The sequence below is a fragment of the Python bivittatus genome, unplaced genomic scaffold (genome assembly GCF_059951505.1).
Source record: "Python bivittatus isolate LINGU-HERP-01145 unplaced genomic scaffold, Pbiv_v1 ctg000850_np1212, whole genome shotgun sequence".
NCBI lineage: Eukaryota > Metazoa > Chordata > Lepidosauria > Squamata > Pythonidae > Python > Python bivittatus.
Window position 1 is genome coordinate 20,193,389 of NW_028277112.1, and position 144,179 is coordinate 20,337,567.

The following is a 144,179-nucleotide window of genomic DNA, read 5'->3' on the forward strand; positions in this document are numbered from 1 at the left end:
ATGATGGAGATACATACATTGTCGAACAGAAAAAGAACAAAAAGTGCTTTACAAAAAAGTGAAAGAAGTACGACACAGAAAAAAAATAGCATGATTTGTCATTATAACAGTAAACAGTTACAATTCTATATATACTTATCTAATGTAAATATTATTCAAGTATGTATATATTTCTAATACATTTATATGACTATGTTTTTAACCTAATGTATTTTGTATAAATGAGTCCCATAGTTCATTATACTTGTCCATACAAAGTCTATGTCTATAGGCAATCCGCTCATAAGTGGCAAGTGCAATCAGCTCTTCCACCCATTGACTGAATGGGGTCATACATTTATCTTTCCAATGCTGCAATATCAGTCTTATTATTAGTGTATTATTAGTATATAATATAGTAAGGGCATGGAGAATCCATTTATGTTGTCCAGATGTCAACTTCCATGTACTAGGTATATAGTTCAAAATAATATTATCCTCTGAAAAGTTTAGCTTTTGTTGTGTAGTCATATTTACTGTATATGGTCCACTACTTTCTCCCAAAACTTAGTAAGTATAGGACATTGTAAAAGCATGTGTTTTTACACCTTATTACATCTCCAGAAAAATGCTGTCTTAGACAATCCTTTTCTATACAAATGTAACGGAGTCCAATAAATTCTAAATATTATTTTTTTGTTGTATAAGTTGTAGTTTAAGGTCTATTGACACTCTTGCTATAGAAGTTAAGACACTCTCCCATTGTCTAGGCAATATAGGTACCTCTAATTCTTTATTACATTAATCTCTTAGCATCTGTATATCACATTGATTTATTGATAATAAATATGTATAAAAAGTAATAGTAGTTTTTTTTAGCTTTAAAGCATTTAACAAGTTGTTCTAGTATCTCAGGTGCCTCAGAAGCTGAAAATGGAATTGAGGCGCTAATTGAGGAGGTAGAAAAAAATGAGTGAGGAAGAGGGAAGGGAGTCAACATTTAGACTTTCTCCCAAGACATCTGCCATAGAAAACCTACCCCTTTAATGCTGCTGTTAGCTCTTATCACATTTAAATTTGGTGCACAGATCATAGCTTGCTGAGCAAGCCAGCTACTTTATTATTCCATTTGTATTCCAACATTCCATGCAAGTGACACTCATGGCAGCTAACCAAAGTTTGTGGCATGTTATAAGAGGCCAACCAATCATGCTTTACTCAATAAAGCTTAATTAAAAATTAGCTTAATACAGTGTATGAATCCAATCAGAGTGTATTAATCCTCGCTTAACAATGGTAATTAGGACTGGCAACTCCATCGCTAAGTGACGTGGTCGTAAAACATGAAGTTACATGAATTTGTTAACTTACAGCAGCAGTTGCAGCAGTCCCAGTTGCCATTGTTAGGCGAATCCCACACAGTCACAACATCCATGCTCATGTGATCATCATTTGCAACCTCCTGCTGGCTTTCCCATTGACTATGTTGAAAGCTTGTTGAGGGTCGCAAATGGTGATTACATGACCACAGGATGCTGTTACCATCGTAATTGCAAGCTGGTTGCCAAGCACCCAAATTTCATCATGTGACTACAAGGATGCTGTGACGGGTACAACTACGAGGGCCCGTCATAAGTCCCCCTCATTCAGCGCCATTGTAACTTCCAACAGTCACTGAACGAGTGGTTGTTCAACAAGAACTACCTGTATTGTATTTTCTATTTTAAATATCATCTATCAACAGTCCTGAAGTAGGATAGAAAAACAAAGAAAAATGGGTACTAAAGTGGGCCTTGCTTTCTCCTTTCATCATATTATTTGACAATTAGCTACTTCTAATTAAAATATCAGGGATACAGTGAAATATTAGTTGTATTCAAGGAACAAATGAATTTCCAAAAAGTCTGTCTGAAATTGTAGCATCTTCTGTAGTATTCAGTTCAAATTCATTGCAAGAGCAATCTGATAGTAGTAAAATGCATTTTAACATTATTTTGTATTTTAGTAAGGATTGGGTAACAATCAACACAAATTATGCAAATTGTATTGTCGTGTTGCCAACATTATTCCAGTACAGTATGTGATGATTTAATTGTTTTGTGTACATTTTATCATTATTACCAAATTATCTGACATGAACTCAAGAACATTTGAATTTTGAAGTGGTTTTATTATAACTGACTACTACTTCTGCCTTTTTCAAAAAAACAAAGATTCAAACAAACCAATACAAGGGGAATAAACTAATTTAGGCAGATGATATTTGCAGTCCTAAAGGGAAATCTCAGAGGGAAAAGGAAAGCTCCCAAGTCACTCTAAATTACAATTTGGTTTCAAGATACTTGTGCTGGCAGCACAAATATCTCTTTTAGCTTGATGTTAATGTTGCCTGTAGATACAGTTGCAGGCTGGGTTCACATGCACTAAGCTATAGCTATTGCCATAAATTCCTAATAATGATTTTGTAATTTATAGCACAGGTCACAACAAACTATGTAAAATTTAGCAAACTACTTAATTGCTAACATCCCTGAAAGCTGTGGGTTCAAGAACAGCATATCTTTCCAGCAGCATTCAGCTTGTGGGAGCTAGAAAATGATGCCTGAATTTACAGTATTATGTGTACAAACCACAGCCACTATGATTTGTACATCATGGATTATGGCTTAACATGTTTGTATTCAGACAACTGTGCTTCATTCAATGATTCATAGCTTAGTGCAAAGTGTCAGATTATTCCCTTATATGACATAAGTACATCCTCTTGTAGCTAAGAATTACCTTTAATTTGCTGGCTGTAATCATAAGCAAACTTGAATTGCCAAAGACTTGCTCAAGTTTTAGAATGCAAGGCTGCATTTTTAGCAAGAAGAGTAGTGACAGAAGTGGCCTTATAATAAACAAATCAGGTTTCCAAATGAGGGATAGGGAAATAAACAAATTCTGGCAATGCCAAATTATCAAACTATGTTTCTTGGTCTTTCACTCTAAAAAGTTAGAAAGTCTGCAACTTCAAGAATCTAGCCTGTCAGTTCTTTCCCTGTTGTGCTACCTTACATTTGTCAATCTACTGTCACTAATTATCCTGATAACAAACATTGGGCAGTATTGACATATCAGTGTTGAAATTTCATCCTGCACAGCTTTAACTCAAACCCAGCACATACCCAAGGAAGAGAGCCTTGCATTTTCTGATGCCAAAAAATTCAGGTGAAAGGATTGGCCAATGCTAACATGTTTATTCCAGCAGTTTCAGGCCACTTCTTTATCTAGCAGTAAACTATGTGGAGCCAAATGGACTCCTCTCAGTTTCAGAAGAGCGCTGACCAATATTGGTTAATTCATTTGCTATCCAGGTCCTGGAACAACTAAGTCTGTGTTTGGAATGTGGTGGTACCTGATTAGTCTCCATGTGTAACTTTCTGGATTTTGTAGGGCAATGCAGTCCTCAGCATGTTTATGCAGTCTTACTCTCTCCTCCTCTAAGTGTGCTTAGAGTTTCACTGTTTTGGAACTCGGCTTGGTGATGTTAGTTGCTTTATCCATCTAAGTCAGAACTTGATCTGCAGAGTTCCTTATCTCTGAGTGATGGAAAATTAACTAAAAAATTATATTACATTAAAACATTACATTAAATTAATGGAAACATGATTCGTACAGAGCTTGGAACTGATGAGTTAAACCTGTCTGGATATTCATTTCCTCCAAGATTTGGCATTTTCTTACCATATGTCACATACTGTTGAGTTATGTGAGCCTCTGCTTAGCTGCCCTTTAGCTTTAAGATATTTAACCCTCAATTGGGTTTATGCATCATGCTAAACTATAGTAAAACATGGTGATTCACACAACATGCTAAATCACAGTTCAGTTTACAAATCCCAATAACTACTTCCATATAACACATAAAATATTTGTTTTTCATACAAAATGATTATGTGTATTTAATTATGATTAAATGTTATGTGTAAACCATGTTGTATGAACTTGACCTATGTCTGTATCATGAAGAAGAAAATCCAGTTCATTTAGATACTCAAATTTAATCAAAGTGAACTGGCTTGAAATCTTCTGAGTTCAGTGAAAGATAGTACTAATGTTTAGTACTAATTTATAGTACTATAAATCACCTGGTCAGATGAAGATGGGGCTATAAAGCTATTTTAAACAGACAGTGAGATTACCAAATCTATTACAGGACCAGGTCACTAATCTTATTTCACCTCTTGTGCTTCAAGGAATTGTCATCATATTTAGATTTATAAAGTTGGGGAAGACTCCAGATCCTGATAGTTTTCCAATGCATTGATACAAAAAGTATGCTGAATTTTATTTGCTATTTTGTGTAAATGTCTTTTGAGTTAAGTCAAGCTTAACTTCTGGTAATTTCATGGAACATCTATTCAGTAACCAGTAATGATCCTGCTTAGCTTTTTATGATAAAAACTGATAAGGAATAAAAACATTGCATATATAGGCAGTAAGAATATGCACAAGATGAAAAAGGATATTTTGTTCTGAACACTCAGGCTCACTTGGAACTTTATGCTGGAATTGTACAAAGTTGCATTCCAACAAAATAGAACTTGAAATAATTTGTTTCACCCTAGGGAATAATGGAACTTAAAACATACTCCTTGCTCCTTTGATTTTCATCCTACTGTTACAAAAGTAAATGTTGTGGTAGGCCATGCTAAATTTACCTGCCGCCAGAAAAATTAGTGACAAGGATTTTTTAAATGTACAATTAGATTATCAAATGTAATGCCCATGTACACATTTGCATTTGGGAACATGCCTAAAAAAGAAAACAGCACATACAGAACACATTGAGATGATCACATAACATTACCCATAAAGTTTACTTCTACATAGCAAAGAGAAAAAAAATGAAGTAAATTTATCTCTCAGGTAGCCAATATTCTCCTTTACTCTACTCCTCCCCTCCTGAATAAGCTCCAGTCAACAATTTAGCTGTGATTTATTGGTTAATTCACATACCTTTCGATGATTTTTAAAATCATAAATCAACTGTAGGAAATCAGAACAATTAAAACATGTAATAAAACCTCCCACTTTGGTCCAAGTTCAGGACAACATTACAGAACATGTTATGTTTTTTGTTCTAAGCTGGAATACTCAAAATAGCCATTCCAAATACACCTACTGGATCATATGCTCTCCCTCCTTTTAAGCAAAGAAATATGTTTCTAGTAAAGAAAGTAGCTTATAGTTTGCAAAAGGTCAGAGGTATATATTTAAGCAGAAGACCTGTTTCATCCTGCTTTGCAATAGTAGCCTTTTGTGACCAGTATCCAATCTTCCATGTGAACTTTGTACAGTGATTAATTCTCCCTATGCCCTCTTCTTTTGGTAAGGCTACAGAAGTGGTTGTAGGAATTTTCAGAACAAATGCACAAAATACTGTATGTTATAATGTTTATGGCCAAATCAGACTCACATGATGCATCATACTTTATATAGGCATAGATAATTTGACCTATGCTGAAACGTACTCTGGGACTTGTCATTCTTTTCCTTATAAGAGATAGATATAGATATATAGATATAGATATATAGATATAGATATAGGGAGGTGTGTGTGTGTGTCTGTGTGTAAAATTTGTTACCACCCACCTCATGAAACGACTCTGGGCGGTTTACAATATAAAAATTCATTAAAATACAACATAAAAACAATCCTAAAAATAAATAAGTTCCAAGAAGATGGAAAATTGGCAAGTAATTCCAGGAAGCATCATCAGGGGGCTAACCACCCCCCAGGGATGGGTAGAGCCCATATCACCCTAGGCACACTGACAGAGCCAGGTCTTTAAACTTTTTTAGAAATCCAGGAGAGTAGGGGCCCACCACAGCTCTGGGGTAACACTATTCCAAAGGGTGTGGACCACAGCAGAGAAGGCTCTCTTCCTGGGCCCTGCCAGGTGACATTCCCTCGCTGATGGGATCCACAATATGCCCTCTCTGCCTGACCGGGTGGGACGGGTTGATGTAATGGGGATGAGACGGTCTCTCAGGTAACCTGGGCCCATGCCATGTAGGGTTTTAAAGGTAATAACCAATACCTTGAATCGGTACCCAGAAGCAAATTGGCACACAATGCAGCTCCTGCAGCAAAGGTGTTATATGTGCCATCCTAGGGGCACCTAATATCATCTGCATGGCTGCATTTTGAACCAGCTGTAGCTTCCGGATACTGTTCAAGGGTAGCCCCATGTAGAGCGCATTGGAATAGTCTAACAAAGAGATGACCAGGGCATGAGTGACTGGAGAGCCTCCTGATCCAAGAAGGGGAGTAACTGGTGCACCACCTGAAGGTGGGCAAAGGCCCTCCTGGCCATGACTGCCACCTACTCTTCAAGCAGTAGTCGTGAGTCCAGGAGGACCCACAGATTATGCACTGGGTCTGTTTGGGGCACTGCAACCCCATTCAAAACAAAAGATGGTAATTTCTCAGATACAGAGGAGCCTCCAATCCACAGTCACTCTGTTTTACCAGGGTTCAGCTGAAGCCTGTTGCTCCCCATACAGACCCCCACAGCCTCCAGGCACTGTGAAAGGGTGGCCATGGTATCACTCAAGTCACCCAGGATGGAGATGTATAACTAGCTGTCATCTGCATATTGATGATACTTCATCCCATGGTGGTGGATAATCTCACCCAGCGGTTTCATGTAGATGTTAAAAAGAGTGGAGAGAGTACTGAACCCTGCGGCACTCCACAATGGAGGGGCTGGGGTCTGGACCTCTTGTTCCCAATCAACACCTATTGGGATTGACCTAGGAGGAAGGAAGAGAACTAGCACAGAGCTGTGCTGCCCACTCCCAACTCGATCCAAAAGGATACCATGGTTGATGGTATCAAAAGCCACTGAGAAGTCAAGAAGAGCAAGGAAAGATGCACTACTTCAATCCTGCTCCCACTAGAGATCATCTATGAGTGTGACCAATACTGTTTCTGTCCCAGATCCAGCCCTGAAACCTATCTGGAAGGGGTCCAGATAATCCGTTTCCTCCAGGATCCTCTGGAGCTGCAACATCACCACCTTCTCAACCACCTTCCCTAAAAAGGGGAGGTGGGAGACTGGATGAAAATTGTCCAATATGGTGGGGTCCAGTGATGGCTTCTTGAGGAAGGGTAGCACCAGCGCCTCTTTAAAGGCTGCTGGAAATGCTCCCTCCCTCAAGGATGAATTCACCATCGCCTGGACCCACCCACATATCACCTCCCAAGCAGCCTTAACCAGACAGTAGGGACATGGATCTAGTTAACAAGTGGTGCCATTTACCATTTGGAGGACCCTGTCCACTTCCTCGGGTTCAACAGGATCAAACTGTTCCCAGATAACAGGGGAAGTCCATACCCTGGGCATCTCTATAGTCCATGCGGCACGCTTGGTATCCAACTGGGACCGGATGCAAGTGATTTTATCTAGATGCCCAGAAAACTCCTCTGTGGGCGACTGTAGATGGGACACTGGTCCCCCCTTTCCCAAAAGGGATCAGGTGATCTTAAACAGGGCCAGTCGGAGGCATTCTGCAGATGCAATAAGAGCAGAGAAATGTAGACGTTTTGCCACTCTTACCACCACAAGGTGGGCCTTAATTGCAGCTCTAGCTTATGTTCGGTTGTATTTGGTCTTCGTTTTCCTCCAGTGGCACTCTAGATGTCTCTTAATCGTTTTCAAGACCCTCAACACAGTACCAGTAATAAACATCAGGGCATCTTCCCCAAGAGCGGCCTGCCCTCTGACTCCTGTCATAACATCCCCTCCCTGTCACCACCTGAATGGTATAGCCCACCCTATTCTCCCCAGAGCTTCCATTCTCCCCCCCCCCCCAATCCCAGCCCTCCAGTTTCCCTGGTCAGGGGTCCCTCTATCTAGCCAAACACCATCAGACACACCCAATCAACTAAGGGGTGATGGCGCGCTCCACAGTACTTCAGCTCCTGCTCTCAGCACCGTTGAAACCCTAACCATCACCCCACTCATCCACTGTAACCCCTTGCCAGCCTCTCTCACTAGTTGGCTGGAAATAATATGCTAAGCAGCACAGCGGCTAAAGAATAGTGACTTTTTCCCCTCCATTATACCCAATTATTTTGCTGGGCAGCCAAAAATAAACTTGCTAAATGTCCTGGACATTGAAAAGGGCACATAAGAGGATGCATTATGCACAATAACAAGGATGTTGTATAGTACATTGGCTAAAAGTGTACAGGTAGTCCTTGCTAAAAACCAGCCACAATTGGGACCGGCGACTCTGTTGCTAAGCGCCACGATCGCTAAGTAGAAAATCACGTGACTGTGACAGACTTACATCACTTCCCATTCAGTGAATCACTGTGATCATTAAAAGAGACATCATGTAACCACAACTTGTGATTTTACTTCCATGTTCTGCATTACATAAAGTAAAATTACTTTATTCCATGTTCTTGCTTGTTGGAAGCTGGTTGGAAAGCATGCAAATGGTGATCACATGACTGCAGGACACCACAATGGTCGTAAATGTGTACCAGTTGTGAAGCTGTTTTTTATATTGTTGTAACTTCAAACCATCAATAAATGAGGCAGTTTGTAAGTAGAGACTGCCTGTAATCTATAAAGTAGGAAATCCCTGCTTGGATCAAACCCAGAGATTATTTTAGACCAGCCTTCCCCAATATGGTAACGCTCATTTACGTTTCTGACATATTATTTATATTTTTAGTTTTATGGTAAGCTGCCCTGGAAGAGGCTTTGATTTTTTGAAGGGCATTGTTTTGATACACAATTTTACTCTCTCTCTCATAATGTGTGGGCATGCATGTGATAGTGCACTCTATCTTATTTACAAAGGATTAACTTGCTTTGTAAAGAGCACAGCGTTTCTTTCCCCCACCTTATCCCTTTATTGAATGCCTGATTGCCTTCTAAGAGAGCACAGCAGTCCCCCACCCCATTTCCTTAGAAGCAATTAGCCATATGCCTGAAGCCATAAATTAGATCGGTACCAGGCAAAGAAGTTGCAATGAGAGAGGCCCTAAATTTCAAAGAAGTTAGGTATTTAAACTTAGATTCACCTCTTTAGGCCCACCTTTACTTTTCCCTGGGTCATCCCAAAATTCCCTTGCATGGATATGAGGGGATGTACTATCTGAAATATCTGAATATGCCTATAAAATCTTTGTTACTTGCTTTGCAAGGTGTGGTTCTGGGCAACACTCCTTGAGCCATCCAGAAGGTTTCCTTGGCCAATAAAACCTCTGTTAAAAGCCTCATCTCAAGTCTTCTTATTTGGCTTTACTGAAACTTGGGAAATAAAAGGTGCCATACATTTTAAAATATATAAAATGCCAATTTACAGCATCTTTGCATAACAGAGGCCTTGAAATTTTGCAGTTCCAAGAAATACATACCAGTGGCTGCCTCTGTCTATAAGAAGAAAGCAGAGGGGAAGGCTTCTACCAATGATAGAGTGGTAACCAGGGTGATTGGGAAGTTCAAGACAGGACTGCTTTTAATGAAAGCAAGGGGTTGTGCAACTACTGGATAAAACACTGAGTCTAAGTTTAGATTGTAGATGCAGCAATCCTACACATGCCTTTGCAGAAGGCCCACTGGAGTTCAGTGGAACCTGTACCTATGAAAAGGCTTCAGTATACTTACAAGGAAGTTAAATTTACTGCCAAACATTACAAGTTAGAATATGTATCACACTTTACCATAAGAGTTTCAGCAGAGTACTAGAAAATGTCAATACAGGTAGTCCTTGCTTATCGACCACTCATTCAGCAACTGTTTGAAGTTGCGACAGTGCTGAATGAGTGATACTTACGACTGGTCCTTAAAGTTCTGGCTGTCACACCACCACAGTCACGCGATCATGATTCAGGCACCTGACCACCGGCTTACACTTACAATGGTTGCAGCACCCTGCGGTCACATGTTCACCATTCACAACCTTCCTTGCTGGCTTCCCACAAGCAAAGTCAATGGGGAAGCTAGCAGTGAAGGCTGCAAGTCATTCTGGTAAGTCACCCCGGCCTCCCTGTGCTCAAGCCAACCCGCAGTCTCCTTTCCCTGGTCCCCCTTGCACTTGTGTGGCACCGTGACCTTCTTTCCCCAGCTTCCCTGCACTTGCATGGAGCCACATATTGCTTCCTCCAGCCTCCCTGTGCTCGTGCCATGCTCTGCTTCCTCCGGCTTCCCTGCACTCGTCAACGGTCTGTGTTTGACCTCCCAGGGCTCCCCCCCACAGCATCCCATGCGCCTTACCTGGGACTCCCACTGCTTCCCACTTAATGACCTGCATATCTTGGGGTTATGACAGCAACCAGGACTGCCAGGATTGTCGTTGCTAAGCGATGCAGTCATATGAGGTCGTATTTTACAACTGCATCACTTAGCAACAGCAATCCCGGTCCCAACTGTCATCATAACCTGAGGACTACCTGTACATTAACTGCAAGTAGATAAATTAGGCAAAATTCAGGTATAACTACAGAAAAGGTGGGATGAGGGGCAAAATTATGTTTACAGTAGCAAACATTGAGTACAAATGCTTTGTCATCGGAATATTTTGGAGACAACTCTTACCTCTTGAAATAATTCCTGCATCCATTTAAGTCACCCATGGAATTTATTTCTGATTAAATTTACCTATACTAAAATCCTCTCACCCTTACTTATGAGTCTTATTGATGGTAGGGAGTCTTCTAAGAAATCAGTAAGAGGACAAGCCAAAGGAACAGGGATTCTGAACATGCTGCCTTACAAGAAAAGGCTAGAACATTTAGGACTCTGGCTTACAGGTTTCTTGGAACAGTGGTAGCACAGGTGCCCTGTACATACCTTGTGGCTCAGCCTTGGAAGATCAATACCAGGATATTAATAGGCTTCTTGCAGACATTTCTAAACAACCAAATTATAATCACTTCTTAGGAAACTTCCAATCACCAATCAACTCCTCCTCCCCCCCCCCACAAAACTTCAAATCTTATCCAGACTACAAATACTGCAAGGGAAATCCCTCTTCTGAATGGTTGTACTGAGGAAGCCTTGTGGGGTTAAACATCTGCAGAAAGTCTGAACAATACCTTGATATTGATCTCCCAAAGCCCAGGGAACCCTACCACAAGTTATGGACTTTGGGTTAGAAAAAAATATAACTGAGGGAGGCATGATCATGCTGTATAAATCATTAATCGCACAAAATGGACAGGGAGGGTTTTTACTCCTCTCAAAGCATTAAGGCAGGAGTCCTCCAGGGACACTAGCTGGAATATCACCCTTACCACAAAAGAAAGAATTGTTTTGCATAGTATAATTAACCAGAAGAATTCATTACCATAAAATGTGATGATGACCAATAACTTTAAGTGAGGATTGGATACATTCATGGGAGAGGAGTCTACCAAAGCTATTACTTTTGAAAATTCAGTGCTTCCAAATACTAGGGGCAGAGGAGCAATGGCAGGAGAGGGTGCCTGCAGGCACCCCAGAGGCAACAAGCTAGCCACCATGAGAAACAAAATGACAGACCAAGATGGGCTTTGGCCTGATCCAGTGGGCCTATCCTTACCTTCTTAAGACAATCTAGAGAGGGGGGCTAGAGTGAACGAACAAGGCCTTTTCTTCTAGCTACACTGTAAGTAAGCAGTCGATGCTGAATATGTCAGCATGCCAAACATATTTCATTGGCCTGCAAAAAAGAGAAAGAAAACGCCCCAATTTGTGTCCACTGCTTTATAAAGGGAGAGCAGGTAGAAGCATCAGGCGTGAGGAACACCTTGCTCTACCCTGAAAATAGACAAGGAATGCCGGGCCTCTGCGCCGCCCACATATGCCATGCAAACTCGAAAGTAGTAACAGCTGGAAGGCTCCATAGAAATTGCAGCCGCAGCAGCTGCTCCCTTCCCAGCTTTTCCAGTATACAAAAGGGGCTTTCTCTCGCCCGACATGCTTGTCAAACTCCTTCCTTCCTTTCATTTATTGAGGAAGACGATTTTGCGCGCAAATACACAAGTATCGCTATGTCAGCCCTCCCGAGTGCTGCGGGACCTGCTTCCTCATGAACGTCTCCTGAGCTCGGAAGGCACGTATTCTAGTCCAAACACTAAAAAGGAACCGAAGCGAAGCAGCGGCGCCCATATCGGAAGCGAAGAGACTATAGCTCCCTGCGCACTACCCACACAGCGTGCGGGGATTAAGGGTAGAGCCTGGACTCGCCACTCGACGTAATCCCGCCGCTCCCCGGCTCCCGCCCTAGACCGCCTCGCTGCCGAGTCGTGCGGTGGCGCTCTACGGCTGGTCGGCCGGGGCGCGCGGGAGGCGGGGCGGGCTGCTCTCAGGCTGCAGTTACAGCCGCGGTTGCCGTTGCTGCGCGACAGGAGGGAGGGCGGGCGGGCAGGCAGGCGGGACTAGGCTCCTCCCCGCTTCCTTCTTCGCGCCGCCTTGTGGGTTTGTGGAGCCGTTGCTTGCTTCTTGCCGCCAGTCCTGCTCGGGGGAGGCGAGAGAAGGTGGCGTGGCTGGGTTGGCGGACCGGGTTTCGCGGTGTGTCGCAAGCCCGGTCGATTTCCCTCCGCCGGCCTCTCTCCGTCCCCGCCGACGAGGCGCGAGTAGCGCCTGCTCCCTTTCCGGAACCTCCCGGGCGGATCTTCAGCGGGCGCCTTCGTGGTCGAGGTTTGGCCGGCTTTCGTCTGTCCAGCTCACCTCGAACGGGAGCGGAGGTGGCGGCGGCGGCGGCATCCGGCGACGGGTGTGGGCGATTTCTTTGTCCCGGCCCCGCTTGCAGCCGTCCGGGCCCGGGAGGAACTTTCGTCCTTCCAGCCACACGCCGGTTAGGCAGCGGGGCCGGAACTTTTCACCAGTGTGCCCAGGAGTTGGTTGTTGGAGCAGCCTCTGCCGTCGGGCTGGTGCGCGTAGGGGGCTCCCGCTGATCTCTTCGGGTTCTTTTCCGCCGCGCGTGGGACGGCGATGAAGCTCAGCCGGCAGTTCACGATATTTGGCGGCGCGATCTTCTGCGTGGTGATCTTCTCGCTCTACCTGATGCTGGATCGGGGCCACTTGGACCACCCCAAGAACCACCGCCGGGAAGGCTCCTTCCCGCAGGTGAGCCGGACGGGAGCCGCCGTGGGGCGGGATGGTAAAGGAAGAGGCGGCTTGGTGTGGTGAAGGGAGGCTTGTCTGGCAAGCGGGGACGGTTCAGGGAGGGGAGAAAATGCAGAGCGCCCCGGCCGTGAGGGGGAAAGTGGCGCGGGTGACTCAAGCCGAGCAGGCATCTCTTCAGAAAGGAAGTGCGGGGGGTGGGGAGTCTCTCCTTGTCTCCGATCCGGGGAGAAAGGAAACAGCTTCGAGCCTTGCCAACAAAGCAGGCTTGCTGGGATCTAAATCTTTATGAACTCGGTGGGGCTTGCTGCTAGCCAAGCCTTCCTGCTAGCTAAATCTTGAACACTGCAGCTTAAATTGGGGGAATGAGAGAGCAGCCGGCCTTCTAGCAGATTTTAAATGGAAGCTCAGTGGTATAATGACTTTATTGTTGTGTTGGGCAGATTTCATATGAGCCGGAGTCCAGTCCTGGAACCGGCTTTTAAAGAACATACTCGCCCTAGTCCGGGACTGTATGCCTATTAACCGCCTCCTGGTACATCTCCAGTAGTGACTAGGGATGCGGATGGAGGGTGGGACTTCCAGATAGTGATCTCTCTGGTGCCCCGAAGGAAAGGGGTGTAGGCAAGGATAGGTTGTTGACTCTCAAAAATATAAGTCAGCTGTTTATCATCTGCTCTTTTCTCTCATGACTTTGAGATGAAACTTCTTTTAAGTCTGGGAAGTGTACATCTGCGTGATTGTTAAATGAGTTTCACCACTGGCCCTAGAATATATTTGTTCAGTTTTGTTTTTGTTTTCCTTTCATGTTCTTATTTTGACTTGTTGGGGGGGGGGTAGCCCTTTCCAAGAAAAAGGGTAGATTCTTTATGGCACAGTATAATACCCAGATGTGGTTGGTAAACCATGGTTTCTGGATTAATGCATTTAATGAATGTACCCAATCGATTGTGGTTTACTTAATACATAACTGTAGCTTATGATGTTATGGAGGCACACTCTGAATTCTTTGAGCAGCCTGTGCAATAGGTGGTGGGTAGAAAAAAGACTGGCCCAGCACTAGACCTGAACTCAGAAGTTTTGTGAAAGTGTGTCACAACCACTACATCACTTTGATAATTATTTATTTGCAGCTAAAAAGTTAATATAGTATGAAAGCTCTGTGCTTTTCTATAACCATATTCTGTTCTGTGACTGAAAATAAATTGAGTTGTGTATGGCTAATCCTACCAATTAATATTGGTGTAGCTTAGAAATACTTCCAAATGTTAGGAGAGGAAGAGTGCTAATATATGGCATTGAGTTTCCACATTTTCTTTAAATATATAATGCTAGGTTTGCTTGCTTTTGAACCAAGTCTGTGATACCTCCAAATAGAACAAATCTTGTATACCTCTAAATAAGACAAATAAAGCATTTTAATTATAAACATTGGGGTTTTTTTGGAATGCAACATGAAAAAAAATGGAAATAGAATATTATATTTGCATGTTTTCATTACCTTTGTTCAGTAGGAAAGAAGGCAACATTTATTTACACTGATTTCCCTTTTGGATTTTGGCCGGAAGTGTAGAACTGTCAGACTCTGGACTATTTAGTGAATTGTATATTACAACATTTATTATGTAGCGTGAAATCGTGGTCTTGCCTACTTTTGTGGTTCTAAAATTTCAAATTCCTATGCAAAGGGTTCTTTCTTTCAAGAACTTTAGCAGTTTATTTAATATATATTGCTTCCTATGTTGAAGCATCTCAAAGTGGTTTATATAAAAACAGAAATAAAATACATTAAATTCAAACAATATAGAGGAACATTTAATAAGACAGTTTCATTAAGAAGGTGGGGAATATTAAAAAATAGCATTGTCAGAACGTATGCACTCAGTTAATATAGCTGTTTTGAAAATAAGTGGAACATGTAAGCTGTTAAATGGTAACTTTCATAGCATTTAGTGCTTTACAGAAATGTTTTAGAAAGTTTTTTTTTCTAACTTTTGTACTTTTGCAACAGAATGCATGTAAATTGAAGTTCTGTAAAAAGAAGTTTGGAAACAAAAAAAGATTCAGGTGATTTTTTTGGAGGGGGGATATCTTTGTTTTTTATTTTGAAAGACCTGTTACTTGATAGACTGGAAGTGATGAGTATCTATTTACTGTTAGCAGTTTTACAGCTGTGACTAATTCTATCCTAAAACATTCTAACATCAATAAATGTTGCCATCTGTTGAGAGAGTAATAGGAACTCTTCCTGTCATAAGTAGGATTTTCAGTTAAAAGGACCAGTTAGGTTACTGATAGTGAAGTCTGCATGTTCCTCTTTCTTATCCATTATTATTTATCTCAGAGGGATAATTGAGTGGTTGGCTAAATAAAATCATTTATATGTGGTGCCTAGCTAGAATCTCTCAACTGGAACATTTTTGGCTGGCTTAACCCAAAAGTTAGCATTATGATTGCTTAAAGCAAAAAACATTAAGTACAGTCAGAGCAATAAAAGGAAGCTAAAATTTCTAGCTTAGTATTTGCCTGTGGATAATATGACAGGCAGATGCTTAAGCTTGCTGAGAAACAGATATAAAGCAAAACATCCAGGAATCTATATTTGGCAGGGCAGTGCAGCTGTAGATTTCAGTTATCTCCCTGATACAGGCCTCACAATGGCTTAGGTTGCATGCAGGCTGTAAACTTGCCTGGAGGCACAATCTGATTCAGAGCAGTAGATCAGGGCAGAGTTCCAGCTTGCATTCACAGACAATAAACATTGTAGATGTCTTGATGTTGTCTGGGTTGTAAGCTAACAAATTATAAATGCAGTGTTTTTCATTAGGAATAGAAGCACATAGGCCATGTCGATACAGAAAGCCTACTTTGAAGAATGACATAGTTTTTTAAAAATAAGAGCAAATACATTTTTGCAAGGATATTTAACTTGAAGGATTTATCGTGCTTTTAAGTTTGCATAGTAATTAAGGGTACACAAAAGTTCTTAATATACTGTAAAATTATCTTGAAAGGCTTGAACTAAGAATTTTTAGATGAACTGGAAATATATTTATTAGAATGTTTTAAAGCCTTAGTTGATCTTCTAAAATAAAGTAAATAGAAGAATCTTCACTATTTTGTTATCTGAGTGGAATATTACATAGTCACTTCATTTTTGAGATCCGTAGCTGTTATATAAAATTACACAATTTACTAGTTTCTTCTCCATTCCAATATTTTTAAACAGGAAAAGATAAAAATGCCAGCAGCCACATCATTGTCATATACTATATGCAGTGCATGTGTAAAATCAATCAAAAGAAAGAGTAGGGCTTTTAACTATGCAAATGTTTGGAGGCTTAATTGGTTGTAAACTTTGAATTGGAGGTGGTATGTTTTTTAACATGCATTAGAAATGTTCCAAACTAAAATACTTGTAAAAGTTCAAATTTTCACAGAGAGAGGGAGAGCGATGCACATATGAGAAGACATTACTTCCAGAAAGTAGGAAACTTGCCCAAATCTAATCAAAATATAACAAAATAAACATATGTGTACTATATCTCTTTGGTGGGTGTGGATTTGGTTAATCTGTGGAAATAATATTCTATTAAAATCTGGCTCTTATGTTCTTACGTGAGAGCATACGTTTATTTCATTAGCTGAACCCTCGATATTAAGATTCATAGTCTGATTATAAGAAGAATCAACCATATTTAAAACAGTTGGAATACATTGAACATTGTTTATTCAGACTTACATGCACTGGGATTTCTTCTTCCTGCATACATTGTGCCATCAAATCTCCATCAGATGTCCTCTAAATAAGATTTTTGGGGCATAGAAATTGTTTCTATCCATAATATCCATCTTGTTGATGGATATGCACTGCAAGATTACTCCAAGATAGTATGATTTATTTTTCAATTGTTTCTTTGCTTAGAACATTGTAAATAGCTGCATTCAACAACGTTGGTTAAGCTGGTGTTCATGGGTATAATCTTGTTTGGTTGTGCTGAGGCACTGCTCATTCTCAACTATAATATTGCTGATTTCAATTAATAGAAAACAGGATATGTGTCACAGATGTAGAAATGCTATGATTACTTAAGACAACTTTTTAATGTTTGCAAAATTACAGCGCTCTTAACTGCTTCCTCTAACTGAATGAAACAGATTGAAACAGTATTGGCAGTTAGTGGACTTTCATTTATTAGCAATAATTTATAGGAGCAAAATACACATTACTGTGTTATTATAGTAGTGGTTCTTAACCCTATATGTACAGATCATTGTCACATTCAGGGTTCCACATTCATAAAGCAGAATAGAATTGAAAAGCACCTTAGAAGACATCTAGTCCAACTCCCTGCTCGATACAGGATCACTAGAGTGTGTTTGAGCATCTGTAGTGAAAAAGAACTCACCATTTCATGTGACAGTTATTTGCATGATACGTACAGTCGCTCATACACTCAGGAAGTTCCTTCTAATATCTAGCTTGAACCTACTTTCTTGTGATTTGTTGACTAGTGTTTCTAGTCCTGCCCTGTAGGGCAATAGGGAATAAGTTCACTCCTTCTACGTGGTAACACTTCATGCATTTGAAAACTAACATATTTCCCTTCAGTCATCTCTTCTATAGGCTAATTATACCCAGCTTCTTTAACTGTTCCTCATAGGGTTTATTTTATAGATTCTTCACCATATTCTCTGAACAAGATCCAGTTTGTCACTGTCCTTTTTGATCTGTGGTGCCTAGAATTGGAGGCAGTATTCCAAATAGGGTCTGACCAGGGTAGAATAGAGTGGAACAATTACTTCCTGTGATCTGGACTCAGTGCTCCTGTTAATAAAATTCTTGTTCAAACAAGCCTTCTAAGAGTTACTATTATTAAACTTAGATTGATAGGGGGTTTTTTGCACTTGATGACAAGTTTCTATCTGCAAAAGGAGGTGTGTTGTATGGATGCAAGATTGTGATAAAGTTGACAACACTTAAATATTTAAAACTGCACTTATGTGGCCTTGGTTTGAATTAAAAATATATTTATCTGAAAAGAAGGCATCACTGAATTTAAGACAGTTCCTTTTTTCCACTAAGGAACAATAGATAGGAAAAAAGTATAAATGCAGTCAAAAATCATTTGCAATGCCCAGCTTCCCCACTACATCAGTCTTGGGGTTTGAGCGTCAACCAAAACCAATCCTGGAGATTCCTTTGCTCTAATATGCGCATGTGACATGCTTGTATGTGCATATATGTATTTATGCCAGAAACCACATCCAAAAACTACATACATATATGTTTTAAATTATTGACTAAATTAGCCTGTAAAATAATGATAAAATGCATTAATGCCTGTAGAAGGAAGGACATGTGCCATCTGGAATGCTAGTAATCCCATCTCCTGTAGCAGTCCTGCCCTTATTGAAATACTGAGCCAGCCCTTTATAAAGACTGGGCTGTGGTGCAGAGTGTGACAGAGATGGGGGAGAAATGAGAATATGAAAAGAGTGAAAAAAGAAGCAACCATGGGAGTAGGGCATTGTTGGCTGCTAAGAGGTCCCAAAGACGGGTGGAGCTCTTATGAGCAGTCCAGGCGCAGTTGCAGAATAATCCAGACTGCTGCCGCTTTGATGAGGGGCCTGGGACACTAGCCATCACCACCAGCTTTTCACAGGTGGATAGCTTGGGGAAGCGGACTTGAAGATGCAAAGTCAGGCCCAGCACAATAGCAGCAAGTTAGGGGGAAATAGTGTTATTCTAAACATTGAGAAGTATGGCAAGGTGTATTTAAAAACGTATGTTTTGATTTGCCATACTGATTGAAGACAGTTTTGTATACTGAGCACTTTAAACTGTTAAGATTAGTGTTTTGCCCAACTGGAGAAAAACCCATGCCTGACAAATGATTTTGTAATAGTTGAACAGTTTCTCTTTTAAAGCTTTGAAACAGCTTAAAAACAGCTGTAAAACTGCAGAAAATCAGGCATTAGCCACAAAGTTACAAAATATTAACTTTATAGGTGAAGTATTCCATTTGTGATAATTCTTTCCTAAATTATAGTAGTAGGTAGGAAATACATAGAACTAAAATGTATCTTTTTTGTCTAGATGTTTGGTTAATATACCACTAGGGGGCATAAAGTGACACTTCAGATCTTTGTCTTTCTAAACTTTTTTTCCCCTCAGCATTGCAATAGTGTACATAATTTCCTTTAAGATGTTCATCTTTACAGGTTGAAATCTGAATTTTAAAATATATGAATTATAAAACTTGATTGAACACTATCCATGAATTGGGAGCTCATCAGAAATGTAAAGAAAGAGTGTAGCTGTATGTTTAACAGAATATTATAAAGATAAGCTGGAAATCATATAAAATTAGAGAATTGCTGCAGATATAGCCAGTAGTGGCTGAAAAGGCACGGAAATGCTCTAAAAGGAAATATATAGGCCACTTTACCCAGCCTTATCTCCAGATATTTTGGATTACAATTTCAATAAACCCTAGTCATTTTATTGAAGGGTAGCACATTCTGACCACAGGATGAAAGGATGCTAAATGCTGTTCATGCAGGAACACTAGCAAGATACTCCCTCATTCCAGCCTTGAAAAGAATGGATATCTCTGCTCTGTTAAATCCGTGGGCAAGGCTTGCCTGCTTTTTTCAAAGGTTGAAAAGTGGAATAAAACAATAATAATAACCTGGTTGGTTGATGCAGTTAAGCCATGTCACCCATTATTAGCTGATATGTTGGCTGCAGTTACAGAGGCTGAGACCATAAAAGGCTCTAATACATTGAACACACATCAGGCAACTTTGAATGATGGGATTGTGAAAACAGCTAGTTTTATTGAAGTTGAAATCAATGCAGTTAATAGAGTCTTGCTAATATATAACAAAAATATAACATCCTGGTTAGTAGAAATTAAAATTTTAAGAGAATAGTGATGCTGCAGGCAGCAGGCTGTTTGCCAGTGGATATATTCTCATCCTATCATCTTGCATTTGCAGTCCTTGCACAATTATTTTGATTAACCATGGGTTGTTCAACAGATCATAATTAGCTAAGTTTACAAACTTCACTGAAGCATTTATTCAATTTATAGCCTATCCTATCTGCTGAAATACTCAATACACAAGTACTGAAACTGGGTACAAATCACAATAGTTGGAATCACGTAACATATTCATCCAGGGGAATGAAATTACGGATTGTATCATTGTCAGTTGATTGCTGAGTATGGTCAATTATTCCATAAAGGGGGTGGCAGCTCTTCTAATATTACAACAACATATGTTAGTTAGCAGTTATGAGAGTTGAAGGAGAAAACATTAGGAGAGCACCAGTTTTGGGAAATTTGGATGAGTGCGATTTGGGAATACAATGGTAAGAGAAAGGGTTAGGAGCTAGCATGCTGGGGTAAATTAAAATTGCAAGCTAAAGTGAAAAGCGAGTTGGAAGAGGTTCTGACTACTTAGCAGATACCTTCCATTTCTTTAAGAATTACTGGTACCTTACTTTATATCTGCCTTTATTTTATTAAAAAAAATACTCTTAATTGCAACTCATCCTGCTGTTCCAAGATGAAAACTGAAGAATTAGTGTTCAGGGACTTTGTATTAATTTATTTATACGTTAAGATAGAATACTTGCATTTTTAAAAAGTTAAATTTCAGTTTCATACTAATGAACCAGTTTTTGCTATTAAAGAAGTCTGCTGAAAGGGATAAAATGGTGTTTTAATAGAACTATTTTAAAATATTTGACCATTATTTGATACTTCTGGTTTGTTACTTAGCTGCAGCACTTTCAGCAATCAATTACACAAAATTTTTGGTTTTTGTTTTTTAAGTGAAAAATGCATACTTATGAAATGTGGCTTTCTGCATAACACTTCCTTGTTTCCTAAGAATTGGCCATTTCCTCTGGTTCATAGAAGAACATCTATGAATTAATGCTTTCCTCTGATATATTCATCTTTGTTTTCCATTCCAGTTTCTTAATAATTTATCAGCTGTGCATTCTCCATTCACAGTACCTTTGGATTCCTGCCTTACTTTTTTACCTCCCAGATCCACTTCCCATTATTTGGGTTGCCTTGCAAAATCACTTTGGTCTCTAGGACATGTTTCAGATAGGGGTCTGCAGAGTCTTTGAAAGGGGGACTTCATGGTATCTGGAAGCACTTCTTTTTCAATCAGCGAAGCTGCCACATCTTTTTTCCAAGCTTTTGTGGCTACTTCCTAAGTTGCTGGGTTGTTTTTTTTTTTACTGAAGCTATTGGGCACGCACATGGTTGCGGAGACAGCTGGAAGCATCTTACAAATCAGTTATAGGAATCCACCAAAAGAAGTAGCTTATTTATTGAAAATGAAAAGAGGTGCTGTGTACATGCTTCCATGCAGGGATGTTCACACATTAGAAAGGGGGTGGAGGTTCAATCCGCTAGTTGCACCTGCCATTTGGATGTCATTGACTCTCCCTACAGACACTCCTGCTCCCACTCATTCTGAAGCAACTCTTTCAGAGGATTTGTACAGCCCTAGTAAGACAGTTTTATGATTAGGTTCTAATCCTTGCCTTGAAACCTTTCTCTTGTCTTTCAGAAGATAAAGGCACTGAAACTTACTTTGCATGTTGCATAATTGGGAATATTTATAAATGTTGATATGTGTTGTTTAACATATTCATTACTTTTGTTAATATATAAATCAGCTTAGAATTTGTTTTAGACTAAAAGATTACTTTTAAATTAATGCTATAAATATATAAATTTTATAAATAAATTCTATTTTCATCTGTCTTTAGCACAAGTACAAAGCAATAACGATATCCTTGCTGTTTCCTGACAAAGGCTCTGTTTTACTCTAGATCACAATATTTTCTGCTCTGCTAAAACATCAACCTAATTCTTAACAGAATTGCTGCTGCTTCTAAGACTGCATACCTCAATGTAGCTATGGGAGAAAAAGCTCTGTTGATTAGTGTGGGACTGATTCCTGAGTAAATATATTTCAGTTTGCAGATTACTTTGCATGACGTAGAGGAGTGTTGGCTCCCTGGCATGCAGAAACTGTAAATTTTATATTGATTGCACAGGTAATCTGAAGATAAAACTTTAAAAAAATACTCTGCATAATTCGACATTGCCAGGGCTGACCTGACCTTAAAACAGCTTTCCCAAACCTGATACTCTTGTCTTGAGATGGTTTGAAAGTTTGAAAATCAAGGTACAGCAACCAAGAATGTGCAGCATCTCTGGTATGTCTGAAATGATAGCCCTGCCAATAAAGCATGTACAGTTGATTTCATACTTTTGATAATAAATGTAAGTGAATTTTGATAGAAGAAACAGGTCACTATGTATTAAGGGCTTTATGGATGCAAACTACAAAAAGTTGTTTGGGAATTAAACAGGAAATCAGGGAAGATTTTAGAGTATTGGTATAATGCATTCTGTGGCTAATCCTTCAAGTTGCTTAGGGCTGTATAACAAAGATGTATTTGTTATATGCACTTTTTTTCTTTTGTGCCTTTGAGTCAGTTCTTTGACTCCTGGCGACTGCCTGGACTAGCCCCTGCAGTTTTCTTGGCAAGGTTTTTCAGAAGGGGCTTGCCATTGCCTCCTTCCTAGGACTGAGAGAGGGTGACTGGTCCAAGGTCACTCAGCTTGGCTTCATGCCTAAGGTGGGACTACAACTCACAGTCTCCCGGTTTCTAGCCTGATCCCTTAACCACTACACCGGACTGGCTCTCATTATATGTGTATACTGCTGTTGAAAGGACATCGCTGCTGCTGCCCAGAATTTATATGCTGGGGACAGGAAATATAGTATGTATGTCTGTTTTAAAATCTAAGAAAATATAAAAGGCCTGAGTTTTTGCTAATTCTGCTAATAATAATACAGTATTCTTTTAAATTTTGCTAAAACCTGTGGTTGCAAATAAATGTATGAAATGAAATGAATATTCTTTATGCAGGTAGATCTACATGTATATAGCAGATGCCACAGCAGGAAAAGCAGGGATAGGGGATTATTCTTTCAAAAATATACATGTAAGAAAAGTAGTACTGTGAGGAGATAAATGTACAATGCATCAGCAAGGAAATGTACATCTACTGCCTGGAAAAATAGGAATATGGATAACCCTCACTGGCTAAAATTATTTTAATCTGCTTTTGTTTTGATCTACAGCAACTAGTTCACCCGATAAAACGTTTTGAATGAAGCATGTACCTAGTCTGCAATTCTGTGAACTAAAGGAGGTTTTCTGAAACACTGTTAATTATTCCCTTTGATTTTCCATTTCAAAGATATTTTGTAATATAACTATTTTTTTATTTTAATAAATAATGCCTTATTCTAGAACTTGTCCACTAAGATATCCTAATGATAGAATTTTGAATAAGCTTTATTTTAATGGTGGGACAATTTTAAATCTTATTCTTGAATTCATAACTGTTAGTAGATTTGGGAAAATAAAAATTAGAGATGGTTGTCTTTTTATGTTTGCAACAGAATTGAACAGCATAATTGCTTGCTTTTCCAAAAAAAGGGTTCTAAATCCTATATGAATTCACTTTAAGGAATGAAAGAATCCTGAGTATTCCTTTTTTTCTGAGAAAGGTTCTTACATTGATTTGATGATAATTAAAGCTCTTTGCTATGAGGTTTAGAACAGGAAGAGGAAATAAATGTATTTCTACTAGTAAGGATATTTGGATGTCTAATTATGTATTTTTCAACAGGGTCAGCTTTCGATACTGCAAGAGAAAATAGACCACTTGGAACGGTTGCTGGCAGAAAATAATGAAATTATTTCAAACATTAGAGATTCTGTGATCAATCTGAGTGAATCTGTCAAAGATGGACAACATAGTCCAGAAGTGATAAACTTCAATCAAGGAAATTTTTCAGAAGTATTGCCTCTTGCCACTGCATATCTTTCAGTTGAGCCTGAAGATTGTCAGTTTGCTTCAAAAATTGGAAGCCAAGCTTCAGATGTTCAAGTAAGAATCAGCTGAATATTAGCTATTATCCTTCTTCTGTTTTTAGTCCTTTGCCAAAGAAGTATAGAGATTTTTCTGATAGCCTTTCAGATAGTTATACTTGGATTCCTAAATGATGTGAAATAATTGGCTGGTAAGTTAGTCAAACATACATGCAGATATTGAAATCACTGGGACTTCCAAGAAAATGTAATATGATATGCAAATATGATGATTTAAATAGTTTATATATTTTGTTTAAAGTAATATATTCATTTTGTAATATGTGCAATCTTTGCCTATAAGTGTAAACTGGGTATATTTGCAAATGAATTTCTCCCCTTACTATTTTTATTTTAAAGATTTTTTTAAAATTGTAGTTCAGGACTTTCTTTTCAGATAGATTATCTGTAATTGTTTGATATAGTTGGCCTATAGTGAATGAGAAATTGCAGTTAAGCACAGCATTAATGTTAGAATGACTTTTTCAGAGAATATTTTCTCTCAGTGCTATGAACTGTTGTTTGTTTTTTAAATGGTAGATTACAATTAAAAATAATGCTTTCTCCGTAACAGCAGATCTATTATATTGATATTCACTATTCCAAATGTTAAAGTAGGCTGTGTTTGGGGGATACTGTGGAAATGCTTCTCCCCTTTGAGAAAAGAAATTTGAAAATAAAGTACTACTAGAGGCCAAGAGCCAGTGATTCAACTCTTTATTTCAAATCACTGTGCAAAAATAATCTCTGACTGCTGTGTTGTTTCTGGCTGTGTGTCCTATCTTTCTCTTAGTTCTCCTCCTCCCAGGTTCCTGAAAGTCTGGTCTTGTCTTTTCCCTAGAGTTTCCTCTGCCCATCTTTCCCATTTTCCCCTTGTTTATTGTGGTCCACTAAGTTGCCAGGATCCACCACTAGATCCTTGTTGCTCTGTGATCAAGAGAGCCAGATCATGTTTTATTTATCCTATCTTTTTTTAACATTAGGGAAGCTCAATAAATAACCAACAAAGGCTTGCTCAATACAGTAAAAAGTATTGAGAGTTTTAGAATCTAACGATGAGAGGCCATGTTTGTGTGGAAGCAGGGAGGGAATAGTGTGAAGAAGATAGGACTGAAATTTTCTTGATTTTTTTTCCTGGGTTTCAACTTTCTTTTTTATTTGCCTGCATTGTTTGCGTGTTTGTTTTAGGGCTTACAATATAATTTCCTATTCCAAAAGTATAAGAAACCATGCCACAGAGTTCTGAAATTTGTGGCCAAAGGGACTCTGAAGGCTGCACATCAGCGTGGAGCCTCATATTATTCAGCCATGATCTGTATGATGGCTAGTATTTTATATCATAGAAAGTCTTTGTTTGGAGCAATCATTTAAATTCTTTTGAATCAAATTTATTGAAATGCCAGGCTGGCTTTATATTACCATACTTGTACTTAGTGCCCATAATTAAACAAATTATAATAATTAGGCATTTCCTAGAATAATTTCTTCTGATATGCATTTGTATGATTTGAAGTGCTTTAATGGGATTGCAGTTCATTGCAGTGCCATCAACTTCTAAAATGTGTGTAGATTACAGTGCTACCACTTCATTGTTACAAAGGGAATAGAATAGTTTCTTCCTTGTAGTGTTGGGACTAAAATTCCTCAAACTTCCTGGCCAACTATTGGCTAGGGATTTGGGGAGATGTGATTCAAGTTTATCAGGAGAACACCAAACTGAGTTAGAATTTTGTGTTCTTTGATTATTTGTCTTATTGTGAGATGTAATAGCTGTTTGCATGCTGTTAGGTATTTAATGCAGGATAAGCAACCTGTAAGACTCCAGATTTTACTCATGACTAAGGTTGAAGAATGCTACAAATTGCAAATCAGGTTGCCTGAGCTGATCTAATGTAATTAACTATAGCAGCCACAAGAGATTGTCAGTTTACTTTAATATCTGATTGTCCAATGTTCCATCAGCATCAAGTCTATAACTCTAACAGACTCTTCTAGATATCTTTTTTTGCCAAAAGTAGAATTGGCAAGTAGTTAAATTGCCAGCACCCTTACTGTAACATCTTTTTGCCTGTTAGGCAATATAGGTGTGGTTTGTATGATTGAGTTTGTTGTATGGTACCTTGGTTAATGTACAATGGCTCTTTTAATTCTTTTTTTTTTAATTTATACAGGTTTTATTATATTTTTGTTGATTGTTATTATATTGTTCTTGATGATCATTGTTAGCTCCCTAGAGTTCATATGCAAGATAAGCAGTCATATAACTTTTCTAAATAAATAAATAAATAGCACTGTATGGACAGGTTAAGGAACCTAAGCATTGCAGTTAGTGGTTCTTAGTAGGCCTCTGGATGGGGGCATACAGTATAGTTTACTTATCTGCTGTTCTGGTAGAAGCATGTCAAAAGGAATTCAGAAGGGCCTTGAAATCTTCAAATGGATGCAGCTACTACAAGGAGTAAATTCAGAGGGATTAGAGAAGAAACCTTTTGATAAGAAGATAGCTTTGCAGAATAAGATATGTTTTTCAAAATTGCAATGACAGCCAGTAATACTTTGCTGGTACTTTCTATTTTCTTGATTTTTTTAGAGCTTTGATTGTTCTGTTTGTGCAGCTTTATACCAGTTTCGTTAAACATATCATCTTGAGGGAACAAAGCCTAGGCAGTGAATCCCAGGAGTCTTAGGAACTCCTAAGAAGTTATACCTGCGCACACCAAAAAACTTCAGGAAACCAGCTAGTACTAGCTTAGGGAGAGAATGCTATTAAGGCATGCAGTAATACCATCAATTTTAAATTATAAAATATTACAAAGGGATATTCCTTACAGTTTGATAAAAGTTGTAGGCAAGTCAGATTTTTACTGCCTATTCATCATTTATCTGATTTTGACAGGTCAAATTCTTGAGGTAGTTGTTGAAAAAAATAATGTTCTCCACAATTTGAATTTTTGATTTCTTTCTTGGGTTGGGTTGTAAAAAGGGGTGCAAATTGATGCCAACTCCTTCCTAACAGAATCCTAAAATTTCCTTTAACTCAGGGAATTTGCAACTATAGTAATAGTGTTTTGTAAGTGCGTATATATAGTGGTGATAAATGTAGCAGTGCCAAGTGACAGCAACATCAGGAAGAAGGAGCATGAGAAGCTGGAGAAGTACCAGGGCCTGAAGGAGGAAATAGAGAGGATGTGGAAAGTAAAGGCCAAAGTGGTCCCAGTGGTGGTAGGAGCACTCGAGGCTGTGACTCCTAAGCTGGGAGAATGGCTCCAACAGATCCCAGGAACAACATCAGAGCTCTCTATCCAGAAGAGCGCAGTGCTAGGAACAGCTAAGATACTGTGCAGAACCCTCAAACTCCCAGGCCTCTGGTAGAAGACCCAAGATTGAGGAAGACACATACCACCCATAGGGGTGAAAGGGGAATTTTTTTTATATCTATATCTACACACACACACACACACAGTACTATGCAAAAGCTTTAGGCAGGTGTGAAAAAATGCTGTAAAGTAAGAATGCTTTCAAAATATATATATTGTAATTGTTTATGTTTATCAATTTACAAGATGCAAAGTGAGTGAACAGAAGAGAAATCTAAATCAAATCAATATTTGGTGTGACTACCCTTTGGCTTCAAACCAGGATCAGTTCTTACACTTGCACACTTTGTACACTTGCACAAAGTCAGGGATCTTGTAGGATTAAAATCAGGTGTATGATTAACCAATTATACCAAGTAGGTGCTAATGATCATCAATTTCATATGTAGGTTGAAACACAGTCATTAACTGAAACAGAAACAGCTGTATAGGAGGCTTAAAACTGGGTGAGGAACACCCAAACTCTCCTACTAAGATGAGGTTGTGGAAGACAGTTTCATGTCATATGTCATACATCTTGGCAAGACTGAGCATAGCAACAAGACACAAGGGAGTTCTACTGCATCAGCAAGGTCTCTCCCAGGCAAAAATGTCAAAGCAGATTGGGATTTCAAGATGTGCTGTTCAAGCTCTTTTGAAGAAGCACAAAGAAACCGGCAATGTTGAGGACCATAGATGCAGTGTTCGGCCAAGGAAACTTAATACAACAGATGGAAGACACATCATGCTTACTTCCCTTTGACATCGGAAGATGTCCAGCAGTGCCATCAGCACAGAAGTGGGGGAAACCAGTGGGACCCAGGTACACCGATCTCCTGTCTGGAGTAGTCTGGCCAGAAGTGGTCTTCATGGAAGAATTGCAGCCAAAAAGCCATGCCTCCGATGTGGAAACAAGGCTAAGTGACTCAACTATGCAGAAAAACATAGGTACTGGCGTGCAGAAAAATGGCAGCAGGTGCTCTGGACTGATGAGTCAAAATTTGAAAGATTTGGCTGTAGCAGGAGGCAGTTTGTTCACTGAAGGGCTGGAGAGCTGTATAATAATGAGTGTCTGCAGGCAACAGTGAAGCATCGTGGAGGTTTGGGGCTGCATTTCTGCAAATGGAGTTGGAGATTTGGTCAGGATCAATGGTGTCCTCAATGCTGAGAAATACAGGCAGATCCTTATCCATCATGCCATACCATCAGGGAGGCATGTGATTGGCCCCAAATTTATTCTGCAGCAGGACAACGACCCCAAACATACAGCCAATGTCATTAAGAACTCTCTTCAGCGTAAAGAAGAACAGGGAGTCCTGGAAGTGATGGTTTGGCCCTCACCGAGCCCTGATCTCAACATCATCGAGTTTGTCTGGGATTACATGAAGAGACAGAAGGATTTGAGACAGCCTACATCCACAGCAGATCTGTGGTTAGTTCTCCAAGATGTTTGGAACAACCTACCTGCCAAGTTCCTTCAAAAACTGTGTGGAAGTGTACCTAGAAGAATTGATGCTGTTTTAAAGGCAAAGGGTGGTCACACCAAATATTGATTTGATTTGGATTTCTCTTCTGTTTGCTCACTTTGCATTATGTAAATTGATAAACATAAACAATTACAATATATATTTTTGAAAGCATTCTTACTTTACAGCATTTTTTCACGCCTGCCTAAAACTTTTGCACAGTACTCTATATGAAATATTATATATATATGTACATATATATATATATATATATGTGTATATAAATAAAATACATATAAAAGGCATTAGCCTTTTAGCTTGTTTTAATTCTTTTGCTTCTTTAATTTTTTTCTCCATCAGTTGCAGAAGTTGGGGTATGTGTAGATGTGCATGTGAGAGAGAGGACAATGCAGTTTGGGCAGTAATATACATAAAATAATTGTTTTTCCTCAGAGTATTTTATTTATCAGAATTTCTAAAATTAGCTAAATTAAAGTTTGCTATAAGAAATTATTATTACAGGGTAATCCTTTATACATGTTTAAAAAGTAATTTATGCTGATGTAACTTCCATGAAGAAAGAGAGAATCCCATTTGCTTAGAGCAGGTTTCAGAGAACTTAATTGAACTTAGTTTCTCAGTAGACATGTATAGTATTGGTCTGTTAGTGAAGGTGGAAACTTTGTATTGTCTGTCTTTACTTTGATTTTTTTTTACTTGTAATTCACTTTTATTTGCATTTTAGTGCAAATATGAATTTGCTTAATGCCTGTTTACTTTGCATCTGTTATTGGCAGGAATAAGTTATTACATATGACTTAACTGAAGCTGGATTAAAGACTGAACATTATTTATTCATAATCATTAGTGTTATGTTAAGTGACACTTGAGTATTTTTATGTACACAATGTGTGTGTGTGTGTGTGTGTGAACGACTGCAGGAAGAATTAGTTGCACAATAGGAATCTTGGATATAAAATATGTGTATATTTATAGAAGGTGATGTGTGGCACACTTCAGACTGTTGTGACTGATACCACACATGTGCAAAGTTTAATTTAAGATATCTAAACAAATAGTTTATATAAAATTCTATCAAAAGTATTCTTTGAATGGAGTATTGAAACAGAACTTCAGAATTAGGCTTTTTATTTATTTGTGCCTTTTAGTCTTTACTGACTCCTTGCAACTGCCTGGACAAGTCTGAGTAGTTTTTTTGGCAAGATTTTTCAGAAGTGGTTTGCCCTCGCCTGCTTCCTAGGCCTGAGAGGGAGTGACTGGCTCAAAGTCACCCAGCTGGCTTCGTGCCTAAGGCAAGGCCTTACAGTTTCTAGTCCAGTGCCTTTAATCACCAGATCAAACTGGCTCTCAACAATTTGTTTGAACTTTGTTTAATAGTAAATTAGTGGCAACAACCATGCTTGAAGAACTATGTATTTTACATATCATGGCCTGTTCTTTTTATCCATTTTAGATGCTGAAAGTCTATGACATTCTTCCTTTTGATAATCCAGATGGTGGAGTTTGGAAACAAGGATTTGACATCACTTACGATGAACATGAGTGGGACGATGAACCTCTTCAAGTTTTTGTTGTGCCTCACTCACATAATGACCCAGGTAACATTTCAGAAAGCTTCAAAATGTGTTTGGGGCAATCACATTTGGGTCCTCAGCTCCATGAAACTTCATGTTTTCTCATGATGAAGTCATAACTTGGTTCTCCTTCACTAATGTTTTTTCTTTGATTCCGTTGCTACTAAGAATACTTTATAGGTTACAGAATGAGCAGGTAATCAACTCTAGCTGACTAACTTTTGGTACAAATTGTCCAGAATTAACCAAAAGATTTCTGTATCTGTTGCTCATGGATATGAGCAAAACTGAGAGACCAGTGACATGCTAAGTTGTTATTACAGACTTCACAACAATTTCTGTTTGCAGAAATAGTCTGCTTAATCTTTCAGCCTACCCACCAATAAACAAAGCACTGGACTGGACTCTGCAGTTCAAAACAGAGAAATTGCACAATATGGATTTGCTGGCACTGGTTGCCAGCCAGTATCCAATATATTTGGGATTTTGAAGACAATAGGACCAAATGAGGGTGAATGCTGAAAAGGATATTTTTTTTGTAAATATTAAGAAAATTGCAGGAGAAAAAGAAAAATATACCAAACTGTGTCACCTCAGCCTGTCAGGAACTCCAAAATGATGGCAAATAGGCTCCCTGGAGCTGGCTGGCAACTACATAGTACCTTCCCAGATTGTTAGATCTGTGCCAAGGTTCACAGTATGTGGGAGCTTTTGCCACCTTTTTATACTTTTTCAAGGGACAGAAAATACACAACCACACAACAACTAGGGATGGCTTGATGCACATCTTATCAGTGACTTGGTGAGACAGCTGACCCACTGTACAACGTCCCAGCACACAACATCTAGAAATGGTCTGATGACATAGATTGTCAATAACTGAGGAACCAAGGTATTCTAAGTGAGACATCATTTCTAAAAGTGCCACTATTTCCCCTCTCCTCTCCAGGCATGTGATTAGGGACCTCATGTTGTTCTCTTTATCTTAATTGTTACAAGCAGTAATGCAGATAAAATGTTCAAAGTAAGAGGCATTTCATTCAATTTGCAAAGCTTGTTAAGTAACCCCTTCTGGAGTGTAGAGGAATTTACAGTATAATGATGCTGCTTGCAAAGCTTGTTGAGTAACTCCTTCTAAGCACAAATATGGAGGAATTTCTTTTATATGTGCAAAGAGAGAAAAAAATGGCCCATACCACTACATCTCGCCAGTTCTTCTGTGTTGACACTACAATGGTGCCCTAGGATTGCAGTTCCTAATGAGAAGCTCAGGGGATGTCTTTAAGGAGGTGAACTGAGCTCAGAGTGGGGTGTCCCACAGTATAGAAACTGGCTAAAAACCTTGAATAGTTTCACAGTGTAATTAACATATCCTGGTATGGTACTTTGCATGTCCCATTTTGTTACTTAAATTCTAAGGGGTTAAGTACACTAGGCCCCAGATCACTTAAATAGCACCTAAACAGTTTTTGAGTTAATGTATTTTAGAGCTGTTTACTACTTAGGAGGGCAAGTTAGCTGAACTTGTTTAATGGTTCAGCCAATCAAAAAGTCAAAATGTATGTGTTAAAATTCTGAAAAAGAATACATTGTATATAACATATTTCCTTTTACAATATTTTTAGTCTGAATAATAGAATATCACCTTATAAGTAAACTCTTAATAGAATTGAATTTAGAATTTTGGTTTAGAATTTTGAACACTAGTTTACTTTCTGCTATAAAGTCCCATTTTGTGTTATCTCTTGTGGATGTTCATCCTTGAAACTTCCCATAGTAAAGAGTTGCAAAATACTTTCTTAGTGTCTTGATGTGAAAACCTTGACCATTCACTTGAAATTTCACTGCCTTTTTCTACTTGGGAATAATAATGTACCAAAACCAAAAAAGATTCTGCAATAATGTAACCTGAGACTTGATTTATAGAAGACTCAGGCTATTAGTATACTCCTTATCCATATAAATATTCCATGTCTTTCAGTCTTATTTAAATGTGCTCACATCCTATAATAACCTGTTTGCATGGTACATTAAGAGATATGCCATATTGGCTAAAACCCAATTCCATATTTCAAATTGTTTATTGTATAAAGATTTAAATTGTTTGAAAGAGTAATTAAAATGTTAAATACTGATGCCAACATTCATCAAATTAATAACAGTTATTGCTCTCTCATTACTGTACAAATAGGTCCTTGCATATAATAAATGCATTATGGGACATCTGTGGAAGTTTACATCTGTTGCCTGAATCTTGCATAATTACAGTGACCATATTTTCATGCAAAAAAATAAAGCACAAACCTGAAAAAGAGGCAGATCTGAAAGAGGTCCATAAGGATAAAAAAAATTAATTATGTTTATAACTTTGGTACAAAGGAAAATTCAAGAGGAAAACCAAGGAAATAATTAAATTAAATAAATCTAAATAAAGCTTTCTGAAATAAAGGACTGACCTTTATAATAAAGGATGTGTGATCACTGTATGCATAATCCAAGGTTTAATGGTAATAACCGACACAATTTTCAGGACCTATGCACAATAGTTCTTTGTGTTTTTCTACTTACTTTCTTTTATGTTTGCCTTTAATAGTTGACTTTACCAGAACCTCATGGGGCATATTAAAAAAAGCCCAGTGGCATCTATTTCATTTTTGTTTCTGTTTTGTTATATTAATTCTTCTGCCAGAAAGTCTGAGAAATACTTAATACTTATTTTTTAATTATTTCTTTGATGAAACAGTTACCTGACATCTTGTTGTCCTTTTATCAAATGAGATAAACATTTGTATGTTCTTCTGTTTTTAGAACAATCAAGCCACTATGGGTAGTTCTCGACTTACGACCACAATGGGGATCGAAAAATGCATCATTAAGCGGTGCCGTCATTAAGCAAGGCATCATGTGACTGCACCAGATTTTATAACTTTTTTTGCCGCAGTCATTAAGTGAATCACGCAGTTTCCCATTGACTTTGCTTGTCAGAAGCTGGCTGGGAAGGTCACAAATGGCAATCATGCAACCCTAAGACACTGCAACAGGCATACATATATGCCAGTTGCCAAGCACTCGAATTTTGATCATGTGATCATAGGGACCTTGCGATGGTTGTAAATGTGAGGAATGGTCATAAGTCACTTTTTTCAGTGCCATCATAACTTCGAATGGTTGCTAAATGGATGGTTGTAAGTCAAGGACTACCTGTATTTTTCTTTCTTGACCTGCCCGATCAAAGAAAGATTATTGTACAATTCAGATACTCACAAATATTCTTGTAGACTCTGAAAAGAATCTAACATCATTTTTAGCAATTTAAAGATTGCTTCTATATTTCATTCCTTTTAGTTTAGTATTTTCTATTCCTCTATATGTGCAGTCCTTGGGGTTCTTTGAGCTTGGCTGTTTTCTTGCAAATGTTTCGTTACCTGGCTAGGTAACATCTTCAGTGCTAGCCAAGCTCAGAGAACCCCAAGGACTCCACAGTTCAACTCTGGGCTATACATATTCGCTTCTACTGATTCCTCTATATGTTCAGATTGCAGCCTTCTGACATCTCTGATATTTGGGATCTCATCTATGTCTAAGCACATATTAATTTTAATTGTCCCATTCTTTTCTTTTAGAAAGCTCACAGTGACGTTCAGAAAAATTTTGTTTTGAAGAGATTCATACCTACTTAGTTTCTAGCATAAGAAAATAATTTTCATTTTGATACAAAAGTGAATGAATTTCAGAGACTTAAATTGGCTTCATTTTTCATTCATTAAAATCACATTTATTTTGTTTACTGATTTGTTTATATCACAACTGTTTCCATTTGCATTCACTTTGGGGGAGGTTTTTTTCCCCCCTCCTTTGTTGTCGTTTGTGGTTGCAGAAGTAACAGAATGATTTTGTCTCCTGTTGGCCACCATTTTGTTCCCAGAACTATGAAAGTATTAAGAGCATTTTAGGAATCATTATTATTTTTATGAAAAGTTGTAGAATGACATAGTTTTCAGGAGCATCTGGGAAGATAAAGAGATTGTCTGCATGCATTTGTAGAGAGAATAGTTTGTTGCTTCTCCTCATTGATATAGTTGGAGTAATGAAACAAATCTAAGCTCCACATCCTTATTGCTTAAGTTGTTTACTAACAAAAGGCAACTGAAGTGAAGTGAACCCTCTTGGTTTGTTTTTTTAATATTAAATGAAAATTAATATCTTCTCCCTCTAAAGTTTTAGAGCAATTGGCTTGTTCAGTAAGATATTAGCATTATCACCATAGTTTATGCTTTTGAAATGTTTAAAAGTCACTTTAAATACAGATATATTTCAAAATACTTCTCGTGTTTTCTTACCATTCATTTCACAGTCTAATTTTTGTTAAGTCTAGTTTTTTAGGCACAGTCAAATTTTTGTTATGTAAATGGATATGATGATTGTTTCTGGGAATAAAATTCTGATTTTATCACAATATATTCAGTTTAATTTGTTCAACATGTGATGTTATGTTTAATAGGTTGGCTGAAGACATTTGATGACTACTTCAGAGATCAGACACAACACATTCTCAATAACATGGTTATTAAACTTCAAGAAGACAAAGGAAGGAAATTTATGTGGTCTGAAATCTCTTATTTTTCAAAGTGGTGGGATGGAATAGATAGTCAGAAGAAGGATGCTGTGAAAAGGTCTGGATATTTTATTTCAATATTGTATGCATATATTTTCTTTCAGCCTACCATACACCCACTATAGTATAAAACCACATCAGTATTCACTGTCATTGTAACACAGTTTTTGTATAGGTTTATAAATTACAGTATTCTAATGCATAGCTAGATTTGGGCTTTATTTCTTGAGGCATAATTTAGCTTCATTTCTTTTTAATGTTATGATTAAATTAGCAAGCACCATAAGTATGAGCACTTTGGAGTAGAAATGTTAAGTAATAGCTAAGGTCATTTGTTTTATAAAAATAGTGGTGCTGGTTCAGTTCAAAACAGAAATCTACAGTGAAATGATAATTTGGCTGACTTTTGAAACTCCATTATTAATATTCACCCACTCTAGACATTTGATAAAACAGGCCAGTTTCTCCCAACAGACATAGTATGATAACTAAATCCATATTTCCCTATTGGCAATAACTCACATCATTTTACTTCCAAGTCAGTGGAATAAAATGGAAATAGTGATGGAGCAAAAACAAAATAGAACAAGATAAAGGAACTTTAATAGATGTACCATAAGAACTAATTAATTTAGTTGTAGTCTTTGCATCTCATATCGATATATCTCACTCTATATCTGCATATATGTCTCCATCCATCTATCCATATCTCCTGATCCATGCAATCATGATTCCTGTTCCACTTAAAAAGAGACTAAACTAGCTATTGAAGATGTAAAGCAGCAGCCAGCAACTCAGAGACTACATTCATCCCCCAACCCAACTTTTAAGGCTGCAGAGTTATCCTAAGAGTGTGCTGCTAATTTTTTCCCCCAACCAAATGGTGGCTTTGAGCAGTATTATTTTTCTTCATTAGAATGAAATAATCCACAATGTAGGTATGTAATGTCTCTCTTAGGCTCAGTGCACTTTTTATAGTTACCCCCCCAACTGATATCCTCTGCCTTGCAATTAAAAAAACAGACACATAACTTTGGTCATTCTCTTTATATTCCAGATGACAGTGTTTCTTTTTAATAATATATCATGTATTTATTATTAATTTATGTCAATTGATGTTTCTGGCACTCTGATATTCTTACTATGCATGGCCATTTGTTGCCATTTACCGGCCACTTTCCTAATAAGTGGTCAAGTGTTTGTCATTAGCCAGGATAACATTAGCTCTTGGCATAAGTCAAGACAACTGGCAATTCTAACTGATAGTATCATGAAATAATATTAAATTACATAAATTGGGTGGCAGATATAAATCAAATCTAGTTCTCTAACTCCTCAAAAAGAAAAATTAACTTACCATATATATTTGTGGTAAACCGAGAATTTTAGGTGCCAGAATATACCCCAAAAATTGGATTTGGCTTATTTATAGATGGGCTTGTCCATAAGTATATACAGTAGGGTTTTCCCTCAGCGTTTTTAAAGTACCCGTATATCCCACGTATACTGGCAGATAAGCCCACCTGCAGATAAGTAGACCCTTGAATTTTTAACCAAAATGGTATTTTTCTATGGTATTTTGGTTAAACATTTGATGGTCAGCTGACCCAAAAAGGGGTCTTCACAATCACCCTGCCTAGTAGGCCTAGGAGAATGAGGTCTTCTACAAGTTCCTGAATGACATACAGGTGGGATAAATTACAAAGAAAATAAGAATTGTTTGGAAGAATATGAAGTATGTTGCTTATAATCTTAAAATGAGTTTAATTCATCAAAATATTTTCTTTTATGTTTTTTGAACACTTCAGAAAATATTTTAATAAATATTAAATATTTTAAGAATATTTAAAACCTAATTAACTTGGAAGTGTAGAATAGATGAGGAAATGCATACTCATATAATATGGACTTGTACAACTATTTGGGGATATATGTTTTCATCTGGTGTTATAAAAATCAATACATAATTCTTCAGTATTAGAAAAGCAGTTAATTCCAGATTTAGAGACCTGGAGTGATGAAATATGTTACTTTCTGCCTTTGAACTGGGTCTCTGTTGGTGTAATGGAAAGACTGACCAATAGTCTGTGTAGTCAAGGTTTAACAATTTGTTTAAAAGCTGGACTGTGTGACTTTTTCTGTTTGTAATATGTTTTATCTTTTAGTTTATTTTTGTGATTTTTAAACATAATTTTCTCTTGTTTTTCTTTTCCCCATTCTTTGTAAATTAATTCAATACAAAATTGTATTCATAGCTCTTTTCAATGTATTATAATCAGTCATTAAGTTAATTTTTATGCAGATGTTGTCATAGTTAGAGTAGACCCATTGAATGGAATAAGTGAGATACCCAGTTTTTTTAAACTTCAAATAGTCTTCATACTATCTTGTAAAATAAGGTGTCACATATTTTTCTAGTAAAATACAGGTAGTCCTTGACTTATGACCACAATTGGGACCGGAATTTCCATCACTAAACGATGTGGTCATAAAGCGCAATGTCACATGACCACCTCGCTTAGCGGCGGCAATCCAGGCAGTCCTGGTTGCCATCATAACTCCAAGACATGCAGATCATTAAGTGGGAAGAGGCGGGAGTCCTAGGTAAGGAGCACGAGGGGTGCTGCGGGAGGTTGGGGAAGCCTGGAAAGGCCAGTGTAAGAGCGCACAAGTTGGGGGAGGAGGGTGCTGTGGTGCGGTGTGAGCTCAGGAAGGCTGGAGAAAGAATGCTCTGTGGCTCAGGGGCTTCTTGGCATGCTGTGGCTCTGGGACTGCAAGCTTTTTGCAGCCCCACAGCCACAGTGCGCCAAGTAGCCTCTTTGGGCTGCACTACTGGGCTGGGCTGGAGCTGGACTTTGTGGAATATAAAGGGGCTTCCTGCTGTGCCATGACTCTGGGGCTGCAAAAAGCCCCAGAGCTGCAGTGCGCCAGGAAGCCCCTTTGCACTCTACGAAACCCAGCCCTAGCAAAAAGCCCCAGAGCTGCAGCATGCCAGGAAGCCCCTTTGTGCCGCTCTGCTGGACTGGGCTGGGGCTGGGGTTTGTGTGGTGCAAAGGGGCTTCCTGGTGCACCACGGCTCTGTGGCTGCAAAAAGCTCCAGAGCTGCGGCACGCCAGGAAGCCCCTTTGCACCACATGAAGCCCAGCCCCAGCAAAAAGCCCCAGAGTGCCAGGAAGCTCCTTTGGGCCGCATGAAGCCCCAATCCCAGCCACAGCCCACCCTCGCCACCCTGCACTCTGAGCCCCCTGCCGCCCTGTGCTCTGCCACCCCAGGTGATCGCTGTCTTCTTGCTCCTGCTGATGATGAGGCATGCCCGCTCTGGCCCTTCATGAGGCAGCTGCTGGCCACACGAGGCCATCTTCCCCAGGTCTCGAGGAAACCACCTTGCGCAACCTTTGGAAAAAGTCTTGTGTGGCCAACAGCTGCATTGCAAAGGGCCACACCGGGCATGCTTAGTCAGCAGCGGGAGCAAGAAGACAGCGAAGGTCAGTGTGGCAGGGGCCATCGAGTGCCAAAAGGGCATAGATGGGGGATAGATAGATGGGTATGGGGAGTTGAAGTGCCCCTGCAGTCATAAGTGCGGGTGGGCTGCCAAGTGCCTGAATTTTGATCATGTGACTACAGGGGCGCTGCAGTGGTTGTAACTTTGGGCACTGGCCATATGTCCCCTTGTTCAGTGCTATCGTAACTTTGAATGGTCACTGAACGAATGGTCGTAAGTCAAGGACTATCTGTGCTTCAAAAGATGATACATGTGATTTTATTTTTTGAGAGATGAAATAAATATCAGTATTTAAACATGACTGATTTTATCATTGTGTATAAACAAGTAAAATTACAAATAATGAAAAAATAGTAAACATATTTTTCAGGTTAATAGAAGATGGCCAGTTTGAAATAGTAACAGGAGGTTGGGTCATGCCTGATGAAGCTTCTCCCCATTATTTTGCTTTAATTGACCAGTTGATAGAAGGACACCAGTGGCTAGAGAAAGCTCTAGGTAGGTTCACATAATTTTTGTGTTGTGATTTAAACTTTGCCAACTCTTCCATTTCAGTATAGAAGTTTAAGAAATAAATTGTTACTCATTGAATCAATTATTTTCTTTTACAAATCAATTATTTTCCTTTACAAATTGCCAAACCACAATTGACAATATCAAATATCTATATAATAAAGTATGCTTAGCTAGGTTTATAGTAGAAATAGATGTCAGTAAAAACATTTGGAGAACTCAGCTCTTAAAATGTTATTGCAACAAGTTCAGTACGACTTCTGGATTAGTCTAATAACGTACTGAGTTTTCAGTGCTAGTTTTTTTCTACTGTTGATTATTTCTTAGGTGATAAAAGCTATAAATAAATTCTAAGTATTAAAACTTCCTAGAACAGACTCTGCACATTATGATTTCAGCAAATGACAGGTAGCTTCCAAAAGAGTGGAAGAAAGAGAAAGATTTGTAATGAGAAGGGTGGAAAAGTTACCAATTTCTTAACAATCATTATGAGACTGTAGGTATAATATTCCCAAATATTTATAATATTTGTGATAAAAATTCATTTCAAACATAAACAATTAAGGGAAATGCCCATGTAATTTTTAAAGTAAAATTTACTTTGAAAATAGTTATTTTCATTTGCATAGCCAAAGTGGAAATCATGATAATTTTCAGCCTTAAGGCCCTTGTTTGATTTCCACATAGTCTTTCAATAGATAGAAATCAGATATTGTTGAGGTTATTTAAAATTAATGATGCCCTTCCAAATCCATTGAATGGGTATGTTTATAAATACAGGCTAGCCAAATAGTTTAAGTTGATGAATCTGATAAGTCAATAAAATACCACGTTATCTTTCAAGTTGAAAAGAAGGGAATGGTTTTAAAATTCTGTAAAACATGATATTAACTTTGGAATCCCACCATGTTCACAGGCTATTCCCTAAACTGCTTCATCCTCCTGATTTTTTTTTCATTGATTTTTTTTTAAAATTGAAAGGCTGGTAGGCTGCAGAGTAAAATGCATCACCACCATTTTAATTTCCAAATTAAAGTAAGATGCATATATTTTTATTCTTAGAAAATATAAATGGTAGGAAGTCAAGGCTTAGCATTCATTTTGTATGCCTGTATTTCTTAAGGGTCTCTAATTTCCTGAAAAAGTTGATAATTTGTGTATATATAGAAAAAAATTGTGATTTTACATTTGGGGATTAGATAGCACTTTTGCTTCATACCTGTGTTCTCTGGCCAGTTTCTTTCAACCTCAACAGTATACCTTTTAGGATTTTGTTTTGTTTTGTTTTAGAATTGAGTATTACCTCCCCCCCTGCCCCCATTGCAACCATTCTAATTTGTGCACTAGTTTCCAAATATTGGGGACCCCTGTGTTAATGTGTAAGAAGAAATGTTTTGTGTTTGTATAGTCTGGGATTATGTTACTTTCAACACACATTCTTCTTATTAGGAGTAAAGCCAAAATCTGGCTGGGCAATTGATCCATTTGGACATTCACCAACTATGGCTTATCTTCTGAAACGTGCTGGATTTTCCAATATGCTTATACAGAGAGTTCATTATTCAGTTAAAAAACATCTTGCAGCCCAGAAGGCACTAGAATTTTCTTGGAGACAGAATTGGGGTGAGTATTGCTTTCTCATGAGTCCTTAGTACTCTCTGAGCTTGGTTGTTTGCTTGCAGATGTTTTATTACCCAACCAGGTAACATCATCAGTGTGATAATATTCACTAGCAGTCAGAAGACACGATGAAAATTCCTTAATCTCACAACACATGGACAGACTCAACCATAGTTTCTGTTGGGAAACTATGAGCATCCTAGACCAAGCTAAATCCAAAAACACTAGGGAATTTCTGGAAACTTGGCACTCAGACAAATCAGCCATCAGTAGAAATAGAAATAAACCATATTTACACACCATTCAAAAGAGACAATTAAAAAGCTAAGAAAGAAACAAAAATACCAGAAGACATCCTCTCCAGCATCCAACACCCAGGTAAGCAGGGATTAACACCAGGCAAACAATCAAGCAGAAAACAATAGCCCAATCAAGGAACTACCAAGGAGAAAACCAAACCCCCGCCAAAACTGGTAGGGCAAGCTACTGCATATAAACAGGGAGCAAACCCTATACTCACTAGCACTGATGATGTTATCTAGTCAGGTAATGAAACGTCTGCAAGCAAACAACCAAGCACCAAGGACTCCACAGTTCAACCCTGAGCTATATATATTCTTTTCTATTGGAACAAATACTTCATAGCCACAAATTGTAGTTCTTAGAACATTTAAATCTATATAGCAGTCTTTGAAATTAAGTTACATATTCAAGATAGTATGTTAAAAACAAGTGCGTGAATTAGATTTCTTTGACAGAAGTTTTGTGAAGTATTGCAGGGTCTCTTACCAGTTTTCCTAAAACAGGCAAACTTGCATCTAAACATCTTTGAGAAGGGAAATAAATTCTGGGAAATACCTGAAGAATGTTCAACCTTGGAAAATTGTCCTATGAAATATATTACTCTGCCACCATTTACTAAAGCCCATTAGTTTGTTTTGCCAGGATTTAATAGTGTTGTTAAGCTCTTAGAAAAATAGTGTCCTCCATTTTCTAACAATATGGGTGTAAATTTTAAGGCTGAATACTGGCAATGAGAGTATAGCCTTAATTCGTTAAAATATGTACTTCAGTACTATGAAGATCTTGGTGGTAAATGAATTACAAAATATATAATTATGACTTTTAAAATCTTGCAGGAGTGAACTTTTTGTATTACAATGTCTGTTGCCCAGAGTAATGCAGTGTCAGCTCTGAATAGACCTCTTTGTCAGCATTTTGTGTTGTAGCATAGGTTTATGCTGTCAAATATGTGTTAGCAACATAGCAAGATGGTTGACTTCTTTGTTGTTTTCTGGTGTAGATAAATGAATAAAAATTCTGATTCATCCATCCTCCACTTTTGGAGAATGGGCAGTGTTAATGGACATGATAAAGAACTTTAAGAATGTGTAATTTTAAGGAAGCCTGGAGGAATAGATATATTTACCTTATTTATTTAAAGGGTTTTTTTATCCTTCTCTTTAGCCAAATGTCTCCCAGAGCAAATATAAGTAGTAATATAGGGCCAGCGTTTAGGTTTACAATCAAGACGTAACTCACAATGAGAACAGAACAGGGAGGAAGGAGATGGAGGGAAAGCAGGCTGGATCTAACAATAGCCAACTCAGCTGGAAATAGTCAAAATAGACTAGTAGAATGCTTGCTGGCTAGGTGATGTTTCTGAGGGAGCAAACGTTGGCTAGTTCCTTACCAGAGGCAGGGGAATAACAGCTTTTCTTCTCCTTTTCTCTGCTTTGCAGTCTAATGGAATGGCTGCTGTCTAAATGATAGTTGAAGAAAGCTAAAACTAATCACTTTGGAATAGTCTTTAAAAGAGAAGGCTAGGGGTTGTAGGTTACAATACAAACTTAAGCTGTTCATTTTTTAAAAAGCTTACATGTTTGAACAAGTAAAGGTCAGGCACGGGAACAGCCTTTCAAATCACTATTCCAAAATCAGTTTTTGGCAGTATTGATGAAAGAAGCTCATTCCTACTTATAGTCAGATACCTAATTGAGTAAAGCTTCTAGGTATTTTGATACAGATTTCTCCAAGGCTTACATCTTTGCTTCTTAAACCTGTTTTAGCTGATTTTCTATTTAGTTTGACTTTTTTAGGACATTCTGATACTGCGCAATATGCTTTACTCACCATTACTACATTTCTTTTAAAATTCATAGTATATAGCACCCTTAGATTTCTCTACCCATTGGGCTGTTGAAATACTTTGGCTATTGGGTATTGTATGTTAATTGAGAATCATTTGACTATTTCTGAAATTATAGGAATAGTTTGAAATGCAGTATACAGTGAATAATTTTTGGCATGAATTCTTGGCATACGGATTTCATTGCTAGGTCTGTGAAATCAACAAATTAGTAGGCTTTTGAGATGTATTGATGATTTAATATTAAATTTTATCATCTGATGAGATAAAATATTGGTTTCTTGTGACATGACATGATCAATGCATCTAGCAAACCTTGAGAATGACCAAGAAGAAAGACATACAATGTATATTTTTATTCTATGGCAGATGGCTTATAGTAAAAACAAGAAGAGCATTTTTGGAATTAATTGGTGGTGGAAGAAAAGCTCTCTAAGGTCCTGAATTTAGGAGGTATGGATTCTGAGTAGTCTGGTTTATGATATATGAAAAAGCATTTATTTTTATGCTTATGTTTATCTTGCTATTTTAATTCTAGATTTGGGATCTGATACAGATATTCTCTGTCACATGATGCCTTTCTATAGCTATGACGTTCCTCACACTTGTGGACCAGATCCTAAAATCTGCTGCCAGTTTGATTTTAAACGACTTCCTGGAGGAAGAGTTAGTTGCCCCTGGAGAGTTCCTCCTGAAGCCATTCATACTGGAAACATTCAACACAGGTAAATGTATAAAAATATCAATCAACAACAATAATAATGCACTAAGCATGTAAAATGTGGGCATCTTATAATTAGACAAAAATAAATGTTTTTCACACCAATGCAAATTTGGATTTTTTAACATTATTTCAATCATTCTGTCTGGCTTACAAGCCACAACAAGTTGTCAGGGTAGCTTTCAAGTTAATTAAACAAAGGCAGCCCATATTCTCATGCTTATGATCTAAAAGAATGACACAGAAGGAAAAAGGGGTTAGCAGGGAGATGGAAAAGTTATTTTAAAGAAACCAGCAGTGATCTGAGCTACCTGATTCTTAAAATGTTCAGTTAGAATAGGAGCAGTTTAGGTGAGGTGGAATAAAAAACTGCTGGTCTGTCAGTAGGGCCAAATAATAGCCTTGCTGCTCTTCCCTCCTTTCTGGGTATGGCCTGGTGGAATTGTAGGCATCCATGGCTAGCCAGATCATTATGACATCATGATCTAGTCTCTGCCCCTGAATATCTATGTTGTGGCATCACATAACAATACATAAAGGGTTCAGTTTGCATTATAATTTATATTTTGTCTTTGCCCTTCATGTGGACAACTATGAATGAATGGCTATTATTAGATGACAGCTGAAGGTGAAAGAAGCCTGATGGTGGTCCTTGTTTTTTTTTTATTATTATTATTTCTGAGTGTAACCTGATAAAATGGCATCAGACTTACAGTAGTTGTTTTCTAATAGCCCAGCTTCTTCAAAGTCAAGGTAATTATAGTACAGTAAAAGTGATGAATCTCAGAGATGGGGTACTGCTGCTCAGTCTTAAAGCAGGACATAAATATATAATAATTATATATTATATATAAGCTATATAAATGTGATGAATAAATAACTAAATAAATAAGGTTTGTTTCAGCATGGCAGTCAACTGTACGAGGCCCCATATCTTAAAGTTGTTGTTGTAGAATTAATACCCGAAGGTGAACTGTCACTTTATACAAGGAGAAGAGAAGAATGGATGGTGCTTGTGAACTGTCAGTTGGCCAGTAGTTTGATGACGTTTTACAGTACTTCTGTTGTTTTTAAGCCTTAGTTTTTACTTAGGTGTTGAAATGTATACTTTTACTGTAAATTTATGGTTTTGTTGTGAAAGAGGTAGTTGTTATGAATCTGAAAGTACAGATTCAAATCTGGTATCTGTTAAAGCCAAATGTCTGTTAAATCTGATTAACTTAACAATACGTACTCTGTGTATTATGGTACAAAACCAAGAGTTGAGAAATCTTTTTTGCTAGACATTAAATCAGAGTTTTCTTTTACATGCATATTTGCATCCACAATAGAAGTTGCCTTCTCATCTTCTGAAGGAATATTTCTCAAACTGTTGCCCACCGGATGTGTTGAGATAGATAGATAGATAGATAGATAGATAGATAGATAGATAGATAGATAGATAGATAGATAGATAGATAGATAGATAGATAAAAATTCCCCTCTCACCCCTATAGGTGGTATGTGTCTTCCTCAATCTCGGGTCCTCTACCAGAGGCCTAGGAGTTTGAGGGTTCTGCGCAGTATCATAGCTGTTCCTAGCACTGTATTCTTCTGGACAGAGAGCTTTGATGTTGTTCCTGGGATCTGTTGGAGCCATTCTCCCAGCTTAGGAGTCATGGCCCCGAGTGCTCCTACCACCACTGGGACCACTTTGGCCTTTACTTTCCACATCCTCTCTATTTCCTCCTTCAGGCCCTGGTACTTCTCCAGCTTCTCATGCTCCTTCTTCCTGATGTTGCTGTCACTTGGCACTGCTACATCTATCACTACCGCTGTCTTCTGGTCTTTGTCTACTACCACAATGTCTGGTTGATTGACCAGTACCTGCCTGTCTGTCTGGATCTGGAAGTCCCACAGGATCTTAGCCCTGTTATTCTCCACGACCTTCTGTGGAATCTCCCATCTGGACTTGGGGGGGTCTAGCCCATACACTGCAGATGTTCCTGTACACGATGCCAGCTACTTGGTTGTGCCGTTCAGTATATGCTGTTCCTGCCTGCATCTTACACCCTGCCACTATGTGTTGGATTGTCTCTAAGGGCTCTTTGCACAATCTGCACCTTGGGTCCTGTCTAGTGTGGTAAACCCCTGCTTCTATGGATCTGGTGCTTAGTGCCTGTTCTTGTGTTGCTATGATCAGTGCCTCAGTGCTGTCTTTTAGTCTGGTCCTTTCCAGCCACTGATAGGATTTCCCAATGTCAGCCACCTCAGCTATCTGTCGATGGTACATCCCATGCAGGGGCTTGTCTTGCCATGATATTTCCTCCACTTGAACTTCCTCCCATGTCTGCTGCTGCCTGAGGCATTCTCTCAGCAGCTCATCTTTGGGTGCCATCTTACTGATGTATCCCTGGATACTCCGGGTTTTGTCCAGGATAGTGGCTTTGACACTCATCAGACCCCGCCCGGCCTCTTTGCGGCTGGAGTACAATCTCTGGGTGTTGAACTTGGGGTGGAAACCTCTGTACATTGTGAGGAGCTTCCGGGTCTTCACATCGGCAGCCTCCATGTCCTCCTTTGGCCAGCTCACTATACCGCCAGGGTATCTGATGACTGGCAGGGCGTACATGTCGATGGCATGGATCTTGTTCTTCCCATTGAGCTGGCTCTTCAGGACCTGTCTTATCCTTTGGTGGTACTTGGATGTTGCTGTCTTCCTTGCCTCGTCCTCATGGTTCCCCGTGACTGTGGGACACCAAGGTATTTATAGCTGGTCTCTATGTCTGCTATGTGGCCCACTGGTAGTTCCACTCCATTGGTCTTAACTACCTTCCCTCTCTTTACTATCATCCTGCCACACTTCTCTAGTCCGAATGACATCCCAATATCCTTGCTGCAGATCCGTGTCAGGTGGATCAGTGAGTCGATGCCTCGTTCACTCTTAGCATACAGCTTATGTCATCCATGTAGAGAAGGTGGCTGATGGTGATTCCACTCTTGAACTTGTACCCATATCCAGTCCTCATGATTATCTGCCTGAGGGGGTTTAAGCCTATGCAGAACAGCAGTGGGGGTAGTGCATCACCTTGGTAAATGCCGCACTTGATGGCCACTTGTGCGAGCTGTCTTGAGCTGACTTCCAGTGTTGTCTGCCACAGTCCCATTGAGTTCTTGAGGAAGGTCCTTAGTGTCCTGTTGACTTTGTATAGCACCAGGCATTCACAGATCCATGTGTGTGGCATTGAGTTATAGGCTTTCCTGTAGTCAGGAAATTTATATAGTCAGGAAATTTATATAATTTATATAGTCGCCCATATATAGTTGCCATCTCACACAAAGCAACTCTGGTTGATGTACAACAATTGAATAAAATAACAAATGGATAAAAACAATCATTATAAAAGATAGAAAAGTGATTATTAAAATGCAAATATTATCAAAAAGTTTAAAAATTTAAAAATGTAAAATATACAAACCCCACAGGGAGCAGAATATTAAACATAGTGAAGCTATCTAAGAATGTCTCCAGTTCCCAAAGATCCCCAGGCCTGATGACATAACCATGTTTTGAGGGACTTCCTAAATGACAGCAGGGAAGGGATGAGCCTAACTACAGAGGAGAGAATGTTCCACAAGGAGGGAGCCATGGCAGAGAAGGCCCACCTCCTGTGACCCACCAAATCCAGGTCCCTGGCCATGTGTAGCATACTTTCCTTGCCAGATCTAATGTGAACAGGGAGAAGCGGTCCCTTAGATAACCCAGCCGCATGCCATGAAGGGCTTTAAAGGTCAAAACCAGCACCTTGAATTGGACCTGGAAGCAAACTGGCAGCCAATACAGCTTGCGAAGCAGAGGTGTAATATATGCTTCCTATTCTAGGAGTACACATAACTGCCTGCACCATTGTATTCTGCACCAGTTGAAGCTTCCGGACACTCTTCAAAGACAGCCCCATGTAGAGTGCATTACAGTAGTCAAATCTGGAAGTGACCATGGCATGAGTGACTGTGAACAGAGCCTCCTGATCCAGGAAGGGGTGCAGTTGGCACACAACATGAAGCTGTGCAAAGGCTGTCCTAACCACAACTGTCACCTGCTCTTTGAGCAGGAGTTGCGAGTCAAGGAAGACCCCCAGATTGTGCACCAGATCTGGACAGTGCCACCCCATCCAGCACCAAAGGTGGTATAGTCCCAGAACCTGCAGGACCCCAAACCCAAAGCCGCTCAGTCTTGCCAGGGTTCACTTGAAGCCTATTGTGCATCTTCAGATTCCGAGCCAGAATTCAGAATTCTTGACTGCATCTTCAGAATTTCGAGCCAGTTTGAATGTTGCAGACCCGACATATTTGGAAAATGCCAGAAAGATGGCAAGTGAGGAGGCGGGTGACTGGAGAAGAGACCACTGTGAATAGAATGCCCTCCTGAGAAAGTCACTAAGTTGAATGTCTTCTCAGTATTTCTAACATGCTAATTAAGCTTGTTTTAATTGGATGGTTTATATTGGTGGCATGAAAAATTGGTGCAGGTAATCCTCAACTTATGACCATTCATTCAGCAACTGTTCGAAGTTACAAACGTATTGAAAAAAGTGACTTACGACTGGTGCCCAAAGTTATGGCCGTTGCAGTGCCCCGCGGTTACGTGATCAAAATTTGGGTGCTTGGCAGCCCGCCTGCATTTACGACTACAGGAGTGCTGCAACTTCCCCACCTGCCTATCTCCCCCTTCTATGCCCTCTTGGCCCCCCGCCACCCTGCATTCCATTCCCCCAGCTGACCTTCGCTGTCTTCTTCCTACAAAAAGCCCCTTTTCAAAAAGCTCCTGGAGCATGGTATGCCAAAACCCTCGTTTGCAAAAAGCCCAACCCACCCCGCTCAGGGCTTTTGCTTCGTGTTCTGGGGGAAAAAAAGCAGCAACCCCTTCTTTTCTCCCTCTCTTTTTTTTTTTCCTTCCCCTGTGAGTAGACTGGCCTGCTCCTGGGAATTTTGGTCCTCCAGCTATGATAGGCAGGTAGACCAGGCCCTCACAGCCCCCTTCAACTCTCTTGCTTCCATTTTCTGTGGATAGACTCTCAGGAATGTGAGTAGACTGGGCCCACCTTCAAACACTGGGTAGACTGAGCCCACCTTAGCCCTCTAGAGCTAAAGTTTTTTTGCATACCCTCAAAAAGCCAAAAGAAGCACCTGAGCAGCAGCGTGCCAAAATGCCTCTTTGCAAAAAAACTCCTGGGCAGGGCAGAGCTGGGCTTTTGGCTTTTTTTTTTTTTTAACAGCATGAAGCAAAAGCCCAGCCAAGCCCAGCCCAGCTCCACCCAGGAACCTTTTGCAAAGGGACTTTTTGGAGCAAGACAGAGGAGGTCAGCTGGGTGGCAGAGCACAGGGTGGCAAGGGTTTCAGAATGCAGGCTGGCAAGGGCGACTGGGACTGGGCTGGGGCAGCTGTGGCTTCCCGGGGCATAGCAAGCAGCCCCAGAGCTGCGAGTTCTGGGACTGCTTGCTGCCCTGCAGGGCAGGGTCCAGGGCAGCCAGATGGGCACAGATGGGGGGAAATAAGCAGTGGGGGGAGTTGGAGGCAGTCCCTTACCTTACTGAGGCTTGGAGCTGGGAGGGACCAAGCCCAGAATGGCTTGGATTGGGTGAGTACTCACTTAACAACCTGTGATTCTCAGGACTAACAGGATTGCGGTTGCTAAGTGATATAGTCACATGACATTTCGCTTTACGACTACATCGCTTAGTGACAGAAATTCCAGTCCCAATTGTGGCCGTAAGTCAAGGACTTACCTGTACTTTTCTTCTTTACCATTTAAATTACTGGATCCGGTTTTATGCTGTGAGCCACTCTGGCAGTTTCTTAAACAGAAGTGCTGCTAGAGCAGTTTCCTTTTCTGTTCTGTGACAAAAGCTCTTGGTTTATTGCAACAGTGTTGATAAAGCAGAAGAATATAGGAAATCCTTCGTTGCATAGACATTGAAGTTTGCATACCAGAATAGTAATGAGAAGTGAACCCTTGTTTTTGTTTTTTCATTATTTTGTTTTGAATGTTCCTTGGGTGCTGGGGTTATTGTATTTGTACTTTAATTATTGTTTCACTGTTTTGATCCTAACCTTCCTATAGGAGGTTCTGTGAACCTATTCTTTTGAGAGTTGAGTAGCACATAAGCACAAGTAAATAAAATAAATCAATATTCAACAGGTTTTTGTTGATTGTGGAGTACCTGGGAAAATTTGTGGGTATTGTAGAATAATGAGCTATGAATACATTTAGCCATGGATGAACAGTGGAACTGTTGAATCTGTAGTGTTTTATTACTGTGATTTATTAGTTATATGCAACTTGAATTAAAAAAGAATCTTGATTGGTGAAATTGATGAGTACACTGGATTTTTGGTGTTCCCATTTCGTTGACCCAGGTTTTCTAAATCTGTTTGCTCAAATAATGGTACTCTTATGTTTGTCATATTGATTAAATACAAATAAGTTAAGGCTGTAGTCATTTTATACTCTTAGGAGTAAATTGCAGTGAATGTTGATAAACCTTCATAGGATTGCATGTTCAGCTAGAAGGAGTAGATTTTAAATATTCACATTATGAGCTCAGGAATCAAATTTGGTTGCATAAATCTTCCTTTTAAAAACTCTAGTAATTAGTTCAATCAAGTGAAATTTTGCAGACCCATTCTCCTTTTATCTTTAAGGGCATGGATGATTTTGGATCAGTACAGAAAGAAGTCAAAGCTTTTTCGGACCAAAATTTTATTGGCTCCACTAGGAGATGATTTTCGCTATACTGAAAGTTCAGAATGGGATCAGCAATATCAGAATTATCAGAAGCTATTTGATTATATGAATTCTCATCCTGAATTCCATGTCAAGGTAAGGAGTAATGATCCTAAGATAGCCATTATTTGATTTCCTTGCTACTAATTCTGTTAAAGCTTTATACTTGCTTCTGGACTGTGGTAGCAAGAGCTCAGTAAATATGCATGTCTTTCCAAAAGTGATTCCTCTGAGTTCTGGTGAGGTATTCTTCCAGTGTATAGGATTGTATAATATGTGGGTTTGCAGTCTTTGGCTAACAGTTTTATCCGTGCCTATTTAGAAGTAAGAAAGTTTTCCTCCATAATACATCATAGGATTGTACTATATATGGTTTATATATAAGTCACATACTTTATTTCTTCCTCTAAGAAAATTAAACTCAGCTGTCAGGTAACCTCATAAAATGTTAAACTAATAGATTCAGCAAACTTAACAATTTATCACTTTATCTTCTCCCAATGGAATCTGAAAAACCCCAAATCTTCACTAAGCTCCAGAAAGCATATTGTAGCAAGTCATATGGCTCTCTCTTAAAAGAGTTTTCCAGAGTACTAGCACCATGGTCTAAGACTTTTAAAGATGAACACGTTATGCTGGCTTTCCACACAAGTATTGGGAATATAAATGTGTCTAGATGTCATAGATTATATTTATTTAACTGGAATCGAAATAGAATTCACCCTACAGTGAGAAATGGCATTTTAAAAAGTAGATTAAAAACAACACACTATATATATATATATGTTTTAAGTTTCAGATCTCCCAAAGTAAAGATTTATGATGGTAATAGTTCCTCTGGTACGGTGCAAAATGCTTTATTTCCAAAATATTTTGAAATTTCAGAACAATTATCTGGTCACCACTTCAAAGCTAAAAAATTGTGATACAAAGTAGTCCTATGTTAAATTTATATAACCTTGAAATAATATAGACTTAAATTAAAAATCATTAGATTAACTGCCTCATGAAATTTGCTATCTCTCAAATTCAAATTTAGGAAATTTTCCTTTATATTTGTAAACACTTCTCTTCTATGTAAAATAACTGAAATTCTTTGAAAATTCACAGATTTAAATGATTTCATTGAAATTATTATTATTTATAGATTTGCTTTGAAATTATAATATTTGTTATAATTTTTGTTACCTGGAGTTTAAGAAATTTAGTCATATCTGTGTGGCATCTCCAAGAATATAGTCATACAGGAAGCATGTTATTTATGCTCAACCATAATGTAGAGCTATGTACAGATATTGTACTGGGCCTTTTTAGTTTAGGCTTGTACAACTCTCATTCCCTTCTCCTTCTTCCATGCAAAAGAGAGGGATTTTGGCAATATAGATATTATTCCCCAAGATTTTGATATCATTTTAAGTAAAAACTGGATATGATGGTTTAAGACAAACTCACATCATTTTATACTAAGTGAGCTTCAAAACATGGGATTGTAAGATGGGATAGTAAACTAACTGCAACTTGTTTAAATATGCACAGATATATACAACTTTTGTTGCATGCAAAATCATGATGTTCCAAATTTTTGGTATGTAATTCAGGAATACATTCAAATCTTTAAGACATATTTAACGTTTAATGCCATATTAACAATTGTTTGCATATTGTCCATTTTACATTTTATACAGAAGGATTCTGTGTTTTATTTCACCCCATGTATGATGGGGCCCTGAAATCCTGAAAAAGTTTTCATAATCAGGTTACCTTCATGACAAAGCCTACCTTAAATCATCAGATAGTAAATGTAATCTTCATGTAATGAAGTAAATGTAATCTACATGTAATCTTCATGTAATGAAAATTTTGAAATCCTTGAGAAATAATTCAAAATTAAATTCTAACAAACGTATGAATGTTAAATCAAAATAGAACAAAAATGGGGAAAACTCATGTGAATTAGGGGTAGGGGTACCCTATCCTCTTGGCTATTTCATATTTTCATTACAGTATAGCAAGGCTGACAGCCAACCCTTTTTAAACATTCCCTGGGGTGATTGGTAAATGCGGAAAAGAGCTTTTTGTTGAATCAGTGACAAATTAAGTTCATAAGAAATATAGTTAAATTCTTATCCATTGAATGGAATTTGGGATATTACAACTCTTCCATTGAATGGAATGAGTGATATTCCAATTTGTGTTATTTGCAAGTATGTTGAACTAAAAATAGCTAATATCAATGCTTAGCGACAATTTTTAATTGTTTATTTTTAAAAAAATACCATAGACTTAAAATCAGCCAAAGCACATTCCAATACTGATAGTAATTGGGTGTTTTAGATGCTGCCAAGGCATGTTGACCAAATTGTGAAATCAAGAAATATTTCAATTAACTATAAGCTGGTCTACTACCCTTACTTGTCCATGAGTTTCTCCCCAAAAGATTTATCTGCAATTTTCAAACTGGGATAGTCCCAGAGTGTAATTTATTCATGGGAAGGAGGGTTAAAATTACACTTCTGTCCCAAAATATTTCAAATATGCCTTGTAGTCTTTAATGAGATTATTGTTGATAGTCCTATGAGTATGGTATTATAAAAATCAAATCAGTCAATCAAGCAATCAGTAATGGAGCCAAGTCTCTACCATGTCACAAGATCTTATAATATATTAGTAATTGTGTTCAGAGTTGCTTCCTGACTAGGTCACTTTCATTCTATAGAAAAATTGAAGTCAACATATATGTCCAGCCATAAACCTAAAGGTCTGGGAAGTTTAAACTCCTGTTGTCATATGATAGCTATACCTTAGGTAAAGAAAGTCTAGGGATTTGTCTTTCTCATAAAACTTTAATATTTTATCATTCTGCTTAAAATAACAATGTTTAATGCAGGAATCTATTTTAGTAAATATACCAATATTAACTAATACCACTAATAGTTATTTTTACAACATCTATCTTTCCCCCCAAATTCAAGGATGTTTAACTATCTTTCATACTGATTTTTATCCAAGAGTTACAAAATTGATATAGTTACTTCCACAAATGAAAGAAGTTTCTTTGAAATAACTGTTCTCATGCACACACACATACAAACAAAAACACATTAATAAAAGGAAAAAAATAGATAAATTTAACAAGAATTAAAATACCCAAAAACAATTTTTAAAAATGGAAAAAGAAAAAGAATTATTGGGTTTCTGTTTTCCCCCTTTTTGTATATCTGCTAATTTACAATAGTGTAGACATTTAAGCCCCCTTAGAAGCTAGACTGTAAGTGATTATATTTGCCATGCTGCATGATGTTTTGTATGTATGAGAATTGTTCTTGCTTAAATTTGGTTAAATTTTTATTGTGTGTGTGTGTTTGTGTGTGTGTACACAAACACACACACACACACAGTTTTGCCATGGGAATCCTACTTTTTTTGTATCTTGTGCATGTGATTTACTATCTGATGATTTAAAGTAGGCTTTGTCATGAAGGTAACCTGATTATGAAAACTTTTTCAGGAAATTTAAGATTGGTTCCCATGTGCTGGGTTGTAGAAAACATAAAGACATACTTGCTTTCCAGACTTTAGATAAACAGTTTGTATTTGAGTAATCCATGTTCTATATGTTCTACTTCTGTAATCTGTATTCTGTATTTTAATGTTATATGTATATTTTTAATTAATTTAGATAAGTGGGGCTGCTTTATTATGCTAAGCACTGCTTTGGGTATCTTTGGGAACAAGAATGGTAAATAAAATTAATAGCAACATTAATAGCAATAAACCACAATGCAAACCTGGTCAGTGCATTTTTCTAAAATTATATCAGGAATGCAAAGTACTCCTGCAACAGCTACATGTGGTTAAGGGCAGGGAGTAATAGGAAAACTGTTCAGGTTTTATCAGGAAAATTCATATTATTCTTTCATAGGCAAGATTTTCTATGAGTTTTTAACTAACGTTTAAAAGATATAAGGTGACTACAAATACTAAACAGCCTCACGTACAAAGAAACAATTCCTACTTTATCTGTCTCATCTACATTTTGATGATTCATGATTTGCGTGCAAAATCAGTCTTCCCATCTCATCTGTTCACCTTAGGAATTAACAAGATATAGTAGCAAAGGAAAGGAAAAATTGAAGTGGAGATGGGAGGGAACAAATAATTTTAATACAAAGAAAAATGAGAAACAAAAACTAGAATAGGCCAACCTAGAACAATAATGGGAAAATCTCAGCTTCAGCAGTGAAACAGTATAGATTTCTCAAAGTTTGCTTTAAGAACAAAAATTGCTCCAACTGAATGCAGGGTAAAGAATTTATACCACATTTTAATTTACTTTAGGCTCAGTTTGGAACATTATCAGATTATTTTGAGGCGCTGCATAAAGCTGGTAAATTGGATGAAAAGAGCAGTAATTCAGTGTTCCCTGTTTTGAGTGGAGATTTCTTCACCTATGCAGACAGAGATCATCATTACTGGAGTGGATATTTTACATCACGACCTTTCTACAAGCGCTTAGATAGAGTTCTAGAATCATATTTAAGGTAAGTAGTATAATTTTGAATATTTGTGCTCTCATGCTGTCATGTAACACATGCTTCTGTAATTATATTGCTATATTTCTAGGTAAATAGAATCTAGCAGCATTTTTTTACTTATGATAAAAAATGCAATTCTGGGCCTAAATGTTAACTACTGTAGTATATTATAAAAGCTGTTACATAATTAATATCTTCTATTGCAATAATGAACTACTTTACTTTGTTTACCTTTTGGTGAAAGAAGGGGATATGTGCTGCTTGAATGCTTTGCTTCAGTTTTCCAGACCCTCTGTTCTACCATGCTCTCAGCTATAGTTAAATTAGCACTCCACATTTAGTCAGTCCTCATTAGTCACATCTCATCTGAAGATTTTTCTACAGATTTTTTATATCTCTGCAAACCTTGGGGTTTTGCTATGCTTGCTGACATTTTGTAAATTGATGGTTACATTTTTATTATATATAGATAGCATTTATAGAATTGGGATGGTAACTAATATTTAGAAGGTGACTTCTTTAACAATTTATTTTATTGTGTTGTGCTTCTATTCAGGAACTATTCCCTCCACAGTCTCTTCCTTTCCCCAGAATTTTATTATTTTGTTAACATTTCATGCTTTCCCCAATAATTATCTTTGGTTTATATTAAAATCCTGGAATTTTCTCTTGATTTCTGTTTGACTTTTTGTTTCTTGGGGTAGTTCAATAGCTTCCCTACTGAATCAGGAAATAATCTATCCAGACAATGAAATATTTCTCTTTGTCAAGCAATGAATACTATAAAGTCTAGTGGATTTTTTAAAGAATTTCAGATCACAGCTTAAGAATTGTAAGACAGGTACATCTTCCAAAGTACATTTCCAGCAGTCTGGTGATTGCAGTTAAATCTACTAAATATTCTCTGATGTGCCCAACAATATGATAAACCTGTTTTTGTTAACTTAATTGCATCATGAATTCTAAGTGTTTAAAATAATCATTCTTATTAAAGTAAATTTATACTGCTTCTCATTGTAATCAATCCTGAAGCAGTTCACAAACCCAATAGAGCCGAATAAAAACACTCCATTAAAAAGTTTAGGGGGATATAATAGTTAGAGACAGCCAAACTACAAAAGTGTTTTTTTTTTAAACCTACCTCTTTTTTAAAAGGATAAGACATTCAAACCCATAATTTCAAAAGATATATAAACAATATCAATTTCTTTTATTTTTCCCATTTCTGATTATAACAGGTTCTAAGTTAGCAACATTCAATAAAAATTCTCAGACTTTAGGAAACTTTTGTGGCTGCAATAGGAAAACTTCTGTAGCTGCAATAGTATCAGAGTCAAAAAGTACATGCAAAGCATTCAGAAAGGCATTTCCCAAAGTATGTTGGCATGGGCAAAATACTACTTCATCAAGCATCAAAGCAGCTGCCTCTTCCTGAAGACTCAGATTAGCTGATCTGAAGGATTTCCCAAGTTGTGAACATACAGAAGTAATATATTTGTTGTGACCCCCAGGAAATAGAAGTGCAGAGATAACCAAAGGAAATGATGTCTCATTATTTTGGGATTTTCAAATGCTTCACACATAGCTCTACCCCAAAAGATGATGATGATATGATGATGATGATGATGATGATGATGATGATAACAACAACAACAACAACAACAAATGCTTAACTTATATGCATTACCAAAAAGCACTGTGAAGTAAATCAAATCCAGTTTTAGGTTCAACAGAGTTTGTTTGTTTGTTTATTAAATGTTTACATTGCCTGACTCCCAGTGACTTCACTTAGCCAAGTGAAGAATATTATAGAAGGCCCAAGCTACCAATAGATAGATTTATGTATGCACATAAATGTGTACATCTCAAACTTTGTTTTTCAAACTATGATTTTTCTGTAAGGATGAGTTTTCATGTGTAAAAGGATTAAAATAATGCCTCTAATAAAATATTTTTCTAATCCATCTTATAGCACTGAGTGATGGTAATGAAATGTAAGTCAAAATTGCAAATGTTGTTCAACTGCACAATAGAAATCACTTTTAAGAGTATATTTGTTTAGCTAATAATACTAATAATAAGCATTCTCTTTTATTTCAGGGCTGCAGAAATTCTGTATTCTTTGGCTGTGGTACAATCCAGAAAGTTTGAGAAAACAAAAATATTTCCTTCAGTCGAATACTACAGATTGCTGACAGAGGCTAGAAGAAATCTGGGACTTTTTCAGCATCATGATGCCATCACAGGAACTTCGAAAGATTGGGTGGTTGTAGATTATGGTACAAGGTGAGGATTAAAAGTGTTAAAGTGTCTCAAAAAGTTTTATTCTTTAAAATGAATCTGATTATCTGGAGTCTTGTTTTAGATCACACAAGATGGTTTGCTTGTTTTAAATTTAAGTAGTCTAATTAATACTTGCATGTCAATAAGTACTTGGCAGCTCTTTTTTCCTAGTCCTTTAATACAAACATGTTTGAATTTAGCCTTCCATAGTTGCTGTATTTATTTTATTCACAGGCTTTTCCATTCATTAATGAACTTGAAGATGATCATCACTGAATCTGCTCACATTCTTATTCTAAAGGACCAAGAAATGTACAACTACAACACAGCAATACCGTTCTTTACAATGGTGGGTTTCACAAAACAGTTAATGTGATCATGGTGACTGTAACAGAGGCCATAAATTGTGCTGATAAAAAGATAGGTTTTCAGTGCAAGATGGCTAGGATAGATGATAAAAAGTTAATTTTAAACTTGAATTGGTCCTTTAATCACAAAATAAAACAGCAGAATAGAATCCCACACCTTTATGCATATAGGAGACATGCATATAGGTAGTTCCCAGGTTAAGAACACCCAGGTTACAGACAACCCAAAGTTAAGAACAGAGCCTATGGCAGCAAAATTCAAGTTAAAAACACAATGATTCGAGTTAAATACTGAATGTTTCAAGTTCATTACACAATACTACTTATATAGTATTATACAATAATGCTGTTCAGATTTATACACAAAGTCTACTTAGGAATTTGTTCTTAAACTGGGGACTACCTGCATATGCAAAATATGCCCTGCAACACTCCCAGGATCTCCTCTCATAACTTCCCTGTTTTCACACTAGTCTTTTTTTGTGGGGGGGAGGGGAGGTGTCAGTTGCAGTATTTGAAAGCAAAGCACTGGGTTCCAACTGCCTGTTCTATTTTTTAAGAATATTTCTATGTCTTTGTGAGTCTAATACTTGTTCATGGGAAATAAAGGTGATAATGAAAGGAATCCCTTGTTTTGCTTTGAAGCAGAACTAGCTGATCATTTTTCTAAAATCATCTGAGATAGAACACCAAGGAAGATACTCTGGAAGCACTGGTGCCCCATGGGTGCTGCACTGTGAACTACTAGAGATGGCATTTCCACTGAATAAAAAAAAAGATTGATTAAATACTCAACAATAAATAGTCAATGAAATTAAAGGTATTTTTAACATGAACATTATAATTAATGTATCTGAGTTTGAAATAACTCAGTCTGAAAGAATGGGGTAACACTTTGGGTTATAATCTATTCAGTCTAAGTTTCTGAAAATCATACTTTGTCTTTCTCTCTCTCTCTCCCTCTCAGTTCAAATGACCTTGTTTGGTTAGAGCTTGGCTGCATTTCTCTTGGGGCCCACCTGAGACTTTGCATCTCAGATTTTGGCTGAGATAAAATTTTTTGGTGTGAGTCTCCCCTTACCTTACTAGATAGGTTTTCCTCATTCCTGAGGAAGAAGATTGATTCTTGTCTGGCATATTGTGGCCTCTTTCTCCCAGCAACATCATCACTCAGCCCAGATAAAGCCTTACGAGAACTTAAACAGAAGATTTGGGATTTAGACCTACAAAATGACAGGACCAAAATCACCCATCCTCATTATAGCACAGTTGCAGGCTCTCTTGGACTATTCCTAGCTCTGTTTGTTTCATATGTTGCATCAGTAAGTAACCAAAAATACTTTCCCTGCTGGTAGGATGTTACTCAGTCTTCACAAGACTCTTTGCCACATAAGACTGTCATACAGCTGGGAAAACAGCCAAGGTAAATATTTGGTTCTTTAATATTTGAAAATATCTAAAAATGTTAGATGATGTTTCTATGTTGTGTATGTGTGAATGAGAGAGCATGCACTATTCAGCACAATCACTGTTTGCTCTAGTTTATCCACTCCCAGCATGTGCCCCTCCCAGCATGTGCCCCAACCCAGATTACCAGTGCAAATGTTACTTCTGATTAACAACAGACCAATTTCTATTATAAATGGTAAGTTAACTATGTCATTACTAAAGAACCCTGGATATGAAATAATGCTTCTTGAATAAATAAATGATTAGATCCATATAAAAATAATTTGGGTTGGATCTACAGTTCAGTAAAGCAGAACTCTACAAAAACAAGGTTTTATCACATCTAGAAAAGATGCAATTTTTGCTTCTGGGGAATTGGGATACTTTCCAAGAGAATATTCAAGGTTTCACTGGGGACTGTAAATGGAGAAGACTGGTGGATTTCCATTCTCTTTTCCAATAAAAAGAATCTTTCTCATTTGCGCACTGTCAACCATTGAACTTCTTTATTTTAATTATAAAGGTGTGTGCTTTAATGTATCTTGCTTTGGCAGCCCATCAGTTGATTATAATAATACAAAGTAATGCAATTCAAATGTATGTTGCATTTGAACTACCTCTTGTATAAAACAGACATAAGCAGGAAACAAAGGAAATGAATAAGAAAAATAATTACAGCACAAACATCTTTTATCAGTTGTGAGATAGTAACAAAGGCACATTTAGAGGTCATTAGGGCAAAACAAATAATCATTTGTTTAAAAAACTTTGAAGTGATATTAAAACAATATTTATTAAATATCTAGCAGAATGTCTGACTTTTTTAACCATCTTTCAGTCTTAACTTTTCTACTGATTTTATTTTTTAAGTAAAGATTGATTACCATAGTGTTCCAGAAAATCTACTTGATGTTATTGGTTTTGTACTAAGCTGCAGTTGATTTCAAGAAGAAACAGTAGCAACATCAAATGAATAAGGTTACAGATGTCTTTTTTAGCCAGTTGATACAACATGATAAGCCAAAATATGAGCTGCATGCTGTGCATTGCTTGCATTGCATCCCATGTCTCGTTCTGCAAGTAGTCTTGGGTAACAAAACCACATACTGCTTTCTTCTCAAAAGAGCTGTCTACAATTTGTTAGCTTTGCCTACTCATGTGAAAAGCAAGTAGTGCAATCAGAGCATTGTGCACCAACTTGTAGCATGTTCACAAAGCTTTATATCAGTTTAGTCAGTCATAAACAGGCTAAGATATATGCACTGCACTTTGTATAGGGAAAGCTGTATAAGGTAAAAGTTGTTTTGAATAAGCTTGACTATTGAAAGTTAATAATTGCTAGCAATGAAAGTTGAAATCAAACATTTTAACTCATAAGGGCCACAAGTAATGACAATAAAATCATAAGAGTTAATTTCATAATCCTATTTTAGTAAAGTAGGACCATGAAACCCTGCTCGCAACCCATCATCACCATCATCATCATCTAAATTTATATGTCACCCAAATCCCAGCAACTCTGGAAGCAGAGGTTTAAAAATATTTGCTTCTGCTAATATTGCTCATGGCTTATGGCTCAATGCAATGAAAACTCTATGTGTCTAACGTACTGTACATATTATAACCTATTCTATTATAGGGTTCCCAACTTTTATGGTCAGTGGACATATTTTGACAACATAGTTCTGGGCATGATAGCTTCTTTGCATGAGGGGCTTGTCCATTCACAGAATGACATGGTCAAATACAAACAAGGGGACATTAAACTGAAAAGGCACCTAGGTAAAGGGTTGCAGGCACAATAACAGAACAGTAGATCTAGTTGGTTCCAAAAGGTAAACATACTTGGATGTATCCTTTATTACAGTGTTATTTAGATATTAACAGCAGAGGTGTGAGCAAATAGTTTTAGGTAGAGTGATAATGAAAAAGATACCAATTGCATTGTAGCCAAAGACAAGCTAACTCTGAAACAAACTTCTTTGCATATTTGTTCAAAGTAAGTACTAAATAGATCTGTGATTTCATTATTTAAGGTGAATATTACCCTAGGAATTAGGTTGTGGTTTTTTTTATTACAAGCGTTATGCCCTAAACATTGGCAAAAGCAGTAATATACTGGGAATTTTTTTAAAATGGAAAATATATTATATGCAGTTACAAAGCTTTAAAGGTTTGTTAGTCATTCATAAGTTTTAGGTAAAAATTTGCTATCTGTTTTTGATTGATACTGCAAGATCCAGAAAGGTGCTGAATTTTGCTGAAGCACACATATTCTTTTGAGATTTCTTCCAGCGTTCTCTTGCTTTGTTACTACTTTCAAACATGTATTCAATCATTTACTGTTTAGAGATTGTTCATTATTATTTTTCCAGAGAGCAATATGTGTGTGTTGTTTTGACACAATAGATTTTTTTTAGGTTTCCAGGCTGTATTAAGATCTTAATTTCTTTTGCTGCCATTTACAGATAGTATTTATGGATGGTACTATAATTGGTGAAATACTTCATATACTTTTATGATGATCTGTGGATTTTGCCAATTGTTTTATCAGGAGAAGGGAAGCAAACTGCCTCTCCTTGGAGTTTTTGCTCATCTGCCAGTTACATATTTATGCTATTTGAAGAGAATATGTTTTGTCATTGAGGGTTTTGCATTCGGTTATGCTGCAATGCATATTTGATGCAGTTCAGTTTTCCTGGTTAAAAGTTGTATGACATAATGTTTAGGCATATTGGTATGAATTTTTCATGGAAGTATCTTTGATACTAGAGGTAAGTAATTTGTTTTCCTTGTAAAGGTTAACAGTTGCAGTTGTCTGTTTCTGGAAAATTACTTAGGGTATTTTTGAAAATATCTTTGTTACTCTTGTTTGTATACAATCAATACAACAGTTCCATCAAATTTTTATAGCCTTCCTGAAAGTTCATAAAGGGAGGTGGTATTTTTGCAAATGAAAATTCTAATGGATGCACCATTGATTTAAGTGCACCATCCCATTGCTTAGGAACATATCAAAGTAGATTTTTTTCCCATAGCTGCTAGAGTGGCAGTAAGAATAAAATACAATTTAATTGGTTCTAGAATGAAATTGGAATTTTGGAGAGCACTTTAATGCTGGAATAGGCCAAGCCACACTTCTAATTCTAGGAAAAAAAATGTTCTGACTGGAAATTTTTTTCTTCAGGGTCTTTCTGGCTGATCGAAACAGGAGAGCAATTTTAAATTTTTGAAGGAAGAATCAATTCCAGCATAGACCCAGAGGCCAGTGCCACAAAGAAGTGCTCTGAATGGTGAGAGCAGCATAGCTGCCTATTGCCTCTAAAACAGAGGTAGTTGTTCAGTTTTTCCAAGTTCTCCAGGAATTTAAATGGGAGCAAACTTCCTTCAATAAACCTGCCACTTTGCTTCAGGGTTTTTTTTTTTAATTTTTTCTTTTTTTATTTATTTGTGATGAGTTATATCTGGTCTCTGTCTTCCACATGAGTGTTGTTCTGTGCTACACAGAATGAGTAGAGTCTGTTGTGAGTGTGATGTCTTGATTATTGTAACTATGATATTATAGGTGGCATAATATACTAATAATAAACATTGCTCTAAGATAGTATGGTAGTCATATTAGTCATAGCTGCAATGTGCATACTGTTGTATATCTGAAATGCAAACTTATTAACTGGAAACTTTGTATGCAAATTTTGTAGTTTTTTTCCTTTCCAAAATTGCAAACCTGTATTTTTATTAAAAAGATGTGTTCCTTCTGCTTATAGGGCCGTTCTTAGCTTTTAATTTTTCTCTGTTCCCCAAAGATTTCTTTTCATGATAAATTAGATTCCCCCAATTAATCTATGTACAGGTATCATTAATTCAGTGACATTTTTTCCTGATGGTTCTGTTGAAAATAGAATATTATATTGCCCTTCTTATTTTTCCGTACCATTATTAAAGTTTTCACATCTCCTCAATTTGGGTGATATGCAGACTGTTTTTGCATTAGCAGTTTGCATATCTCCTAGGTGACAGAGATATATACATTCTAGTTTGCATCAGTGACAAGATGTTGGAGAATATATCCGAGTTGATATAATCAGTAGTGATATGAATTACAATTTTAAATCAGCAAATAAAATTAATCTTCTTTATTTTAGAATGTAAGTTTCTTTGGGTAGGGAACTGTATAATAAGAGTCCTGATGGATTCCAGCATTCTGTTCTCATAATGGCCAGCCACATTCTTTCAGAAGCTTTAAAACAGGATATTAATTTAATAGTACTCTTCTCATTTAATTTTAAAGATTTTATTTTCTTCTTCTAAATTTCCCAACATTCAACTGTATTTGATCCTGAATTCTAATATTATATGAAAGATTCTCCTTGTCTACTTTTGTAAATATAGAGTATTAAAAAATCTTAAAGGTTGAAATTAATTATACAGTAGTGCTTGATGAGCACTAGGAGAACCATCCGTGGGCCTCATATTACCTACTCTGGTATAAAATATTTACATGGGCAGAGTACAGAATAGAAAATCTGTGTGAAGGATTTCTGTGTAGATTTTTGTATTATCTTGATGTTATGTCTCATAACAAAATTGTGTAGTTCTGAAGGTTGATAGAACATTTGGTGATAGAGGTTCAGTACCAATCAAAATGCTACTTGGAGTTACCCCGTTTGCTAGTGAATATATAGCACTGTTTATTATTCTGGAGGTACTTCAGAAGAATACATAGCAATGCAGGTGTTTTCTTCTTTATGGTATGGCCAGTTTGATTTTATAGGTATATCAATTTTGTGAAACTTATCTTACTCATATTTTGTTTCCAGCTTGTTACTTAGTTGCTTTTAACCTTTTGCTTTCTGTAAGTATAGAATACACACAAACACACAAACAATTTCCATGTATTCATTTTGAACTTTGCAGCTGGTACTTATACAAATTTACAGAGGAAGTATCTCAGTAACATAACCAGTTGTGGAGTGTGCTAAAGACATGAGAATGGGGCCAGAAATGCCATGTCTAGATATATCATTCTAAGAGTAAAATGTAGATTTTTTTGTAATTTGCATAAAGATAGATTTGAGTTTACAGTTTTAGTGTCCATTGATATATTAATTATGGTTTTAGCAATGAAATAGCATTTCTGTAGCTGTCTTTAGATTCAGCCAGATTTGTTGGTTCAGTTTGGATAATTCCCAGAATTTAAGTTTTAGCCCCAATATATCTGGATGCTGCCAAGTCAGCAAGCTGCTAAATATCATTTAAAAAGAAAAAGAAAAAAAAACCTGGGTTGAATCTGGCAAGTTTCCTTCACTGGAAGATGTTTCCTTTGGAAGAAGCTTAATTTCATCCAATCCAATGCTATGAAGTTATTTCATTTTAAAAAACAGCAGTACATTTAGGCATTGCAATTTTTTTTTTTAATTGGAATAGTATGTAAGTCCATTGACATATATTACACAACAGGATTACTGATTTATCTTGGGCAGGGACTTAATTTATATATCCTCAAAATATATGAAACTATGGTTCCTTTGAGATTAAAAAATAGGTTGGGTTCATACATCATGTTAAGCCATAATATGATTGGTTTTTATTTCATGTATGTAAATGGGATTAGTAAGTAAACTGTAGATTATTTTTGGACAATAAACAACCATTTGAAATTGTTTATGCAGTTGCTATTTAGCAATGTGTATTAACAAGAACTCATTTTTTATACTTTAGGTGCCCTCCCCAACCCTTTATACAATCAATAGAAGTGCGTAGAAGAGCTAAAAGTGGTGGAAAAAAATCATAAATTGGCCAAACAATTGATGACTGCTTTGTTTCTCTGCAAGATTGAATCTGATTAATTTCTGGCTTGTTCAACAAACAATACGTAAAATAAATTATGGCTTAGTGCAGTCATGAACCCAGTCATGAATATATCTGACCCTATTTCTAATGATTTCTCATATCTGTAGAATTATTTTTAGTGAAGCAGAATTATTTGACCAAATTACTTTGATTTTATAAAGGTTTATCAACTTTCTTGCAGGTACCTTTTGATTTATAATCCTGTAGAACAAGAACGTTCGTCAGTGGTTTCAGTCTATGTGAATACACCTAGAGTTAAAGTACTCTCTCCATCTGGAAGAGCAGTTATGGTCCAACTTAGTGCAGTATGGGATGGAACATCTAAAATCTCCTATGATGCATACCAGGCAAGCTATTTTAATATATATGTGTACATATTCTGAACAAACTTAATTTTGGAAAATGTCCTACTAATTGCAAAATAAAAAATATTACATTTCAATCAGTGATTTATTATTGTTGATGCAGAATGCCTTCTGGATTGTATTTTAAAAATTCCAGTTACAAAAAATTCCTCAGTGTCTCCATTCTGAGGCCTTGAAAATGCTGGAACTTTTAAAGTAAAATCCTAAGCACCTTTACTTAGAAATAAACCTTACTGGGATTAATGGGGTTTATTCCCAAATAAATAACTCAAAATCAGATTATAGTTTTTTAAAAAATACTATTGTAATGCATAACTGATAAATTATAACATTTTTATTTTAACAGTTTAAATTTGAATTTGGCAAGGAAGATTAGAACACAATACAGATTAACTTGAGCAGAGGGTTGTTTTTTTTTAACTAGATGTTTTATATAGAAGTATGCAAGTAACTTCCCTTTCTTTCTGTTTTGTGGTATGAGAAAATAACCTTAATTTCACTTTGATTAAATTGTTAGCCAAATGAATGTAGTTTAAGGCAATCAGATATTCACACCTGCTGGTGTATATGCTTTGTACCTATTATGTTACAGTCATGTAAAGTAAATGTGATGAATTTTGTCTTCTTGAAGCATACAAGTAAGGGTCTAAAACATAAACCAGTGTAGACTATTAAGTATCATATTTTGAATTTGATTCATAACTCCTTTTTACCAGATGAATTGATCATATTTCATTGTATCAATCTATTTTACTTTGATTCTTAAAATGGGAAAAAATAGGAAGATCCATTTTAGTGATATCTGTGACAAAAGGCTTCTCAGGAAGTGGCAGCGGTTGGCTTGGAAGATAAGCAGGGTCAGGCATGGTTACGACCTTGATGAGAAATGTCCACAAAATCCTGGTGGGGAGGTGGGGGGGCTACATTGGTTTTGTTCTTTTTTTTTAATCCTCAAATAAGGCAGTACCACTTCAATATCTTCATCACAAAAACTACTGGGTGTGTCCATGGAGTCATGAGGAACTGATCTCAACTGATGATGTGTTTACTTTAGGAGGAAAGGCATAGCTACTGTTGATATTCTTTCCAAGCTACTACTTTAATTTAGGTAAAGCCATAGATATAATGAAGCAGAAAGTACAGCTAATATGAGAAATAATTCTGAATAAAATTTGTTTTCATTTGACTGTTTCCCTTATAAAATAATTTCTAGTGTTGAGTTTAAGATCCTAACAATTGGTTGTTTCGAGAGCCAGAAAAAATTGTTGACACTTGGGTGTCTGTTCTTGACATCAGAAATGTAATATTTTCTTTCTTTTATTCAACAGATCTCTTTCTTGGCTCATCTACCTCCTTTGGGTTTTGGAGTTTATGAGCTTCTAGAGGGATTGAATTCAGAAACTGCACTGGCTGATTATAATCTGTATCATAATGATAAAGCTAAGTTAGTCAAGCCATACAGAATTTTTACTGTTAAAGAGGTACAGAATGCTTTGGATGAGATCATGTTAGAGAACTTTTACATGAAAATCTGGTTCTCTGGGAATTCTGGACTTGTTGAGGTATGAATGTAAACTATTTTGAAAATACTTTTGAAACTGAAATTATGAGGAAAATTAACCTCATTAATTGCTTTCCCTTTAGAAAGTAAATACGAAAGAAGATAATAAAAATTATCGGGTAAAGTTGGACTTTGCTTGGTATGGAACTACAAGCAACAGAGACAAAAGTGGAGCTTATCTCTTCTTGCCAGATGGAGAGGGCAAGGTAATATTACTACATTTGCAGTAGGTTTTCTTTTAGGGTTTATGGAGGAGGGGAGAGAAGTTAGTGTGGATATATTGGCTTGGAATCAAAGTTGACTCCTTCGTACTAAAAAAATAATTCAACTTAGTAAAATAATGTTGATAAGAAAAGTGATTCCATACTAATTAAAAGAAGGTGGAGGAGGAATGGTTGCTGAAATAATTCAGGAGTATTTCTTGCAAGTAGTATGCCTGTTCTTTGTTTTGAGAAATAATCAAGAAAATTAAATAAGATGTTATATACGATACACTATCATCTCTTTTATTATATTACTAGTTTAGGCTTGGATTTAGAATTTCAGATTTAATTTTTTGCTGATTTCCCCTGTTCCCATTTAGAAGTTGTCAGATCTGCTAGAATAAAGTAACCGGGAGCTAAAAGGTGAAAGGGGGAATTGACAAAAATTACTTTGTTAGTGAATAGTGACACGGAGAAATAAAATTAGTCTTAATTTTTACCTCATGGTAAAATATTTGACTGTTTTAAACATCTGGAGGAGCTAATTGAAAAAGAAGTGATGATAGGTTCCCCCCATTCCTCCCTTTCAAGCAGGACTATGAAACTTGAAACTAGAAGGTACAAATTTGTTTATCTTTGTCTTCTTGCAGCCTTATATTTATTCTGATCCACCTATCATACGAGTGACACATGGGAGAATTTTTTCTGAAGTTACTACTTTTTTCAGTCATGTGACTCACACTGTACGACTTTATAAAGTTCATGGTAAGGTAAAATTAACAAATGTAGTTAACTCTACTATTGTTCTGTTTAAAGATGAGAATACTGATTTTTTGCTAGAGTATATGTGATTATAACTGACTGTAACTGACTATTCGTTTGACTTGCTAAGCTATTGACCATCAAAATTGGTCAGTGGTTTACAATAAGACCAAATTTCAAGTCAAGGCATTAAAAACAATTTGACTAACAATAAAACAAGTAAAATCAAATGTTGAAATTAACAATTAATCAACAGCCTCTCCAAAAAGATGTTGTAAAGGTATAAAGCTGTAAAGGTGTTTCTAAAAGCTAATAAATATGCTAGCTCATTCAGTTGTATGGGAAGTGCATTCCAGAGAACTGAGGCACCATTAGAAAAGATGCAATCCCAAGTCACTGCCAGATGAACTCACAGCCTCTGTAGCAAGCTTTGTCCCTGAGCATGGAAGTTCCTGTAAAATGAGATGTTCCCTTAATCATCCTGGACCTATGTCATGTAGGGGTTTAACCATAACAATCAGCATTTTGTTTTTTGCCCTGAAATGAATTGGCAGCCAGTGCAGTGCATGAAGGATAGGTGTAATATGATCTCTCTGCATTCTCCCTGAGACCAATGCAGCTTCTGAGTTTTGCAGCAGCTGAATTTCTGGATTAACCACAAAGGCAAGCCCCATTTAGAGTGCGTTAATATAGTCAAGCCTGGAGGTTATTAAGCACTAGTGCTCCAGATTTAAGATCATTTTCTTCTAGAAAGAAATGCAGTTAGCATATTAACTGAAGCTGATGAAAAAGTTGACCCTGCATGTGGGAAACCAGAGAGAAATTCAAGGAGCCCCACCTCATATACCTGCTCCTTCTAAAAGAGTGTTATTCCATTCAGGATAGGCAGATCTATCACCTGAAATTATAGCCCCTAACAATAAACATTTAATCTTATCTGGATTCAGTTTCAATTTATTATTCTTCATCCAGCCCATTACTGACTGTTCAGGGGAGTTCTAGTTTAGTTTAAACTGCAGTAGAGGTTAATGCGCTCAATTTATGCAGCGTACTTGAGGCTAGACTATTGTAATAAATTGCATGTGAAACTGCCTTTGAAAAATGTTCAAGCTCTGGTGACTTTGATCTTTGAAAGTCTGAACTATCAGGCAAGGTCATCTTAAAGATATAGCAAGTCCAAATGTTAACTATGTGTTAATATTTGAAAAGAATATTTCCTTCATGATGTAAAACTGCAGTTGTTTCTGTGAGAAAATATAGAAAATAAAACATGTATAACATTTATTTGGAAAGGTTTTTAGCTTTCTGAAACAGCTGAACTATATTGCATAGTTAGCTTTTGCTTCTGTGAGTACAATGGATAAATAAAAAATCCATGTTATATCTGCAAGTCAGAGAAGGGCAATAAAATGTATGTGTGCATATGTACATATGTTTTCCTAAAGGTGCGTGTACTCCAGATGTGTGAAATCTGACTCCCAAAATTCTCTGCAGTGGCCATGTTGATGGATAATTCTAGGAGTTGAAGTTCACAGTGCTGGAGGGCATTCAGATGTGGAAAGCTTGGATGGATGGATGGTTGGTTAGTTAGTTAATGCTTGCTTACTAATTTCTGTCCTTTGACCTACTGTTCCAGAGTAGTGCTTGAACATGGTAGTGGTAAGGAATCAACAATTATGCAGGGAGAACAATACAGGCATCTAAAAAAAGTAATCTTTTCATTATTCCAATTTTATCAAAATACAGGTAGTCCCTGAGTTAAGAACACCCTGGGTTACAGACGACCTGTAGTTAAGAACAGCGCCTATTATAGCAAAAGTGGAGTTAAATACACAGTGATTCAAGTTAAATACACAATGGTTTGAGTTCATTACACAATACTACTTATACAGTATTATACAGTAATACTGTTCCGGCTTACATACAAATTCAACTTAAGGACAGACCTTGGGAATGGAACTTGTTCTTTAAACTGGGGATGACCTGTAGGAGATGATGAGACACTTGTACCAGCTAAGTTCATGGGTTTAACTAACCACTATTGTGAAATGTCATGGTCAGTGTATTATGAAATACCTTTTATATTTAGGATTAGAAGGTCAGTCTCTTGAGATATCCAATATTGTGGACATAAGAGGAGAATACAACCGTGAGATTGCAATGAGAATTTCATCTGATACAGAAAGCCAAAACAAATTTTATACTGACCTCAATGGATACCAGGTAATTCTCATGAACTAATTTAATGAGTACTGTATGCATATATTAAGTTCATAAGTTCCTTTTATTTATTATTATTTATTAAGCCAATTTATATACCTGCCCACCTCACCACAGGTGACTCTGTAAAAGTAATTATAATAAACTGCATAATATTTAATCTGAATTTTGGGTCACAAAGTTTTATATAAAATTAGCAACTTCTTTTAAACACTTTTGGTGACATCCAATAGAGCATATGTGCAATATTGTTCACCCAATGCCTCTTTTCCTTCCTCTTCTCCTTCTTGCAGTCCCCTGTACCCCAAATAAGCCCCTTCAAAATGTTGGAGGGAGAGATCTATATAATATTGTGAATTGTCCATCAGGCTGTAGTGGGAGGGGAAAGCATCCAAATCAGGTAGAAGAATCTTTCACAGCTCATGGTTTTGATACCTCTGTCCTCCTTCAGAAACTTAGCAACGCACAGTGCACAGTGTTTCTAGACCTTTTAAATAAAGTATTTAGCATTTTAAAGATGCTTGGGGCAGAGGGGTTTGTATTTTGTTAGTGTTTTATAGTTCTTACATTGTTAGCCATCTTTGGGATTCCTTTAGTATGGAAGAATATAAAAACAACAAATGAATAATTATAATTGTGATGAAAAGATACATTTCTTTGTCATTGAACGTGAAGAAAAAAGTATTCACTTTATTCTAGGGAAATAATATTTGAGAAAGTTTGACAGATAACTTTAAGTGTCTGTGTTTATGTGTGAGCCAGCATAACAACAACAGTTGAGTAAAAAAAAAATTCTTTTCTTACAAACTCTTAATTTTTTATAAGTTTATGGGCATTTCTTACATAAACAGTGTTTACTGTTCAGACTTTCAAAAAAATATATAATTAAAAAAACATAGTTTCTTCAGCTGATATAAATAGCACCTTTGCCTGGTCTTATTGTGACTGGATTTTGCAGAAATATTTTTTAACAGTCATTTTGGTAACATCTAAGAAGTAGCATTGTCTTCTTATTAGTGTCAACTGACATGTCTCATGTTAATAAAAACATGATTGAAATAGCCACATAATATTGGGTTGAGCCATATACTTTTATATTTTATATAAATATAAATTTTATATTTTCATTACTGTATGAAAAATAGTAAGTGTGAGTACTATTTTATAAAATTATATAAAGTAATATTCACAATTACTATTTTTCATGAAGCAGAAGCAGTTTTTCTATTTGTATTTTTAAATTCTCAACATTCACTGAAGTCACATTTGATAATTTAGATCCAGCCTAGACAGACAATGAGCAAATTGCCTCTTCAAGCAAATTTTTATCCAATGGCTACAATGGCTTATATCCAAGATAGCAAGATTCGAATGACCCTTCATTCCGCTCAGTCTCTTGGAGTTGCAAGTTTAAAAAGTGGTAAGAAATGGTAGAAACTTACAGTATGACTGTGATGAAAATCACGAATTTCTTATCTTGATAATGCCAACATACACTATCATCTAAAAGTCCGTTTTGTGTCTCGAGGATTTGTGACTGTTTATTTTGACTCTGACAATTTATAACTATATTAATTTAGAGAAGCTCTAAATCTGCTATTCTGTAAATATCTCTTATCCTGGATTACTTCTTCAGATACTTAAAAAGGTGTATGTCTGTGGGAAGTATAATGCAGTTTATATTTTTTTAGGTCAGTTAGAGGTTATCATGGATCGTCGACTTATGCAGGATGACAATCGAGGTTTAGGTCAAGGTGTACAGGACAACAAAATAACAGCTAATCTGTTTCGACTTCTGTTGGAGAAAAGAAGTGAAGTAAATACGGTAGGAGGCAATCACTATTTTATCATCTTGTTATATTGTTAGCTTTTAAATATATTCATTCACGTATCATAAATTTTATTCTATTTTAACTAATATTTATTTGTTTTTTTTACTGTAAACCACCCAGTCACTTCTTTGTGAGATGGGCAGTACCTAAATTTGAAATATAAATAAATAAATAAATAAATAAATTCCACAGTGTTTTATAATCATAAATTCAGCAGTCATCTTCAGTGTTCAAGTTATAGTTAATTTTAGCCTTATACCATCCTTCTAGACCTTTCTCCCAGAGCCCTAATTTTATGATGTAAATGGTAGTGCCTGAAAATGCAACTGTTTCTTGACTGCTCAGTGCTTCCTTTGAAAAAGAAAAATGTCGGGTTGATCAAAAACAAGTAGAGCCATGCACGCAGACACCTCAGCTGCATCACTGAAAATGCATGGCTGTTTCAGGGAAATGCTATTTCAAAGTTCTCCTGTTGCTTTGAAGGAACTCCTCATAAAACCAAATAACTTCACTGCAAGCAGGGATTGAGTTTGCACCACTATAAATGACATCATTTGACTACTGCTAGATAACTAGGAAAGGATCTGAACCATATGTTTGATTTTGTTCCCTACTCCTGATTTAAGTTACAGTACATGAATTGTCATAAATATCATGTTTGCCCTCTTTAGGACATACATATTTGAATTTCTGATGCTATATAATTTCATATGCTTAGGAAATGCAACAGTGTGGGTTTTTTTCTCGGAAAGGGCCCAATGTTTCTGGAGCGATGAACAGAATAAGGGGAACAAGTAGGAAAAACTAGAAGTCTTAATGCAGTCAAGAGAATTTGGCTAAGACTACAGGTAGTCCTCATTTAATGACCATTCGTTCAGTGACTGTGCAAAGTTACGATGGCACTGAACAAATGATAGTTATGACCCATCCTCAAAGTTACAGCCATTGCAGCATCCCTGCAGTCACATGATCAAAATTCGGGCGCTTGGCAGCCCATCTGCATTTACAATCACAGAATGCACTTCAATTCTCCCCCAACTGCCAATCTCCCCCCATTTCTGCCTTTTTGACTGCCCTGCACTTTGTCGCCTACCCCTGCCGCCCCCAGCTGAACTTTGCCATCTTCTTCCTGCTGCTGGTGAAGCACACTGGACTAAGGCAGCTGCTGGCCCTTCACAAGGCCTTTGTGAGGCCTTTGCAACCCCCCCATCTCTGTCCTTTTGGCCTTCCTGCACTTCACTGCTGCTGTCTATCCACTGCCACCCCTGCTGCCCCCGCTGACCTTCGCCTTCCTCCTCCTCCTCCTCCTCGGTGTGGGGGCTCTGTCAGCACTGGGCTTCCTGCCACTGCCCCAGCTATGAGTCTCTTGATGGACCTGTCCCGCTTCAGCAGTCTTAGCCTGCTACACATTCCCACGTGCACACCCAGTCTGCTTGTTGGGGCTCCACACATGGTTCACTGCCTCCTCTTGGCTGCTGGCTGTGGTGTTGCAAAGCAGCTGCTTGTTCCACAGGGGTTGGTGCCTCCCAGGAGGCAAGTAAAAGCAAGGCAGGCGCGGGCTGCAGATCGTGACCTGGAGCAGCCATGGCCCGACTGGCAGCCCTCTGCTCGGCGCAGGTTATACCCCTCTCCTCTCCCGATGCCCCTGCCTAGCTCATGATGGGACTGCGGTGCTCCCCACTCCACCCCCATCCCACTTCTGTCTCTGCCTTTTCCATTTGTGTTGCTAAAGAAGGAAGTCAGCGATAAACACTGTACAGTTTTGTTTATTAAGAAGTTTGAAGCAAGGAAGAATCACATTATTCCATTAAGTATAGTCCTCCCATGTCAGGCCTAGCCCAAGGAATTCCAGGAGACCATGCAGATTCAGTTCAGCAATGTTTATTAGCTATAACCTCTATCAAGAATCTTCCCAGACTGAAACTCTGTTCCTACCGTAGCTATGAAAACAGAGTGAATTCCTCAGGGAGGTGCCAGCCTCATCCTCTTATCTCTTCCTCACCCTTCTGGAGACGAAAGAGGATGCTTGCCTCCCTGATTGTGGCCTTCATAATTCCATTCCATCACATCCCTGCTGCAGACCCCACTTCAGCAGTCTTAGCCCACTGCCAGCCAAGGGTCATGCATGCACGTTTGCCTCCGCCCCTCGCCACCACTGCTCTCTAGCCACCGGGCTCCTGACGGGCCTGCAGCAGAGAGGACTGTTCTTAATGAAATAACGTGTTTCTTGTAAACAAAACTTTGTATTCATCACTGACTTCCTTCTTTACCAACACAAATCCTCCCGCATCTAGGTGGAAAAGGTGGAGGGAGGGAGGGAGAAAGGTAGGTAGGTGGGTTGGGCAGGCCCCTCACCTCTCCAGACGCTGCTGCCTGGCTCATTACAGGGCTGCTCCCCACCCCTTTCCCCATCCTGCCTCTGTCTCTGCCTTTTCTATTTGTGTTGTAGAGATGGGGGGGGTCACAGAGGCCTCTCAAAGGCCTTGCAAAAGGTGTACCTCTTCAGCAGCAGGAGGAAGAAGACGGCAAAGATCAGCTGGGGGTGAGTGCAGGGCAGCCAAAAGAGGCAGGTGGGTGGAGTTGAAGCAGAGACAAATGTGGCAGGGCAGAAGAAGCGTGAAGTCCTTACCTAACAGCAGTGTGGTCCTGGGACGACTGCAGCTGGAACTGCTGTCACTAAGTGGTGCAGTCACGTGATGTTTTGCCTAATGACCACTTCATTTAATGATGAAAATTCCAGTCCCAATTAGGGTCGTTAAGTGAGGACTACCTGTATAATGGAGTGGAAACAACAGAGATATTGCAGAGGTGGTATAGGCTATCAAGTTAGGTAGAAGACCTGGATAATGCCCTCTTGAACCAGATTACAGAACTTTCAGGGAAGTGAAGCATAGTAATAATGGGACACTTTAACTGCCTATACATCTGTAAGAAAGCCAACTTGGGCAAGACTGCAAGGTCCCAAAAATTCCTCTATGGTCTTGCCAATTGTTTAACTTTCCAGAAGATTGAAAAAGAGGCAATAGACTCCTAGAACTGATTTTAATGATATGAAACAGCTGGTTGAAGAGATAAAATCAGTAGCAACTTTGGGAGGAAGTAACCATGTCATCTGCAAAAGGAAAAATTGGAGTAGTACACGTTATATTTCAAGGGAACGTATTTCAGCAAACCCAGAGATATGTCAGGCAGGTTTTCATGGACAGAAATCCTCAGGCCAAAGGGAACATAGGAAAGATGGGAACTTCTTAAAAATAAGATGCTAGAGATACAGATATACACCATTTCAGTGAGGGGGGAAAAAGGACGGCTTAGGAAACCAATGTAAATCAATAGGGAGCTTTTGACTGAGGAAATTTTTAGAAAACAGAAGATAGAGATAATCACCCAGGAGTTATACAAGGAAACAATATCTGCAGAAAGAAGGCTAGGCTAAAATGCAAAAGAAATTTGGGCTTTTGTTAAAAGAAAAAAATCTTGAAGAAGCTTGTGGAGTTCATTTTAGAGCCTCTTTCAGCGACCTTTGAGATGCTGTGGAATATGGGCGCGTGTTAGAGAATTGGAGAAGACCTAATGTTCCTCTCTTCAAAAAGGGGGAAAAAGATGACCTGGATAACTACAGACTGTTTTGATATTGGACAAAACTGTGGAACAGTTTATTAAGCAGTTCAGTTTCTGAGTATTTAGAAAATAACTCACTGGTTGGCAGGAGTCAGCATAGGTTTATCTGGAATAAATTATGCCAACCAACCTGATCTCTTTTTTTGATACAGTGACCAGTTTAGTTGACGATGGGAATATGGTGGATGTACTATACTTTGACTTAAGCAAGCATTCAATAAAGTCTCCCACTAAATTATAGTAGAGATGGCAATGTCTTATACTTGGGTTGGAAAAATCAGCAGTACAATTATAGCTTTGCAGAAGGGACCATACTCAACTTGAATTGATGTGAAAAGGATTTGGATGTCCTGATGGATCACAAGCTGAACCTGAGCCAACAGTACTTCCTCTCTTAGATGTGTTGATCAGATTTCACCTAGAATATTATGTTCTGGGCATCACATTTTAGGAAAGTTAAACTGGAGGATGTCCATAGGAGGGCAGCCTTAGGGAACCATGATAGCTATGTTCAAGTATTTGAAGTTCTGTTATGTAGAAGGCAGGGTAGAATTGTTCAGAGCTGTTCCAAAAGACAGGGCAAGAATCAGTGGATTTAAATTACAATGAAGTATATTTTGATTCGACATCAGGAAAAAAATCTGAATGGTTAGACTGTTCAACATCTTGGGAAATGATGGGCTTTCCTTCACTACAAGTGTTTAAAAGGAGCAGGATGGCCATCTCTCAGAGGTGCTGTAATAGTAGATTGATACATAGGGTAAGGGTCGGACTAAATGATTTTTAAAGTCCTTCTCAACCTTTATATTCTATGTTTTCTCTATCTGCTAAATGGAATGTATTATGACTATTGTAAGTAACTTAGTTAAGAAATAATTCAGTATTGTTCCACTGTGATATTTACAATCACAATGTAGATTCCAGGGATATAGTGCTGTTATTTTGCTGCAGCAGAAATACTAGTGTTCTGTGCTAGCCCAGATTTAAGTTTTGGCACAAATGTTATGAGATAGAGACCATGTTATCAGATGTATGAAATGACAATGTTTCTGATACCTATAGTGAGGAATTGACCTGATTCACATGTCTCATTAACCATTCTTTTGAATTCCTGCTTATTAGGATTAAGTAAGCAAGCAAGTGTACATAAGCAAGCTACTGCACACTGTCCATTTGCTTCTTCTTGACTTCTGTTGTCATCAGAAGTGGCTAAACAAACAAAAAAACCTCTGTTCATGGTTTGTTTAGTATTAAATCTGAACCAGGATCCCTCACTTGTTGAACTTTATGCAAATTAGGTCTAGCCAGAGTTTATTCCTGACTTATTCTGGCTTGTTAGGCAAGCAATAAACCAAGGCTGAGGTACAGCACTAGCAAGCGTACTTCTCCCAGTGACTGTGTTTGGGGAGAATTGTTTTTATAGACAGGAGGAGCTGTAGGCATGGAATATTATTGCAAGTATTTGAAGTGGTGGAGGGCATATGGTGCCTTAGTAATTCCTTAGTTTTGTATATTTATACTACTTTCAGTCTGTAGAAAGACAGCAGGTAGGTATATGCAAAACATATCATTCTAGGGAACACCAGAAGTTCACTGGTGTTCACTGTTCTGGGATTGGTCTAGACATTTTCTGGAAGTGAATCATGCAGAATAGAAAGGGGATTATGGTGTTATGGTCAAGCACTGAAACAGCCTTATTTGGGGGCCAAACAATATCTGAAACATGCAAACCACTTCCTGTTCTGAAATATTTACTTTTTCAAAATTACTGGACCAGCTCTGGAACACTCAGATGTGGTGATCCAGAAAGAAAATAAAAATAAAATAATAAAATAAAGGGATGCTTTGATCTTTCCCATAATGTTCCATCCCTTAAGTGTTGTGTTTTGCATATCTCTAGTAGAAGGAGTTGGAAATAGAAGCAGTGAACAGTTATGGAACTGGAACTGGGTTTTTTGTTTGTTTTCTTTTAATATTAAGAACCAGTTGTTAGTCTGTTGAAAAAGAGAGCAGCAGCAGTACATCTAACTAAGAAAATGGTATGATAAGTCTTATTAAAATATTTTAGCAGCATATTTTCTCTTATCCATTACAGTATAGAATGAGAAGTAACTTGGGTAGAAAGTTAATATCTTTTTTCAGAAAGCTTGCAAACAGTATTAAATCTGCTAGTCATAGCTAATAAAGTTTTAGGGAACATAAATATTACCCTGATATTTGGATTAGTGGTTGGTTGCTATATTAAAATACAAGTAAAGTCTGAAGTAATGGAATTTATATTTAAAAGATTTATTAACACTGAATACAATATTGTAAATGCCAAAGAAATTTATCAGATATAGGCAAAGTATTATATCCCATTTTTTAAAGAACCAAAGATAGATGTTATAAATCAAGGAAAAGTATTTCATTTTGCTACCGTAAAGAGAAAAAAAAAGTCCTCAACCTGCAGCAACTGTCTGAAGATGCAGTTATGACAGAGATTATGAACTTTTACCTTGGCACATAATTAATTAGCTAAGTTAATTAATTAGTGTAAATTCTGAGTATGTTTGACCCAATGCTTAGTGCCCAGGTTCTAGAGATCAGCATAATATAGACACCAGAGCAGGGGTAAATATGCCAACAATTAATGCCCTAAATGTGCTGTAGTAAAAGAAGAAAGCAGAATAAAGTACTAGTGCTGCATTCTTTAGGTACTGCTGACTTTAAATTACAGTCAGAATTTTTGCTGCCATTATTCTTATATAAGCATAACTAAGTCTGAGAGGGGCAGAAAGCAAGTTGATAAGGGGAAAATTTAAGTACTGTAACACTTCACCCAGGATCCAAGTAGTAGATATATAAACAGATATTACTGTGACATCTGGGCACACATAACAATTTGCACACATTTAGTTTTATTCCTAGGCTCATGTATCAGTATGAATAGATCCAAAATGTCCAGTGTACCACATGGGTAAATAGCTAACTATTTTCTTTTTGCTTTTTAATAGAAAGAAGAAAAGTCACCTGTCAGCTATCCTTCTATACTTAGCCACATAACATCATCTTTTATAAATCATCCTGTGATTCCAATGATTACTTCTGCAGGCACTGTTATCCCTTCACTTTTGAATACTTTTTCTCCTTTAATTTCATCTATGCCATGTGATATGCATGTAGTTAACCTAAGGACAATACAGTCAAAGGTGAGTTCATAATGCACACTCTCACAAAACTCCAGTATTCCTGAAAATGTAAAATGTGTGTAAAATATTATTGATAAGAGTTATCCAGGTGGTATTCTCCAGAATAGTGGAGAACTGGCATGGTATGCTTGCACAGGAGATCCACAGTTTCTTACTATGTATAACAAGCATAATGTAGTATAGCTGTCTCCTCTTAATGTTCATTGATTTATAGATGCATTTCTTTTTACTCCTATAACGCAAACAGTACTTCACATTGAAATTAATTTGTTGTATGACTAGGCTGCTATTTTGTGAAACTGCTGAAGAAGAGAGTGAAAAATGTCTTGTGTCCGGTAAACCACAAACTACCATTTTTGTATCAGTAACAATAATACTATGAAGTTATCTGGCTAATAATGTATGTTACTGAAACAGTAAGATTTTTAAAATGTCCTCAAATTGCAAATTAGTGAGATCATGAATTAGTACAGTGGTATCTCGGGTCACGAACGCTTCTGTTCACGACCAATTCGGGTCACGAACAGCTCCATTCGCAAAATTTTGCTTCCGTTCGCGAACGCCGGATCAGGTGATGAACAGGATCCGCGACCATTTTCCCTCCCGTGACACGTGGTCGTGGCTTCCTGTAGGGAGGGGGACTCTCCCTCCAAGCAGTAACCGCCTCCCCACCCGCCTTCCTGTCCTCCACGCCAGAAGTCGCGTCGAGCAAGGTTAGCGTTCTCTCTTTTCGTACAGTACTTTGTTTCATATTTTTGTGGTTTAAAAAACAAAAAAACATGGTTCAGAATGGATTAACCGTAATTACATTGAACCTTATGGGAAAATTTGATTCGGGTCGTGACCAATTTGGGTCGCGACCAGAGTCACAGAACGAATTAAATTCGTGAACCGAGGTACCACTGTAATATTAAAATACTAAGTCTGACAAAATATGTCATATATTTCAGTAACTAGGAAGGAGTGGTAAACATTTCCAACAGTATATCTCATGACATAAACATTCTATTCACACTTCTTTAAATTAAGAGTAGAATACTCCTGCTGTTGTGGCATAAGCATATTCCTTTTGACAGCTTTGAATAAACTGGAAGGTTGGCTGGAGACATTCTTCAAAATAGTAATAATTAAAAAGAAAAATACTATTCTTTTGTGAGTAGCAGGCAGCCAAGGTGGAATTTTACTTGTAAGGATTGCTATCAGGTCTGTAAAGGCATATTTTTGTCTTAGGAATGACATTAACTTAATTTGGATTAGTTGTGATGTCTCTATGGAATTTCCAGTTTCATGCCTTGTGGGCTTCCTGCAATCAGCTCGACATGAGAGACCAAATGTTGGATTTGATGAATGTTGGTCTGATTTACCACAGCTCTCATGTACAGCAGCAGAGAATGCAATCTTCAAGGAGATTTTGCTTGACAATGTCTGCAATGTTTTTTTCTTCCAGTTGTCAATTGAAACGTTTTTCACCATTCTTTAGTTACAATTTCTTATATATATATTATATGTACAATATACACAAACACGTATGCACAAACTTTTAGGGAAAGTCATTCCCTGACTTTTAACCATTTTAAAGGATAAGTGAAAATTTCTAACCTCTTGGTTAATAGTATCATTATGTGTGCGTTAACAGTATTGAAGGTTGCTAAATCATTAATACATTTGGATAATTTTATTTTAACTGGATTTACTGTTTTATTATTTGGTGAGGATATTTTAGTTAAATTTTCCATATCATCAAGCTTCACTTAAAGGATATTTTACCCTTTCTTTTTTGAGCTATTTGAATTATTAATTCATAACCAATTTTGGATAATATCCGTATTACTTTGTGCATACATTTTGGGATCTTAACTGCTATATCAACCACTTAAACTTTCTAAATGTGACTCAGCATATAATAAAATACTTACCCTTAAATATGTATCTACAGTACTGTGCAAAAGTTTTAGGCAGGTGTGAAAAAATGCCGTAAAGTAAGAATGCTTTCAAAAATATATATTGTAATTGTTTATGTTTATCAATGTTTGCGGCTGCATTTCTGCAAATGGAGTTGGAGATCTGGTCAGGATCAATGGTGTCCTCAATGCTGAGAAATACAGGCAGATCCTTATCCATCATGCCATACCATCAGGGAGGCGGGTGATTGGCTCCAAATTTATTCTGGAGCAGGACAACGACCCCAAACATACAGCCAATGTCATTAAGAACTCTCTTCAGCATAAAGAAGAACAAGGAGTCCTGGAAGTGATGGTTTGGCCCCTACAGAGCCCTGATCTCAACATCATCAAGTCTGTCTGGGATTACATGAAGAGACAGAAGGATTTGAGACAGCCTACATCCACAGGAGATCTGTGGTTAGTTCTCCAAGATGTTTGGAACAACCTACCTGCGAAGTTCCTTCAAAAACTGTGTGGAAGTGTACCTAGAAGAATTGATGCTGTTTTGAAGGCAAAGGGTGGTCACACCAAATATTGATTTGATTTGGATTTCTCTTGTTTGCTCACTTTGCATTATGTAAATTGATAGACATAAACAATTACAATATATATTTTTGAAAGCATTCTTATTTTACAGCATTTTTTCACACCTGCCTAACACTTTTGCACGGTACTGTATATGTCAGTCTAGCATTATAAAGATTAGACTACACAGTGTTAGGCTATAGAATACCATGTAAGTTACCTAAACCCTACTAATTAAGTAAGGTAAGTTGCCTAAACTTTGCTAATTTTCTTCCAAATTTGATTTCAGGCAGATTCAGGGCCATCTCATGAAGCTGCCTTGATTCTTCACCGAAAGGGATTTGATTGTAGGTTCACAAACACCGACTTAGGGCTCCTCTGTTCTACCACTCAGGGAAAGGTAAGATAAAATATTTTAATAAGGTCTGTATATTGGTGGAACTGGTTGCCTGGTTTCCAGTTGGGTGTGCTCAGTGGAATTGTTAATATTTCTTTTAAGCAGTAGAGCTGCATGCTATTACCACAAATCAAAAGCTGAATTGCCTTTGGATGACCAGATTTATAGTGGACTTTGTGGTCTTTTTACATATTACGTTATGTTATGGTACATATTTTGATATGCCTTAATATAAGCTATAGAAAGAAAAAAAAATCAACTTCAGGTTCACCCTGAACATATGCTGTGAATTAAGGATGTTTTTTCTTTCCATAGTACCTGATATTAGTTAATTAGCTTTTTTATTACTTTTTGCTATCAGTAGTTCATCACATTTTTGAAATTCTGTAAGGAACAATATAAATTTAGTTTACTGAATGCATTTAAAATTCCATGGAATTCTCTAGATTTAAATTTGTCAGAATAGCATTCAGTTTTCCTTTACAGTTTCAGTTCCTTCCATGGTCTATCTGCTGCCTGCAAAAGCAATTATACATGTACATCAATTACTGCCTTATATAGTGTGGGATTATTTATCACTTTTATTGCATCTGTTCCCTGTACCCAATAAAGTGTGGCTTCTAGGGCTATATGAAGCTTTGGCTAAGGTTCATGTAAAGTACCTATCTGAGCTGCTCCATGAAAAATGTGGACTTTCCATATTTATTTATCAATCAATCATATTTATATAGCCACCCATCTCACATGAAAGTGATTCTGGATGGTGTACAGCACTTAACAACAATAAAAACATAAAAACAGTCACAATTAAAAAATAACTATAAGAAGCACACAAACAGAGGATGATATTAACCACAATAAGGGAGCCATTGCAAAATCTCCCCAGTCCCCTGTGACCCTGAGCCCTGATAATGTAGCCAGGTCTTGAGGGACTTGCAGAATGTTGAGAGGGACAGAGCTAATCTCGCTTCTGGGGGGAGAAGATTCCACAAGGTGGGCTTCACAGCACAGAAGGCCCCTGGGACCCACCAAATGTAATTCCCTGGCAGACAGGACCTGCAGCATGCTTTCTTTGCCAGACCTGTTGAGGCGGGCAGATGTAATTGGGGAGAGGCAGTCCCTCAGATAACCCAGCCCCATGCCATGAAGGGCTTTAAAAGTCAAAACCAGCACCTTGAATTGGACCCAGAAACAAACCGACAACCAATGTAGTTCATGGAGCAGAGGTTAACATGTACCATTCCAGGGGCACAGATAACTGCTTGTGCTGCTGCATTTTGCACCAGCTGAAGCTTCTGGTACTCTTCAAGAGCAGCCCCATGTAGAGTGCATTACAGAAATCCAAACAGGAGTTGACTAGGGCATGAGTGACAGTAAGCAGAGCCCTCTGATCTAGGAACGGGCACAACTGGTACACAACCCAAAGCTGTGCAAAGGCCCTCCTAGCCGTGACTGCCACCTGCTTTTTGAGCAGGAGTTGTGAGTCCAGGAGGACCCCCCCAGATTGCACACAGGGTCTTTTTGGAGCAGTGCCACCCCATTCAGGACAAAAGACGGCATAGTCCTAGGACCGGAAGTTCCGAAACTCAAAGCCACTCAGTCTTGCCAGGGATCAGCTGAAGCCTGTTGTTCCCCATTCAGACCCTCATAGCCTCCAGGCACCCGGATAAGACATTCACAGCATTGCTTAATTTGCCAGGGGCAGAGATGTATAATTGGGTATCATCAGCATACTGATGATACTTTACCCCATGGCGATGGATGAGCTCACCCAGCGGTCTCATGTAGATGTTAAATAGGAGGGGAAAGAGTACCAAACCCTGCAGCACCCCACATAACGGGCTGAGAGCAGGATCTATCCTCCCCAACCACCACCAACTAGAATCGGCCCTCGAGGAAGGAGGCGAACCAGCACAACACTCTGCTACCCACCCCCAGTCCTCTGAGCCGATCCAGAAGGATGGTATCAAAAGCCGCAGAGAGGTCAATTAGATCAAGGATGGATGCATAACCTCTATCCCACCCTCCCCAGAGATCATCCAAAAGCATGACCAGTGCTGTTTCAGTCCCATACCCAGGCCTGAATCCCGACTGAAAAGGATCCAGATAATCTGCTTCATCCAAGGTCCTCTGAAGCTGCTGTGCAACCACTTTCTCAATCACCTTCCCCAAAAAGGGGAAGTTAGATACTGGATGGAAATTATACAGTATGGTGGGGTCCAGCGATGGCTTGAGGAGTGGGCGAACCAAAGCTTCAAGAGGTGAAGAAACAACCCCCTCACTCAAGGAAGCATTAACCATCGCTAGAACCCACTCACACGACACCCCCCGAGTTGCTTTAACCAGCCAGGAGGGGCATGATTCTAAAGAGCAGGTGGCTGAGCTTACAGCCCTAAGGACCCTGTCCACTTCCTCAGGTCCAAAAGGTTCAAACCGTTCCCAGATAACAAGATTCCTCCCTAGGCATCTCCACCAGACCTGCAACAAAGCCAGCATCCAACTGAGAACGAATCCGAGCAATTTTATCTGACAGATGCTGAGAAAATTCCTCCACACACCCCTGCAGAAGGTTCTCCAAGCCATCCTTACCCAGGAGGGCTCATGTCAGATAGCGGGGCAGCTATCTGTGGATACAATAAGAACAGAGGAGCAATGACACTTTGCTGCCCTTATCACCACTAGGTAGGCCTTAATAGCAGCTTGAACCCATGTTCGGTCAAGTTCGTCCCTTGTCGAGCACCAGTGATGGTCTAGACATCTTGCCTTACTTCTTCTCCCTCAGCTCTTCTATAAACCAGAGAGAGTGCCGGGATCTCCGAGAGGAGAGTGGTCACATGGGTGCGATCCAATCCAAAGCCTTAGCTGCCTCTTTATTCCAAGCGGCAATCAAGGCTTCAGATGACCATGCAGCAGGTCAGCAGGAACAACCCCCAGCTCCCTCTGGAACCCATCCAGGTCCATTAGTTGCTAAGGACGGACCGACGTAATGGGTACAGCCTCCCTGCAGTGGATAGCGGTGCTAGAGGATCCCATTGTAATCAGGGAGTGATCTGACCATGACAACGGGGACATCAAAAGTTCCCCCAATTTCAGATCACATAGCCACTGCTCTGACAGGAACACCAAATCCAGTGTATGGCCGCTGTCCTGTGTCGGGCTCTGGATGTTTGGGATAGGCCCATGGCCATCATGGTGGCCATGAACTCCCGAGCCACCTCAGACCCCATCCCTAGAGAAGGCAGATTGAAATCTCTCAAGACCATAAGTCTAGGGAACTCCATCGCCAACCCAGAAATGGCATCAAGGAGCTTAGGCAGGGAAGTTACTGTACAGCAGGGAGGCTGGTACAACAGCAGCAAACCCAACTGATTCCTAGAGCCCAACTTAATGAACAGGGTCTCACATCCAGTGACCTGTGGTAGTGCCCATGAAAGACCTAAGAGATTCCTGGATGACAATTGCCACACCTCCACCTCTGCCCCAGGATCTCGGCTGATGCCACACTCAAAGCCCAGCTGGGCATAACTCTGAGACGGACTCCCCACCCCAGATCTCAGTGATACATGCCAGGTTGGCCCTCTCATCAGTAATTAAATCACTAATGAGGGAGGCCTTATTACAGACTGACCTAGCATTCAGAAGCAGCAGCCGGAAACCAAAGCCTCTGAAGGTCCGCTGACGAGGTACAGGGGCTGAGACTGAGAAGCTGGAACACAAGGCTGGTAACAAACAACAGTCCTGCGGTCCCTGGGAATGGCCCACTCCCCATCTCCCACCATATCTCCCCAGGCCTGTTACCACCATAATACTTTGGCCTGCCCTTACCCCCCAACAACATCCCCATCTCCAAGTCCCTCAGCTCCCAAGACATCTGCTGTCCTTACCAGCTGTACTTGGGAGGGGAAGCACTTTAACACTGGGCACTCAAAGCACTTTAACTTTGCCAGTTCTCAGCACCATCAGAACCTAGCAACCACCTCCCACTTCACTACAATAATCTCACACACAAACATATACAGGCATCTCTCCCTTGCTGCTCCCTGCCCACTCACTCTCCGTCAATTCCTCCTCCGACTCTCACCCAGAGAGAGGAATCAACACACTCACACCCACTTACATCCAAGACCCCCTACCGTGCTGCTCCCACCAGTTGGCAGAGGCTCCCAACCCATTCACCTCCCCCCAGCCAAGCCCACTTCTGGCTCTCACTCAGAGAAGCTTCACTTCTTTTCTGAGGCCACCTCTAGCAGTTCCAGTGGGTAGAAAAGACTCTGAAATGATATGAAGTGCCTTGATGAGACTAAGTGTATCACGTCTGTACTTGATGAAGTACACAAAAAGTACATCACATAATTCTTGGGCTGCAAATTGCCTAATTGAGGTGAGTTATCTCACACATCCTGACATGGTGTCTTGTCATATGTATCTACACTGCGTGCACAATTATTAGGCAAGTTGTATTTTTGAGGATGAATTTCATTATTGAACAACTACAGTGCTCTCAGTCAATCCAAAATGTTAATAAACCTCAAATCTGAATATTTAAGAAAGTAAAAGTGAGGTTTTAGCTTTCTTAGGAGCATATCTATGTGTGCACAATTATTGGGCAACTATTAGTGTGCAGAATTATTATGCAACTAAATGAAAAACAAAGATTCCCCTATCTCACTTGTTTATTTTCATCTGTTAAAGTGAGAATAATGAACAAACAACTCAAAATTTACAAATAAACACTTCTGACATTTCAAACAAAAAATCAGTGACCAATATAGCCACCCTTCTTTGCAATAACAGTCATAAGCCTTCCATTCATGGAGTCTGTCAGTTTCTTGATCTGTTGACAATCAACCTTTTGTGCAGCAGCAACCACAGCCTCCCAGACACTGTTCAGAGAGGTGTACTGTTTTCCTTCACTGTAAATCTCCCGTTTGAGAAGGGCCCACAAGTTCTCAATAGGGTTTAGGTCAGGTGAGGAAGGGGGCCATGTCATTAGTCTTTCATCTTTGAGGCCTGTATTGGCTAGCCACACAGTGGAGTACTTCGATGCATGCGATGGAGCATTGTCCTGCATAAACATCATGGTCTTTTTGAAAGATGCAGACTTTTTCCTGTACCACTGCTTGAAGAAAGTGTCTTCTAAAAACTGGCAGTAGGTTTGGGAGTTGATTTTGAGTCCAGCTTCAACCTGAAAAGATCCAATTTGCTCATCTGTAATAATACCAGCCCATACCAGTACCCCACCTCCACCTTGCTGGCGTCTGAGTTGAAGTGGAGCTCTATGCCCATTACTGATCCAGCCACAGGCCCATCTATCTGGTCTGTCAAGAGTCACTCTCATCTCATCAGTCCACATAAAACCTTTGAAAAATCTGTCTTCAGATATTTCTTGGCCCAGTCTTGCTATTTCAACTTATGTGTCTTGTTCAGTGGTGGTCGAGTTTCAGCCTTCCTTACCTTGGCCATGTCTCTGAGTACTGAACACCTTGTACTTCTGGGCACTCCAGGTAGGTTGCAATTCTGGAATATGATAGCACTGGAGGATAATGGGTTCCTGGTAGCTTCACGTTTGATTCTTCTCAAATCTTTGGCAGTTAATTTGCGTCTTTTTTTCTCAACATATTTCTTGTGACCCTGTTGACTATTTGCAACAAAACGTTTGATGGTTCTGTGGTCACGCCTCAATATCTTAGCAATTTCAAGAGTGCTGCATCCCTCTGAAAGACTTTTTACAATTTTTGACTTTTCAGAGTCAGTTACATCTCTTTTTTGGCCCATTTTGCCTGACGAAAAGAAGCTGCCTAATAATTATGCACACCTTGATATAGGGTGTTGATCTTCTTAAGCCACACCCTCCCTCATTACACAAATGCACATCACCTGATATGCTTATATCCAATAAGCATTCAGGTTTATAAAGCTTGGAGGTGGAAAATATGCATAAAAATGATGATATGGTCAAAATACTCACTTGCCTAATAATTGTGCACATGGTGTATATATTTCACTCTCTAAGATTAGTTTGACAACAGTGAGGTTCAAGGAGGTGCCTAAAAAGAAGCCCAGGAAACCTATGTAAGATTTTTTTTCTGACAATTTCAAATCTTTCCCAGAAATTGAATTGGGCTGAAATATAGACTGCAGGTTCTGCATATCTTTGTTTTATGTAGGGTCAGTAACTCTGTGGATAGATTCCTCTGCTTGATTAGACAGGCTAGAGGATAACAATATTTTTGACACAATTAGGGACATCATTATTGTCAATTGTAGTATAAAACCTATGGTTAGACAGTAAGATTTATTTTCAATTTAAAACATTCTAATTCTTTCCTTCTGTATTAGTATCAGCTTAAATGTCAAAATCCAAAGAGCAGAGTTTTTTAATTCTCTAATTAGATCTCAAGTTAGTTCTCAATCTTAAGTATACCTGTGAGGATAGAGGAACAGAAAAAATGCTTCATTTTAAAATTATAAAATCAGCACTTAGTCACTGAGATACAGTGGACTTTCTAGGATCAGGCTTTACTAGGTTTAGTTCAGGATTGTGTTGGTACCTTTGTGTTGTGCATGGATAAAGGTGCAAATGGCACTCAGTTAAAATGCAAAATCTGGCAGTTAACTAGCCTGAAATGAAAACAAAACAAAAAAAATCTTTGTGAGGTAACTAAGTGTGGCAGTTTTTATGAAAGTTAGGCTCTAATTTGGCTAGGATTACAAAACTGGGAAAAGTAAGTTTCTGCCCCCTGAAAAAGCTTACTGGTATGGAGACTTAAATTACTTAGTTTATAATGCCATTGGGTGCCACCGATTCACTAATGTACCTTAGATTTAGATCAGTTGCTTTCAGACTAACCACACTGAGGAACTCCCTTTCCATGTCCAGCCTGACTACCAACGGGAAAGTGTATGTCTGCTTGTGTGGCATAGAGTTGGGGACCATATTCCAAGTTCAGGGTGTTTTCTGTCCAGGCTGGATAATAGATGGGCATTTTGTGTCTTGATTACTATTTGGCAAACTGTATATTTGCTTTTAGGGAAGCATGCATAAGTTCACTAGCCCTGTTTCAAGGGCCTGAAGTAGAGAGTTTCTTCTATCCAGGGAGGCTCTGCATGCAGTTTAGAGACTTTGGAAGAATATTCTTAAAGAATGAAATAAAATTTGCATTGTATAGGATGCTGATAGTAATTAAATTTTTGTCTTTTTCAATTTTCAGCTAAGGGTGCACAAACTCTTTAACAAGTTCCATGTGGAAAGTCTAATACCTACTTCCCTGTCTTTGATGTATTCATCTTCAGATGCCAGAAATATCAGTGAAATTAGTATGAGTCCTATGGAAATTAACACATACAGAATTCAGTTAAGATGAAACTTGGCTTTTGGACTTGGATACTAAGGAAAATCTATAACTCTGTGTCTTCTCAAAGATTGATGTGCAATAAGAAGCACATTTTTATTCCAGCTTCTTGATACTGTGACAGTACATTCATTTTAGAATCTATTTGATCTTAAATGCCATAAAAGCCATGATGCAAAGAATTTTTCTTATTCTCTAATAAAATGCCAACACCAGTATACATGAATACAAGAACTGAGGGAGAAACAAAGGATATTATCTCTCATCAACAAAGTGAATCTCAGGTTAAATATTAGTTTATGACTTCTAAGTTCATAATTTGTATCTGAAAGGGAGCTAACACTGAATTTAAATTGTTTTCTGATCCCTAGCTGGCTCTTAAATACATACATTGTTGAAATCACAGTATGAGATTGAACCTGAAAATTCTCTGGTGAAGCTATTGTCCAAATACTTGTAAAGACTTCTATAAATGACTATTTCAGCTTTTCCACATGGAGTCTGCATTTATCCCACTCTATCTAACTCTAGAGTGAAATCCAAGAACCTTTGAGAAATGTGGAAGATTTTAATTATATTAGCCAACCATCTTGAACTGCAGAACTTAAAATTCTGGAATTATACATCTTTCTTGGAAAATATTTTAAATCTGTTTTGTTACTTGACACATTGGGATACGTGCAATTACTCCACTATACAGAAAAAGGAAGATGGAAGTCTGAGTACAAGTTTTTTTTTACCGAATACTTGGATACTAATGCTCTCTGAAATGTGTTTTCTATTTCAATTTAACCTTATCAAAATAAATGTGCCTTATTTTTTTGTATAAGTGTTGTTACTTTTTATGTGTCCATACAAGTGTTTTGTTTTTTAAGAAACAGGGCAATGTGGGGGTTAGCAACTAAAAGAATCTGTACCTTTTATTTGACAGTAATGGCCACATTCTGATCTCCTGCAGCAAATGTGACCTAATGGTGCTCTGAACACTATGAATGTAGAAAAATAAGTTTATAAAACAAATAAAAGACTAAAAATAATCATTTGCTGGCAAAGAAGCAGACATTTGAAGGCTGGCAGAAACTTGTCATGTGCATTACAATATCATGTGCCTCTCTTTAAAATACTATTGTACAAACTCAGTGTTCATGGTTATGTAGTCAATTTGGTTTCTTTGCATCAAGCATTTTAAGTTCTTGAAGCCTTGTGGGTTTAACATTTTCACCTAAATAAAGCTTTTGTTTACAATTTCAATTATTTAAGACTGCAGTCCTATAAAAACCATTGAAAAGGTGAGCAGTCTGATACCTTCTGGGTATTTCAGACTTCAGCTGCTGTCAATCCCACTGAACAAAGCAAATAAAAAGTGTGGAAGTTGTAGTCCAGATTATCTGTAGGGCATCAGGTTGCTGCCTTTTGCTGTATGAACCTTAAGTCCCATTGAGCTTAATGGACTTCAGTCAAGAGATGTATAAGCTTGCGCAATAAATTGTAGTTCAGTGTGATTCCAGTTAATTTTTTAAGGTTTCTTTAAAACAAATAACTGGAGAATTGCTTTTGGGCTCATATATTTTGTACTCTATTCAACTGATCTGTGTATTTATTAAACAAATTTCGCCACAGCTCCAATCTTTAATATATATATCATATTCAAATGTTGAAGGCCCTCTATACGTTATATAGTTCCTCTCCTTCAGTAATAGGATAGTGTCATCTGTATTATTAAAAAGCGGGAGCATAAGGAAGTGAAAATGAATAAATTTATGCAATAAGTGTATACTTTTGAATACTTTCATTTAACTGGAATTTTAAGTGCAGAACATTTCTGTAACTGCTATTTTAATTTTATAATTATTACAGAATTATATGGCTTATAGGTTGATGATAGTTCTCTGCCCCTCCCAAAATTATTCAACATATTATACCAGTAACACCATAACCATTTCATCAGTGTTTACTTTTTCACTGTATAACAACATTTTAAAATTTTTACTTTATTTATAGGCCACCCAAAGTTGTTTAAGACAGTCTATAAATTAAGTAATAAATAAATGTTAAATAGTAAAATAAGCACTGATGAAATGATTATAGTGTAACCCTCTTCCCCAACCCAGTTCCCTCCAGATACTTAGTTGAATTCCTATAGTCTTTGATATGTGGGTGTTGTAATCCAGCACATCTAGAAGGCATTGGATTAGAAAGGATTGTAACTGAATAGGAATGGAACCTATATTTTGCATATATTACCTGAATCTTTCTCTGCCCTACAGAAAACAACCGAATGACAAAAGATTTGTTCAGTATACTGAGAAATACCTAGCATACTTTTAAAATGTTAAAAATACAACTCTGCAAATTTTCCTCCCCTGTAGTGGTTTTTTATTACACTACAACGCTGCCCACATCCAATTCTTGGCTGCCAAAACTTAATTTTAAAAAACTGCACTGAAAATTTGGCCACCCCTTTTGGAGAACTTGGTCACAAAGGGGATCTGCAGTCCTGCCCTAAACATGCCTAATAATTATTGAATCTAATGTATCTTTCTAGTAGTTTTTGTTTTATGACTTTAAAAGTCTTAAACTGTACAATCATGCCTAAATTAACAAACTTTTGCTTTAGTTCATAGTAATAATATGGCCTTTTGCAATAATGGTAATTGTATACATTCTGAGGTTTGTCAAAACAGTCCAATTTAAAGTGATTTATTTCTCTAGGAAACTGATAACTTCTCAGTTTTTAGTGGTATAATTTCTAGTACCTATACAGATAGGATCCAGAGTTTGCCTCCCAAGAGTGAAATTCTTTCACAGAAGGCATCTGATCCAAAAGAAGGAACTTGCTAATGGATTGAGAGATCATTTTTGTTGATTTCCCCTTGCAACCTCTTTAAATCTGCTCCAGAAAGATTGGGAGCCTTTAGAATAGTTTGGGTGGAATAACTGGGACTGATAGGGAAGGGAATTGATGAAAATTGCTTCTCTTCGTATCTTTGCAAATGATGCAAATGTCATGAGCAATAGTCTGTTCAAGGAATGCTACTGCTGGTAAATTCTGGATCCTGTCTTGTATGTTCTAAGATCGATCTGTATGCCATATAGTCAACAGTTAAAATATTGTGTCTGCTGCTCTTGGTAAAGCTGAAACCAAATTTCTTCTGCAGGAATTCCATGGATTTTGAACATTCCTTTATATTTTGATTTCTTGGTGTCTTTTGAAACCAACTGATTTAATTTGAAGGTTTTCATATCTTTATTTTCATAGATTTTCTTTTTTCTTTTTGCCAGGGGGAGTGTAATGTGATTGCCAATAAAAAATTCTATTATGATAACCATGTGTAATGCTGTCTTGTTAGCGATTTCAGATAAACTAATGTCTCAAAACAAGCCGCCTGTTCTCAAGAGAAATGCTTCACTAGTAAATAAGACCCATCCATTGTATACAAGTTAGGTTTATAAATATATCAATAGATATGAAAAATTGGGGTGGGGGGGGACAGTTTTCCAGTAGAATATGCTGCTTTGCATTTTGAGGAAAATGTATCTATTGAACTGCTTATGACAGTGTTTAATTATCAAAGAGTTTCTGGACTTCCTATGGATGTCCTATGGAGTTTCCTACTTCCTATGGATATTTTTCCTTGTAATCTGGAATATATGTGTCACTTTAAGTGTTAAAGCTCCTTGTGAAGTCTGAAGAATAAAGTCTTATATCCTCCACATCTTTTATCCTGACCTCTTAACGTAAATGCCCAAGTCCAACACTCATTCTGGCTTCCACAGCCAGAGAACTCTATGCCAGCAAGTCAGCCTCCAGTGACTAACTTACACTGCAGAAAGAGCTGCTGGTGATGTTTTTCACACAAAAGGATGGGAGACACATTTAATTATTAAAAATTACAACTATTGTGAATCACAAAAGCGATATTTTTAAAAAGTGAAAGAGGAAGCATGGAGGGGCTAACAAAAACAAATGATGGGTATCATTTTGTGATTCCTTAAATGTGTTCTGTAAGTGGCGTGAATTTTTTTTTTAGGTATTTTATTATACAAAATAAGACACGTCATTAAGCCCCCTCAGAATCCTAGATTCCTCCCACCACCCTCCTGTTAAATCTGTGTTGCCTCTCTGCCCCTTTCTACTTCAAAACCAAATTAAAATGCAGCCTCTAATCAAATGAAGTGGCTGCCCTGATTTAATGTGGTCACTTTACCCAAGCAGTCCAACCATTAGCTGCCCTAATACTATTACACCAAGGAGGAGATAGATAGATAGATAGATAGATAGATAGATAGATAGATAGATAGATAGATAGATAGATATAAAATATATCTTCATTTTGACTAGAAATAACACTTGATAGAACCAAAATGCTTGCCTAAGTTTTGATACTGTCCCAATCTATGAAATTTCACTTACCCACTGATAACCATTCCTATCTTTTTGCAGTTGCTATGGCAATGGCTCTATTCTCTCCTCGATATTTCATAATCCTGGCTCTGCCTGTACATTGGCTGACTTGATTTTGCATCCAAATTGTCATTATAAAAGCAAAGATACAGCTAATAGAAGATTAACAACACATAATAAGCAACACCTGTTGTGTGTGGCAAACCTCTATTTGAGGAAAATGGAAACTGGATAGTCCAAATACAAAATAGCTTGATATTGGGGTTATGTGGATATCCAAATAGCAATAATTAGTTCCCCATGGATGGCATATTCTCTGAAGTGGTAGGATTCTTAGGTTTGGTGTTTGGATCTATTAGATCTTTAACCTACAGTTCACATGAAAAATATATAATTAATGGGGATTAATGACTCCAGAAACACAAAGGCCTTATTTAGCCTTCCAATCACCAACATGATTTTATTCGCATTGCAGTTGGGGTGTATATGTTAAAAGCTATTTGTACCGCTCATTCCACAATTATTGTGCGTTCTCCTTTCCAAAGTAATGAAATGGGTTCAGGGGCTGCAGCCTGTCCACCCTTGTTGGAAAGGTTTCTTGCATGCTATTGAGTCTTTGCATACAAAGACCACACAAGTATGGCGAGTTCATCACTACAGCCCCTGACCCCCCACCTCAAGTGGAATGAAGGAAGGAAAGCTAGCTAGCATACCCACCCTCTTCTTTCTGTGACTGAAACCACGAAGGAGGCTTAGGTATGTGCGTAAGGGAGGAATATCTATAACTCTATCTAAAACTCTTATTGTGTTCAATTTTTCTAGATCATACTACAACCTACATTAATAAGCAGAAAACTGTTTGGAAAAACTTAAATTATCTTTGGGATAAACACCATTCATGTCTTATAAGTACAGTGACCATATGTCCTTTATTATAAAGGACACTCCTTTATTTCAGAAAGCTGTCCTTTAGATTTATTTAGTTTTCAAAAACTCACTTTTGACCTTTATTTTGGTCATTTAACTTTTACCTTACAAATGGTACCATTTAATGCCCAGTCTTTCACAGTCTAAGGAAACTGAATTGTCATTTTAAAATAAATTTACTTATACTGTTTGATTTTAGATATTTTTATTAGAATACACATTTTTGTAAATTTTTCTTTTGCTCTTGAATTTTCCTTTGTAAAGCAAAGTTACAAACATAAACAATTAAAATGTTTTATCCTTATGAACCTCTTTAAGATTTGCCCCTTTTTCGGGTTTGTCCTTTACCTTTTTCAAGAAAATATGGTCACCATACTTACAAGCCAGCTGAAACAAAAATGTTTGTGCTATTGTGTTCATACATTAATGTAAACCTGGCTGTAGTTAGCTGAATAAGCCATAACTGGCTGAATTCTGAGGTCACACTAAGCTAGAAATGATTATTCATTACCAAATGACTGGGTATCATACTAAGCCAAACCACTATATAATGCTTTTATAAAAATTGAAAAAACACAAAGCCAGAAAATGCATATACTGGCCTAGTGAGCAGTGTTCACCTGAGGAACCAGGATTCTCTCTTTGTGGCCCCCTGAACCACCCCAGACCTTATTTGGTAAAACAGGATGGCATTTTCCCCCTCCATTTTGAAGCTGGAAACACATAAAACATCCTGAAAGCTCAACATAATTTTTAAAACAAAGGTTACCTTCAAATTCCAAGAAAACCTTTTTAAAAAACCCTGAGCCTGCCTGCTCTGCAGCTTCTGCCCACTGTGGCATGTTGCCCCCCCCCCACTGCAAATGTTAAGGACTCCCTGTGGCCATAAAAAGGGCCCCCTCAAGCATGATCTTTAAATGTTAGCAGGAATTTATATAGGATCTCAAGTGATTTAGGTTTAGTTTCATTCTATTTATAACCCTGTGTTGGGGTGATTTCATTTTCCACTAAGAATGGAATGGGGTAAGGAAGGAATTATTATCTCTTAGATTTATATCCTACTTTTCATTCAGGAGCTCAAGGTAGCATACATGACATTCCCTCTTATTTTTTACCACAACAACCCTGTGAGATAGGCTGGACTGAGAGAAGGTGACTGGCCCAAAATCATCCAATGAGCTCCTGTGGCCACATGTGGACCAGAACCTGGCTGTCCCCATTCCTAGTCCAACTCCTTAACTATTAGATCACACCAGCTCTTTTAAAAACATTTCTGTGGGTTTTCAACTGACATCTTTCTGCATGTCAAGCAAATCACTAAGCCACTGAAAGAGAATTGCCTAGTTAAATACTTCAATTTTAAGTTTAGATTTTTCTTTTTAGCATATAAAATATTACAGATTTCTATATTAAAATAATAAATGGATTAATACATAAGTAGGCAAAAAGGTTAGTTAAACAACAACTGGGTGCTTCTGAAAGAAAATAAAATCTGATGAGGTCAGTTTTACCAGTTATTCTATACAGTGGAACCTTGGGTTACGAATTTAATTCGTTCCGTGACTCTGGTCACACCCTGAATTGGTCACAACCCGAAGGAAATTTCCCCATAAGGTTCAATGTAATTACCGTTAATCCGTTCTGGCGTGGAGGACAGGGAGGCGGCTATTGCTTGGAGGGAGAGTCCCCCTCCCTACGACCACGTGTCAGGGCAGAAAATGGCCACGGACCACGTGTCGGGCGGAAAAATGGCCGCGGACCGTGTCACGGGAGGGAAAACGGCCGCGTATCCTGCTCGTACCCTGAGGCGGAGTTCGCAAATCGAGGTAAATTTTTGCGGCCGGAGCTGGTCGTAACCCGAAAAGTTCGTTAACAGAGGCATTCGTAACCTGAGGTACCACTGTATATCTTTTTAGCACTTAACTAAAATAGTAAATAGACTTTGAATATTTCTGGTAGGCAAATGCTTCTAATGGTTTATATACTACTCACTCAGACTCTCCAAAGCTATTCCAGATAATTAAAGAGCCTTCTGAAATAGTATGAGACCATGATGCCTAATGCTTGAGCAGGTGTGGCCAATATTTGGTTCAGTGGTCAAGAGCTGCCAAGGGCCTGACAGTGATGTCACATTATCAATGGCTGGGAAGGAACTAAAAATATCAGCCCTTTGGGGGAGTTTGGGTATATTTATAAAATTGGTGTATTAATCAGGTGGCTCACTGTGAGGTCCTTTACATGAAGTTGGATGCCAGAGACAAGCTGGGGTCTTGCTGGTATACTATTCCCCCCTGCTGCCCAGCTAACTCCCTATCTGAATTTCTCAATCTCATCACCAGGTTGGTGATGAATCCCCCCAGGTTTCATGTACTGATAGATTTTAACTTCCATGTCTTGGGAGTGGGGGTGGGTGCAAGATCTCATGGTTACCAATGACAACTAGGGGCTTATCCAAAACCATCACAACTCTGTCTTATGTGGTAGAGACACATACTGGATCTGATTTTTACCTCAATACAAGAATGTGAACTGACAGTAGAGGAGATGAACTTCAGTCCATTATCATGGCACACTGCTATCTAATTGCCTTGAGATTTGCAGCCCCCAATAACCATCTTAGAAGAACAGGCTCATTAAGTTGGTGCACCTCAAACAGCTTATAGATCTACTTGGGCACTTGGGGAATTTCCCAGTAACCTAGCAGAAGCTCTGTAGCTCTTAAGTTATGGTGCAGCTACAGTGCTCAACTGGGTTGTTCCCAGGCAGTCTTCATGGTGCTTCTTATTTATTGATAACTTCCAAAAGATGAAGCACTAAATGAGATGCCAGGAGTAATGCTGATGTAGGACAAGGATCGAAGATAACTGGAGATAGTTATAAGTCCATACTTAGGCATATACCATGATGGCAGAGTGCCAATATTTTTCCAAAATTATTCCATCTACAAAGTGCCAACTAGCAGTGTTATTTGGGTGACCCATTCCATTCTGGGCTTTGGGAACCTAGAAGATCCTCCTCCTGACCTTTTGGAGCAGTTTGCCTAGCTCTTTAAGGACAAAATCACTCATATTTGCTCTGAAGTGGATACTGAATGGGCAGAATCTTATGAGATGATTTGCAACTTCTTGCATGGTCAACTGGGCTCTTTCGAGTTTGTGATAGCTGAGACAGTGGACATGATCATCTGTGGGATGAGTCCAATCATCTGCAAATTAGATCATAGCCCCATAATATGCAGACAAGAAGAGAAAATACAATGGCATGGGTATAATTAGTGAATTCATCTTTGTGGAAGAGGCAATGCCTAGTACCTCGAAGGAAGCAGTGGTGTTCTCCCTCCTCCTTTACCCAGCTAATTATCATCTAGTCTCCTACCTACCATTTCTTGGTATGGTTGAAAAACTGATTGGGCTTCTATACAGAAGGTCCTGATTATCTAGATCCCTTCCTGTTAGGATTCAGGCCTGGGCATGGGACAGAGACTGCAGTGGTTGCTCTCATGGATGACCTGCAGTGGGACTTGAAGGGGAATGAAGTGCCCCGCATTGTCCTGTGAGACCTCTCAGCAGCATTCAATACAATTGATGATGATTCTTTCAGGCTAGTTGCAAAGATCAGAGGTATGGTGGCTCTACTCTTTCCTAAATGGATAGTTCCAATCAGTACAGGAAGTCCTCTTTTAGTGACCACAATTGGGACCAGTAACTCAGTTGTTAAGCAAAGTGGTTGTTAAGTGAAACTGCGACTGTGCTTACAATCTTACTTCAGCTTTCCTTTGCTTTACAGACCTATGAAGGTTGTAAATGTGAGGATTGATCATAAAGTTACTTTTTCATCACCATTGTAATTGTGAATGGTTGCTAAACAAGGGAGTTGTTAAACAAGGACTACCTCTACTGCTGGGGGAGGAGAGATTGAGCTTTTGGCCACTGTGGGGTGCTCCTGGGCTTTCTCCCCCAATGTATATGAAAATGTTAGGGGAGATGATCCATCAGTTTGGGATTAGGTATCCTCAATATGCTGATTATATCCAGTTCTCTACCCCAGTTTAAGTAAAAGATGTGCTAGATGCCCTGACCCAGTATCCAGAAACTGTAAGGGAGAGACTGAAGCTGAATCCTAGCATGATGGGGTTACTGCTGGTACAAAAACTACTTGGTTCATGGATATTCTATCCATCGCTCTTTGTGAGGATGGCTGGGACCCAGTATATAACATTCACTGTGGGACAGCCTGCCACCTGAAGTCAGGTTGGCCCCAATTCTTTTGTCCTTCAGAAAAATGGTGAAGACAGTGTTCTTCCATAGGACTTCAGAAAGGAAGATTTTACTTACAACAAAAACATATATTATTGTAATGGTGGAATGTTTTTATGGATGTTTTTATATCTGTATATTGTAGGCTCTCTAGAATTACATGAGTAAGTAGCCTGTAAACTGAAATGAATAAAATATATTCCTAAACATCTGGATTCCTTTTCTTCCCACTTCCATTTCTTTCTTTCTTTTTAATAGTAGAAAATAGTCATTTGGCAGATTACTAATAAATTTCATAGGGTGAATGTGAGAGATTCTAGGGACCACAGATTTAAGTGGGTCAAAGTCTGCATGTATCCAGGCTGTGGTCTGATCACCCTGTTCTTGAATTAAGCCTTGAAGTTGAAAATTTCTTCAATTTTATATACATTGTTTAAAAATACAGTAGCTGACAACTACAATTTATCAGTTTCATGCAGGAAAGAAATGTTTATCTTTAGCTTGCTGTGATGGTAACAGAAACTGCTTTTCTGTAATTTCTGTTCCTATTGTCATTTTAAGATTTTTGCCAGGACTCTTGCAAGACCAGTTAAGGTTAAATAAATCTTCCTTCCTTCTGTGATCCCAATAATTCTCAGGACTGTTTTTGTAGTTACTATGTGTACTTTTAAAAAACATACAAAGTTGCATTTAACAGCACCTCCAATTTAACGTTTGCAAGAATACGACCATGGTAATCTGAAGAAGCTCTAAAAAAATATAGAAGCTTGCAGAATTGACACCTAAAAATGTAGAAACAATCACATTTTTAATTATCTTGAGCCCCACCTTCTGAAGAATAATTTGAACTTACTGTTGGGGGTTGTGAAATGTTATTACAAAAACCATGAGGAGGAGAGAGGATTCATTCCTATCTCGTGGAGAGCCATGAGGAGAAGAGACGGAAAATGAAGGAAACAGGAAAAAAGGCGGGCTCCAAGCCTCTCCCACACAAAGCAGCAAAGCTAGGCCGCAGCGAAGCAGCTCCTGCCTGTGCACTCCTGTGAGACAGGCTTGGTTGAAACCCCATATTTTCCGACACTTTAGTTTGGTTTGGTTTGGTTTGGTTTGGTTTGGTTTAGTGCACTAAGGTTTTCTTTTCTTTTTTTTCTTTTTTTTTTGGTGCCGTTGAGTTTTAAAATTAGCCTTATTCATGCTTTTGTTATATCTAATCTAGGAAACTGGTTCAAAGAGGCTGATTTTACATACGAAGTGTGCTTATTCTGCTCTGCTTCTACTAATGTTTTAGCTAGACATACTATTCTTGCTTCTTCACTCATATATGGACAGTTGCAACTGCTGGAGCAACACACTTTCAAATGATATGTTGAAGGTGACTTCAAATGATGTATGGAAAATGGCCTGTTCTTGTAAATCTGTTATCTTTTATTTTCACTGCAATTATGCTATTTGCAACAGCACTGATATAGAAGCCAAGAGTTGCAATAGTTAAGGTTTCTCTAATCAACTTTGTAAATGACAAATGCTTAATGTCTGTGTCTGGCAGTAATACTATTCAGCTATTCTTATATTAAAAGATGTTGCATATAGAAACCTTTGATTTAGATTAACTAAGCATGGCTTAATTTAGTCAAAGGACATTCAAAGGTCTTGATATTTGGAGCCATAATTTTCCCCACTCCTTTAAATCAACAGTGGGACATCTTCAGGTTTGCAGGATTAACTTTGCCTTTTATTGGAATCTTGATATGCACTCAGCAAAGCTTGGCTCAAAAGGAATGTGCTTAGAAAAAAAGAGTTCCAAGCCTAGACATGTGGAGTCCTTGGGGTTCTCTGAGCTTGGTTCTTTTCTTGCAAATGTTTCATTACCCTGCTAGGTAACATCTTCAGTGCTAAAATGGGATGGGGTTTACTCTCTATGTGCTGTGGCCTGCCTTGCGAGTGCTGGTAAGGGTGGGGTTTTTTTTTTGTTTTGCTCCTCTGGTAGTTTGATTGGCATGTGTTTGCTGCTTGATTGTGTGCCTGGGGTAACCTTTGCTTATCTGGGTGATGATTGCAGGTGAGGCAATCTTCTGGTCTTTTGTCTCTTTTGAATAGTATGTAGATGCTGTTAATCTCTATGTGTCTGTTAATTGCTGCCTTGTCTGAATGCCAGGCTTCCAAGAATTCTCTTGCATATTTGGATTTAGCTTGGTGTAAAATGTTGACAGTTTCCCAGTTAAAACTATGGTTGAGTCTGTCCATGTGTTGTGAGATTAAGGAATTTTCATGATGTCTTCTGACTGCTAGTTGGTGCTCGTGGATGCGTTCTGCTAGTCTTCTGCCTGTCTGTCCTACGTAGTGTTTGTTACAGTCCTTACACTGTATGTTGTAGATGACTCCTGCTTTTTCTTCTTGGGCTACTGGGTCTTTTGGTTTACTTAGGGTATTTTGGAGTGATTTTGTTGGTTTATGTGCTACAGAGATGACATAATCTATCAGTGCATGCTGATTTACCCTCTTCAATCTCTGTTCTGAATAGATGTTTTCCTGAAAGCTTGTGAAATTTTCTTTGTATTGACAGCATCTGAGCTAATAAGAGGTATAAAAATCATGTGACCAATGAATCGCAAAAGACCCCCAATTCTTACAACTGAAGATCAGTCAGCCAAAATAATTTGAGATCCTACTAGGACGTTGCAAGCCATTGACATCACTGAAGGAGGACGATGGTTAGAAGGAAACTTTGACAATGCTATTGGCCTGTAACATTACTGACTCTTAACTATTATTGCAGCAGAAAAAAAAGTGGGATGTGGTAAGTATATCACTATATACTACATCCATCTACAAAACATTCTGCACAATTTAATGATTCATGTTAAACTTCCTTGCAAAAGGGTCTGCATAAGTGCTTCTGTTAGCTCATCTGAATGGCTATTAATCTGAAAAGCTTTGAAAAACAATATTTCTGTGTATAGTTCATTCTTCATCCTCACCCATTAGATACTTAATTAGCTGCAGCAAAGTTTAAATCATGTGCCAGAAGCTTAATTTAATTTGCCCAGTCTAAGCAGCTAACCATAGCAGTTAAGTTTGCATTTGAAAGAAATTACTATAGGTTACTCAACCAAAAACGTATTAAACACCAGAAAGCTATCATCATGCTAAAATTTTACTGCTCAAGTTCCTTAAAGCAAAAAGGCACTTTGAGAATATTTCTGAAAACATTGGGCATAATCCACTAGACATTTCTGCTCCAAAAATCTTGCTAAACCCTGATGCTGTTTATTCCTTCACCCTTACATCTATGTTATTCCATCTCAGGCTAGTATTCTCCAGTTATGTAGGACTTCAACTTCCTCATTCCATATGAACATGTGAAGTGATGGTCATGCAGGGTGGAAATTATGAGTTCAACAAAGACTTAGATGCATTCTAGAGCAACTGTTAAATTAATCACCAAAATGATAGCATGAGTCATTCAGAGTAGTAATCCATATTAGTCTTTTGGACAACCCATTTGTATTAATAATGTATCTAAAGACTTCAGTTTTCTAAATTGGTGTCTGTTGGCAACACTGAATTCCAAATGTCCTTATTCCCCCAAAACATCTTATGTGGCTTGGTGCCATGGTAACTTGTATAACAAGGCTTCCCTTCCAAGAAAAGCCATGCCCTTGGGTTTTATGACTAAACTGCTACTACCATGAAAACTTGTAAAGAATGGTGAGAAAGATGGCCAGAGAAATAAGTGATAATTAAGCTGAACCTCCATGCCTTGCATTGTGCCTACCCTATCATCCTCTACTATAATTTCAAAATTACATTGCCATTTTACAATAGATGCATTGGGCTAGCTAATGAAGTCATGAAAATCTAAAATCAAGAAAAGACTGTTACATATATTTAGCTGGTGGGGGAGGGTTTTTTTGTAAGCATCCAGAAGAGTGACTTTTGTGCTAAAGAAATATCAGTTGCCTTTAAAGTCTCTGAAACTATTCTGATTAATTTTTTGCTAACGTTCACATCCATCTGTGAAGAAAATGTTCTTCAAATTTCATACAGGGGGCATGGGAGAGCCTAGTAGGGCTGATATATAATAAAAGATGTAAACACAACATCAGAGATTTAAACAACTAATTATGCCTCTTAAAATCTATAGAACTTGCCACAAAGTTCTGAAAATACAAAGAATAACTGGTTTGAGTGAACAGTCAGAAATATTTGCTCGATGCTGAATTTCTAAAGTGTTTCTCCTTCCAATGGCAGTTTTCTCATTAAAACCCATCCAATCTCATTCAGCACAATAGTAGAAATAATGACAATCTGGAGGTTCCTGGTACCTCACCTCTGCCTGGCTTTAGCAGAAATAGACAGGTCTGCTTTGTCTATTTTTCTGTTGTCAGAAAGCTATGTCTGCTTTGTGTAGTTCTGTAGTTTTGATGAGAAGAAGCTATTTTGCTAAACAGCTGATGACTCTGAAAACTCACTAAATCACTCTTTATTTTTAACTAAATAGTTTAGTTAAATACTATAAGTAATAGTATTTATAAATTACATATTCCTGGTACAACCTTTCTAGATTTTAGACATTTTTAGACATTAGGAGGTACTACCCCAAGACAGCTTTCTGACTTCCTCAGCCAGCATGGTCATTGCTGAAAAATTTGGAAGTTGAAGTCCATACCTTTAGAAGGCACCCAGATACAGGGAGGCTGCCTCAGGCCTACTTACCAAAAGCTTAGCTCTCAAAATTAACAGTAAGAAACATGCAGTAATCAGGATTTTTCTTTCTTCCAAACAGTGGCTTGCTCAGAAAATAATTTATGCCATTGCATCCTCTCCAGTAACTGGTGAATCTGAAATCCCAATCTCCTGAGTAGGAGGCCTCCTCAGAGGCCTTACGCTGGGTATTCTCCCCTGTGTGATACATCTAACTAGAAGGCTGAGCATGTAGTGGCTGGTTATCAGTGGTAGCTCCTCAACTTTGGAATAACCCTTCTGGTGAAGGATACCTGGTGCCTACTTTTTATTATATAATAGTGATCTTAAATGTATATGCTACATAGAAATGTTTAAACTTATCTGCTGTTATGCTTTTATAGGTAGTCCTCATTTGGTGACCACAATTGGGACCAGCGACTCAGTCATTAAGTGAAGCAGTCGCTAAGTCAAACCATAACTCTGCTTTTGATCTTACTTCAGCTTTCCTTTGCTTTATAGACCTGCGAAGGTCATAAATGTGAGGATTGGTTGCAAAGTTACTTTTTCATCACTGTTGTAACTGCAAATGGTCGCTAAATGAGGCAGTCATTAAACAAGGACTACCTGTATTTTAATTTTTTTTTCATTTTTACAAAAAGTTATATTGTGGTTCATTCAGGGTAATTCAACCCAACACTCAGGCAAGTAAGTATCTAAATGGGAACAAATGCAAGGAATGGACAATGAGAATCAGATGAACAAAAGGAATGGAACTTTCCAGAATGCATCAGAAATAAATCTCCTGATTGTTTTGAATGGAAATCAGAACATTAATGTTCCCTAAATGACCTTCTGATGTATTGGCCATGTCTCCTGAAATCTTTTGGAAGTTGTAGTCCAAGCATACCTGCAGATTTGGAAACAGCTAGTCTAAATAATTAAACTCATTACAAACTGGTTTACTTCACATGATAAACTCATGATATTAAAACAAGGCCAACCAGTTTTAAAGATTTGAACAATGAAGAGACCAGAATGAGCTCTGATATGAACAACAGAGCAAATATCTCAATCAATATATGCCAACTTGAGCCAGGGCCACCCACAAAGAATCTGACTCAGCTGTAAAGGATCACTCACTAAAAATATGGAATTGAAAATAAAGCAATTATGGATAAAGCTGGCCTAAGAGATTTTGGTGTGTCAATTGAAAATATTCCAAACAGAATTTCTCCTGCTAAAACAAGAATAAAGGATTTTTTTTCTCTATGAGTATCTTTGAACTGCCATGCAAGAAATGTTCTGTTTTTTCCCTTAAGCTTCAATTTATTTCATGAGAATTGTGCCTTTTAGGGAATTGTGGGTCTTAAATCAAAACAGGAATTCTGTACATGTATATGCTCAGTAAGCTTTCAATATGGTGAGAAACCTGTTGCCCTTTTGATATTGATGAACTCTATGTCTCAGCATCCCTCACCAGCAGTTATATTGTAATTTAGCAACATCTGGAGAAGGAGCACAATTCCCCATCCAGAATTTCAGAAGACTATTGACCAACCATGGTAATTTTCAAATAGTGGATTATATCCTCAGACTTCTCAGCAATGACCATGCTGGTTGAGGGAATCTGAGGGTTGAAGTCCACATATCAGGGGAATGCCCAAGCTGGGAAACACTGCTTTAATAGGCAAGTAGCATAACCAACTGCAGATATGAGAGTTAATTGGCTAAGGGATCTAATAAATTCATGGCAGTGAGGCAGGATTTTAACTGGAAGCCAATTAGTTTACAGCTCAGTTCCTTAGCTAGTCTATTACACACTAAACATCTATAAGTTGGAAAGGAAAGAGATAGATGCCATTTTGAAAAAAAGAATAGTAGTAATAGTTACTTTTCCTGTAGTAGGAAAAGTAATTTTTGTAGCTAGCAAGGTAGCTCTTCCATATGACATATTCTGAGAAGTATGAGCATAGAATTGCAACCTAAAACAGCAATGATGGTCCTTAGAGGGGATATACCAAGTTATTAAGCAGATAAATTAAATCTTCTATAGTTTAAGACAAACTCTTTGAAGTTATGATTAAAGAACATATATGGGACATAGAAACATCTGTTCAAATTGCTTCTTTTCAGTTTGACACTGAAGGTCAAGGAAAGGACATATTTTTAAAAGCAAGTTAACTTTTTTTCCCCTTTTAACTCCTTTTATAATGTTTTAAAACTTCATAGAGGATTTTAGAGGGTAAGAACAAACCTAAACCTCTATAAACACAACATAAAAATTGCTCCTTTCCCCCTTGAGAGACTTGAAAAACACAGCATGAAATTCTGTCTCTACTTAATATTTAACAAAACAATAATCACTTTGGTAGTCAGCTTATTTCTTATTTTTAATTCCACTCCCCACCCTTTTAAAAGAGAATACTAATACCAACTTCCACCCCTAGGACAAGCAGCTTTTCTTTTCTTTTCTTTTCTTTTTTTTTCTTTTCTTTTCTCTATTAGATCTTAATTTTTGATGATGATCATGATGATCATGATGAATGTCAGTGAACAGCTGAATATTAATTAGCTGAGTGGCATGCAATGCTTCTCTATGTATGCTTTGTTTCTGAAAAATAAATTTCACTATGCTCAATGAGATTTACTTGCAGTTAAATATATGCAGAATTGCACTCCAAAGCCTAAAAATAAAGCCTACATTAGCATGAACTGTGAATCAGAGGTTGAGAACATGTCACATAAAGCAGAAGGTGACAAACTGGTGGGCACATTTGGAATTTCAAGAGCAATTGAGAATGGATGGTCTTATAAAATGGGCTTGACTATTCAGAAAATGCATGTCATAGTGGCCTAGTTCCCCCCTCTCCCCGTACTGCTCTTTCCCATCCTAGCTGACTTTGCCTACTTTGGGAACACACTGTTCCAATATGTAAACAAACAAAATAAAACAAAATACTGGTGATGCAGGGGCCTTATTGGTGCCAAGGCTACTGCCTGTGGACATATTGGCACCTTTAACTATCACATCACCTACACTGACATTGAGGATACTGAAAAAAATCTGACATTTACATATCAGACTATTATCTGGCTACTTACATCAAGCATGATTATGGCTGTTAGGCACTGTATTTGCTAAGAAGATGGTAACATTTACATAGAATATGTACCCCATCAGTCCAGAGGTATGCACAAGGAATTTTGCTTTTCTACACAGAATGGTCAGGAAAGGCAACATTTTGTGATATAAAATGAACATTAAGCAATGTACTACATCTATGCATACTAACAGCAATGCAAAGAAAATTTGCCAAATCAATACAAAAATATCTATCAGATTTTGATGTTATAAAGGTCAATCTAAGTCAGAAATGTGATCTGATTTGGTAGCCAACTTATGTATCTGAAAAGGAATTAAGTACCAATAGAGGCGAATATGTGGGGCTCATGGTTGAACTGTGGAGTCCTTGGGGTTCTCTGAGCTTGGTTCTTTTCTTGCAAATGTTTCATTACCTGGCTAGGTAACATCTTCAGTGCTAGAATGGGAAGGGGTTTGCTCTCTATTTATATACTAGTCGCCCAGAGTCCCCCATTGTGAGGGAGATGGGTGGGGGAGAAATCCAACAAATAAATAAAATACTGTGGCACACCATGCCACAGTATATAAATAGAGAGTAAACCCCATCCCATTTTAGCAGTGAAGATGTTACCTAGCCGGGTAATGAAACATTTGCAAGAAAAGAACCAAGCTCAGAGAACCCTAAGGACTCCACAAGGAATTAAGTCTTTTCTCTGTGAAATGCCATTATAGAACATCAAATATCAAAATCAGCTATTGCTTTGTTTAATTTTGAGAGAAAAATTAAACTGTCTGTGTACTGTATGGTTTGTAATAAAAAGATGTCTCAGAAATAGTTTTAAAAGGTTAAAAAGAGACTGCTGAAGACAATGATCTATCCCAAATCTTGCTATGACTAGCCAAGACCGTGAACAAAATCCAAGGCTTGCTGCCAAGCCTTTAGGCAGAACAGGAGGTTGGAGGGCTTTATTAAAGAAATTAAGCCATGATAACAACTTCAATAGAGGAACTTGAATTTTGACTAATTTAAAACTCAGTGGGGAGATGATCCTTTCAGTTTTGAAGAAAGGCTGCCTATCCTGCTGGTAAGAAGAGCAACTGCATTTGGAGACTTTAGACCCAATGCTGCAATCAGCCTATTGTGGTCTATCAGGAAAATATCCATTTGGTTTCATTCATTAGGTTTATATTTTGCCTTTCCTTCAGGAGCCCAGTGTGTTATACACAGTACTCCCTTTTCCATTTTTCCCACAACAGCAACTCTGGGATAACTAGCAGCCCAAAGGTATCAGTGAATTTCCATAGCTGAAGGTAGACTTGAATTTGAGCCTCCCCAGATCCAGTACAACAGTTAAGCACTGCACCATGCTGAACTGGAACTTGGATTCTTCCTTGAACACCATTAGGTATCTTCTTTCATGGTTGAGTTACTTTGGAACACCAAATTAGAACTGGGAATTGGGGGAAGACCTCAAATACATATGAATAATTTCATTTCTGTTTAAATTTCTGTCCATCTCTGACCTCCTTTCTAGTTATGTCTTTAAACAGAATTATTACTTGATTAAATTAAAGCTGAGAGTCAGTCTGGTGTAGTGGTTAAGGCACCAGGCTAGAAACTGGGAGATGCTGAGTTCTAGTCCTGTCTTAGGCATGAAGACAACTGGGTGACCTTGGGCCAGTCACTTTCTCTCAGCCTAGGAAGGCAATGGCAAACCACTTCAGAAATTCTTGCCAAGAAAATTACAGGGATTAGTCCAAGAGTCAATACTCGAAGGAACACACACACCAACAAAAAGTTAAAGCTAGTTGTACACACATGCCTGCATATGTATCTTAGAATTAAGGCTAGACTTTTATGGTAAAAGAGACAGTGAAGTAGGGTGTTGGAACTGGCTCCCTGAATGAAAGGCAAGGAATAAAGAGGAGGGCCCCCTTGAAGTGAGAAGATGGAGAGGAGGCTCCTCTCACCTCCATGAGTGAGAGTAATGTCAATGACAGTTCCCAAGTTGATTGGTTGGGCGAGTGTGGGTAGTGTATATATGGCCAGACTGCAATCTCCAAGGTATATGGAGGGGGTGTGTGTAGGGAGGGGAAATAATGTCAACCCATGTGGAGCCTCGAAGAGGACCAGGAAATCTGGGCATTATAGGAGAAGATGGAGTAAGCAATATGCTGTAAAGCTCTACGTCTAGATCAATGGTGCCTTCCCTTGGATGGCCAATGGAATCTGGAAGGACAATTACTGGGCTTCTTGGCCTCAGTTGCTGCTGGTGAGTGCCAGGTTTCTACATAATAAGACGTCAGTCATCTGTGACTTGGTGATGGATGAGTGTGAAGACCTGCCATGTGTTATTGAAACTTGGTTTGGAGAGGATGGGTATATAGCCTTGTCTGAAATATGCCCTCCTGGGTTATAAAACCTGCAGCAAGGCTGGGGCAGTGCATGATTGGCAGCGGTAGTGATGATCATTCAAGAGACATTAGCAGTAAGCACATGCACCAGTCCTTACCCAAAAATTTCTGATCTATTGAGCAATATAATCCCTGAGCTCCAACCTCATCCCATCCCAATGTCTGAAGGAAAAGCCAGCTCTTTCTATATTCCTCCATCCCTTCCAGTTTGCATGGAAGGGTTCTGTTTGGGGAGGAAAAAAACCTTAGAAGCTTTGCTAAAATATTTGATTTGGCTTGGCCCTACTAGTAGGTTACTGCCTCAGGTGGGAGAATATTAAGAGGTGGGAAGTGGTAGAAAGATGTGGGAGTGAGACATCCTACTGGCTGCTGCTGCTGTCCAATATGGTGAAGGTTGCTATCCTGTTATCAGTGTTGCAGTTGCATTCAACTTCTAGTCTGAACTCACTTCACTAAGTAAATGGAGAGGTGCTATTTGGTCCTTCAAGTGGCCAAATGTCTTGGCCATCCTTGATTTGAAGACTGAACAATCATTCTGTCTCCTCCAATATGTTCTCTTTACCACCTTCGTGTATCTTATTTATTTGTTTATATGCAGCCATTCCCAAAGGCTCAGAGTGACTAACAGTCAAAATCAACATAAAGTAACAAAATCCCCTAAAAAATAATAACTAAACCCGCCCATAAAATAAACAAAATAATCAATGATATGCAATTGTGCAAAAAAGAGGAAAATACACAAAGTCATGCTTTTGCTAAATTCACTGCATCAGTCACAGGCAGTCCTCCTCCTGCATTTGATGGACTAGGCAGGATTTAACTGTCGTCCTGAAACCCAGGAGGGAAGAAGCAGACCAGATCTCTGTAGGGAGTGAATTCCAGATTATGGGGGTGGTTACTGAAGCAGCAGCTTCTGAAGTCCCATCAGACAGCATTCTCGTAGAGACAGAACCTGGAGGGAGTTGACCCTACTCTTCTTATCCTTGAACAAACTATATTGGCTGGTTGTTAGGCAAAACTGACAGAATTCTGAATAACTAATAAATGGGGTAACACTATGAACTATATGACACTCAGAACTTATCCATGACTGGCATTTATTTTTTTACAAGTAGCAAAGATTCATTTTTCATGCATTATGAAATGAACAAACAGGGACCTGACAGTATGGTCAAAGGTCATTCATTAAACCTGCCCTATGGAGATATAATGTCCTCTAGGAAAAAACGCTATTCATTGTTCTCCCCTTGGGAGCTGTAATGCGTAAATCAACCTGAACCATGGCCTCTTTTGCTTGATCAGTTGCTATTCCCAATACTTCCTACTTATCATTAAATAGACCTATCCAATGAGCATGCTTGCTCCCTCCTGTAGCACTGGGCAATTTGCCCATTGCTTTTTTTATAACCAACATTACAATCTTCTTTTTTATTGCAATGGCCAGAAGAAACAATAAATCAGAATCTCCAGGATATCATGGCAGGAAGCTTTAAATATTTTCTGGTGTGACATGCAAGTACAGTAAAGAGTTTGTCAGGCAGACTAACTTTCAAATTGTTACAGACTTCCCCATTTTAACACACTCAATCTGGTTATCAGACATCTTAAGTACTGGGAGACTTATAAGGATGGAAATATTCCTTGAAATACAAGTAAATTAGTTGAGTAGAAATCATTTGCTCAGCTAAATACGTCCCATATTCTATACAACTGCAGTTATTGTAATGTAAGTTTTTATGCTACCTAGCCTCTCTTGGACAAAACAATACATTTGATTCTGAAGCAGGAAAGAGCTACAGTAGATGCGCAATATGCTGGACAGGTTGAAAGGTGGCAGGGTCATATTTTTTCTGTTTCCCTTCCTTTTTAATCTACTGCCTTGTGCTTGTGTGTGTTTGGTTTTGCTCTTAGCAAAAAAAAAAAAAAAAAAATTCACGCTTGTCAATTAGTCTGGGGTATGTTCAGGAAATGAACTGACCTTAAAGTTGTCAGATCCTAGGTACCCCATGCTACCTTTATACAGTCCTTATCACCATCTATCTCAGTGGGTGAAGGAGACATTTAGTATTTAGTAACCTCTTAATGACCCTAACCCATGACTGGTCTCTCGAAGAGGCATTGCTGACCACCAATACTACCTTATACCAGAGGCTAGACAGCATTTTGTGGTATCAGCATCTATAATATGAAAGCAAAGTATGTGTTTCTTATTCAGAATTGCACAATTTTTTATTCTTATGTACATTTATCCATATAATTAACTAATTAATCAAAATTGAAATTAATTAAGATTCCAGAGATGGATGACAGCCCTAAAGAAAATAAACAGATCCAGGCTCCCGTAATATAATTTCTCAGCTCAAATTATATAGCTATGAATGAATTGATGTGATCAGTACAACTTGTCTAGATTAAGTACAGGTAATCCTCGGGTTACGACAACAATTGGGACTAGGATTGCTGTCGCTATGTGATGCAGTCGTAAAGTGTGATGTCACCTGACCATATTGCTTAGCAATGGCAATCCAGGCATTCCCAGTTGCCATCGTAACCCCAAGATGTGCAGGTCATTAAGCAGGAACTGGTGGGAGTCCCAGGTAAGAAGCATGGGGGTATTGCAGGGAGGTAGGGGAGGCCTTGGGAGGCCCCGTGCAGGCCACACATGAGTTGGGAGAATGGGGTGCTACAGTGCAGCACAAGTGCAGGAAGGCCGAGGGAAGGAGGGTGCAGCACGGTGTGCAGGAAGGCCAGGGGAGGACTTACCAGAGCAACCTGCAACCTTCCCTGCTGACTTCCCCATTGATTTTGCTTGTGGGAAGCCGGCAGGGAAAGTTGCAAATAGCGATCATGTGACCACAGGATGCTGCAGTTGTCATAAGTTCGAGTTGGTTGCCAATCACCTGAATTGTGATCATGTGACCGGTGGAACTTTGAGGACTGGTCATAAGTACCACTCATTCAGCGCCATTACAACTTCGAACAGTCACTGAACAAGTGGTCAGTAAGCAGGGACTACCTGTAATTAATAATCCATTGTTTTCAATTATTGATTATATTATTGTCTTGAAGAAAAGGAAGCCAAAGCATTCTATAAGTTCTGATATTTATTTATTTTTTTAACATGCAGTGAATAAAGTTGCTAGCAAGGTGGCTGCTGCTAATTCCATAATTCTCCCTTCATTGAGAGCTGAACAAGATTTAGTGCTAGCAATTTTAAAGGGACAAGCTTTTAGGCATGGAAGTGTGCATGCATATAAATAAAATTGTTATTTCTGCTTCATTGCTAATGAAAGAAAAATGATCCACGTACTCTATTAGGATAACAGAATCCTGAAATCCATTTAACTCATGATTTAGATAGTCCACAAATTGTCAACAAATTATTCAATACCCATTAATGAGCTTTCATACATGCCTAGTGAACTTATTAACTGCCAGTTACCTAGGCTTCTATGCTGCACATGAGAAACAAGTTCCAGGACTTTGGAAATGCACGCACACACACACACACACACACACGTCAGCCCTATAAGGTAGACCAGACTAAGAAAACCAATGCCATATACGTCAGGACTACTTTTTTTGTAACAATATAGTAACAGAACCTTGCAAGTCTAAATGTGCTTCCCCCCACCCCTCACTTTGTGTGTACTGGGGGATTGGGGAACTGAGATGTTTTCTCAAATTAGTTTCTTGGAATGGGCTCAAATTCCGCTTATCTGACCATTGCCTTGGTAGCAGCTCTTCCTCCTGTCCATCCTATACAAATAGAGGAAAATTAGAATTAGAAATGTTGTGGGATGTAACTTCCTTCCTTCCAATACCCATTTAAAACTGCACAGTACTGCTGGATAGTAATGTATCCAGTGAACTTCCCTATAGTGTGCACTCTGCAGAGTTTTTTTCAAATAGCAATGAAAGCATTCTATCTTCCCATCACTTTTGGGACAGGGAGGAGAAGCATGAATATGTTGAATGCCAAAAGACTGGGAAAATATTGAAGCAAGGTGACCCATGTACTGTTGGCACTATTTATAATTACTTCAGAAGGAATAATTTGCAGAGCACTGACAGTGACTTCAGCTGAAATATGTTTCTGCGTAGGAAGAAGGAGAAGAAATGTTTATAAGCACATATTCTTGTTATATGGCTCTAACAATATCAATGCCTAATTTGGTCATTGATCAGTTTGGTGGAAGAGGGCATAATTGTCAGCACAACTACAGATGAGGAAATAAATTCCACATGAAGGCTAAAATTATTTTTATTGAGGTTGGCTATAATAACAGAATCTTGCAAGTCTGATTGTGCTGTACCTCCTCCTCCTTATACTCCAGTGAATTAGGGAGGTGTCTGCCTGAGCCATTTTCAAATGTTATCTTATTGTTTGGGAATTTAAAAAATGTTTCAATCCTTTTGCCTAGGTAACAATTCCTGCATATTTCTGTCATGGTAATCTTTATTCTCTATTGATCAAGTTGTAAAAGTTGAGTTTGTACACAAACAGCACTGTTCTTGAAAAAATATTCCACATCTGAGTTAATATTTGTCACCTGTTGTGAGATGGGCAGCTATGTAAATTTGAACAAATAAATAAATAAATATTTGGCTGGTAAAACAGCACACAAAAGCTGTTTATTTTACACCACACCTTGGTGCATCGTATCAGTCACAAAAGTGATGTTGCCTGATAGAGTCATTTTGTGTGAGATGGGTGACCATATATATTTGACAAATAAATAAATAAACAAATCAGTTAACTTTAATATTTTGAACACTTTAGATTGAGGTATAGCTCACCCCACAAGAGAACATTGTATATTCAGGTTTCAGCAGTGAGATGCTTAAATGGTTGTGATAGAACAAGAATTGCTTGTGGCCAATTGCAGATTCAATGATATGTTGAAGTCTTGAAAGCAAGGCATCTTGCTGAAAAGCCAGGGAAGTTCTTTTAATGATAATGCCTCAAAATCCAGCAAATATAAATCAACAGCCTGATGAACATATTCCTCCAGCATTTAGTTTGATCCTGAATCAAGGAATGGAAGATGTGGTATGGAATCAGCTATGTTCATTTTTACATACAGTTGTAATTTCCAAGATGCAGGACATGAGGTAGGAAATTGGTACTTTTATATAGTTGAAACATGTATATGAATTATTTGTGATTCATCAACAGCACATATTCAGTCTGAATAGCCCCTCTAGAGAAGAAGTGACAGGCTGGCATAGGCAACAGGCTTCTTTGATCTGCCTTCCTGTGTCTCTAACAAGATTCTAGTTAGTGCCACAGGACTGCCATCAGTCACCACAAAAGTTGAGGCATTCAGATTTTAATAAGCCAAACAACATTCTTTAGTTGAAATGCAGAGTCAATTACTGCAGACCAGGGCCAGGCAACTCCTTTTCTAATTAGCCAGTGCAGTGGAACAAAATATTGGCATAGTTAGGAATACATTTCATGAGACAGCCACAGTTGCTAGAAAAGAACACAGCAAATCCAGATTCTCAGGAATTGGAACTTGCAAAATAGCTTCTACCTACTTTGGATCATGTGTAAGTCCTTTAGCTGAGACATGCCCTAGTATAGCAATCTCTTCAAAACCAGTGTGGTATTTGCATTTGCTTAGTTTCAGGCCACTTTATGAAATCTCTCAAAATCTGCTGTCAGACTATCTCAGAGCTCTTCAATAATTGCCACATAGACAATAATATCATCCATATAGCAGAAAACACCAGGAAGACTGCAGGATAAAGTCCATTGCCATTTCATAAGCCTCGAGAACATTCAAGAGTGTGAATGGAACTTTACAGAATCTGTAACAACCACTGTGTGTTATAAAGGTTGTCAAATGGTAAGATTCTGGTGCTAATTCTATTTGCCATAATAATTAATTACATTACTGTTCCAAGCAAATTGTGCTGTGAGTCAAACACGTAACAATGGACAATTTTTTTTTAGTTGACAATAACTTTGCTTGCTTGCTTGTAAATATTGCATAATAAAGTTTGCTGCAAATAAAGTTCTGTGGACTCCCACTATCAATCACCATCTCTAATTGTTTCCTATTAATACTCCCAATGTCTTTTTCTTCAGAATCCACAAACTCTTTCCCCTCCTGTTTAACTTTCATCTATCCAAACCTAACAAACTTGCTCCTTCTTACAAGATGTGTCTTGGCTTTCTTCTAACAAACTTGAGCTAAATGTCTTTTCTCTTTTCTTTTTTCTTTTCTTTTCTTTTCTTTTTTCTCCCTTCCCTTCCCTTCCCTTCCCTTCCTTCCTTCCTTCCTTCCTTCCTTCCTTCCTTCCTTCCTTCCTTCCTTCCTTCCTTCCTTCCTTCCTTCCTTCCTTCCTTCCTTCCTTTCTACATGAATATGAACAGTGTTCAATGAACTACATTGTTTTCTGGAATGGTGTGATAATCCAGTGATAATAAAGAATTTCTGCTTGTGACAGACTTTAATGCCAGACCACTGTGTCCCAGATACTGTTTGATTGCATTTTGCTGATGAACAATATTAAAGGAGGTGCCTATAGAAATTCTGCTCATTGCTGTCTTTAAGTGATTTTCTTATTGAGCATTTTATTATTATCTGGTCAATGTCAGATATTCTTGCTGCAGATATTTTTCATGCAATGTTTTGTGAATGCATTTTCCCACCACTTGTTCTCCAATCTTATCTCCATAAGTCTCCATATGCACATAATTTGGCTAATTCTATAATTGCATTAACATTTGCATCAGTAGATTCATTAGGTGCTTATATTCTATTTTCAGATTTAAACTGCTCCATCAGAACATTTCTGCACAGAGTGAAATATTTATTCAAAGGAGCTTTAGCTTATGAAAAGTTACTGCTGGTAAGTTTGAAAACAACAACAACATTGTACTGGAGTGTCCATAAAATGCACCACCCTTTGAACAGCATCTTCTTCTTTGTCCAAGTTTATAGCAATTCCATAGGTTCCATCCACACTTTATAGTTTATATATAGGTCATCTGTATTCATATTTAGAGGTTAGAAAGCAGCAAGACTAGAGTGAGACATGCTTATGTAATGATCCAGGATTCTCCCTTCATTACCAATTGTTCTTCTTTTTTCTTAGAAGGTTCTTAGCACAAATTTCAGAATAAATTATAACCTGGACACCATTACATAATAGTTTTGTACATGGCATTCTAATGGCTCTCCATTTTGTTTTCTTCTCTCTATTCCTCTCCTTAGTCCCTCCTCTTGCTATTATACTGCAGCATCTCCTGGGACTTTAGTACTATGCTACCATTACAAAAATGCAGTTTTTATTATAAAAAGAGAAAGACTTTCTTATTTACAATTAGTAGGGCCTTTGCAGAAATACATCCTGTGCACCACTTGCAATATTCCTAGATCAGGAGGCACTGTTCACAATCACTAAAGCCTTAGTCACCTCCTGATTGGACTATTACAATGCCCTCTATATGGGTCTGCCTTGAAAAGCATTTGGAAGTTTCTGCAATCAGAATGAAGTGGCACATGCAGTATTGAGCACACTGCACACTACAACCATGTAACACCATTGCTACATGAGTTGTACTGGCTCCCAATAGGCTTTTGGGAACAATTCAAGGTACTAGTTGTTACCTTTAAAGCCCTGCATAATATGGAGCCAGATGGGACTACCTCTCCACAATGGTCCCCTCAGTGAGTCAATGGCACCTGGTGGGTTCCAGGAAGTGTTCCTTCTCTGTCATGGCACCTACCCTATGGAACTGTAATGGGCTGTGAGAATAACCTTGAGGTTATTCGGATGCCAGAGAGGGTCAAGTCTAAGATGCTTTCTGAAATTACATTTGTATTTTGGACTCAGATTTCTCTTACCTGACCAATGTCTTGGTTGTGGCTCTTCTTCCTGTTCCTCAAGGTTTTTCTCACAGCCCATTACAGGAACAGCCTCTTCCCAGAGATACAGATGGCCCTGACCTTACCAGCCTTTTGGAAGGCTGTGATGTGTCTCTTCCCCCAGGCACTGGGGACAGGCTGTTAGTTCTCTTTCTCCCAATCTTATCTCTTTCTTCTGCTGAGCTCTTTTGAGCTCTGCTCCCTCTCTCTAACCACTTAAGGTGGCTGGTGTAGCTAGCTTCTACTGGTATGGCTTTCTTTTGGCTCTGGCTAACCATGGTTATACTATCATCAGCCCAGCCTTCCAGATCCCTCCAAGGGTGGTTCTTCTAAGCTCTGGGTCTTTTCTGCATTGACTACTTGGCACTCCAGAGGTAGGAAGACTACATACATTCTTCTCCCATTCTTCTTCTTCTGGCTTAGTGCTCTCTTTAAGGGCACAACCTGTTGCTACTGGGCTTTCCTTTGCTTTACAACCTTCAGGGAATGTATCCCTCCCAGGCATCCCCTGCCTGGGCTGTTGCTTTTTCTTTTTCTCCTCCTGGCTTGGCTATAGTCTACTGCTGCCAAGACCCTCTGGAATATCCCTTCCAGGTGCCAAGGCCTTCCTCTCCTCCCCTCACCTGATACAGAGAAATTACTTTGCTGCCTTGCGCAGTTCACGGGCACCCATTACACTGCCAGCAGTAGGTTCCTTTCTCCTATGATGTCTTTGGGCTACTTCCTTCCTTCCTAATCCTATTCATCCCATTTTTCTTTTTGGTTTTTTAATTTCCAGCTCCTTTTTTCTTCAATGTTTCTTCTTCTGTTTTCTACACTCTGAGTTTCAGCTCCACTCCTTGAATTTTCTTGGTGAATTCAGCAAGATCTCTACTGAGGCAGCTGCATTCCTCTTAAAGGAAATAGTTCTCATTTATTTAACAATTTTTATAACCCAACTGAATCTTGAGGGACTCTGGGTGGTATACAGGTAAAAACCAATAAAAAAGCAGCTTATAACATTCCAGGTAAATTCATTGTATTAGGTGTCACCACTCAATCTCCTGTGTGGGCCCCTTCTATCAAGGGAAAGGAAGTGAGAGGAAATTATATGGGTTATTTTTGCCCCCACAGCCATTCTCTAATAACAACCAAGGGTTAATCACACATCTTCTCTTACTCCTTCCTCAATGTTGAACCATTCACTAAGCACTCCGTTTATTCTTGTGTGTGCTTTACTTCCATTATACACTACTCATCTCACTTTCAGCAGCCAGTCTTAAACTCAATATTCTTGCAAAAGCATTATATAATTCAATTATTTATATAAATTACAATTTTCACATACGTAACTTTCTCAATAACCTACCAAAAAGCAAAAATCTGGTGTGTATATCCCTGCTCTATAGAGCCATGTGTGCACCGCATATTCATTCTAGCTGGTGGGATGTGGGCAACAGCATGTTGACATGAATGGAGGGTTGGGAATGAAACAAGAGATTACAGAAAAACTGACTAGACCATCCAGAAACCTAACAGGAATAGTGATGAGTATCTGCTTAGAAAAAGCTCTGTTTAAGGACAAGTCTACTCATCTGCACACATGCCAAATGTATGAATATACATCTAAAAACAAAATTGACTTGATTATTTATGATGAAAAGTTGAGAAATTAGTGAAAGATATAAGATAGATTAAAAGTTCTGAATATGGGAAAGAGTATTTTGATGGTATTAGGAGGTATATTGGGAAAAAAATAGAAGAAAATGAAACAAGTAAAAGAAACAATAGTGAAAATGGAGTCAGTACAAGGACATGAAATACAAGTCCTATACGGAAAAAAATATAAGATAAATTACTCTCCCAACAGAATGAATGGAAAGCCAACATGAAGAATGAGGGTCTGAAAGCTGCTTGGAACATAGTGAAAAGAATTATGTTAGAGAGGACCCCAAAAGTGTGTGGAGTTATGTTAGTGGGAAATATGAAAAAGAATGCTTGAAGGGAAAGGATGTGAAGTGAAAGAGGCTATGGATGAGAAAAAATTACTATAAAGGAATGATTGCTGCAAAAAATGAGGATGAGAAAAGAATACTATAAAATGCATAGAGAGATAAAAGACTAGTTGCAGGGAATGTAATCAAAGAGCAAGGAATGGTTAAGATGAAATGAGGCAGAGAAAATCAGAGCAGTTTTGATGGAAATAAAAAGTTGTTTTGGAAGTGGGTAAAGAAATTTAAGCAAGGACTTCCAGCAGAGTGAATGGAATTAAAATAAGTGTGATTAAATGGTTGGGATGAAACTGAAGCCATGGAATGCTGAAACAAATATTTTCAGAGATTTGTAGGGGACTGATAGTATTATGTTAAAGACTGGAATTGAATGAATGCCAATAGTGTCCAGGAAAAAAGATATGAAAAGCAGTAATAAATGCTATGAGAATGTTGGAAAATGGTAAGACTACTAGAGACTTGTAAAATATGAATGTGGTTTGTTTATGGAGTGGCTTTGTAACTTGTTTAAAGTATATGTGAAGAATGCATCTGTGTCTGATGACTGGAGGAATGCCATTATTGCTCCACTACACAAGGGAAAGAACCAGGAATAAGTGCAAGAATTACAAGGGGTTAGTTTGTTAAGAGTGCCTGGGAAGGTGTTTGGCAGAATTCTGATTGAAAAGGTACAATAAGTGATAAGCAAAATTTAGTGCAGCAGGCAAGAGTAAATGTCATTACATACAGTAGTTGAGCATAATCATGGAAAATATTTACTTATTAGATGTATAGCCAGCCTTCCCCTTCAGAATGTCACTCATGGGTTAACAATTCCTTGATCTGTCTTCTGACTGATCAGCAGCGCCCCTGTCTGATCTGCATTAAAATCAGCTATTTGTTCATGTGGTTCATGGAACGTTGAGGATTTTAGACACAGGTGGAAGATATTCTTCCGATCCAGGTTTACTCTCTGGAATAGAAACAGTAGTTCTAGTATACCAGTTTCTCAAGGTGAAGCCAATCTCTCTTTATAAACTTACTTCCTCAGTTGCTATCTATTATATTATTGTACTACTACTACTATTATATATATTAGTAATAGTATATCTGGGATGCTTTTAAAGCATTTATATGAGGCAGAACTATATTATATACTTTATGCAAGAAGAAGAAATTGTGATCATAGTAACCTGGAAAGAAAAGATAAGGAAACTATGCATATTTATGCAAGAAACCATACTTTGGAAGTTTGTAACGCTTCCAGGTCTGCAAAGCTGGAACTTGATCAATTGTATGTTTCAGAAATAGACCATCAAACCATATTAACCAGACTGATTTGGAACAGAGAGGGAAAAAAGGAAAATTGTTGACTTCTTGATTGAAGTAATTGAAACAATGTAATATAATATCTGCAATTAAATATCACATATATATATAATACTTAATGGTTCAGGGTGAATTAATTTTCAAGTTTTGATTTCTATATTCATCTATATAGTTCTAAGGTAGAGAAACTAGATGAGCAAATTGAATGTTTTAAAAATAGATAAATGTTTCAGAGACTTCATAAACTCATCTGAAAAATTTAGAAGATTTTATACTGGAGGAAATATTAGATACAATTCATTCTATGAAATCCAGGAAGGGTCTTGGGCCAGTTGGGAACACTATAGAGTAGTATAAAAAAGACAAAGAAAACTTTGCCCTTATACTGTTAGAGATGTACAATAAATCTTCTGAAATGAAATCCTTCTCTTATCAATGTATGAGGCCTTCATCACATTGTTCTGAAACTGGATAATTGACTGCAACTTTAGCACCTAGGCTACAGGACATGATACCATCAATAATATGTTATCCACAATCTGGAATGACCTCACTTTTTATAACAATAGCTTACTTGTGGACATTTTATTTATTTATATAGCTACCCATCTCACAAAATGTGACTCTGGGCAGTGTACAATACATAAAAAATAATAAACATAATAAAACACTAAGTAAAAACAGAAAAACAAAAAAAACAAAAAAATAAAAATAAAAATAAAAATAAAAACTCAAGATAGCGGGAGAGACAACCATCACTTAACATCACACAACCTTCTTGTAGGCTAACCCTGGGACCCCCATCTCCAAGGTTGATGGAAAAAACGAAGGCTTTCCAGAAGGCAAGTAGGGATGGAACCAATCTCACCTCAGGGGGAAAGATATTCCATAGGGTGGGGGCCACAGCAGAAAAGGCATGCTGCCTGGGTCCTACCAGATGTAACCCCTTAGTAGATGGGTCCCACAGCATACCCCTCCTGCCTGACCTGATGGAACAGGAAGATGTAACTGGGAAGAGGCAGTCCATCAAATAACCTTGTCCCATGCCATGTAGGGTTTTAAAGGTCGAAGCCAGCACCTTGAATTGCACCTGGAAGCAAACTGACAACCAATGCAGCTTGTGGAACAGAGATGTAAAGTGTGCCATCCTAGAGGCACACCTAATTGTCCATGCAGCCACATTCTGCACCGGCTGAAGCTTCCAGATACTCTTCAAGGGCAGCCTCATGTAAAGTGCATTACAATAATCCATTCTAGAGGTGACTAGGGCATGAGTAATTGTGAATAGAGCATCCTAGTCCAGGAAAAGGTGCAACTGGTGCATAACACCAAGTTGCGCAAAGGCCCTCCTAGCCATGATTGCCACCTACTCCTTGAGATTGTGCATTGGGTCTGTCTGGGGCAGTGCCATCCCATTCAGGACCAAAGTTGGTAAAATCCCCGATCCAGAAGGCCCCAAAACCCAGAGCCACTCAGTCTTCCAGGGTTCAGCTGAAGCCTGTTCCCCATCCAGACCCCTACACCCTCCAGGCACCAGGACAGGATGTCAACAGCATCGCTTACTTTGCCCAGGGCAGAGATACATAACTGGGTATCATCAGCATACTGATGTAAATATATCTAATTTCTCTACCTGGTCCTTCTAGATCTTTTTATTACCCAACTGCAATAAACCCAAGTCTCTGTAAGAATCATCTGCTGCATTGCATGGCACAGAGAAGAGGGCAGAAGAGAGCCTTTCTCTCTCTCTCATTCTCTCTCTTTTGAGTATGCAGCCAGCTATTTTCTTTGACATTTGATAGTGCCAAAGAAGTCACAACAATAGTTCCTGGGGACAAACTCTGCAGTTGCATGTATTTTAACTAGTAAGAATGTGCAATTCTTGAAAAACCTCTCAGAAAAATAGAGCAAACCAATACAGCAAAAATGAGTGATAGACAGGCATTCTTAACCAGAAATGTCGTAGAACATCAATGTACTCTTGCCAGTCCATTTTGGATGCTGGTGATGGGACAGGGACAATCAAACTATAGTTATCGTTTGGAAACGCTGAGAATCCTGAAGCTACTCCATTCAAAAGAAGCACAGCCTTAAGACTTTTGTATGTGTGCAAATTATTCTATGCCACAGGGAAGCTGATCTGCAAGTGAATGATATTTATAAAAAAGAAGCCAAAGCAGGAAGTACATAAAAATAACCTGTTCTACTAATTGTAGCTATGTTTCCTTGTTGTGTTTTATTGTTATTGTTCTAGACCTATGAAGCATAATAAATCAGTTGACTATTCAATAAACATATAAATAACAAGTTAATAGCATCATTTCACTGTATAATAATTAGTGCAGGACTCTCAGTAGGCTAACTCTCTCAAGAGATTTAGATTTTATGCCTCCAACTTCAGCTGCTAAAAGCAAATGTTTGACCTTAATTTACATCAAAAGACCTGCCCTCCCCCCTCTAGCGTCACAGCTAAAAATATAGTTTTGTGAGCAGGAGATTAATCCTTAATGATCTGAGAAAATAATCTTATTGCAGAGAAAGGGAGATTATGAAACTTCCATAAATTAAGAAAAGGTTATCAAAGAGTTATCAAAGAGTGAGAACAATTTAGAGTTCTGTGATCCCAAGAGGTGTGGATACTTCCATCCTTTGTGATTTCAGGGTCAAGGAGCCTCTGAAGACATTCACTCTTTTTTCTATGCTGTCATTTGTACTGTAAAACTATTAGTACAATATTTTTCAACTCTTTTTCCAAAATACAGATAGCAGGCATAACAAATCTGGAGTTGTATAGGGACCAGTATACAATGCAGCTACTGTAATTCCCTAGCCATGTATAAGATGGTCATGAAAATAATATTGCCAAAAGCAAAATCCAGAGGGGGTCTTAGAGTATACGGAGCGGAACTATAGGTGTCTAATCAGAATTTCTTTTCTTTTCTGTACTGTATTTCTCATTTTTTGGCACAGGATTCAACAGTGGCTTGCAGTGTGTTTCATCTTACCACTTGCTCATCAGATATAGCATTCCTTTCACTTCACGAAGGGTCAGGACCCCCAGCAGCCCTTCTGGAAATGAGTGCACAGGACAGGCCAAATCTTGCAATTTTGACAGTAAAGGAGAATCCAAGTCATAAATCACAACAATGTGTAGTACTGCTGTTTGAGAATCAAATCATTGCTTTGGCATGCCCAAATAATTTGCCTGCATTTTTTTGCATCATAGATTAGGACTTGATATAAATTGCACTGTAATTTGTAGAGTCAGTTATGCTTGTTTGTTAATATCCTCATCAAGGGCAGCTGTCAGTTTTCCTGCAGCTATTCTTTGTTGCCGTATCAGGTGACACAGTCCCATTTGACATCATACTCCAGCAAGAAGCCCTTGTGAGCTGCAGAATAAGATAAAGGAAGAAGGAACAATGCTTCCTGCCCTCCATTTGATTTCTTCTGTTACTTAAAGGGAGGGATGAGATGTGCCAGCTACGTTAGGAATTCCAAGCAGGTGAAAAGGAGCTGTTACTATGCTGTGGCAGCTTGCTTGCTAGTACATATACTGTTGCACTCCGTTCTAAATCTACAGTTTAGAGTTTTTAATCAATTAATTGTTTAACTGAGTTATGCAACATCATTAACAACTCAAAAGTTGGTAATCTGTTGATGGCCTTAATTCATTATGCATAGATTAGTTATTTACCCAAGCCTTAAATATTGCTTATACAGGGGCATCCTAACATCTATTTATTTAGAGCAGATTTTCAAACTTTGCAATTCCATGATGCTCTAAACTGGTAGATGAGACTTTCTGATCCAGCTTCCATGAATCAAACTAGTTATTTAATAGGGTTATGGTTGGACAAGAAATAAATATACTATAAAGAAATATATAAATATAATAAAACAATTCCAGAATCTTTACAAGTTTATCAAATAAAAAAATGAAAACAGTAATGAACTTTACTAACATGTATACTTCTACACTGTGAAGAACATGGGTATAAGTCAACACATAATGCCCACAGAGATGCCAGGGGCACAAAAATGTTTCTGAGAGAAGTCTAATGCAACTATTTGTGGTTAGTGTCAATTGATCACCAATACCTAGAAATAATTTGTCACATACTCAGTGTGTTTCAGTTGTTCTACCCTGTAGAAATTAGAGTTTTGGCCATTTAAATATCGATCCATGAAATATATTAAAAACTGTGACCTCCCTCCAAGTTCCTCATTACCTTCAGGGGATCATGAACCACAGCATGAGTAAATCAGCTTCTGATTCAGAGGAAGGAAACATTGATCTTGCCTGCAGTTTGTTCCTGTTCAGGAAGGGGAAATGGGATGCAGGGAAAAAGGTTATGTTCTGTACTAACACCCCTCCCAAATCAACCTTTGAAGATGGCATCTAAAAGGGGAAGGTCATCTTTCCATTTCCTTCAGATGAATTTCCAACAGGGAAAAATCCAGAAATGATTGCCTTTTCCTTACATAGCTGAGAAGAACACTCCCAGGTTGACAGTTTAATTCCCTATCAATTTTCACTGGAAAACAAAACAAAGTAGGACATGAAACCTTGAATAAATTTAATGTGCTTCAGACTTTAAAAAATCATTTTGAAAAGCTCTTTGACTTCACTGTCAGCTTCTCACAAAGCTAAAATGTACTTCCCAGGATTATTGTGTGGATGAACTAGAAAAAACACATGAACTCATCCATGTTTTGGAGGGCGGGGTGGGGAAGACATTATGACTATATGACTAAATAAATAAACAAACAAACAAATAAATAAATAAAAGAAGACTTTTCTAAGATCTGTACTTACTACATCCTTGATTCTATTTCTTGGGCGTTTTTCACTCCTGGCTCTGATAATCTGCCCTCCAAGGCCATTGCTAGTTTAAGATTTGCATAATACAAGTCTTTACAGTGGTGATGCAAAAGGAACAAACAAATAAAAATGGAGAAATGTCAACCCAATTCAAAGCACCACATTTTCTGTCCCATTGTGTGGGCACCAAGTCTTCTTTTTTCTGCAAGGTAATTATTTTTTTTAAAAAAGTAGCACCAGGTTAAAAGAAAGGGAATGCTTCGCTTCTATTTTGCCCAGGTAATGGAAGAGATGCTGAGATGAATATTATCAGTTTCATCTTTTAATATCCTACAGCATACACTTTTTAATGTGGAAAAATATGTTGCATGCAATAGCAATGATTATTGGAATGGAACAAAATGTTTCAACTTTCAATACCATCAACTATGGTGTTCCTTTGGACTGGCATTGGAGGCTGGAAATTGCAGTGGCTCTCCTCTATCCTCTGTGGCTGGTTCTAGTTGGTGTTGGTAACATGGGAGAGGTTCAATCCTAGGCCTCTTTTATACGGGATGCCTCAGGGCTCTGGTTTCTCCACTCACCTATTTAGCATCTACATGAGGTCACTGGGTGAGATCATTTGCCAGCATGGGGTGCAGTATCATCAGTATGCAGAAGATATCCAGTTATACAGTACATCTTCAGCCCAGGCTGGGTAGGTGATGCCATCCAGGTGCTTGAGGCTGTGTGGGCCCGGATGGGGAGGAACCAGCTTAGATTCTACTGTGGCAAGACAGAGTGGCTTTGTGTTTTTGGTTCCTGGGGGTCCAGTGAGTTGTCATCCTTGACTCTTGAAGCAGTAGCACTCCCCTGGATAGAACTTGTGTGTAATTTGGAGCTCCCCTTGGACTCGTGGCTCCTGCTCAAGGAGCACGTGACAGCTGTGGCTAGGGGAGTCTTTAGAAGGGTTTGTCTTGTGTTCCAATTGCACCCTTACCTGGCCTGTGAGGCCTTGCTCACTGTCATGCATGCCTTAGTCACATCGTAGCTGGATTACTATAACATGCTCTACATGGGGCTGCCCTTGAAGACCACCTGGAAATTACAACTGGTACATGCAGCAGCATGCACATTTTTGGGACCTTTGCATTTTGCCTGTGTTGCACCTGCTGCTGCTCAAGCTGCACTGGCTTCTAGCTGCTTTTCAGATGCAATCCAAGATGCTTGTTATCACCTTTAAAGCCCTAAATGGCATGGGGTCAGGTTATTTATAGGATCAGTGAGGTTATCTGCCCATCCCACTAAGTTAGATAGTATGGGCATGCTCTATATCCCTTCCCTTTAATGTTGCCCTCTGGTGGGACCTCAGAGATGTGCCTTGTCCATGGTTGCCTCATCCCTTTGGAATGGCTTCCTCTCTGACATTTGGAACCACCACCTTACTAGCCTTCCAGAGAATTGTGAAGACCTGGCTTTTTAACCAGCCATTGGGCTAGGATGGAAGTGAACTGAGCAAATGTAAATGTAGAGTCAGTGGGATGTTGTGGCATTGCGATGGGACATGATGTAGTTGTGGAGTTTTGTGTGTTACATTTATTTTAGTTTTATAGAATGTTGTTGTGAGCCACCTAGGATTATCATGCATAAGATAGGTGGCCATAAAAGTTTTCTAAATAAATAAAATAAACGAAGAAAAGCCTTTATTAGAATCTTAAGAAGCTCTGATGAATCATCAGAGTACTTCTGGGTGTAAGCACTGTGATTCAAAGTAAGGAGTGGGTTAGGTTTTATTACCCTCTGTTATTATTTTGTTTTTCCAGTTTGCAGAGAATGTAAATGTGGCATACTGAACATTTTGGCAGCTTTTCACATGAAAAATAAAATAGCAGAGACAATAACTGTTAATTTATCCAGGACCAGAAACAATGTCTTTCTAGAGTGGAGACTATTAAACTGTATGCTACTTTTTTATGGAATGGCCTTCAGAAATGTGTAAATTGTAAGCCTTCTTCAAGAACCCTATTAAGGAGAAGATAATAGAGTGATGTTCACTAGGCATGATTCCTGCCATTGATGACTCTAGTAGATTTGTGTTGTGGGATGATATAAATGGGAGGAACATGAATTCAAGAGTATTCATGGAGATTTCATTCACAGAAGTGACAACTGAGTTTTCCACTCACCTGACTGAGATATATAATTATACCTGTGTAGAACCATCTTCCAACAGCAGCATAGTTCAGTTGTAGGGAAACTAGTGGAAGAATTTGGTGGCATCAGCAGCAAGGAGAAGATGGCTGTAGCCAGCCAATCAGCCACCTAGAACTGAGGGTGATGCATTTGGTACTGATAGATAAAGGATCTACTGAACAGAAGGATGTACTGATAAGAACAGCAATATACAACAAAGGCCTAAATCAAGTGTTAGTGAGGGGGAAGGCCAAAAGAGTTCCAAACAGAGGTGGACTACATGATGAGGAAGGGAGAGGAACATCTGAGTTCCACAGTAGAAGATAGTAAGGGGATCACTGAACAAAAGAGCAGATTGGCTAAACTGCCAGTATGTTTTGCAGGGAGAGAACACTGCAATCAAAGCTCTTCTGAGCATTTGAAAAAATGAGAACACCTCCGCCTCCTGGCTGACCTGTTAATAACAGTAGAAAACAGGCAAGTGAGCCTCCCCCCCCCCCCCCCCCCAGTTTTCCACAACACCAGGGAGGGAGTTGAGGCGCTGGCAGCACTCTGGCTACAGAGCCTTCTCTGGGTGTTCCTGCCATCACGAACCTTATCCTAAGTGAGACAGAAGGAGAAGTTCCTCAGGGTATGAATAAATTGTGATCACCTCCTGCTGGCCCAGGATGATGTGATTCTCCACAGTGATAGAAATAGGTAAGGAACCTCCATGGTGTTTTCCCCTAAAAGCAAACTTTCTGAGCCTGGAACCAGTTCTTCACCTAGATCCAGAGTGGCTACAAATCTGTGCCTGGAGATTAAATGGGGATATCTGCTAAGCACTGACCTGCCAGATTTAGTGGTATACATCATCATGGCATCTAAATGTTCATTTACCATGAAGAAGACTTGGTAGGTGTTTGAACAGTGATGCAGGAGAAGGAACTGGCAATGGCAACAGGTGAGCCAGAACCTCTGGGGTTCCTATAAGACAGACTAGACAAAGTGTTGGTGACAAAAACCTGCATAAATAGGACATCACCTTGGGATCCATCTGTCTGGAGAGAAAGGGAGAGTCTCTCATGGGACATACTTATGTGTGCCATTTGCTCAAGGGTATGACTCTAATTTCCCTGCTGGTCATTCCCCATTTCTCATCATGAGATCTAACAGTAGCCCTCAGAACCCTGAACATAGCCCCCTGAGCCCATTAAGCAGGTTCCAATTAGCATTCTTACCTGGATTTCTTTTTTCTATTGGCGTAACCTCAGCTATAAGAGTTGGTTATTTAGGGGCCCTAGCAGCAAGGGAAAGTGTTTCACTAGGATAAGGTATGGTTAAGATCATTTAATTTAATTTAATTTAATTTCATTTCATTTCATTTAATTTCATTTCATTTCTTTATTTTTTTTATTTTTTTATTTATTTTTATTTCAAATTTAGATACCACCCATCTCACGAAAAAGTGACTCTGGGCAGTTCACAATAAAACAACAATAAATATTAATTAAAATACAATAAAAACAATATAAAATACAGTAAAAATAGAATAAAACCAAACAAATATGGAAATATCTTCCAAGATGTTGATGATCAGTAAGATGTTAACATATAGGAGCATCTTCAAGGTGTCCAAGATAAATTAAAATTTCACACAGCACAGGAGACAATTCTTCCCAATTTCTGTTCAAATCCTTCCCATCCCAGTGTATTTGACATAAATTTGATAGACAAAGGACCCTAAGAATCTATCTCAAGCATACTCAAGTGGACAGGAAAGCAAAAAAAAATTATTTTTTTTTTATTGCTATAGGACAATAATTTAGAGGGACAAGATGTGTTTCTTCCTCCATCAGAAGATAGATTAAGGTATGCATGACACTGGCCTATTCATGAGCAACAGAGAGCTATCTAGGGATGTCACAGCTCCTTTGATCACAGGAAGTGCTGCTCCCTCAGTCTTACCAGCAGAAATTTCCTTGATAGACATTTGTAGGGCTGAAATCATAGTCATTCACCCTCACTAAACATTGTAGGATAGACAAAATTAGAGGGTGCTATTAATCATCCCAACCCTTCTTTGGGATCCTGAACAGAAGATCCCATTTCATGTCGACTTCATTTTCAGGTGACTGAAAATGATACTCAGACTTACTGTGAGGTACCTTTTTAGTCATTAAAGATGGACCTGAGAATCCTCTATCAAGGGCTTCATTGGACTTTTACAGGCACCCACCAAAATGTTTTAATGAATACTGAGCCATGTGTTTTTTTCAGTCTCCTTACTGATCCCTTTGTATTGTACATGTGTATCTGGCTTTGAAAAATAAAGCATTCTTTAGGCTACCTTTCAGCTGAAATCAATTCTTGTGAGTGAGGAGGAGGAGTTAGCCTCCATCAGATAATGAAAAAGTTAATCCCTTCCTAGCCACTGTTAACTCTGTCTTATCAGGTCCATCTTCAGTAAGAGAAGGACACTTCACAGTAAGTCCAAGTGCCACTTCCATCTTATGATGGGTTCAACACTGAGCATAAATTCACTTAAACAGTTATGCCTTTAGATTTGCCCAAATAGTTTGACTGAAAATGGGACAGCCAGCCTGCCCTATAGTGGCGTCCTCTGTGTGTGTTGAGTTCAACTCAAACAACTGCTTTGGCCAGGCTGTCTGAGAATTGGGGGAGCTGAAATCCAATATCTCTGGAAGAAATCACTGAGTTGAGATCATTGTAATTTGTTCAGATATGGGGGATGTCTAGGCTGTCTAGCCTCTGAGGGGAGTGGAGTGACAAGAACAATATCTTACTCCCATCAGAAAAAAAGGGACATGAAAATAGCTTCTTTTCATTCCAATCTCAAAAGACTAGTGACAGCTGATAATAACAATCTGCTAGTAGAACAAGGCCTGAATTTAGTCCAGATTCAATATGCATTTCCCTGGTCTGTCATCTCCCACAGGTTGCTACGTTTCCCTGCACCAATGTGGAAACTTTCCAAATGTCATGCAAGCTTCTCTGGTTTAAATCTAACACTGACTTGTGCCATTTAAAATGATTGGAGGTTTTTTGATCTTACTTTAAAGTTGTGGGTACTTAATCATGACTCGCATATGAATGAGCCAAATGAATTCATTACTGGAAAGCTAAATTAAGTTCTGCAGCTGTTCTGCTCCAAGACTTTGTTCAGAGTGTGGCCAGAGCAGCTGAAAAAGATTTCCTTTCCCTATTGAGGCTGCATTTTGGGAGGGAGGCTAAGGTAGAGAGTAGCATTAAAAATGCTTGATGGAAAGGGAATTGAACATGACATGCCTACTTACAGTGCCCAAGTTCCGCAGAACAGCAGGTAAACAGTAACAGAAATATGAGGCGTTGCATCCCAGCTGCCTGACCTTGAGTGTGCTAATTTTGGTCTTTAGTGCAGTTTTGGCAGCCACAGCAAGTATTCACATTCAACAAGTCAAAGGACCTTTACAGACTGTAAACCAAATGCAGGATGCTAGTAGCAATAACAGAACAAAACAAAAACCCAAGGGGAGCAGGTGTGCATGTGGTTCTGCACATGAGTGCATAAGCAAAAGCTACATCCTATTTTTCAACCACTTTGTGTGTGTGTGTATGTGCTCTTCTCTACCGAATTTCTTTTTCCCCACCCCCATCTTCTTCCTGATGTGGATATTATTGCCTAAAAGAAAACAAACAGGGACCATTTTCCTCATATGATATAATCGTAGGAAGGAGTTTTCTTGGTAATTGCTTTATTTCAGGTATATTATTTCTTGGAGCAGCTACAGATGCAACCTAGATGCAAAGGGAACAGGGAACAGAAGTGCCTTGGGCTTCCTGACATCTTTCCCTCACCTTAAATAGAATTGTCACATTTCTTTTGAAGGGAGCAAAGGTTTAAACTAGATAATACATGATTTATGCAATCCTTCAGTTGTTCCAATGAATGCTTTTCATCAAAGCAAAGCGTTTTGAAGTAAAAAGGACAGGCAATAAGTATTAAGACTGCAGTGAGAGGCAAAGGGTTAAATTATTCAAAGCCTGAAATCAGGGTACAGTGCCTGCTATTGCCTCTGAAAAAAAATCGTGCACATTTTAATTACATTTATGTTGTCACATCCAGTTTCACCCAGAGGCTCCATTTAGATACTACACCATCAGTTTACAAAGCCATAGTTCAAGGTATGATTGGGTTCCTGGTTTGTAAACTAATATTAACTCTCATTTTCCTACTTTAATAAAAGGGAACTTTATCTTAATCCAATCATGATCATCATGCAGAAAATGATACAAAAAAGTCCATCTTGGGGTTATGTGGGGGAATTTATGGAAACAATACACATTCCAATCTTGTTAAACAAACCTGGTTTGCAGACTGGTACTCTTCTTAGCATTCCAAAAGACTGTTCTTCCAATGTTTTTTTTAAAAAGATGAAAACAAACTATAACATTTTGACAAAGAAGAGTTGAGGAAAACCCACGTCCAAGGAAGAAATACAGGATTCTTTCTGGTCAGGCCAATGTAGGCAGTGAATGTCAGCATTTTAGTATTTTAATTTGCGTGGGGAAGTATTTGTGTCCATTGGGGAGGATGCCCACCTCTGATCTCCCAATATCCCAGTACAGGTGGTCCCCGGGTTAAGAATGCCTGGGTTACAGATGACCCATAGTTAAGAACGGAACCTATTGTAGCAAAATTTGAGTTAAATACACAGTGATTCAAGTTAAATACACAATGGTTTGAGTTCATTACACAATACTACTTATACAGTATTATACAATAATACTGTTCTGGCTTAGATACAAATTCGACTTAAGGACAGACTTTGAGAACAGAACTCATTCTTAAATTGGAGACTATCTGCATTATAACTAATGTAAGATCAGTTTAAGGACTCCAAATACAGGGCACAGTTGGTGTCTTAGGGGGTTACCATCGTGAAAAGCACCCAGAATAATTTTCTAAACTGTTTTTCCATAAAAGTTTCCAAAAAATATATGAAAATAAGTATGAGCTGATAAGTACCCCTGGCTGGCTAGCAGATAAGCACTGATTGGTTGAACCATCTGTGTGCTCTTCTATTGGCCAGGAAGGGTAACCTATCACTGTGTGTTGGTTTTCCAAAAGAACCGTAGATTCACAAAGAAGTATATACTTAAATGTTAAACTTCATATCTTCTGTTCTATTACTTATGCAAAACTCAGAACAAAGCAAAAACAAAATCCTGTGGATAATGATAGCTTATTCTTTTTATAGTTGAAGTTGGCATTAGTAATAGGCACTAATACCTGCTCTTTCTTTATACCAAATACCAACTTTGATACAAGGGGACATTTTGCACTAGGATTATGGATGAGGAGAAAAGGTTCCAGTTCTGTTTCCTCTCCCATGCAGCTGATAATTAAAATGGGAGAAATAAGCATGTACTGTCTGACAACACATTTAATGTAACATGTAGTTTGGACCTCAGGAGGCTGCTTTTCCCTGTTGTCTTAATAACATAGTACTCTAACTAATGTGCTGATTGTGATGCAGGATGCCTCCCCTATATATTTTGTTCATGAATACGCTTTGTTAATTCATTTCATAGATCGCAATAAACAAAAGCAATTTCCTCTGTGATAAATTTGACATAAGTGCAGGATGAGAGATAATTGATGATTCTAGACCATGTATGTGTGTAGGGATAATGACATATTTCTCCAACGTGCTGCTCATTCATGTGAAGCTGTCTTGAGTGAAGGATTCTTATACTTTAAGAAATGCACAGCCAATGTATCCCCTATCTACATATCACAACTGCCACTGTGACCAAGGAATGCAGAGACGGCTTCCAACTACCCTTTTGTAAAAATAAATGAAGCAGGCCCACCTCTGGCACTACAGGTATCAGGATGTGACATATAATTTAATCTGAAATTAAACTAGAAATACCCAATAATTTTAGCTGCAGCACACTCTGAGGTGAATCCTCAGCCGAAGAAATACAATGCTCTCCAGAATGTATAATTTTGAAAGCAGGGGGACAAAAATGACAACACCTCACAGATACAGTGTTTTGCATGCACTATTTTTAGCTGTCCATATTCAAAGCTGTTTGTTTGATATTACTTTCTTGTCTCTGTGGATGACTTTAAAGAAGCTGTACTGATTAAACAATAGCACGCTGAAGATACCTCCTTGGACTGCTGCAACTGTAAATATAGAAACTTCTCTGCAATGAAAAGAACCAATCATTTCCCATGTATTTTAAATTGCAAATAGGACGGGCAATCTGAAGTTGAAATCTGATGAAATGGAAAAAAAAAAGAATGGTGACTGTAGAACAGAAAGAATAGAAACTTTGAAGTTCTTTTAGACACTTGCAGTTTAAATCAATCTTTTCCAAGCTAGTGTTTTTTTAATGTTTTAAATTATTATCTAGATCATTATTGGTGGTTTGTGATTTTGATGACAGGCTAGCTCCTCGCTGGGTCTTCTAAAAACTTTAAGAGGACTTGAGGCATTTTTTTTTTTTTATAATTTGAGATCTCTACCTCTACCTTTTCATTACATCTTATAACTGTGGTATTTTTTCTCTATTGTTTTTTGTTGATTAAAGTTATTTGCCAATAAATTAAAATAATGCCTGGCATTATATTTTAATTTATTAGCTTTGCTGCCTTGACTTAAACAATTTATCCAGCTGATCATTTTAAAAACAGAATTATACGTTGCCTCTCTGCCTCCCCAAAAGCACAGTCTCTCCTACTTTAGAGAATTCCTTGATATCTTGATTAATGTATCTGAGAGCCAACTGTGACTTTCATTAAATTAATAAGAATACTCTATGCATGTAGAAGTCCTATAATTAGGTAGCTGTGATGCTGCTATTGATGACATACTGAATGCTATAGTTGATGCAGAACATGGTGGCATGTTGAAGGACTGAAAGGATACTTAGACAACAGCAGATCACAGAAGTTGGAGCTCCGTTGTCTCCTTAGCTTAAAATGCAGCTGGAGAATGTGCAGCCCACAGACCCATTCAGTCCATGGCCACAAAAAATACAACCCATATAGTCATAGAACATCTGCCGGCATTTCCTTATTATATATTGATTAGGTTCAACACATGTTTATTTCAGCTCTGATAAAGCATCATCCCAAATTGCAAGAAATATTCTGTTTTCATTCAGATGAATGTGCATAGATCTCTCCACATTCAGCCAGGTATGGTGGGGAACCTAAAAAATGGGACAATACCCACAGAGATAGAGAATGCAGATCTAACCCCACTGCACCTGCCCTGCTTTTAGGCTACGTATTTTCAAGCAAGTGCACAAAAAGAGCTAGAGTTTAACCCTGAGCTACACATATTCTCTTCTAGAGCTAGAGTTTTTACAAGAATATTTGTCTTTTGTCTCATATATTTTTAGCACAATTTTTATAGTGTCCCAGTCTTACAACTCTGCTATTGTGTTTGCAAACACTGAGGATGGGGAGCAGAATTACACCTGCAGGGTCTGAATGTGAGTGAAGCTAAACAGCTGATGTTGTCTCTATTGCGCATCTATGGATTCTGTTCAGTGGTTTGATTGAATGCAAGTTCAGGAAACACAAACATGTTGCCTGATTAAAGAAGTCTGATAATTTGCTAGTATGATATGTTTAACAGTTCACTCAGATTTGTTTTCTTCTGGAATAATGCAATGTAAATTCTCTAAACAAACAAGAGGCACACAGGGAACCAGCAACTGTTGTCTTTTCTCTCCTCATGGATTTCATTTAAAAATGAAGACAGCCCTCCTTTCTTCAGATAATGCCCAATAAGAGTGCTGTATCAAAATGGAATAAGTATGGCTTGAATCAGCTTTTTCAACACAGAAAAACCTTCAAATGTCCCTTTCATCTTTTTCGCTTTGAGAAAGATTCTGGCAGTCCTTTCAGAACTCGGTGTTATAATTTTTATTAAGGATTTTAAACAGAAAATAAAAAACTAACAAGGAGTAATATAACGTAAAAAGAAAAGAGAAAGAAGAACAAAGAAAAAGCCAAAAGTGCAAAAAAAAAAGATAGAAAGAAATAGAAGAAAGTTACTTCTGATTTCCTTTAAAGCAAAAATAATTACAAATACAAAATTACCTCTTACTCTATGGTTAAAAAACAAAGTCTCTTTTTTCTATTGTCTATTTTTTTCTAATCATCAAAACCATAACTCATAACTTCATTTTTTGTTTGTTTGTTTGTTTCATGCAAAAGTCTATAAGGGGCTTCCAATCAACAATAAACATAGATGCTGTCTTTTCTCTAATAAAGGAAGTCAATTTAGCCATCTCTGCAAGTTCCATCATCTTCACCAACTATTCCTCCATTGTGGATAATATCGAGCCTTTCCACTTTTGTACATATAATAATCTGGTTGCAGTTGTCATATATAAAAACAAAGTTCCATGACGTTTTTTCAGCTGTTTATCCATCAGTCCCAAAAGGAAAGTCTCTATTTAGCTTGGTCTAAATTTAGGGAATTCCTGGAAGCTTGGTATTCAGACAAGTCAGCCATCAAAAGGCACATAGAGGTAAGCAACATACACACCATTCAAAAGAGACAATAAAAAGCTGAAAAGGAAGCAAAAAGACCAGAACACCTCCTTGTCAGCAATCAACACCCAGATAAGCAGGGATTAATGCCAGGATTAACACCAGACAAACAATCAAGCAGCAAACAGCAGCCTAATCAAGGTACTACCAAGAAGAAAACAACACCCCCACCAACACTGACAGGACAAGCCAAGGTATATAAACAGAGAACAGACCCCATTTCCTTCCAGCACTGATGATGTTACCTAGTCAGGTAATTAAATGTCTGCAAAAAACAACCACGCTCAGAGAACACCAAGGACTCCATACATATATTCTCTTCTATTGTTTTATATTTCTTTTTCTCTCTTTTTTTCCCCTCTTTCTTTCCCCAAACTTGATTTTAAAAGTTGTTGCTGTTGTTGTTTCAAATGACTACTCTCCTTTTACTCACAACAAATAATTTATCATCTGGATCTTACAGGACCACTGGACAGCATTTTTCTAAATGAAATAGTTCAGAAAACGTAAAGAAACCTAACAACATTAATTTTGTATTTTTTATGACTTGGTGTACATGGGTTCCAAACCTTGTGAGTTCATAATATATATAAGCATAAAAAATTCATGAGAAAGTAATTTGGCCCTGCATGCCAGCCTCTGTGATTGATCTCAAACCTACTTTCGTGCTCTCTCACTATATCGCCCTTTATTACTGTTTGCTCCAAAATTGCTTAGTGTTGCAGCTTCAAATCCAATTACTGGGAACCTCTTCTTGCAGTCTTTTGTTTGAAAAGTTCTGCCTCATTTCTTGGCTCAATATTTTTTATCTTAATTCAATGGTCACGATCCTGATTTGCCAAAGCTTTTATCAACATTAGCACCTCAGAATTCTTTTCCTAGAAAACACAGATGATTCTTCAGTTTATAAAGCTTCCCTGGACCCTAACCACTTCTGTGTTTGTGTCTCAAAGGAGAGAATACTCTCCAGAGTATTGCCAATTCTGCATTTAGAACAAATTATGTTTCTTCCTTCCTTTTCCGTATACAAATACATATAGATGAAATTGAATAAAACCCACATGATCAGGTTGCCATCTGGTGTATACTTATTTGTGAGTAAATCCCTTAAACAGAGTGAAAGCCTACTTTTGCCAGATTTTTATGTGTAGATAAGAACATACATGGAGCTATGAATTCGAGGCACTTATGTATATATATTTCTATGTTAAGGTTTGTTAAACCAAAATCAAAGTAATTTCAGACAGGTATGTGGTCTGATTTACAATTACATTGCTTATCAAGTTTTCTATTACTCTAATAACATCCAGAAGTGGAGTTAGGGTCAGAAACCCTAACACAAATTATACTACATAAAGAAACTTCATTTTCTACTGCAACTAAATTTTTTATTACTTCCCCAAGCACAAAACTGACTGTGTCACATTCACTTCTGATCACGTGATTTGAAGAGGAAGAGTTACCAATATATATTCATATATTACATTTCTAAACTTTTGTACCTTTTTACAATAAAGCTATAAAACATGGGCACTTCTGGGAGATAAGGTGAGGTTGGCTACTTTCAATCCTAACATAAATATAATCTATTTTTTCCCAAACTTATTAAACTTTTATTTTTCAATTTACAAGTACACTTGCAGAAAAACTGTACTAATGTACAAACTTCCCCAGGAGGAATTGAACTTCTGTCTACATAAGATTGTTTTATAAGCATGATTGTGCTATTTTATATGCTAATCCCAGAGTTCATTCAGAGATGTAATGATTCCAGCCAAGAAGAACATAGTCCTCTTGTCTCCATATCTGTTCTGGCCGGTGAAATAGAGTAATACACATACACACATGTGGATTCAGCTTGGCTTATTCATTCCTTTTTATATTTGATTTTGGAAATATAACAGTGCTTGGACTAAAAATATGAAGTCTTTCAAGCCAACCCTTTTTATTCAATTTGCAAAGAAATTAATCCTGTTACCAAAGAGCTATATCAATGTAACAGACAACAAATTACAAGATGGAGTATCAAGACCATCTCAGGGATGATTCAATCACTTTTATCCATTTTTGTTATGGCTCTAGAATATATTTGTGTGTGAGCGTTTGTATAGGAATGTATTGTTTTAATCAGATCTGTCAGATTCTTCTTACAGTTCTTGATTATTTCTGAATACAAAATTAGCACCTCATAATGAAGTAGAATAAATATATTTGGATGATGCAAACACATGCACAAAAAGTTTGTACCAGGTATTACAAGTGAATGCCTGATAGAACAGCTTTTAGTCACTGTGAGAATGGATCCAATCAGATATATATTATCAATTTTGTAGATATTTTCTTGGCTCTTGACTCGCAGTTCATTATGATAGTATTCAGTTGCTAATAGAAACTGTTTAATTAATAAAGCCATTCAAATTGGTTAACAAGTGCCTCTATGCTTGGCACACTTTACACTGGTGCTCAAAGAAGATAAGGAGCAACAGCAGAAAATACAGCTTTATGCCATTGTGCAATTTTCACATACTAAAACGTATAACCTTTAACTTTCTTGGACTGAGTCAGGAGTACATAGAGATAGAAACAAGCTTGGGAAAACATGCAAAGCATGGGTTCTTTCCAACTCCTTCAACATAGCTTTGTTCTAGGCCATGTGACAGGCATGGAAGTGGGCAGGTCTTGAAACAGAACAGTTGCCATCATTCCAAATTGCTGCCCTGCTGCTCTTCTCATAGGAATAAATTGGGGGATTTTTTTTTCCTGTAGCCCCCAGCCAGATCCAGCTTATTTCTTTTGCTGGATTCTCTACCCACACCAAATGGGTTCCAGTTCAGTCAATCTCAGGGACTTCTGAGACTCTTTACATATTTTCTTTCCAACATTCTGTTGGACATGAAAGAACAAAAATGAACAAGAATGCACTAGGAACAAAGGCAGTTTTACCAGTCCCTTTCAAAGAAAAAAACCTTCTCGACTCACAAGTAAATCTGTACAGAATTTGCAGTCTTAATACTCCAGTAAAATACAGATGGTAACTATTATCCACAGAATAATGAAACCATAGGACCCCCCCCAAAAAAATCATACTTTAGAAATATGTAAAAATTCATCTGCCATATTGTGTATGGGTAATATAACAAAAAAAATGCAGATTTACAAAAAAAAGTTTCATTGTGTATATTAAGATTTTATCGCTTTTTAGTAATTGCAGATGTATGAAATAGCAGGTAGTTGAATTGTGGTAACAAAAGCTACTCCTCAGAACTAACGGACTCAAAACTAATCTTAATTTGTATAAAACCAACTGTTGACTCAATTCCCAGTCTCAACTATCAATAGTTTTTTTCATTTTTAAAAATCAAATTAATTTGATTTTTCTCATTAACATTTTAACTGGGAATAAAATGTATTGGAATCTGTTTTTCTTCTGAGTAAGCATGTGAATTTTATTTATTGTTAGAATTAGATTACATTCGTCTCCAAAATGACTCTGGATGGCTTACATAATTAGAAGAGGAAACAATCAGAAAAGAAAAAAAAAACCCACCATATACCCAGAATTTTTTTAAAAAAATCACACACTACCTAAAACACTGCTCCAACACTGACAGATGCTCATGAACAACCTAATCCTAGGCAAAGCCATATTTTTTAAAGACTTGTAGGACCCTTGCATGGTGGAAACCATACAAGTCATGTGGGGGAGGGGATGCTGTTCCAGAGAGCAGGCACTGCAATATAGAAGGCAAGCTTCTGGGGTCCCACTAGATTAATAGAGAGAACCTAGAGCATCTCACTCTGCCTGATCTGACTGGATGAGCAAAAACAATTGGAGACCAGCAGTCACTCAAATAACCATGAAGGGCTTTATGGTGACAAACAGCACTTTGAACTGTACCCAGAAGTCAGTGTATTTCACAGGGAAGTGATGACACATGGGCCCATTACTGCCCACACAATAAGCACAAATATAGACACACTACCACCATCCCAGTTCCACCAAAGGTCATCAACAAACATGACCATTGCTGTCTCTGTACCCTGGCCTGAAACCTGACTGAAATGGGTCCAGATAATCTGTTTCTTCCAAGAGCTTTTGCAACTATTATCTGATCACCTTCTCAACAACCTTCCCAAGAAAGCAAAGGTTGAAGACTAGATGATAACTATCCAGAAGAGTTGGGTCCAGCGATGGCTTCTTAAGGATGGAGCACACCACCACTACCTTCAAGGCTGGAGGGACCATCCCCTCTCTCAAAATGATTAACATTATTGCATGGACTCAACTACAAGTCATCTCCCAGGCTGCCTTAAAAACCCAGGAGGGACTGAGATTTTATAAACTGGTGGCCAAACTCATAGTTTGGATGACTTTGTCCACTTCTTCAGGAATGGCAGGTTCAAACATCATCCAGATAACCCCTTAAGATGGTGCCTCTCACTTGGAACTGCCCAGCCTGAAGCCACCTCTGAGCAAATCTGAGCAGCTTTATCTGCCAAATAGCATGAATATTCCTCCCAGTAGCCCTGTAGAAGGTCCTGTGGCTCATCCCTCCCCAGCAGGGAAGAGATCACCCTAAACAGGACTGCTGGACTGCTATTGGCAGATGGAATAAAGTCAGAGAAATAATGGTATTTCACCACCCTTATTGCTACAATGTAATCCTAAATATGGGCTGAATCCCATCAGATTTGCTCTTTGTCTTCCTCCAACAATGCTTTAGACATTTCTTTTGGCATTCCACTACCCAGAGTTGCTCAGATAACCAAGGTGCACCCCAGACTCAGTGCACAGGAAGAGTTGCATAAAAGTAATGCAGTCCAAGGCTTCTGTCACATGCCTAATCTAGACTGCAACTGAAACCTCAGCTGAACTGCTCACCAGATCCTCAGGGAAAATCCCAAGCTCCCTCTGGAACCCAAATGGGTCCATCACTTGCCTGTGGTGGGCAGATCTAACATGCCCTATCCCCCCACAGTGGTGCTTGGTATCAACAAGTTGGACGGCAATCAAGAGCGATCTGTCCATGACAATGGACTCATGGTAATATGCTTTGGTACCTGATCATGTTGCAATTGCTCCAAGATGACTGATGAATCCTGTCTAGAATAGCCCTGTTTAAAAAAATATACCTCTGAAACAAGGTTAGCAGGACATTATTTCTCAAGGTTTCAAGTGGGGTAAATATTCAATCTTTGTAGCTCTATCTAGATTTAATCCTCAACCTTTATTTTAAAAGATTTGATGTCACACATAGAAACAATTTTGGAAATGGTGCCATTGTTAATTTGTCTTTTCTTTTTTACATTTTCTAAATTATAGGATTATATCTGCTTGCCAGAAATGAGCCTATATCTAGTGTATAAATATTCTCAGACGAATAATTATTTTTGTTGTTTAGTGAACTGAGTATTTTCTGTAGATATTCTGGATACGGAAATGATTATAGCTTCTGTGTCTTGCATGCACATCTATACTGACTTAATCTTACATTACATACAAATAAAAGCATTTTGATACAGTATTTAAGGTTACAGTGTACAAGGAAAAATCTTGAGAGAGTTTTCTATCTGAACAGGAAGCTTTCATATTCTAAATGGATCTTAAAATATCTCTGGCTCTAAATTTTACAGTTTTTTATGTGTAATTGTTTTTATGTATTTATTCTTTTCAATTGTTGTGCCCCGCCCAGAGTCATCTTGTGTGAGATGGGCAGCTATATAAATATGATTGAAAGGAAAAAAATTATCAGCATCCTCTGTCTGTGAACTTGACCGAACCTACTGTCATTGGAATTAAATAAGTTAATAAAATAGGAGGGAATGCTATTGGCTCTTTCCTTGGAGATTTTCGAGGAGAGACTTAGCAAAATCTATCAGTAATAATTAAGGCCCAGATTCATAACAACATAGAGCAGGACTTTCAGAGTTATATATTGGTTGGTTCTTTTTCAATTCTACAAAATTATCTCTAGCCGTTTTTAAATGTTCAACATACACATCTATTACTTCTATTAACTGCATCTCTGACAAATGTACAGAACAAATAAGTGATGAGAACATTCTATTGGTTTGATACATCTATTTTGGTACTTAAAAAAAATAAAAAAGTAATATAATTTAGAGTTTTTAGGGGTTGCAAAAAAGTGGGGAGCATATCTAGCACTCCTGATTTGGAGGATAGCCCATCATTTAATTTTTCTCTGGTATATGGCATAAAGATTGGGACAGTTCTAACATAACTACTGTCATGGACAACCCGTCAGTTAGTACCTGTAGCACATGTGTTTAACATCTCAGCTGTTAATTGTTCCATTGGTAGTGTAGGGTTGTTGTTTTTTTGAGTTTTAAAGATGTAATGATTTGTCATCTACACAAATGAATTAGTGACACTGACCGTCCATAGAGAAGTAGTAATCTGTCAAAATGAATCTTTTAATATCAATGATTGCTGAATTACCGCCTAAATATACTGATCTTCTGTATGTTAATTACTGTGCAAACCTGGTTGCAAATGTTGTTAATAAATGGGAACTGCAGCATATCCTCCTCCTATGAAGCTGGAGAAAGCAATTCCAGCTCCCTGAAATTCCATTTTTCATTTCCAATTGTTGCTCCATATTCTGTTCTTCCTGTGTTTGCTCAGTTCTGACTGGGTTCCTATTTGGAAATTTTCTCTTTAATACTTCTGCAGTCCCTGGGACTCTTCCAGGTAGATTGATATTTTCCATTTGTTTCTCAGCAGTTCAATTTTGGCTTTGTCAGTACTTGCCACCTGAGTTTGCTGCTGAAAGTAATTTTGCAGTTGTTCTATGAAAATGCTTCCCAATCCAAACACTCCCACTCAAAATACCAGCCATTTTCAAACACAGCTAAAGTAGTCTAACATAATACTTATTTGTTTTTTACATAAGTGAGAGACACCTAGGATTATTGTCCAGAGCATACGACAACGATGGTAAGTTTTAATAAAAAATTGTCACCTGTGATGGAATTTATCTATGAGGAGGAGAATGATGTGGGAGATCAAGGCTATCAGGAGGGAGGGGGGTGCATTCCAGAAGGGGAAAGGAGATAAGAGACAACACAGTCCTCAAGGGGAGTGTGGGAAGCAAAAGAGGTTCAGGATAGCCACTCCCTAGAATCTCCCAGGGTATATTCACTAGTTGCTGTAGTATAGATTTAGCTTGGCAAGATTGATGTCAGGCCCAGCCCAAGAACAATGGTGAAGCAGTCCAGTTGACCATAGTTCCTTTATTTGCTTACACCTTATAGACAGAATCTTGCCAAACTAAATCTATACTACAGCAACTAGTGAATATACCCTGGGTGATTCTAGGGAGTGGCTATCCTGAACCTCTTTTGCTTTCTACACTCCCCTTGAGGACTGCGTTGTCTCTTACCTCCTTTCCCTTTCTGGAATGCACCCCCTCCCTCCTGATAGCCTTGATCTCCCACATCACTCTTCTCCTCGTTGATACATTTCATCACATCACCTTAGGCTAGCTGATAGGACAGATGAAGTAATTGTTAAGATAATCATTTATATTATGAACATTAGTCTGGAAGTGCTTATCATTTAATCTACGATAGGTAATGGGTGGTAATCAAAATCATAAGTGCAAGGAAAGGAACATTGCATATTATCTCCTTCTGACTTCCAGTGGTATCCTATGTTAATGATTAGAAGGAAACTTCTCATGGAGGATTCAGATATCAGAATTTATGAAATATTTCTTCTGCTGATGAATCAACTGTTCCAGATAGATAAGGGATTTACAGATTATGACTGGTTCACACATTACACATACCTTAACATTATTAATGAAGGATATACACACTACAGAAACACAAATAATCAGATGACTGGTCTCTATCTATATCTATCTACCTATCACAAAGTGTTTGGGGATTTTAAGATTATTTTTACCTTCTGGAATTGTATTATATAATACATTGGAGAAATATAATCCCATAAAATCAACTCCATCAAAGGCATATGATTCCATCTTGCATACAAACCATTGTATCCCTTACATTTAGACATATTTAACCATAGTTTGTTAAATAAATCAAAGTTGAGTAAACAGGCCATGTTAAGTTACACAACCATGCATGAAAATAAATAGATAAATACCACAACCATCGATTCACAGAACATGATAAAGCATAATCAAATCACATTGAGGCTTAGGACAATATGTGAGTCCAGTTAGTTTGTAAGAATGCCAAATTCATTCATTTTAATTATTAACTGTTTCATTCTTCTCAGAAAACTTCAATAACTATACTTAATGCATGCCTTACTACTCCCAGTTTACTTCTCTCACATCATCTGTTTGTTCATATGACCTCTTTTGAAATTAATAGATCACAAATACCACGCGTAGTCCTTGTTCTGAGTGTAATTGCTTTTATAAATGTTAGCAGCTATACTGTATCAGTTTTTTTTTAAATTTACCTGGTGATATATCTGTTCAACCCTGCACTGTATCTGACATTGACTTGATACTGATACAATTTAAATGGTGATAACTTTGATTCAGTAACTAGGGCATACACAGTAATTCAGAAAAGGGTGACCAACTTGACGTATAGTGGCTACACATTAAAAGTTCATCCAGTTTTGAAATATTCTGCATGTTTGAAACAAGTATGTAAATTAAAAGAGGGGCAAGGAAAAGGATGGAGCAGATGGGAGACACCATTCTAATTGGAAGTACCAACCAAAGCAGAAATGAATTTTTTGGAGGTGGGTGTGATGTATGATATACCCAGTGTGATGAATATTCAGCTCCTAGTACTATAAGAAGTGGAGAGCTTAA

General features: G+C 38.0%; 1 protein-coding gene across 1 annotated transcript; it reads left to right on the top strand.

Moving 5' to 3' along the window:
• The first annotated feature begins 12,454 nt into the window (after positions 1-12,454).
• Positions 12,455-92,223, top strand: MAN2A1 (mannosidase alpha class 2A member 1). Its single transcript, XM_088130247.1, has 22 exons — positions 12,455-13,097; positions 23,840-24,100; positions 30,378-30,522; positions 35,000-35,171; positions 38,986-39,113; positions 40,578-40,751; positions 43,436-43,622; positions 50,300-50,477; positions 54,720-54,922; positions 57,017-57,202; positions 57,434-57,548; positions 58,923-58,990; positions 65,051-65,216; positions 66,563-66,796; positions 66,879-67,001; positions 67,649-67,763; positions 69,850-69,983; positions 71,259-71,400; positions 71,672-71,805; positions 78,430-78,624; positions 81,382-81,492; positions 88,701-92,223. Exons 1-22 carry the CDS (start codon positions 12,963-12,965, stop codon positions 88,851-88,853), a joined length of 3,459 nt encoding a protein of 1,152 aa, XP_087986373.1. The 5' UTR covers positions 12,455-12,962; the 3' UTR covers positions 88,854-92,223.
• The last annotated feature ends 51,956 nt before the right edge of the window (positions 92,224-144,179 follow it).

Coding starts and splice junctions, on each gene's coding strand:
- MAN2A1 (XM_088130247.1), top strand. CDS start 12,963: ATGAAGCTCAGCCGGCAGTTCACGATATTTGGCGGCGCGATCTTCTGC. Junction 39,114..40,577: donor GTGGCTAGAGAAAGCTCTAG/GTAGGTTCACAT, acceptor TCTTCTTATTAG/GAGTAAAGCCAAAATCTGGC. Junction 67,002..67,648: donor TGCCAGATGGAGAGGGCAAG/GTAATATTACTA, acceptor GTCTTCTTGCAG/CCTTATATTTATTCTGATCC.